This window comes from Nycticebus coucang, chromosome 9 (assembly GCF_027406575.1).
Source record: "Nycticebus coucang isolate mNycCou1 chromosome 9, mNycCou1.pri, whole genome shotgun sequence".
In the NCBI taxonomy this organism is placed as follows: domain Eukaryota; kingdom Metazoa; phylum Chordata; class Mammalia; order Primates; family Lorisidae; genus Nycticebus; species Nycticebus coucang.
The window spans coordinates 38,434,303-38,576,020 of NC_069788.1; the positions used below are offsets into that span (position 1 = coordinate 38,434,303).

At 42.3% G+C, this 141,718-nt stretch overlaps 6 protein-coding genes and 1 pseudogene across 22 annotated transcripts; 2 read left to right on the plus strand and 5 right to left on the minus strand.

Annotated features, from left to right (window-relative positions):
• Positions 1–1,120: 1,120 nt before the first annotated feature.
• Positions 1,121–3,864, minus strand: LOC128594664 (ubiquitin-like protein 4A; annotated as a pseudogene).
• A 335-nt stretch (positions 3,865–4,199) lies between these two features.
• On the minus strand, positions 4,200–54,931 carry LOC128594214 (adenylate cyclase type 10-like). 2 transcript variants are annotated; one of them, XM_053602813.1, is made up of 32 exons: positions 54,759–54,931; positions 53,850–53,954; positions 50,339–50,377; positions 49,302–49,445; positions 44,608–44,813; positions 44,222–44,312; positions 44,044–44,132; positions 43,255–43,446; positions 42,155–42,276; positions 38,767–38,843; positions 38,265–38,454; positions 37,507–37,562; positions 36,312–36,465; positions 35,849–36,038; positions 34,272–34,358; positions 32,311–32,582; positions 31,658–31,794; positions 30,381–30,509; positions 28,543–28,815; positions 27,097–27,432; positions 22,429–22,492; positions 21,017–21,236; positions 20,544–20,669; positions 18,440–18,612; positions 17,824–17,980; positions 15,185–15,389; positions 15,000–15,096; positions 14,375–14,493; positions 14,002–14,119; positions 13,403–13,601; positions 8,058–8,271; positions 4,200–7,234 (listed from the first exon to the last, which is right to left on the minus strand). In XM_053602813.1, the coding sequence occupies exons 1-32, from the start codon at positions 54,913–54,915 to the stop codon at positions 7,176–7,178; spliced, it is 4,797 nt and encodes a 1,598-aa protein (XP_053458788.1). In that variant the 5' UTR covers positions 54,916–54,931; the 3' UTR covers positions 4,200–7,175. The 2 variants fall into 2 exon arrangements, with proteins under 2 accessions (XP_053458788.1, XP_053458789.1); XM_053602814.1 differs by lacking the exons at positions 14,002–14,119; positions 14,375–14,493.
• A 1,188-nt stretch (positions 54,932–56,119) lies between these two features.
• NFYA (nuclear transcription factor Y subunit alpha) lies at positions 56,120–84,767 on the minus strand. Of its 4 annotated transcripts, XM_053601929.1 has the most exons (10): positions 84,560–84,767; positions 76,837–76,971; positions 75,304–75,387; positions 72,082–72,228; positions 66,996–67,127; positions 66,698–66,803; positions 65,265–65,431; positions 63,764–63,937; positions 62,850–62,951; positions 56,120–58,651 (listed from the first exon to the last, which is right to left on the minus strand). In XM_053601929.1, the coding sequence occupies exons 2-10, from the start codon at positions 76,909–76,911 to the stop codon at positions 58,598–58,600; spliced, it is 1,041 nt and encodes a 346-aa protein (XP_053457904.1). In that variant the 5' UTR covers positions 76,912–76,971; positions 84,560–84,767; the 3' UTR covers positions 56,120–58,597. The 4 variants fall into 4 exon arrangements, with proteins under 4 accessions (XP_053457904.1, XP_053457906.1, XP_053457905.1 ...); XM_053601931.1 differs by lacking the exon at positions 75,304–75,387 and having other exon boundaries at positions 65,265–65,413; XM_053601930.1 differs by lacking the exon at positions 75,304–75,387.
• Positions 84,768–84,920: 153 nt separating this feature from the next.
• Positions 84,921–90,958, plus strand: OARD1 (O-acyl-ADP-ribose deacylase 1). Of its 6 annotated transcripts, XM_053601938.1 has the most exons (7): positions 85,199–85,335; positions 85,597–85,687; positions 85,960–86,030; positions 86,358–86,502; positions 87,739–87,797; positions 88,869–88,981; positions 90,315–90,958. In XM_053601938.1, exons 3-7 carry the CDS (start codon positions 85,992–85,994, stop codon positions 90,415–90,417), a joined length of 459 nt encoding a protein of 152 aa, XP_053457913.1. In that variant the 5' UTR covers positions 85,199–85,335; positions 85,597–85,687; positions 85,960–85,991; the 3' UTR covers positions 90,418–90,958. The 6 variants fall into 6 exon arrangements, with proteins under 6 accessions (XP_053457909.1, XP_053457910.1, XP_053457912.1 ...); XM_053601934.1 differs by lacking the exons at positions 85,199–85,335; positions 85,597–85,687 and adding an exon at positions 84,921–85,186 and having other exon boundaries at positions 85,954–86,030; XM_053601935.1 differs by lacking the exons at positions 85,199–85,335; positions 85,597–85,687 and adding an exon at positions 84,921–85,186 and having other exon boundaries at positions 85,954–86,030; positions 88,869–89,011; positions 90,315–90,441.
• Positions 90,959–92,970: 2,012 nt separating this feature from the next.
• On the minus strand, positions 92,971–104,929 carry APOBEC2 (apolipoprotein B mRNA editing enzyme catalytic subunit 2). Its single transcript, XM_053601933.1, has 3 exons — positions 104,651–104,929; positions 95,824–96,387; positions 92,971–93,382 (listed from the first exon to the last, which is right to left on the minus strand). The coding sequence occupies exons 1-2, from the start codon at positions 104,779–104,781 to the stop codon at positions 95,844–95,846; spliced, it is 675 nt and encodes a 224-aa protein (XP_053457908.1). The 5' UTR covers positions 104,782–104,929; the 3' UTR covers positions 92,971–93,382; positions 95,824–95,843.
• Positions 104,930–114,874: 9,945 nt separating this feature from the next.
• Positions 114,875–119,283, minus strand: TSPO2 (translocator protein 2). Of its 7 annotated transcripts, none has more exons than XM_053603388.1 (5): positions 119,155–119,283; positions 118,943–119,025; positions 115,969–118,728; positions 115,460–115,601; positions 114,875–115,246 (listed from the first exon to the last, which is right to left on the minus strand). In XM_053603388.1, exons 3-5 carry the CDS (start codon positions 116,139–116,141, stop codon positions 115,046–115,048), a joined length of 516 nt encoding a protein of 171 aa, XP_053459363.1. In that variant the 5' UTR covers positions 116,142–118,728; positions 118,943–119,025; positions 119,155–119,283; the 3' UTR covers positions 114,875–115,045. The 7 variants fall into 7 exon arrangements, with proteins under 7 accessions (XP_053459363.1, XP_053459361.1, XP_053459367.1 ...); XM_053603386.1 differs by having other exon boundaries at positions 115,969–118,809; XM_053603392.1 differs by having other exon boundaries at positions 115,969–116,145; positions 118,587–119,025.
• Positions 119,284–120,818: 1,535 nt separating this feature from the next.
• On the plus strand, positions 120,819–130,618 carry UNC5CL (unc-5 family C-terminal like). Of its 2 annotated transcripts, XM_053603384.1 has the most exons (9): positions 120,819–120,858; positions 123,083–123,527; positions 123,972–124,272; positions 124,919–125,181; positions 125,834–125,935; positions 126,189–126,256; positions 127,124–127,224; positions 127,379–127,492; positions 129,029–130,618. In XM_053603384.1, exons 2-9 carry the CDS (start codon positions 123,143–123,145, stop codon positions 129,249–129,251), a joined length of 1,557 nt encoding a protein of 518 aa, XP_053459359.1. In that variant the 5' UTR covers positions 120,819–120,858; positions 123,083–123,142; the 3' UTR covers positions 129,252–130,618. The 2 variants fall into 2 exon arrangements, with proteins under 2 accessions (XP_053459359.1, XP_053459358.1); XM_053603383.1 differs by lacking the exon at positions 120,819–120,858 and having other exon boundaries at positions 123,005–123,527.
• Positions 130,619–141,718: the final 11,100 nt, after the last annotated feature.

Genomic DNA, 141,718 nt, shown 5'->3' on the forward strand with positions numbered 1-141,718 from the left:
GCCCAGGGACCCAGTGTTCACCTCCCAAGGCCCAAGGAGGAGGGCCCCAGGCACAGAGTGTAGGTGCAGCCCTGACCACACTGAGAGCAGCTCCCTTGATGAGGGTAGAGGGGCTGGAGTGTTGTCCTGTACATGGCTTTCCTTCCAGCTTCTACTGCCCCTAGGGGCCCTCCTCCCAGGAGCAGGTGCTCAGATGACCTCTAGTGCCCATGGAGGGCAGGGTAAAGGAGGAACCAGTGCCACTCATCCCATGTTTCTGCCACCTCTCTGGGACCTCAAGGTTTCCTCTCAAGCAATGAGGGGTGCACAACTTGAGTCCCTGTATACAGGTGACAGGGGAAGTGTCCATCTTCCATGCTGTGGGTGAGCACTGGGTATGGAGTGCTGAGAGAGGACGGGCCCAGTCCTCTAGCTCTGACACTGTTTTCCTGAGTCCCCTTGTCAGCCCTCATGGATAAGAGCCACCTGCTTTCAGGAAAAGGAGACACACAGACAGGGTGCCCCAGAAAAGAGCTGTGTCACCAAGGGCTAGGATGCCTCATCTCTAGGCCACAATCGGATATTGCTTAACTTTTGGCTTCAGTTTAATTTATTGAACATAAGAGGGAGAATCACTGCAGAAACTCCCCATGCTGCGTTGGGGTAAGGATGACCGGCATTGACTCAGGTCAGAGGAGTGGCCCTCACTGTATAGGGGGCACAGGGATTTGCCTGAAGTCACATCACAGAACTAGCTGGGGTGATATTCTGACTCCTCAGCCCCCAATCTGCTTTTCCACTTGCTGAATGCACAGTGGCTGCAGCAGCTGTCACTTGGCCTCTGCGGAGGTTAGCTGAGGGCTATGTCAGATCACCAGGATCAGGTGACAGCTGCATCCCCCTTTCAGGCTAGGGAGGGAGTCACTTGAGGATTTATTCTTGGTGGGCTAGATGTGAAATGCTACAGCCCATCCCTCCAAACAACCCCTTTTGCTTCCTCACCTGGAGGCACTTCTGGCTCCCCCACTTCATGGCTCGGTGCCTCCGCTGTGCTTTCTCACCTCTTCTGTGCATATGGGAGCAAACCCAGGTCAAGTGGTGCCTAGCAGGTAGAAAGACCCAGGCACAGCCAGCTTATTATGAGCCAAACTGCAACATGAGAACACATTTAATGTAACATGCAGCTGTGGCCTGGCCTTGGGCTCCTCCCCACACTCCAAGAATGCTATTTAGAGACCCTCTTCTCCATATCCTCAGTCACTTCGGGGTGCAGAAAGTAGCTGGCCATGCGTTCCACGTCACCCAGCGTCAGATTGCTCAGGGACCTCTCGTAATCCTTCTGTAGGTGTTCCAGGACCCTGCTGGCGTCTGCTGCACTTAAGTGGTGGGCCAAGACTTTAGAGATCAGCTGCCAGACGTGCGGGGGTGGGGAGTTAGCCAGTCTCCGGGCAGTGGCTTCTTCCAGTAACACCTTTTCCAGAAGGTGACCACTAGATTGAGCTTGGAATTGGGCCTGATGCTATATTCTGACAATCATTTCCCATCAGGGCCTTGCCCTTGAACAGTAGCCGCGGCTGGCGCACGGGGACATTCAGCTTTGAGATCAGCAGCTTCAGCGTGGATACCAACTCCTCCTCCCTCACTTGCAGGCTGCACTCGCGTCCGCCGAGCGCTTTCACCAGCAGCCGGTGGTCGGCCACACCCTAATCGCCCCAGCCGCCGCCTGCGCACGCGCGGGAACCGCTGTCCCCTCACCCACACCAAGCAGCAACAGGAGGCTCTGTTAACTGCTTTTTTTTTTTGGTTTTTGGCCGGGGCTAGGTTTGAACCCGCCACCTCCAGCATATGGGACCAGCACCCTACTCCTTGAGCCACAGGCGCCGCCCTCTGTTACTGCTTTTAAACGCCATTGTACTGAAGGTTCTTAAAAGGGTAGTTAGGAAATGAAAAGAAATAAAAAGATTTCAGATTAAAAAGAAAGATGTAAAACTATGTATTTTCAGATGATATGATCTTGTATACCTAAAATCTTAAGGAATCAACAAAAAAAAATTCTTGGAGCTAATAAATGAGTTCAGCAAAGTCTGAGGATACAAAATCAACACCCAACAATCAGTTGTGTTCCTATACACTATCAATGAATGACCCAAAAATAAAATTAAAAAAAATAATTCTCTTTATAACAATCCCAAGAAATACAAAATATTTAGGCATAAATTTAACAAAAGAATTGCAATACTTATACATCAAAAACTACAAATCATCATTAAAAGAAATTACAGACCTAAAAATATGGAAAAGATATCCAGTTTGATAGATCAGACTCATTATTGTTAAAATGATAAATTCTGCCCAAAGAATTTACACATTTGATGTAATCCCTATCAAAATCACATATATCCTTTTTGCAGAAATTGACAAGCTTATCCTAAAATTCACATGTAAATGCAAGGGAATTGGACTAGCCAAAACAATCTTGTAAAAGAATAAGGTTGGAAGATTCACGCTTCTTTGTCTTATTTTACTTTACTTTCATTTTATTTTTTTGTAGAGACAAGGTCTTGCTCTGTTGCCTGGGATAGAGTGCAATGGTGTTATGATAGCTCATTGCAATAATCACACTTCTAGTCTTAAGTGATCCTCCTGCCTCAGCCTCCTGAGTAGCTGGGACTATAGGCACCCATCACTATGCAAGGCTAATTTTTCTATTATTAGTAGAGATGGGTCTTGCTCTTGCTCAGGCTGGTCTCAAGTTCCAAACCTCAAGCGATCCTCCCACCACAGCCTTCCAAAGTGCTGGGATTATAGGCATGAGCCATCAGCCGTCACTTCTAATTTTAGAACTTACTATGAAACTATAATCAAGAGTGGCATAGACATATAGACCAATGAATGAAGAGGCCAGAAATAAGCCAATACATCTAAGATCAGCTGATTTTCAACAGAGATGTCAAGACAACTAAATGGGTGAAAGAATAGTCTTTTTAACAAATGATTTTAGGATAATTGGATATCCACATGCAAAAGAAATGACTTTTGAACCCTACTTCATATGATATATAAAAATTAACCCTACATGTAAAAGCTAAAACTATAAAACTCCTAGAAGAAAACACAGGAGTAAATCTTTAGGTGATAGTTTCTTAGACAGGAATTTTTGTGTGTTTTTTAAAAGATGGTCATCTTATCACCCAGGCTGGAGGATAGTGTCTGGATCATACCTTTCACGGCATCCTTGAAGTCCTGGGATCAAGGGATCCTCCCACCTCAACCTCTCAAGGAGCTGGGTTTACAGGCACAAACCACTATGTGACAGATGGCACATAAACCACAAGTAACCAAAGGAAAACACAGAAACTAAAATATTTTGTCTTGTAAAATGATACCATCAAGAAAATGAAAAGAGGCTCTGCACCCGTAGCACAGCGGTTATGGTGCCAGCCACATGCACCGAGGCTGGCAGGTTCAAACCTGGCCTGGGCTGGCTAAACAATGACAACTGCAACAACAACAACAAAATAGCTGGGCATTGTGGCAGGTGCCTGTAGTTCAGCTACTTGGGAGGCTGAGGCAAGAGAATCGCTTAAGCCTAAGAGTTTGAGGTTGCTGTGAGCTGTGATGCCATAGCACTCTCCCAAGGGCAACATAGTGAGACTCTATCTCAAAAAGAAAAAAAAAAGGGAGAAGACACCTCACAGAAGTGGAGAAAATATTTGCTAATCGAATTTGACAAGTCCAGAACGCAAAACAGAAAAAAAAAACAAAACTGTAAAAGTTCAATGATAAAAAGACAAATAATAGAAAATGGGCAAAGAATTTGAATAGACATTTTCTAAGAAGGTATACTAGTGTTCAATAAGCTCATGAAAAAATGCTCACCATCATTAGCGATTAAGGAAATGAAAATCAAAATCATGAGATGCTATTTTACACTCACTAGAATAGCTGTAATAAAAAAAGACAAGCAAAAGCAAGTGTTGGCCAGGCTCCTGAAAACTGGAACCCTCCTACACTTCTGGTGAAAACGTAAAGTGGTATAGTGGCTATGGAGAAAAGTTTGACATTTCCTCAAAAGTCAAATACAGAATTTCTGTATGGCCTGACAATTCCTGGGAATGCCTAAATCACATAGGTAGCTATCCAAGAGACTTGAAAACATGTTCATAGGAAAACTTGTACATGAATGTTTATAGTCATATTATTCGCAACAAGTCAAAAAGTAGAAACAATCCAAATATCCATCAACTGATGAACAAAATGTGGCATATTTATACAATGGAATATTATCTGTCCATACAAAGTAACATTACAACATGGATGAACCTTGAAAACATTATACTGAGTGAAAGAAAACAGACATGAAAGGCATTTTGTGTTACAGAATATTATGATTTCATTTAAATGAAATGTCCACAATAAGCCGATCTTTACAGACAGAAAATATAGTAGTGGTTACCAAGAACTTGGGAAAGAGTTAATGGGGAGTGACTGCTAAGAATTCTGCTTTGGCATGATAAAAATGACCAGAATTATACAGTAGTGGGATGGTTGTACAACCTTGCAAATACACTGAAAAGCATTGAATTGTATATTCTAAATGGGTACATTTTTTTTCTTTTTTAAACTTTATTCAAATTAATGAGGGTACAATATTTAGGTTACATTGTTCTCTCTTCCAGGGTAAACTTCCATTTATAGAAGAGCCCCTTACCCAGGGGGCATGTTATATACCCTCACAGCTGCACATTGAGATCCCCTCCCATGCCCTCTCTCCTTTTGCCATTCTTCCTCCCCTCTACCCCCAAACTAGATTGTGTTTTATTGTTCTTATGATCATGTAATTGTTTATATATTGATTTCATATTAATATGGAGCACATTGGATATTTATTTTTCCATTCTTGTGATATTTTATTAAGAAGAATGTATTTCAACTCCATCCAGGTAAATGTAAAAGATGTAAAGTCTCCATCTTTTTAATGGCTGAATAATATTCCATGGTATACATATACCACAGTTTGTTGATCCATTCATGGATTAATGGGCACTTAGTTTGTTTCCCTGACTTGGCAATTATGAATTGAGATGCAATAAACATTCTAGTGCAATTATCTTTGTGAAATGATTTTTGTTCTTCTGGATAGATACCTAGTAATGGAATTGCGGGGTCAAATTGAAGGTCTACTTTTAGATCTTTGAGGATTCTCCATACTTTTCTCCATTAAGGCTGTATTGGTTTGCAATACCACCAGCAGTGTAGAAGTGTTCCCTTCTCTCCACATCTGTGCCAGTGTCTGGTGTTTTGGGACTTTATAATGTGGGCTAATCTTGCTGGGGTTAGGTGTTATCTTAGAGTGGTTTTGGTACGCATTTCTCTGATGATTAAAGATGAGCAGTTTTTCATGTTTTTTGGCTATTCATCTGTCATCCTTAGAGAATTTTCTGTTCAAATCTCTTGCCCATTTATATAGAGGGTTGTTTGCACTTTTCTACTTACTTTCTTTCTTAGAGACAGAGTCTCACTTTGTCACCCTTGGTAGAGTGCCATGATGTCACACCTCACAGCAACCTCCAACTCCTGGGCTTAGGCTCTTGTTTCAACCTCCTGAGTAGCTGGGAACAGGCACCCACCACAATGCCCAGCTATTTTTTTGTTGCAGTTTGGCTGGGGCTGTGTATTTTTTTGTTGTAGTTTTGGCTAGGTATATGGGGCCTGCGCCCTACTCTCTGAACCATAGGCGCCACCCAGTTTGCACTTTTCTTACTGAGTTCTCTGTGATTCTAGTTATCAGGCCTTTGCCAGATTCATAACCCGCAAAACTCTTCTCCCATTTTGAGGGCTGTTTGCTCTGTTTGTGGTACTCTTAGCTGTGCAAAAGCTTTTTAGCTTGATCAAGTCCCAGTTATTTATTTTTTTGGTGTTGCTGCAATTGCTGGGGGTGGTGGGGGGGCCTCCTCATAAAGTTTTTCTCAGGCCAATATCTTCAAGTGTTTTCAAAATGGGTAAATTTTATGTTATGTGTATTTTATATGTTTCCAAAAGGGAATACCAAAAAAAAGGAAAGAAGGATGCAGTGCACATATACTATTGCTTTCATTTACATAGAATGATTTTGCTAGGACATGCAAAGATGTGGTAATACTGATTACTTCTAGGGAAGACAGGAATGGGCAAGAGGTTTTCATTGTTACACATGTTTATTCCTTTTGAATTTTGTACCATATAAATGTAATATCTATTTTCAAATATAAAAACTGAGCAGATAATAATAGTAACAATTACTGTATGCTTATTATATGCCAGGTACTGTTCTAAATGCTTTATATTCATTTAATCTTCATAATAACATTCTTTTGTCCTATTTTTATCTCATGTGTAATGTGGGAAAATAATGGTACTTGCCTTATAGAATTGATAAGGATATAGAGAATGTATTTTAAGCGCAGAGAAAGTAAACAATAAATGGTAGCTATAATAACATTTGCTAATTGACTCTGTGGGCACTAGGTGATGGAGTAATAAAGTATAAACAAAAATCAGTGGGAAGATCATACTCTATGGAAGAAAAACCATCAAACAGACAAAAGCCTAAGATGGCAGCTCCAAATAGAGAGGAGAAAAAGGAAGGAAGCTAGAGTCATATACATTCTGGCAACTTCACAATTTCATGGGAATGCCCAAATCACATAACAAAGGAGAAATGGATTCCCCCAACCCTATGTACCCCTGAAAAGACAAACCCATTAACAAATCTGTGTCTAAAGACAACACCAAAGCACATGGCACTGCCCGCTTTTGTACACAGCTATGATTTAACAATAAAAAAACAAACAAACAAAAAAAAAACAACCCCTTCTATTAGGTATTGGTTTTCCATTTGCTAATGGATCCTGCCTTATAAAAGAATCAGTTCATCTCAAAGCTTCTAACCCAGGGTTTGAACCCGGAGTTCTAACTTTTGTTACAGGTGTGCTAATGACTGTCAAAGAGTTAAACAAACAAAAAAAAGATTTAAGTGGCATGCTTCAGAAACATAGGCTTTTATTCTGATAAAGATATAGATAGCAGTGACTGTAAAAGACTAGTATATTTAATATGTACACTATATAGTATCTTAAAGAGGAGAATTTGGGGCATTTCCTTTCCTTGTGTTATCTACAATGAGAGAAGCATGCTCCCTTCAGATTATTACTCTTTTAACACATATATTCTTGAGTTTCTTCTGTATCCTTGACATCAGCCACTCTGTCAAATCCTGAAAGGAGGAAGATAAAGACTATCACAAACACAAGGAATGCCCAGAGCAATTATAAATTTAACTAGTGGCCCTACGGAAGGAGGAGATCTGAAGGGCTCGGAAGAAAAGCAGTATTTTCTTTCCTCTTTTTTCTTGCCTTCCTCTTACCATTTACCTCCACAGACATTACACTGTGACTTTTAAGGCTTTCTCCCCTTAGTGACCATCCAGCTACTCCAAGGAAACAATTCAGTTAAGTTGAGACCAACGATGAACCTTCTACACCTGAGGGTTATACTTGCGGAAACAAAGGGCCCAGAAAGGCAGAACTGCTGTTTAATAATATAAGAGATTCCTGTCTGTCTAGGCAGTAGGGTCCGGCACTAGGGAAAGGACTATACTTAAAGATTAAGACTAATTCTTTTTATCTGTGTGTCACATTTTACTTTAGAGGTGCAGCCTTTAAACTGCTCATGAGTAAGAATCTGAGACTGCTCTTTTTTTTTTTTTTCTGAGATAAGGTCTCTGTCACTCTGGGTAGAGTGCAGTAGCATCATTGTAGCTTACTGTAACATCAAACTCCTGGGCTCAAGTGATCCTCCTGCCTCAGCCTCCCGAGTAGCTGGGACTACAGGCACGTGCCACTATACTTAGCTAATTTTTCTATTTTTTTGTGAAGGTGGGGTCTTGCTCTTGCTCAGGCTGATGTGGAACTCCTGAGCTCAAGTGACCCTCCTGCCTTGGTCTCCCAAAGTGATAGGATTACAAGTGTGAGCCACCATGCCCAGCTGAGACTATTCTTTATGTCTCTTACACAAGAGTTCCAAGAAGGAATGCTTACTCTCCATTCCTAAATTTCCTTCATAAGAGTTGTTTTCCTCCAGTAATTCTTCCTCTAGCCAAATCCTGGTCAAGTGGTTTTCAAAAGGTCTGATGATGTTAGTGAAGTACATGGATTCCCTCTTTCCACATCTCATTACAGACGCCTTAAGCTCAGAGACCCACTGATGATAGACAGGGCAGGTCACACATCGAGAAAAGAACTCCTTAAAGTACTGAAAAGAAAAGAGGGTTCATTAGATCTGGGATTAGTACTTTCTTCCCTTAACACTCCACTTCATCAGAACTTACCACAGTCTCCACTCAGCACATTCACTCAGGCATTAGGGGAACAGGAAGGAGTTATTGATGGCAAAGTAGATCTGGGAAACTGGTTTTAGGGTACAGAGGAATTGAAATATGTCTTTTTTTTTCAAGTTCAGATCTGTTTGTTTTAAAATGTTTTATTTTTAATTATTATGGCTACATAATAGTTTTATATATTCAGGAGGCATACAATATGTAATAATCAAATCTTGGGGTATATATCACCTCTACCGCATAAGTCACAGAGTAGGTCCATTGAGAAGGGACAAATGTTAACATTTCAATGTTAACAGGTAGTAGCTGTGCAAAAGAAGAAAGTTCAGAAACCAAGACCTGACCATCACCTACAAGGGCAAGAATATCAGAATAACTGCAGATCTCTCTGATGAAACCTTTCAAGCTAGAAGAGGATGTTCATTGACTTTGAATCTCCTAAAACAAAATAACTTTAAACCCAGGATCCTGTACCCAGCTAAACTGAGTTTCATTTATGATGGAGAAATTAAATACTTCAATGACAATCACGTGTTGAAGAAATTTGCCATAACTAAACCAGCTCTCCAGGATATTCTCAGACCTATCCTCCATAAAGACCAGCGTAATCTCCACCACAAAAGTAAACCCACCCAGAAAATTTTGATCAAATTCCAACTTCTACAGTTGCAAAAGGATTAAAAATGTCCACTGGACTCTCGAAAGGCTTATCAATATTCTCAATTAATGTGAATGGTTTAAATTGTCCTCTAAAGAAGCACAGGTTGGCTGAATGGATACAAAAACTTAAGCCGGATATCTGCTGCATACAAGAATTGCATCTTACATTAAAAGACAAATATAGACGCAAGGTAAAGGGATGGTCATCTATACTCCAGGCAAATGGAAAGCAGAAAAAAGCAGACGTTGCAATCCTATTCGCAGACGCAATAGGCTTTAAACCAACCGAAATAAGGAAGGATAAGGATGGACACTTCATATTTGTTAAAGGTAATACTCAATATGATGAGATTTCAATTATTAATATTTATGCACCCAACCAGAATGCACGAATTTATAAGAGAAACTCTAACAGACGTGAGCAACTTTATTTCCTCCAGTTCCATAGTAGTTGGAGATTTTAACACCCCTGTAGCAGTGCTGGATAGATCCTCCAAAAAGAAGCTAAACAAAGAAATTTTAGATTTAAACTTAACCATTCAACATCTGGACTTAACAGACATCTACAGAACATTTCATCCCAACAAAAATGAATACACATTCCTCTCATCAGCCGATGGAACATACTCCAAAATCGACCACATCCTAGGCCACAAATCTAACTTCAGAAAATTAAAAAAAATAGAGATTATTCCTTGCATCTTCTCAGATCATCATGGAACAAAAGTCGAACTGAATAACAACAGGAACCTGCATACCCATACAAAAACATGAAAGCTAAACAACCTTATGCTGAAGGATAGATGGGTTATAGACTAGATTAAAAAGGAAATCACCAAATTTTTGGAACAAAACAACAATCAAGGCATGAATTACCAGAACCTCTGGGATACTGCAAAGGCAGTCCTAAGAGGGAAATTTATAGCACTGCAAGCCTTCCTCAAGAAAACAGAAAGAGAGGAAGTTAATAACTTAATGGGACATCTCAAGCAACTGGAGAAGGAAGAACAGTCCAACCCCAAACCCAGCAGAAGAAAAGAAATAACCAAAATCGGAGCAGAATTAAATTAAATTGAAAACAAAAGAATTATACAACAGATCAATAAATCCAAAAGTTGGTTTTTTGGATTTAGATCAATAAAATAGATAAACCTTTGGCCAACCTAACCAGGAAAAAAAGAGTAAAATCTCTAATTTCATCAAGCAGAAATAGTAATGATGAAATAACAACAGACCCCTCAGAAATTCAAAAAATCCTTAATGAATACTACAAGAAATTCTACTCTCGGAAATATGAAAATCTGAAAGAAATAGACCAATACCTGGAAGTACACCACCTACCAAGACTTAGCCAGAATGAAGTGGAAATGTCAAAGAGGCCTATATCAAGTTCCGAAATAGCATCGACTGTACAAAATCTCCCTAAAAAGAAAAGCCCAGGACCAGATGGCTTTACGTCAGAATTCTACCAAACCTTTAAAGAACTAGTACCTATATTACTAAACCTCTTCCAAAATATAGAAAAAGAAGGAATATTACCCAACATATTCTATGAAGCAAATATCTATCACCTTGATCCCCAAACCAGGGAAAGACCCAACAAGAAAAGAAAATTATAGACCAATATCACTAATGAATATTGATGCTAAAATACTGAATAAGATCCTAACAAACAGAATCCAACAACACATCAAAAAAATTATACACCACGACCAAGTAGGATTTATCCCAGGGACTCAAGGCTGGTTCAATATACGTAAATCTATAAATGTAATTCAGCACATAAACAAACTAAAAAATAAGGACCATCATTCTTTCAATTGATGCAGAAAAAGCTTTTGATAATATTCAGCATCCCTTCATGATCAGAACATTTAAGAAAATTGGTATAGAAGGGACATTTCTTAAACTAATAGAGGCCATCTACAGCAAACTCACAGCCAATATCGTATTGAATGGAGTTAAACTGAAATCATTTCCACTTAGATCAGGAACCAGGCAAGGTTGCCCATTGTCTCCATTGCTCTTTAACATTGTAAGGGAAGTTTTAGCCATTGCAATTAGGGAAGAAAAGGCGATCAAGGGTATCCACATAGGGTCAGAAGAGATCAAACGTTCACTCTTCGTAGATGATATGATCGTATATCTGGAAAACACTAGGGATTCTCCTACAAAACTTTTAGAAGTGATCAAGGAATACAGCAATGTCTCAGGCTACAAAATCAACACCCATAAATCTGTAGTCTTTATATATACCAACAATAACCAAGCCGAAAAAACAGTCAAGGACTCTATTCCTTTAACAGTAGTGTCAAAGAAAATGAAATATTTGGGAGTATACCTAACAAAGGACGTGAAAGATCTCTACAAAGAGAACTATGAAACTTTAAGAAAAGAAACAGCTGAAGATGTTAACAAATGCAAAAACATACCATGCTCATGGCTGGGAAGAATCAACATTGTTAAAATGTCTATACTACCCAAAACAATATATAATTTTAATGAAATTCCTATTAAAGCTCCATTGTCATACTTTAAAGATCTTGAAAAAATAATACTTTGTTTTATATGGAATCAGAAAAAACCTTGAATAGCCAAAACATTACTCAGCAATAAAAACACAGCAGGAGGAATCACGCTACCAGACCTGAGACTGTACTATAAATTGATAGTGATCAAAACAGCATGGTATTGGCACAAAAACAGAGAAGTAGATGTCTGGAACAGAATAGAGAACCAAGAGATGAATCCAGCTACTTACCGTTATTTGATCTTTGACAAGCCAATGAAAAACATTCAGTGGGGAAAAGATTCCCTATTTAACAAATGGTGCTGGGTGAACTGGCTGGCAACCTGTAGAAGATTGAAACTGGACCCACACCTTTCACCATTAACTAACATAGACTCTCACTGGATAAAAGATTTAAACTTAAGACATGAAACTATAAAAATACTTGAAGAAAGTGCAGGGAAAACTCTTGAAGGAATAGGCCTGGGTGAGTATTTTATGAGGAGGACTCCCCAGGCAATTGAAGCAGTATCAAAAATACACTACTGGGACCTGATCAAACTAAAAAGCTTCTGCACAGCCAAGAACATAGTAAGTAAAGCAAGAAGACAGCCCTCAGAATGGGAGAAAATATTTGGTTATACCTCCGATAAAGGTCTAATAACCAGAATCCACAGAGAACTTAAACTTATTAGTAAGAAAAGAACACCCTGTGTTCTCAGGGTGGGCAAGGGACTTGAAAAGAAACTTCTCTAAAGAAGACAGATGCACGATCTACAAACACATGAAAAAAAGCTCATCATCCTTAATCATCAGAGAAATGCAAATCAAAAGTTCTTTGAGATATCACCTAACCCCAGTAAGAGTAGCCCACATAACAAAATCCCAAAACCAGAGATGTTGGCGTGGATGTGGAGAAAAGGGCGCACTTCTACACTGCTGATGGGAATGCCCACTAATACGTTCCTTCTGGAAGGATGTTTGGAGAATACTTAGAGACCTAAAAATAGACCTGCCATTCGATCCTATAATTTCTTTACTAGGTTCATACCCAGAAGACCAAAAATCACAATATAACAAAGACATCTGTACCAGAATGTTTATTGCAGCCCAATTCATAATTGCTAAGTCATGGAAGAAGCCCAAGTGTCCATCGACCCACGAATGGACTAGCAAATTGTGGTATATGTATACCATGGAATATTATGCAGCCTTAAAGAAATATGGAGACTTTACCTCTTTCATGTTTACATGGATGGAGCTGGAACATATTCTTCTTAGCAAAGTATCTCAGGAATGGAAGAAAAAGTATCCAATGTACTCAGCCCTACTATGAAGCTAAATTATAGCTTTCACATGAAGGCTATAACCCAACTATAGAACAAGACTATGAGGAAAGGGCCAAGGAAGGTTAAGGGAGTGGGGAGGTTAGGGTGGATGGAGGGTAATGGGTAGGGCCACACCTATGGTGCATCTTAGAATGGGTACAGGTGAAACTTACTAAAGGCAGAATACAAATGTCTACATACAATAACTAAGAAAATGCCATGAAGCTACAGGCTATGTTGAACAGTTTGATGAGAATATTTCAGATTGTATATGAAACCAGCACATTGTACCCCTTGATTGCACTAATGTATACAGTTATGATTTAACAATAAAAGGAAAAAAAAAAAAAAGAAACCAAGACCTGATCTAGAGGTTTGAATATTTGGTAGGGTATAAGCAGTAGTTGGAAACTTTCTGGGTGGAGAAATAAAGGACTCAAGGAAGAAAAGAAGACAAAGTCAGGGAGAGGAGGAGTAAGGGAGAGATGTAGGTGTCAGAAAGAGATCACAGGGTGGATGTCAGCTGAAGGACAGCAGAGAAATAGGTACCTTGAGGGTTTGGCTGTGAGTCTCTGAGGGAATATGCATGAAGATACTCTCTGGCATTTTCTGTAACATTAGTACGTGGCACTCTAGCAATCGGACAAAGCCATGTGAACCAAATAGTGAGGCATTGGTTCTTTTCACCAACTGGCAGGCCTTGGAGAAATGGTGCTCAAACAGGTCCCACTGTGAGTCCTGGGCAAACCTGAGGGGAAAGAGTCATAGCTCTCAGCTCTATCCTCTGCTTACCAATCCTGGCTTTTTCATAAAACTGTCAACTGCTTTAAGGCTCTAATTAACCTCCTGAGCAGTCAGAATTATGATGCTGCAAAGTGGCTAAGGCTACTAATTCACACATAAGGAGACCACTGATACTCAACATTGTCATGGGTTACTCTAAATAGCATGTAAAAGTGACTGTAAACTTAACCCTCAACATATAATCCCAAAACTGTTAAGGGGACAAGGACCATTCTAATAAGTATGGGAGATGAATGGTCTTTAAAAGTTGATTAGAGATGTTGAATAGTTCTGCCTGGAGAAGTGAGATAGCTGAAATGACTTAAATTTCTACCCTTTCCCAGAGACCTCAAGAAAGACATTACCACATGGCCAGGGAGGAGTAGATCCCTAGCATGACATTGCTCTGAGAAGTTAGAACACAGCTATGCTCATAGTGTTCAATGAACTGCAGACATTCGCCAAAGGACCGACATAGCAATCCTGTGGACAGAGAAGGTAACTAGGGTAATATATATTGTCAGTGTAGGGACTAGGGAATAAAAGGTGTGTGGTACAGTAGAGTAAACAAACCCAGAAAGGCAGACACTCCTGAGTCACAACAGGGTTCCCACACTTTAAGGAGCCATGGGCAAGGCACAGAGGACATAGACTTGTGACTGCCTATTGTTCCAAACCTAGGGCCCCAACTAAGGCCTGAATCCTTCAGGAATACAGTAGAGTCTGTGTAAGATTTACCTTTTCCGTAGAGCAGCAGATCTAAGCAAGCAGAGTAAAAGCAGGCCAGGCCAAGGACATTATGCCCCTGGGAAATGAGCGCCCACTGACTCTCCAACACGTGGACACACAGATCAAATCTGCCGAGAGACAGAGGCACTCGGACCAGCTAGGGAGTGAGGAGGATGGTAAAGGAAAGGAGGGGAACTTACACTTTCAAAGCAGCCTAAAATCCCCTAGATCTCCTGTCCAAAGCTCTATTTACATAGAGAACATCTGTGCTTGGAATCATACCTGTCTCTAGTACAAGAAGGTGAGAAAATGCCTCTGAGGTAGTTTCTGGGGTCCTGAGTTACTGCAATTCCCTACCTTCTTGCAGAAAGATGAATTTAAAAAGGAAAACAGAGTTTGTCCATGAGCCCCAAGTGGTGAGAAATACGTAGCAGCTCAGACTCTTGCATTTCCACTCCCAACCCTCCTGCCCAACACTGAAGATAATGCTTGGAGGGGTGAAGGGAAAGATATCTCTAGAGATGGAAATAGAACAGCAGCATCTCTACCTCCACCTCTACTCCAAACTTCTCTACCAAAACATACCCACCCCTCTTACAAAGCAAATACAAATGAGAGAAAATGATCTTAATACTTCTTCTTCAGAAATGCAGATCTGAAGAGAACTGAAAGAACCAGATTTTCCAGCGCTGGTTTCTTGAGGTATCTGCATATCTCATGAGCTTGAAAACCTAAGGAGGTTAAACAACATTGTGTGAGGTCTAGCTATGACCCAGGACTCTCTAAAAGCCCTAGGCCACCAGCCCAAACCCCTATTACCCAGCTTGATGGAGAAGTCAAGATGGCCAAGGCAGAGCTTGGTGTAGGCCAGGGCCTGCATGAGCTGGGCTGTGGTCAACAATCCCTCCCTTGAGAACCAACATAGGGTGCTCTTCTGAATGGCCATCTGTTCACAGTGCAGCCACTTCTCCCTGTTGCCCATGTTCTGCGACAACTGGGAGAGGTCCAAGTAGGTAGAGACAATCTGCAGGGTAATAAACGCAGGACAAAACATCCCACTGTACATTCACATGGCGTTTCCATTTCGCCCCCTTCCTGTGTAAAAGCCTGGTGCCTTGCTGCTCACTCAGTCTGGGCTCCTGGTGTCGCTTCCACTCCAGCTAGGAAAATAAGCTCCTTCCCATTCTAGGACTTCTAAAGGATCATTCTCACTGTCTGTCCTTTAAACAAACCATTTTCTCTACATGCCTCTCTTCTTTCTCTCTAATCCAAGACTTTTCCCTTCAAAACACTAATCAAATTGCTGCTTCTTTGTTTTCTGTAATTATGGCCTGAGAGCTCTTCAGGACTGTTTCCTAGATCTTTATTATGTACATCTACATGCACATGTGACACAGATAATGGCTCATTTTTTATTGAAACACTGTCTTTCCTTCTGTCTCCCTGACAACTATTCTCAGTTTCTTTCACTGGTTTCTCCTCACCACCTGACCTTTTAACACTAGAGCTTTTACCTCATTCCTTGGACCTCTTTTCTATGCTCATTCCCTCAGTGGTTTCCCAGTTTTATGGCTTTAAATAGCATTTGCACACTGATGCTCCTGTATTTCCCGATCAGACCTTTCCCATATATCAAGTACTACTCCACATCTCCATCTGGGTGTCTAAGGCATCTCAAATTAAACATGCCCAAGGCTGAGCTCCCAAATCTTCACCTAAACATGTTCTTTCTGCAGACTTTCCCGAGCAACAACATCCCTCTAGAGACGTTCAGGTCACAAATTTTGAGATTATCCTTGACTTTCTCTTTCTCTCACATCCCAGAACTGATCCATGAGTGAATCCTGTTGGCTCTTTCTTGGCAAAAGACCACTGCTCACTTCTGTCATTTTAACAGTATAAGCCACCACATCTTGCCTAAATTACCATAGTAGCCTTCTTATTGGTCTCCCTGCTTCCTCTCTTGCTCCCTTCAGTTTATTCTTAAAATAGTAGCTGGGGGCAGCGCCTGTGGCTCAGTGAGTAGGGCGCCGGCCCCATATGCCGAGGGTGGCGGGTTCAAACCCGGCCCCGGCCAAACTGCAACAAAAAAAAATAGCCGGGCGTTGTGGCGGGCGCCTGTAGTCCCAGCTGCTCAGGAGGCTGAGACAAGAGAATCGCAAGCCCAAGAGTTAGAGGTTGCCATGGAACTCTACCTGAGGGCGGTACAGTGAGACTCTGTCTCTACACACACACACACACAAAAATAGTAGCTGGAATAATCTTACTAAGCTATAAGCAGATCTTGTTGTCCATCTTCTCAGAATCTACCAATGACTCTCCATTTCTTTTAAAGTAAAAGCCAAAATCCCTACAAGACCTGCACCATCTACTACCAGCCCTTCCCCATCCCCTCGGATCTCATCTCCTGGCTCATGCTCCCCTTCCCCCTCTCCTCCAGTCACATGGGCCTCCTCATTCTCCCTCAAACACAGAGAGTAGGCTTGGGTATTCACTGTGCCTTTGGCCTGTACACTCTTCTCCTAGACAGCCTGGCTTACTTTTTCACCTCCCTCAGATATTTGCTCCAATTTTATCTGTTCAGTGAGGTGTTCCCTGACCACGTTATTTAAAACTGCACCCTATCTCCATCTCCTAGAACCCCATGCTCCCCCTGCCTCCTCTTTATTTTTCTCCATTGCATATAAATATATTGTCACCTAACATACTATGTGTTTTACTTATTTATTATATTTCCTTGGAGCTAAAGTCAGAATATAATAGGTGTTCATCAATTATTTGTTAAGTATATGGATAAAAAAGAGAGAAAGACAGACACTAAAATTAGGAGGACACATTTCCTTTTCTTTTTTCCTAAGTCAGATGTTCTAATCCTTTCTTTCTTTTCTTTTCTTTTTTTTTTTTTAAGACAGAGTCTTACTTTGTCACCCTTGGTAGAGTACTGTGGAATCGTAGCTCACAGCAACCTCCAGCTCCTGGGCTTAGGCGATTCTCTTGCCTCAGCCTCCCAAGTAGCTGGGACTACAGGCGCCCGCCACAACGCTCAGCTGTTTTTTTATTGCAGTTTGGCCGGGGCTGGGTTCGAACCCACCACCCTCAGTATATGGGGCTGGCACCCTACTCACTGAGCCACAGGAACCGCCCTGTTCTAATCCTTTATAGATCATGAGTTTCTTTGAGAATCTGATGAGAGCTATGGTCCTTTCCCTACCTCCCACTATTCCTCAAATGCTCCTTTGAACATAAACACAAAATTCTGCTTTCAGTCTGGGAGTTCACAGATAACCTCGTAACTGGAAACCCATTTATAAACTGCAAATTGAAGAACCTGCTCAAACATGTGAGTAGTGGTGTCCAGTTAAGTGGGGATTTTGGGGAACCATGCTTGGAAAACCAGGGTCTTTCTCCACAGTACTTGAGGTTTCTAACTGAGGTCCAGAGGTAAAGGAATTGCTCACCTGGGCTTCACTTGCAAACTCCTCAGCTGAATTCTTCTGCATAAGAGTGGCCAGACAGGCGAACCTGCGGCTACTGGCTGTGGCCTCTAGGTTATAGAGCTGCCAGAGTAAGGACAGGCAGTGCACCTGCTGTTGCAGGACTGCCAACTTCTTCTTACTGTTGTGAAGTACAAGGTAGTTAGCACACTTATTCCTCATCACTGCTCAATTTTCCCTCCCCATGAGATGAAAGCCTACTCATCTAAGGGCCATCCACAGACTTTTGAACTTAGAAATGTTCCTGGAATCCTACTACTCCTAACCCCATATACCATTCTAATTCAATCCTCTTTATCAGGAAAAGTTTAGAGACATATCTTTTTTAAAGGATTCAATCTTTGAATTCCTATTTGCTACATTTAATTAGCTGGGGAGGAAGATGGAAGACCTAGAATGATTATAAACTTACCTGTTACACGCATATATGTATATGCTGTCTGTTAGATGCTTGACAGCTACTGGATAGTAAAAAAAAGTAGCCTTGGGTCAATAGGGGCAAAGCTCTAGTCTGGACCCTAGTTTAGCTACAGTTTTCTGGCCCTAAAGGGAACCAGAACAACTTAGCCAGCCTTCTTACATTTCACTAGGGTTGCTCGGAGGTTGGCTCAGGGAGCAGGAATGCCAATACTTTTCCAGGAATGTTTGGAAAAGGACACCAAACCAGGTCCAAGGGAAATTCCTTTTCAGCAGTCGAAGGGCTTGCCTAGCCAATTTTTTGGCTAAAGTGATCTGTCCCATGTTGAAACAGACCTGGAGATGGGAAAACAAGAAGTAGTAATGTGAATGTGGGAAGAGTACCGACAAGGTTTTAGATATAACACACTGGCTCTGTCATTTTGAGATGTGTACATGGAGGAACACTGAGGTGCTACAGTGAGCTGGGCTGGAGCACAGCCTTGTCAGAAGTCCCATTAACAAGCACCAGTAGGGTAGTAAGCAAGTAAAGAGGTGAGAAAATAGGATTGTGGAAAACGCATCTTCTTTCTTACCCCTATACATTTGTAAATACACAGGAGAGGAAAGCAGTGATTTAGAAAGTGATGATGAGATCATTGTTTGTATAGAGAAAGCTAAACACAGAAAGCTGTGATTTAGAAAGTGATGATGAGATCACGCTCTCACATGCCATGGCAAGCACCTCAAATATATGTATTGCCTAATCTTGTATCCCTCCTTTCTAAATGGTTTACACCACCACAGTGGACATGGGATATCGGAGATTATCTTATACCTTTATATCCAGAGGCTAAATCCCCCAAGAAAGTGATTAAAATCTATGTGACTCTAGAATAATATTGGGAGGACTGCACAATAACTTCTTCTTATAAAGGGAAAGAAATAATTATTTAACTTTGCCTAAAAGACCTCTTAGTTGAAGCAAAAATAGTGCAATATCATAACAACTCTAATATTCCTTTTGGTCTTCAAAGTCATACACATTAGGTTTATTCTCCTAACCAGATTATCTTCTTTTTTTGGCTGGGGCTAGGCTCAAACCTGCCACTCTTGGCATGTGGGGCCGGTGCCCTATTCCTTGAGCCACAGGCACCTCCCCCTAATCAGATTATCTTAAGGTTTACATTTAAATTAGTTTATATATACTCTCATGAGTAAAGGACATGAATGAACAATTCACAGAAAAATAAATACAAATTACCAATAAACACGTAAGAACAATGTATCTTATTAATTAAAAGATACACATTAAAAGACAATATTTATATCCAGGGATTAGCGAGTTTTGAAAGGACTAATAATATCTGATGTTGGTAAGGATACAAAAAAATTCAAAGAAAATTAATATATTTTTGGTGGGCAACTTGGTGAAATATTTATTAAATGTTGTATCTTCTGTCTTAGTATTTACACTTCAAGAAATTTCTTTTCTTTTCTTTTTTTTTTTAGAGACAGTCTCATTTTATCATCCTTGGTAGAGTGTCATGGCGTTAACAGCTCACATCAACCTCCAGCTCTTGGGCTTAGGCGATTCTCTTCCTTCAGGCTCCTGAGTAGCTGGGACTACAGGTGCCCGCCACAACACCCGGCTATTTTTTGTTGCAGTTTGGCTGGGACCGAGTTCAAACCCACCACCCTCGGTATATGGGGCCGATGCCCTACTCACTGAGCCACAGGCACCGTCCTCAAGGAATTTCTTTTATGAGAATACTTTCACAGAGGGAGAAAGAGATATTCAACAAGCATATTCATCATTGCAATGTTTATAATAACCCCTAAATTAGAGACAACCTAAACACACATGAAGAACAGAGCAGCTAAACTATATGTCCCGTGGAGTACTTGGCAGCTGTAGCTATGTGGCAGATCAATATGCACACCAATGTGCACGTATGTTCAATCTGTATTAGTAAGGATAAAAATAAGCTGCAGAAGAAAGAGAAATAGAATATGATCCTATTAAAAAATAAAAATGGAAAACAATAATGATATGACTGTATGGCAGTATATGCACAAAATTATTAACTATGACAGGGGTGGCACGAGATTAGTGGGAGCTCTTTCAAAATATTTCTATATTTTGAATATGCAAAAACTTTCTATTATATTATCACATTTATAATCACACACACACACAAAAAAACAATGAAGAGATTTTAAAAGAAATAATAGGGTCACCCTCAAGGAGTAATAACCAAAACTGCAAGGCCATTCCCTGACCTCACCTCTGACCGAAGACAGCAGAAAGTGGCCTCCTCAAACCGACAGATCTTTACCTTGTGTTTTCTCAAGAAGGAGAACGCTGAGCGTTGGCCCAGAAGACTGCTTGCCTTTCTCAAATAAAAGAAGGCCTTCAAACAGGACAAGAGATGAAGAGACTGGATTAGGACTAGGGTGATGCTAAGGATGAGATTAAAGGCTGGAGTAAGGTTATGATGAGGATCAAGATCTGAATTTGAATCAGGTTTGGATTTTGAGTTAGAAACAGAAGCCAGATTGCTTGTGCACGGGTCAGGGGCAGTACCAGCAGGGGCTGGTGCTCTTTCACCACCACATTCTCCTGAATCCCTTCTAGCTTCTCTTTCTCTTTCCCACTCTCTTCCACTTTCCACTCACGGTTACTTGAGAGTAAGAAATCTTAATCAAATTTCCAAAGTGACAGGGCTCAGCTCAAGCGGAGACCACAGAGCTTGCTTACCATGTAATTATCTGACAGGTCCAAGGAGGCAGCAGCAGCCTCCAGCAAGTAATAAAATGTACAAGTGGTTTCTCCAATGACCAAGCAGTGCTGGGTGAGCGGTGAGAGCACTAATTTCAGGATTTCCTCACAGTGGCAGGGCTTCATGGTCAATAGTCCTTTCTCAGGGCTAGTCTGAGACAGCTTCCTACTCACTTGATCCAGAAACTCTTCCTCTGTTCTTTGTGGAAAGAAGATGAAAAACTGAGAGTGGCCACAAAGCTGTCACTTTTGTTGGGGCATTATCAGGTCTCAAAGTCACTTTTTCCAGGAAGCTCTCCTGTATAATTCATTACTTGTTTATCCTTTTCCTCCATTACTCCATAAATTTTTGAAAATCAGGGAGCAGAGATACAAGTGCAAAGCTCTATTAAAGATTTTAAAAAGCCTAAAGTCAACCTAAGTACCTCATAATCTAAATGGGGAAGTATCACATCTGAAGAGCAAACTAACAATGTGAGTGTTAAACAAAAATGAGACAAAAAAACAATAAATAATAAAAACTTTTTGTTAGCACATTTGAATTCTGTAATAGCATATTTAAATATTATTTTATACATCATCTAAATTATTTAACAACCCTGAGTGACACTCAGGCAGTCAAAGACTACCTCTCTTTTATAGATAAGGAGATTGAGGCTCAGAGAGATTAAGTGACTTACGAAGGGCTTCACAGCTACTGAGAAGTAGAATCCAAACTAGTGCTTACCTTGCTGACTGCTAATCCAGTGTACTTTCCATAGGCATCCTGAACTCAAAAGAGGTCAGATCTCTCTGAGCTACCATGACATAAAAACCAAGGAGGGTCTTGAAGGATGGTCACCATGTTGGTAAGTGGAGGGATGAAGAGGCCACTTGCCATTTAAAAAGAGAGAGTTGTGTATGGAAAGACACATAGGTGACTGTTGGGGCAGTTTGTGTAGAATAGATTTTTGTTTGAAAACAGTAGGAAACCAAATTTGTAAGTGGAATGGGAAACCATATAGAGAGTGACTTGTGAATTCAAGATGGAGACATTTAAAATTGATAGGATAAGCATTCAAAAGGCAGGAGGTACATGGTTAGGAAATATATATCTATCTTAATACCATCTATAGTAAAAATAATTGAGAAGACAAATTCATAGCTGGAAAAAATATGCTATGTATAAAATGTATTTGAAAGCTATTAAATACAGGTTTTCTAACACAGGAAATAATTTCCCTATAGAGAATCAAAAATTGCCTTTCTAAATCTTCTCTGGTAACCTGAATTTTGGGCTGAGTACAAGAGTCACTACTCCTGGGTGGTCTGCAAGTGGAGTGAGTGCCCCAGGAGGTCATCTGTCTCTGCCTTTTGGCCCCCTCCATGTCTACCCTCAGCATCTCAATCACCTGCAGTGTTCACTTGAGAAGGCTTCCTGAGTTCTGGATGGTTTTGTCTGGAACTGAAAGCTATCTGCAGGAAAAAAATATATAATTAATTATCATGTTTGGATTAACTTAGGATATTTTATTTTATTCTATTTTATTTTTGAGACGGGGTCTCATTATGTCACTCTCGGTAGAGTGCCATGGTGGCACTTAAGTGGGCTTAAGTGATTCTTTTGCCTAAGCCTCCCAAGTAGCTGAGACTACAGGTGCCTGCCACAATGCCTGGCTATTTTTTACTACAGTTGTCATTGTTGTTTTAGCTGTCCTGGGCTGGGTACGAACCTACCAGCCTCGGTGTACGTGGCTGTTGCCATAACCATTGTGCTATGGGTGCCGAGCCGACTTAGGGCATTTTAAATTCCTGATTACCTTTCCTCTGCAGCTTACAATGCAAAATTAGGATACCTAGTTGTAAATGCCTTAATGATAACTATATATGATTCAAACAGCATTTCTCCTCATTCCCAAACTTCAAAATCAGTTCCTACCTTGAAGAAGGCACTCAATGTTTGTTAAACAAATAAAGTGAATAAAGAATGTGTCTATCCTGATTTGATGGTTAATTCTAATAGTGGAAATCCCTGCATATGTCTAGATCAGGTTCATTACCAGATCAGAGTGAACTGCAGAGACTAAGACCAAGTGAAGAAAACCACAATAGCACAAAATGCCACAGTAGTTAGAGTCACAGTGAACAACAGATTTCTGGCCTTACCTAGCTGACCTTGATCCTCCGTATTTGACTCTGTTCTGAAGCTGCCTTCTCACAGATCAAGATAGCAAATACTAGGAATGATGTTGAGATGCTACTTATTAGGGTTCAGAGCATGGGTAGAGGGATTACTAAGGAGTCTAAGAGAAGTATTAGAGGGAAGATTTAGGTTAAGTAAAAGGACTGGCTCCCTGATGGTAATGATGTCAAATAACAGCTAAGGTAGCTGAGGAAGGTAGCAGTGTAGAACTCCAAGGGGCACCCTCTGGAGTTGGGCAGTACCTGGTGCATGGCCATGCATGGAGGTGCTTGGTCTGGGACACCTCCTTAGGTTCTGTTGGGCAGGGAAGGTCTTGAGCCCCTCTCTTACAGATGGACCAGGCTGTGTCATACAAAGCTAACATTGATTTCTTAAAAACCAAAAGTCCATAAAGGAAATATTAATAATAGCACACTTTTGCTCTTCCCCTAAGTGGCCTGAGGTGATCTGTGAAAATGGTTCACTATTCACTTGACCCAGAAAACACCACAAAATCATGCAAGTCAAGAGGCTCAAATCTTCGTGTTCACTTTAAGAACACATGTGAAACTGCCCAGGCCATCAAGGGTATGCATATACAAAAAGCCACCAAGTATCTGAAGGATGTCACCTTAAAGAAACAATGTGTACCATTCTGACTTTACAATCCTGGAGTCAGTAGTGTGCCCAGGCCAAACAGTGGGGTTGGACACAGGGTTGGTGGCCCAAAAAGAGTGCTGAATTTTTGCTGCATATGCTTAAAAATGCAGAGAGTAATGCTGAACTTAAAGGTTTAGATGTAGATTCTCTGGTCATTGAGCAAATCCAAGTGAACAAAACACCCAAGATGTGTCGCCAAACTTACAGAGCTCATGGTCGCACTAACCCATCCCTGAGCTCCCCCTGCCACACTGAGATGATCCTTACTGAAAAGGAACAGATTATTCCCAAACCAGAAGAAGAGGTAGCACAGAAGAAAAAGATATCCCAGAAGAAACTGAAGAAACAAAAACTTATGGCATAATTTTAACATAAAATAAATGCAAGTAACAGTAAAAACAAATAACAGCATACTTTCTTCACAATACCAGCCTTCAGAAAGCATAAAAAATGCAAATGTCCATAGCATTTATCAGCCAATGACAAACTGCTCTAAGTCACTGACTCACCTTCACAGAGTCAGAATAATGTTATAGCTAGAAGAGGATCATAGAGAAAAATCTCTCATTTTAGTCCTTCACCAGTAACTGCCATCTACCTTACACCATTCTCCCATCCCAAATACCAAAGCCAACTTCTCTTTTCTCAAAGTAGGGAAGATTTGGTTGGTTCTTGAGAGCTATCTTCAAATTTGGAAGAGGGTACAGCTTATGAAAAATAGGTAAAGGTACAAGGAGGTAGAGTCTACCCTACTAAAAGAAAGAACTTTCTCACAATTGGAGACAGTGAAGTGAGCTGTCTTTTAAGGGAGCTGACTGAAAAGGTTAAAACAAAGACGAATTCTTGTCTGGGATGCAGTTTAACAGCTATGGTGATCATTTAGCCATTAACACAACCTTCTTCAAGCAGCTAACTCCTACTTATCCTTCAAGATTTAATTCTGGAGCTCAGATGAGTAGTGGGAGCAGAGAGCAGATCCCAGATACCCTTAAGGAGCCCCACTGCCGTGTTACCATCACACATTGGGAAAAGCTACAGCTGCTGCAGCCAGCTTCAGTCACCATCACTACAACCATGAACAGCAAGGCTGAGACCCCCACCACCCTCCCCTCAGCGCCTCTGCTGCCAACACCAAGCCAGTCACCACAGGCAGTAATGGCCCAGAAGGCCTCATAAATGTGGTGCCTGCCAGCAGTAGGGCCAAGGTCATTACAACGAAGGTTTTGGGAATAGTAAAATGGTTCAATGTAAGAAACAGATATGGTTTCACCAACAGGTGTGGCACCAAGGAAGGTGTATTTTTACACCAGACTGCCATAAAAAAGAGTAACCCCAGGCAGTGCCTGTGGCTCAGTGGGTAGGGTACCGGCCCCATGCGGGTTCGAACCCTGCCCAGGCCAGCTAAACAACAATGACAACTGCAACAAAAAATAACTGGATGTTGTGGCAGGCACCTATAGTCCCAGCTACTCAGGAGGCTGAGGCAAGAGAATCGCCTAAGCCCAGGAGTCGAAGGTTGCTGTGAGCTGTGATGTGACAGCACTCTACTGAGGGTGATAAAGTGAGACTCTGTAGAAGAGTAACCTCAGGAAGTACCTTAGCAGTTTAGGAGACTGAGAGACTGAGGAGTTTGATGTTGAAGGAGAAAAAGGTGCAGCATAGCAAACGTTACAGGCCCTGGGGGAATTCTAGTTCAAGGCCGTAAATATGCAGGAGGTCTTAACCATTATAGACGCTATCCACATTTCAGGGGTACTCCACTCAATTACCAGGAGAATTACCAGAATAGTGAGACTGGGGAAAAGAACAAGACTGGAAAAGTGCTTCTGAAGGCCAGCCCTACCACAGGCAAAGGTTCTCACCTTACTGCATGGGGAGACACCCTTACTTCTCTGGGTATCGACCACAGTATTCCAACCCTCTTGTGCAGGGAGAAAGTGCTAACAACCAGGGTGCAGAACGAGGTAGACCAGTAAGACAGAATATGTATCAGAGTTATTGACCACAATTCCACAGGGGCCCTCCTGCCAGAGATAGCCCAGAGAGGATGGCAATGAAGAGGATAAAGGGAATCAAGGAGACAGACCCTAGGTTAACAGCAGCCTCAACATCAGTGCAACTTCAATTACCGACACAGACACCCAGAAGATCCTAAACCACAAGATGGCAAAGAGACAAAAGCAGCCAATCCACCAGCTGAGAATTTGTCTGTTCTGGAAACTAAGCAGGATGGGGCCAAGTAAACGCCATCGGTTTAGTCATGCAACAAGAAGAAACAAATATGAAATTCCAGCAATAAGAATTGAATAAAGATTAGAGCTGAAGACCTTAAGTGCTTGCTTTCTGCCTATTAAGCGGATAACCAGAACTATCTTCATTATCTATGCAGCATGAGATTTTTAATATTTTAAAAACGTCTAAAGATGTCTTTTTGGTAATAACAAATGTGTTTTCTTAAAAAGGCTAGTGTTTCTCAATATGCCTCTAAAGGTTTTTAAATTGCTTCATAACTAATCAGGTTGAGATTTTAAGAACTTCATTTTTAATTTGTAATAAAAGTTCATACATTTATTTTTTTGAAAAAGTCAACAAACTGCAAGGACCTATTAATAAAGGTCTCAAATGATTTAACAAAAGACTCAATTCTGACATTATCTCCTTCAAGGAGAACCTTCTCTGATACATTCCTCAGGCTGGGTTAATAGTCCCTTCTCAAAGGCCCATCTTTATATATGCCAATTTCATTGCTTTTCCCACTCAATACTAGAATTCTCTATGATCCTCCAAACTGATAGCTTCAGGAGGTCAAAGACTGAAGCTCATTCACAATGTATACCTAATACCTAGTATAACATCTAATACACGCGAGGGCTCAATATATGTGCACTGAGCTGAATAATAATAAAAATGATAACCAACATGTGTTGAAGACTCAACGCATGCCTGGCACTGTTCAGAGAACATCACATATTTTAGCTAATTTAATCCTCACAACAACACCATGAAGTTGATAATTAAGTAACTTGCCCAAGATTGCCAACCAAAACAGATAGGATCCCTATGGTACCTTTTAACTCAAGAGATTGCATTTTTCTTATCTTTGGTACTTTGGGGATAAGCAGTTCTTTCTGTCTACTTTTCTCCCTTAATCTGATTTCAACTTTTTGATGAAGAGCTCCAAGTACATGAAGAAAGAGAAGTGTTACCCACATGTCCTCTTTCTGCCTCCTGGGTTTACCTTGGGAAGAAGGCAGCTGCAATTTGTCTGTAATCACTTGTGTTAGCACTGAGCCAGTATCTCTGTAAGTACAGAATCGGGAGGTCCCATTGGAACTCTTAGTAGAACAGATTGCAAAACGATGGAAAGGGACAAAATCCCCTCCGTGACAGCTTCCACAGCGGCAGGCCAAATCTCTGAGAAAGTAGGCACATTCAAGGTGCAGAGCTATCTGTTGTTCTTTGGGCCATAGCTCCCAAGCAGCTTCCCGTAATAGAGGCACTCCAAATTCTAACACTTCAGTTTGAGGTAGAGATAGCTCCTCTTGTAACCTGAGAAAAGAGCCTGAGCCAGCATCTGAAATTTAAGAAAATCTAAGTAAGAGTCTCCCTTAAAGTTCTTTTATGCTACAATATGGAAACTCACAATTATACAGCTGCTAGTTTATAAGAAAATTTTATTTATAACTCTTAGTTGGTATTACTACCTCCCTTGTATAAAGAATTTTGTACCATTCTGAGAGTGATATTGACCATATTGAATATAAAGTATGAGGAAAAAATGATCAGTGGTATAGAAGTATACTGCCAGTATTTCTTAATTGTTCCTCCTAGGATTTTATTTCTAATTATTATAAATGTTAGATCATCAGAAATGCCCAATATATTTCCAAATTAAAGGAAAATTATTTGTGGATTATGTGTGTGTTGGGTAGTCTATACTATAAATTTATTTTTTTATGTGCAGAATTTGAGATTGCAAACTACAGTAGAACTTCCATGGTTGACCATCTCCCTACATTAACCACCTCCTTAAGTTAACCTAATTTTCATAGACCTGTCATGTACCACATATATATATGTGGTCCAGTTCCTTACATTGGCACCTCTGTATGTTGACCAGATTGTTGGACAGTCAGTCAACTTACAGAGGTTCTACTGTATTTATATCTTGCTGTCTTCATGTCTGTTTCAATACCATGTGTTAATCTTCCTTGTGAGTTTCTAAAATTAAAAATGGTTTATTCTTTTTTCTCATTATTTGTACCTAGAAACCAATAAAAGATTATGGCAATATTTTCTGAATCAAAAATCAAAACATATGCATTACAAGGAACTGCTGAAATTAAGACAATTCTGAAAAATACAGCGTATTTTTTCATTATAATCAAATGTTCTTTTTCTTTTCTGTTTCTTAGCCATAAGCTTTAAGAGAGAGGGTCTGAGGCTGAGTGGTAGTACACACTGTAATCAGGATGCTGAAGTAGAGGGACTGCTTATGCTCATGAGTTTGAGATCTTGTCTCTTAAAAAAGAGTGTGTGGGGGGAGATGAGAGAGAGGGACCCTTGATATATAATATTTTTTATTTATTTGTTTATTCTGATAGCCAATACAGATGGTCTTTCTGAACATAGCTATCCCTACCAGGGCTCTCTGTTCAGACCTGAGAAAACAGGCCTTCCTCACCTGACGTTTTCTTCTTCTGTTTGGTTTGATTAGTGATGTTGATAGAGGAGGGCACCAAAATGGGCTCAGTAGGAAGTTTTTGGCTCTTACTGAACCAGCGGAGCACATGTATATCCACAAGAGCCCTCAACACCTGAAGTAGTTTATTTTTATCCCAGCCAGGCAGAAGGTGCTGCAGCAGATCTATATGGAAGGAGTGACCAATGATTGCAGCACACTTGACCAGCAACTGCTCCTCTGGGCTCAGTTGGTCCAGTTGGCTTACTGCTATTTCTACCAATAAATAAATGAATAAATACATCAGCAGAAAACAAGGTTTCTACAAGCTTAGGATACAACATGGTGGTAATCTGTCTTATCTTTTTTTTTTTTTTTTAAATAGGTGTGTTTTTCATTTACTTCTATCTACTGTCCTACCTTAATCAATCCTCCCTTCTCCATTCAGCCAAACCTCTTAAAAGAGCCTTGCCTCTATGTCCTGATTTCCCACTCATTGTTTTACTGACAATAAGGAGATTTTTACTACACTGCTGAAACTGTTCTCCCCAGTCATCAAAAGCTTGTTGGTAGATCAAAAACTGTGCTCTGAATTCCTCATTTACACTAATCCTTCCCATTTTCATGGCCTATTGGTACCCAGACCCTTTTCTTATTTTCAACTAAACTTGTAGGCCAGGATTTGTGGTCCCAGATCTCTGATAATTGTAAAAATCTTAATTAACTCCACATATTTTAGTAAATCTCTCCATATTCTGACATAAACATTAAAGTAGTTGGTATTAAACCAACAAGTCATCAAGCTAAAAACCTTGGAATATTTCTAAATGCTTTTCTCTTACAACTTACTCGTTAGGTCATCCTTTTTCTAAATGTCTCTTCCTAAATAATATTAGTATAAGTAGTCATTTTCACCTGGATCACTAAAATACCCTGTTTTGCATACCTCAAATTTCCTCCCATTATTATGCCAATAATCTGTTAACTAATAGAATTATAAATCTAAAGTACAAATATAATTAGGTCAGTACCCTATGGATTTATAAATTATAAAGTTATAAATAATTTTATAACTTATATAGCCTTTTACAATGTAGTTTTGGCTTTTTATTTAGACCAAAGCTTTGTGAACCTATTCATTTTTGCTTGTTAACAAGGCCTTTTTCCTTATCTGATGTTAACCTTAGGTTAATTTTCTAGCTGATTCCCTGTGATAACATTAGGTAATCTTTCTTATGCTAAGAATTACCTCTGATTGGGGAACTGAATTTGGATTGGGAAAAGTGAATGAATTGGTGGTAAGCCATGTAGCTTTGGGCTTCCTTGGCCATAGTAACTCTTATAATAGGTCCTTTGTAGGACATGAAAGCTACATCTATCACACTATTGTAAGAGATCAAAGTTCCTAGTTAGGACATGGGGCTTCTAAACACCCATGGATCATTATCTCATTCCTCACAATTAAGCTATTACTTGAGGCTCCAGACAATTGCCCCTAGACTGCCACGTAAACTGCTGTGAGGCATCTTACAGAAGAAAACTACCTAGTGTTGTCCTGCTAGCATGCTGTGTTTCCTTCTAGGTAAGTAAAGCAAATGCCAAGTATAGCCAATCATAGTTGTATGAGTACAAACTCTCTAGACCTAAAACCTCCAGAGTGAAGGTTTATAATAGCTAAAGCCACAGAATATTTATGACAGACCATGAATTATTTCACTTAATCCTTCTTAGAAGAAAATGAAGCCAGAATAATAATGAGGAACCTATACTCATTCACCCAACAAATCACTAATTGCAATGACAGCTATAATTAGTTCACTGGAGGTCTTCAAGGAACTTGCCTTTTAATGATGGTGGGAGAAGCACTGTATCCAAGTTCACGTCATCCTTGACTGTGCAGACATAAAGTTTCTTGTCTTCTTCAGGGCTGGCAGGAGAAATACTATACATTGTAGATTTCATGACATTAGCTGTAGAAAAAGAAGACAATGACTAAGGAAAAGCACATGCTCAGGGACTGTAGATTGAAAGGCACAAAAATACAGAAATTATTTAAAAAAAAAGAGGATGAGGATAAAGGCAGTGTACTATGATTTAAAGTGTTTTACTCTAACCATCCTGCCTGTTCTCTCATTTTCTCTTATAAACTAAAAACATGGCTGGGCAAAGTGGCTCATGCCTGTAACCCAGCGCTCTGGGAGGCTGAGGTGGGTAGACTATCTGAGTTCAGGAGTTCCAGACCAACCTGAGCAAGGGTGAGACCCCATCTCTACTAAAAATAGAAAAACTAGCTGGGCATGGTGGCAGGAGCCTGTAGTCCTAGCTACTTGAGAGGCTGAGGCGAGAGGATCACTTGAGCCCAAGAATTTCAGGTTGCTGTGAGCTATGATGCCCCAGGGCACCCACGGCAACAGAGTAAGACCATCCCCAAAACAGATATAATAAAAACACTTGTCTGTACCACATGGTATCTGATACTCACTATTCCTGTCCACCTATAACAGCCTTCGCCTCTCACATCACAGCACTAGACTGCCTTTCTGGATTTATACATACCTTTACCTCTTACTCCTCTCCCACCCTTGTCACTTCTTCTATCTCTCATCCAAAACCTCAGGTCATCCTTCTCATCAATAATGTTCAATTCTTGAGTCTGGATTCTCATGTTTATAAGTGTTATTTTCCTACCCTACCTCCTGGGCTGTTCAAAAAAGGAATTACCATAGATTGACTGACTGAATTAAGTTAACTGAGGCAGGTATTTAGTGTTTTCACCCTAGTTGCATAATATTTGTATAATGTGTAGTCAGGCATAGTGGAACATGCATGTAATCCCAGCTACTTGGGATGTAGGAAGATTGCTTGAGCCCAGGAGTTCCAGGTTGCAATAAGCTGTAATTATGGCACTGAGATCTGGCCTAGGCAACAGAGCGAGACCCTGTCTCCTAAAAAAACATATTTTGTGTAGTATGTTTAGCTGAGAAGGCCTAATCTGGCCCCACAATTCAGTGAGGAATAGTTAGGAATATGTGCCACATAAAGGCCAGATGCAGATGCCATATTGGAGAATTAACTTCAGCAGCTAAACCAAGGTGGAACCCTAGGAAGCTAAGCTTACCTGACAGGGTCTCCCATTTGCTGTTCTCCTCTTCCTCCTTTTGTAGGTCATGAAAGAGCAGTATGTCCTTGGATAGAAGGTCCTGACATAAGACCTCACAATACAGAGGGTTTCCAAAGCACCTTCGGAGAAGGTAGCTGCAGGGAAGTAAGTAGGGGATGATTAAAGATGCCCACCTGAGGGGAACCAAGCTTAAGGGTACTTCATAATGAGAAATCTTTTGTGAAAGTCAGTTTTTGATATACTAATGGAGGGAAGCAGCAATATAGAAATGTGAAAAAATAATTGCTAATTGGCTTTGAAATGCATTTTGGCAGTAACTTCTTTCTCAACTACTTTGCTTCTAGTGATGTGAAAAGGAACTAGTATCACCTTACTAAAGGCAGAAACTGGCCTGATCATATATAATTTTAACACATTGAACAAGCCATCCAAGTCCTAACTGTCTGGTGGAAACTTCTGTGGATAGCCCAGGGAGGTTGTCCTTTATTAGTTTACAAGAAGACTGTCTCCCTTAAATCTAGTCTTGGACCTCATCAGTTTCTAATGCCATTCTCTCCCCCAACTCCAGGAAGTAAGATCTGGGTCTTCTAACTTTTATTATGGCACTGGCTCCTCCCTTAATCAAGTGCCCAGCTAGTCCTACCACTCACATCTGCAGCTCTTGGGGGATGCTCACCACCCCTAGTTCCCAACATGCCATTCTCAACAGCGAGGTTGTTGCCAACTGCGAAATGGGCACAAAAATAGCCCGAGGGCTCTGCAGGAAGTGCTGGGCCCAACCACACAGGGTGTAGGTAGGGGTCAACGTCATCACCATGATGATGGGCACACTGGAGAGCAATGTTCCCAAAAACTCCCAGGAAGCTGCATCCATATACTGGGCCTCATCAATGAGGAAAACCAGTGGCGTTTCCCTTGCTGCCTGGAAATAACAGCAAAGAAACAATAACCACCTCTGATTAGAAATGAAGTCACTTGTTTTTCAAATCTATCATAAATTCCTCATCAACAATTTAAATAAAGTGGCTAGAAAATGTGGAAACAGCCTAAATGCCCACCAACCCAGGAATGGATTAACAAGCTGTGGTATATGTACACCATGGAATACTATTCAGCCATTAAAAAAAATGGAGACTTTACAGCTTTTGTATTAACCAGGATGGAAGTGGAATATATTATTCTTAGTAAAGCATCACAAGAATAGAGAAGCATGAATCCTATATACTCAATTTTGATATGAGGACAATTAATGACACAGTGTGGGTGGGGGGAAGGGGAGAGCGGAGAGAGAAAGGAGGAGGGAGAGGTGGGGGAAGGGAAGAGCAGAGAGAGGGAAGAAAGGTGGGGGGTGGGGTCTTGGTGTGTGCCACACCTTTTGGGGGCAAGACACGATTTTAAGAGGGACTTTACCTAACAAATGCAATCAGTGTAACCTGGTTACTTGCACCCTCAATGAATCCCCAACAATAAAAAAAAAAAAAGAAAGAAAAGAAAAATAAATAAATAAATAAAGTGGCTGGAGTTTTCAGAGTAAAATATGTTCTTAGTCCAAGTAATATTTTACTTTATAAATATAAAATATAGCCTATATATTTAATTCCTAAAACAATGTACTAAGTTTCTGTGAACAAGAAAATAACTCTGGAAAATGAAATAAGCATCAAAATATTTCCCAGATCAAACTTGAAGCTTTCAAGTATTTTATTTTGGCAAAGGCTTCATCCTCTGTGAGAACTTATAATACTTTAAAACAGCAATTTCCAATGCACATGAGCATCATCTAACAATGCCAGTACTACCAGTTGCCAGGTACCACTCAGGAAGACTTTAAAAATGTATTTAAAGTGGTTCCCCACTCTAGTCCTCGTTGCCTCACAGTAGACCATGCCAATGTATTTAGTGTATAGCTTTTTGTTCGTATTATGTTTTTATAAAATGTGCATTGTTTTTTCAAGTAAATTATTTTTATGTAAATGATACTGTATTACAGACCTCATTATTTCTCTCTTTCCTTTTATTCAGGACTATTTGTAAGATTATACCATACTGCTATGTTTTCATCTATTCCCTTACTTCTAAATTTTCTGCATTTTATTCCATCTCATTGATCCATGTGTTCATGCCAACAGCTGGCCTCCACAAATAAACATTGCAATGAACATGCTCATTGGGACATATTTACCCAGGAGTGGAATTGCTGGGTCTAGAAGATGCATGCTATTAAAATTTGACTAGTTACTTTCAGATTGTTTTCCAGAATGGCTACATCAGTTTCTTCTCATATGGATTTCTGATTCTGTGTTCCTGAGGTAGAGCCTGACTATCCCATATTTTAATAAATAGTAGGTAAAACAGTAATCCAACTGCATTTAGAAACCACTGTTTTAAATTAGGTTACTAAAATTTCATTAAGAAGCAGGAACAGGAAAAAGCCAAGACCTTTTGTTGTATGCTGTGCTGCAGGATGAAGCCAAGGCTAAAGACAGCTAATAAACAATGAATTGATCAATAACTAGGCAGATCAAGAAATGCCTAAATCAAGTTGTGATGTAGACAGCTTAACATGAGCATAAACTATTAAGAGATAATTGTATGTGGCAAAAGTACCCACCTCCTGAAGCACTTGAATAAAACATGCTTTAACCTTCTTTTGTCTGACCAGGTCATCCATCCGTGAAACTCTGAAGGACAAAGGAAACTGACCAGGAAAATTATTAGATATTAGCGTTCAAAATGACAACCTAATAAAAATATGCAGAGAATAGAAAATGATTCTATTAAGACTGAGAATGGGATTCTGCAAGATTGGGCACAGAATGAAAAGGGCCAATCTAGCAATAATATGTAATTTGGAGAGTAAAACTGAAAGTTTCTCAAAGGTTAGAGATAGATATCTATTGCCTTTCCACACTAGACTCTGGAAAACCCTTGGCCTAAAGGGTTATGACTAAGAAATAGGTTGGACCTAGCAATGTCACTTTGGGCAGCTCCAGTACCCCAGTTATTCTAAGTATGCCAGGAAGAATCTGTACATGAGACTTGTCAGAAAAAGATACAATAGACATTAGCTAATATTGTTTCCTGTGATGGCCTGAGGCCCATGAGCTACCACCAACCTGTGAGCCAAAGTGAAATTATTGCTAAACTGTGTTGGTGAGGGTTATAGTTGCAATTAAGGCCAATCTTAAGAGAGGAGTGTGCTGAAGGATTGGACAGATTTTTAGTGTCCTCTATTTCTCATTAAATATAATACTCTGCAGGCTAGGTAGATTAAGAGAAGCTATAGAGGATGAATAAATGATATTGGGTATCCCATAAACCCCAGGCCACTGGAAGCATTTGATATTCAGACACTAGTTCAAGTGATGAATTCTGTGGCTATGGAACAGGAAGGTAAGGTTAAAAAATAAAAAACTGCACCGACTTAAGAATACATAGCTATAACTCCTGAGGGTATGTATCAGAATCAGTTTAATATGTTTAGCACTTTAACCTTTACAGTGTAATCTTTTATATACTATCTACTTTAAAATTCATGCAAAAACTATAAAATGTACTATAATGAAAAAAAATTGTGGTTCAGAGAGGCCAAATGATTTGTTCTAGGACATACAACTATCAAGTATCAGATTAAATTCTAGTAACCATTCTCCTTAAAAAGGAAAAAGGCTGATTTTTGGTGTCAAAGAATTTCAAATCTCAATCCTACTATTACTATGTGCTCTTAGCATGTATGTATGTGTATGTGTATATTATATTATGGAATATAATATATACATATAATAGAATATTCTATATAATATATAGTTATATTATTACATATTAATCTATATATAATATATAAAAATATATATTATATAATATGTACATACTATATATAGAGAATGTTCTATTATATATTCTATTTTATATATAATATGCATTACATATTATAGAATATATGTGTGATGTATACATACCCACACATACACATGCTATTATATATAAATTATATATGATATATATGCATTATATATTATATATTATATAATATATAATATGCATTTATATATTATAATATATATATAATGCACATATATATTTATGTATGTATATGGCCTAAAGTTATTAAATTGGAAGATAATTCTGGCTCTGACTACCCACAAAAAATAACAGTAACCCAATTTGGAAAGCCACTGTCTTCATTACCTTCACAAAGAAGAGGTTATTGAAAAGGCAGTGAAATGGTTCCTCCACCATCCCATGAAGCTGTCTTTGTAGGCACTCTTGCCGGCAATAGGCTGGGCATGTATCAATTTCAAAGAAGATGGCCATGAGGGTCTGGATGGCATAAAAGCACTGCTTGGAATCTGCTTCCTTCAGCTTCAATGGCAATACCCTGGTGAATGTTACTATGATCATCAGGAGTCCCCTGTACCACACATAAGTTACTCACTCCACCAGTCCAAAGATGCTGAATCTAGTGACACAAGAGTCTCACCAAGAAGGGAAAGAAACCCCAAGAGAAGTATGCTCTGAGTAAGTCAGAAAGAAGGAATTTTTTTTTTTTTGCAGTTTTAGCTGGGGCCGGGCTTGAACCCACCACCCCCGGTATATGGGGCCAGCACCCTACTCCTTGAGCCAGAGGCGCCACCCAAGAAGGAATCTTTACCTGTGTCCTTCCTTCTGGGCCAAGAAGTTTATTTCAGCCAACAGCTGGCTTTTTCCATAGCCTTTTCCACCTTCATACAAGACCGCTTGTCCTTTCTTCTGGTACAAACACCCTTGCTGTGCCATTCGGAAGGCTTCTAATTCTTTCTCTCGGCCTAGAGAGAGACAGGGAGCACTTAACATTCCTGTGCTTTTTAGTAGATACTCTTTTGATTTGAATTAATTTGCAGAGTTAACTCTCAAAATGGCTCCCCCCACCCTAGAATCTCTGGCAGAATCCCAGTCTTTAATGGGGACTCACATCTCTTTTCAGAAAAATCAACTATGAACTATACAAAACATGCTGGTCTTAAGGGCTTAAAAACATTCAGAATAGGTATCACATGGACATGGTGGCTACTGTAACTTCTTAGCTTTTTGTAAAATTTTCCATAGTAACAATTTAGTCTTCACAGTGCTATGGAAAGATAACGAATTAATAAGTATAGATTAAAATATAAAGACAGGTAATGTATAGTGTGAGTTACAACAATTTTCATGCTATCTTCACTGTTCTAAGGATGAAAAATTTCTCTTTAAAGACAATTTACAATAAGCTGGTCAGACCTCAATAGCTGAATTCTGACTTACAAAGATTATTACTAAATGTTGGTATTTTTCAGGCGAAACAATAGCATTCCACCTTAAATTTGAATATTTGACATGGGAAAGAAACAGTAGATCCTCTTCAAAATGAATATAAATTCCCTAAGAAGGTTGCTCTCTATTTTTTAATACAAGCTTAAAGTTTAGCCTTACATTCTGTTTCGTTTTTTATTTTAGTTTTTTTAATTTTTGCTTTCAATTTCAGCTGGCTTTCACTGTTCTTAGTTTGAAGTTTTAATTTCTTCTTCTTCTTTTTTTTTTTTCTGTTCTTCCTTTAGCAATTCTCTTGCCCTTTGCCTCCCAAGTAGCTGGGATTACAGGTGCCCACCACAATGCCCAGTTTTTTTTGTTAGAGACGGGGTTTCACTCTGGCTCACTCCTGCTCATACTGGTCTCAAACCTCCAAGCTCAGGCAATCCACCAGCCTTGGCCTCCCACAGCACTGGGACTACATACATGAGCCACCACGCCTGGCCTGTTTTGCTTTTTAAATCACATTTAGTTATCTACAGCTGAAACAAATATGATTTAAGTTAGAAAAGAAAACTTACCTAACAAAGGGTGATTTTTGTGTCTCTCTCTGGCCAAATGCCTCTTCCCAAACATTCTGGGGAAAATAACAAAGGGAAAAGTGTCTATTAAAAATAGATTCAGGAAGAACTTGTCCTTATAAGCAAGTACTTTCAAATCACTGAAGAGGTACAGAGTTCTGTACAAAAGGCCTTTTAAAAACACTGGGGCTAGGGGTCTGTAGCTCAGTGAGTAGGGCAGTGGCCACATACACCAAGACTGCTGGGTTCAAGCCTGGCCCAGGCCTGCTAGGCAACACAACAACTGCAACCATAAACTAGCTGGGCGTTGTGGTGGATACCTGTAGTCCCAGCTGCTTGGGAGGCTGAGGCAAGAGAATCACTTAAGCCCAAGAGTTTGAGGTTGCTGTGAGCTGTGACGCCACAGCACTCTACCAAGGGTGACATAATGAGACTCTGTCTCAAAAAAAAAAAAAAACCGCCCCCAAAGCTAAAAATTGTTAGTGAAGGGAGCAAAGTAGGAGTATTATTAATTGTTCCAGGATCAGGGAAGTAAATAGTGAAATACACAAAGATAAAAAAAAAAAACAAAAAACGAAGAACTTCTTGGAGAGCAAGAATTTCACCGAGGAACTAGCTAAGAACTAAATGTAAAAGCTAAAATCTCAACATTAAACCCTCTGCTTGTGTGTCTTATTTCAGTAGTCATCAAAACCTTATTATTCCTATGCCTTGATTTTATAAGAGATGGGAATGAACTATCACATAAGGATACTCACATCGATCTTCCATGGCCAAGATATTCATAAATCTTCCCTGGATTGGAGATGTTTTTCATCATTTTCTCTGGGAGTTTCTTGAAATTGTAAGCAGGTAGCATGGATCTTAGATATGTCACCTCATCACAGGACACCAAACCTGGATAAGCAGTTATCATTCTGGCCACGAGACTCACTTTTGGACCAATAACTGTGTCAGAAAGACAGTAAATAGTGCAGAATGTTGGATCATGTCCTCCACCTTCATCCCTTACGTCAGTGGTTCTCAACTTTCCTAATGCCTCCTAATGCTGCAACTCCTTAGTACAGTTCCTCATGTTGTGGTGACCCCAACCATAAAATTTTCTTCTTTGCTACTTCATAACTGTAATTTTGCTGTTACGAATTGTAATGTAAATATCTGATATGCAGGATGTATTTCATTGTTACCAAGGGGTCGCGACCCACAGGTTGAGAACCACTGCCTTAAGTCAAAGAGCTAATAGTGGAAGAGCTATTTTACCTGTATATTCGTGTCTTGCTACTGCCCCAACCACACCACAGAATACTGGTCCATTGGTGATACTGATGGAAACAAGCCTGGGGATCAGAAAAGCAACATTGGGTAAACAGACAGTCAGAAGACTCCAAGTCAGGCACTAGATATGCCACTTCCTAGATCCAGAAGTCCAGTTTTAGAATTCAGAATGAAAATGGCCAGGGAAATGATCAAAAGGAACAGGTCCCCACTTCAGGTGTTTTTGTTGGGGGCTGATTATCAGTAAAAAGATTTTTAAAACCCTTATATCTGTCAGATGATTTATATATGCTTTTTAGAGTACTTTCAAATTGATCATCTCCTTTGATCCTTTGAGAAATAATAATAACAAAACCTGTATTATAGGTAAGGCAAATATTTTAACAGCATTTAAGATAAGAAAAAATTGAAGGGAACCTGTATATCCTCTAAATCTATTAAAATTTAAAAAAGGAAGGAAACTCCTGAGGGGTTAAGTAACTTTCCCAGAGTTATATAGCAAAAATAAACAGTAGAGTCAAAGTAAGAATCCTGGCCCCTTGATTCCTAGACTGATGTTATTTCTAGTATATCTTGGTGTCTCAAATAAAATAAAAAAATGAAGAGCAGATCAACAGATGTCAATACAGGGTTAATGAATCAAATATTGCAAGAATGTCAGAGTAAAGGAAAATCAGAAAGTTAGGACCACAGCTGGGAGGCTTCCTGAAGGAAATTAATCTTTGGAATACATTTTTTTAATGAGTAATATTTTTCATTCATTCCTTCATGCATGCATACATTCATTCATTCAACAAACATTGAGAAGTATACACAGTACCAATTACTTAACTGGATGTTTAAAATACTCTTCTCTGGAGAAGTTAAGTCTGGGGAGGAGAGTGGTAGTATTGAGGGAGGTGAAGAGACATGTAAATGTCAACAAGTACTCCATACTACAGATTAGTAGAGCACATTAACCAGAGCAAACAGAATAGATGCACAACTCATATTGGAGAGTAGAAAGAGCATTTATGAAGAAGAGGACATCTGGCAGGACCTTTAAAGTCAAAGACACTGCCAAACAACACTCTCTCTAATGAGGAGAGGTACAGGCTTTGAAAAGCCTGGTGTGGTTGTACAAAACTAAATACTTCTAGGTAGTTAAAGCACAGTCAGTGTTTTGAGTACAGAGATGAGGGGAGAAGTGGTTCTACCTAGGCTAGGGATGGAGGCGTACCAGACATATGAATTATTCAAAAAGAATGCATACACTATCCCAGGTGAGGCCAAGACCCAACAGTGGTAATGAGCAATCCTTAAATAAAAGAGAATAAGCAGACTACTTAACTGTCATGAAGATTTCATGTGATAGGGTAACAAAATACAGTAGAATCTCCATAGTTGTCACCTCCCTACACTGACCACCTTCCTAATTGATCTAATTTTCCTAGACTGAACATGCACCCTATGTATGTATGAGTGTAGTAAGTCTAGTTCCTTATGTTGCCCACCACCATATTTTGACTAATTTGGTATAGTTAACTTACAGAGGTTTTACTGTATGTGGATGGAGAAAGAGGTTGCAATGAGGCATAATTATTTTCAAGTTAAATCTACGAATGAACTATTTTCAGTGGTTCAGAAAGAACATGAAAAGTGGTGTGATGCTAGCACTATTATCTCCTATGCCATCAAAATTCTCCTGCCTTCCTCTAAGGACAGGATTTAGGCTTCTTGCTGTTCATTTACTGGGTCCATGGCCCCTAGGATGAATAAGAGATACTCAGGACAAGACCATGTAGTTGATTCTGCTGACACACCAAGAGCAATGTTCTAGTGTTTCATGATGCTTCTTCTACCTGAAAAGCTCTTTCCTACCTTCTTCATTTAAGGAACTATTTTGCTTCTCAATCTGGCTCAAGACTTAATGGTCAAGATTTCTCTAGTACTTCCAGGCTCTGACATCCATTTGGCCTACAAACATAACCTCTCTGGGTTTTTAAGGTCATATTTGATGACTTCTAATATCCCATCTAGGTCTCAAAATTCTGAAGGCCAAATAAATGACTATCTTATTCAAAGTAAGGGCCCAGGGCAGGATCCTTCAGGGCCCAAGCAGTGCAAAATTCAACAAAGAATAAATCAGCCCTGGAAGGGATGACCCAGCATATTCATACTGGAGGTAAGACTGAAGGGAGGTTGTAGAAGTATCTGCAGATCCCTCTAAACCTGAAAGGAATGTCTGTACATATTTGCCTTGAGCTAAGAAGAATCTGAGTATCTATCAAACACCTGTAGCATCTGTCTAATCTGTAAAATAAGAAGTTAGAGCAGATAATTACTAAATTCCTTTCCAATACTATTCTATGAGTAGGTCTCTACATTTTTATCACATTAATAACATATTTGATCCTTTGCGTGGAACACTTGCATTTTATAAGATGCAGTTATGGGGTAATGAAACAGCACGTGATGTAAAGACTGAAGATCTGGGTTTCACTACCAGCTCTGTATATGCTAGGAACTTTTCTCTTATCATGTATAAAAAGTCTTAATTTTATCATGCATAAAATTTCATACTGGTAGCATATACTAAAGTATTCTATAAATGTTAAATATAGCATTATATACATGTATGGGATAATTTTTATTCATCTTACATAAGTTACGCCAAGCAAACCAATCTTTGACTCAATGTAACACTGTAAATAACTATTTTTCAAAATCAATCATGTATATACTTTTCCCATAGCTCTCTATTGAAAAAGTATTTGGAAAATTCTGACCAACTTTGCCATAATGCAACTGGTGGAAAAATGAATTTTTCTATACCTTTGTCAGGGCTAGTATTTTGTGGAAGATGGTAGGAATGGGGTGGAAATGGAAGAGGGAGATAAGGTTAGTGAAAGGTCCAGAAAAGCAACAGAATGTGGGAAAGACCAAAAGTGAAAACCAAGAAGACAGTGTTAACCAGCTGTGGTTCCTTCCTATCGAGCTAGTTGCTCCACAATTTATCCCGTCCTTCCTTGGGACAGGCATCCTCTATTTTGCCTCCTCTCCACATATAGGCATGCTACTTGCATTATATTAATTTACGTATTTGCTCATTACTTTGCAGTGTTCTTGAATATTGTTGTTTGTGTTCTGTTCCTCTCCTTTTCCTGCCCCATTAGATGGAAATGTATCTTTATTTCCCCCTACGTATCCAGTACAGATTTCTATCTTGCTATTTCTTAATACATCTTATTTGTTGACTTTCCTTAGCATGATCCCTCTATCTCAGGCAGATTCTGGATAACCTCAACCCCAACTACTCATTACTGCCTCCTACCCTGCCTGAAGAGCCCACTGTGGCCTGAAAAGCTCCTCTCTGCCCCACCTGCCTCCTCACTTGGTCTCAGCAAGATTCTCCCAGCAGAAGCTGAAGATGCTGAAAGAGCTCTCCAGGGCATGTGCACACTCATCTGGCTTCTTATCCCCAGGAAGGCCAAAAACACAGAGGAACATGCAGCGCTGAGATAGATAACAAAGAAAAGAGAAGTTTACCTGGGGAAGGAATATGGTTTGCCTAAACTAACACAATTATCCTGAATGAAACCAGATCCTAACCTGAATAGTCTTCTGTTAGGAAGATAGGATTCTATAAGATTAATGAAATGGACATTTTGGATCAAACATAGAAATTAAAAAAAAAACCGATTTAACTTTTGAAAGAACTGAAATTTAAAACACAAGAACTTTTCAAAAACTTAACTTTTATTTATTTATTTATTTTTGGAGACAGAATCTTACTTTGTTGCCCTTGGTAGAGTGTCATGATGTCGTAACTCACAGCAATCTCAAACTTTTGGGTTCAAGCAATCCTCTTGTTTCAGACTCTTGAGTAGCTTGGACTACAGGTACCCACCACAATACTCAGCTGTTTTTCTATTTTTAGTAGAAATGAGGTCTTGCTCTTGCTCAGGCTGGTCTCGAACTCCTGAGTTCAAGCAATCAACCCACCTCAGCCTTATACCTCAGACTAAGTCTATCTGTTCACATTGTCTTCATCTATAATGCAAGTATTAGGATTCTGTTCTTTTACAAGCTCCTCAGTTATCTCAGAAAGATTGACTAAATGTACTTTACTAATAGAACCAGAAAAACATTTCTTTTGCTTTCATAAGTGTTCTTCAATAAGAACTGAATAACAAATGGCATGGAAAGTTAACCAGAAAATTACTCTCCATCTATAGATATAATGACTAATGAAGTTATATAGATATCCATCTATATCTTCAGTAATCCTGAAAATTAAATTAACTTGAACATCCATTCCTTAACTAATATTAGTTGAAGTTTAATGTGATATATGTAATAGATTGTTTACATAATAATTGGATATGTGACTTATGCTTGTATTATGTGGGAGATAAACTATAGATAAACATGTAACACTATTATTCCTCATTCACCTTGTAATGATGATGTATTAAGTTCCCTTAAACTTACTTTCTCAAACATAAAGATCCGACTCAGCTGGCCACCTCCTTTCTCAATGACTGTAGAGATGTACAAGGCAGCCTCCTGGATAAGATGACACAAATGCAATATCCACGCTGTCTTGTGAAATTCTAGGCTGACCAAAACCATAGTTACTGTACGGAATTCAGACACATACTCCACTGGGTGGCCTTCATCAATCTAGAAAGACACAGCAGGTTACCGTGCCTGTGTCTTCAACTCTCAGTATCATGTTCAGGCATTTTAATTCTGCATTTTATGATGAGTATGAGAAAACAATTTATGGGTGTCAGGCAAAAATTTAAAAGAAAATTCAGGTTAAAGTGGCATAGAGTACACTTGGAGTTAAAACTATTGACTTTAAACCAAATACGCTGATGAAATTTGTCAGGTTTTTATATTTTCTAAGAGTTAGTTTGACATGTTCAACTTCATTAGTCATTATACTGCTTACTAAGGAATTTACGTATATTCATATATATATATATAAAGTCAATCTACCACATTTACCAAGCATACACTCTATACTTTGCTTACAGTAACTAAGTTCTTAAAGGAATAACTGAAATACAAATATGGCTTTTACTTTTGAGAACTGAGAAATCTAAAGGTTTAAGACAATTTATCACAGTAATTGTATTGATGCAAATGGGGAAATCTGCTGTGATTACAATGGGGAGCAAGAGATGAACTGGATCAATATAAAAAGGACGTCACATATAAATGAACACCTGTTTGCAAAAACACAGTCTACACACTCAAGAACTAAGAAATAACCTTCTTTAAAAGGCTTTTCATAATGTGCTTCCGCAGTGTTTGCTCAAGTGCAGAGTCTGGATCCAACTCCAGTGCAGTTCTTAGAGTCTCTGAGAAAATAAAAAAGAATTGTCTCTAACCATGTGGAATGTTAATCTTAAAATTTTGGGCTTAGGTAGAAAAGGACAAAGTAACTTACCAGCACTTGTACGGTAATGTGGCAGATAATCGAGGCACTTGTCAAAATGCTCATCAAAATCAAATGGGTCAATGATCCGCATATCTCTTAACTGCAGAAAACAAACTGCTCAATTCTGTGCCCACAGACCAACTGGATTATCTTGGGTCCCTTACCAGAGGGGCTGAGGACTCTCTCTCCCTTGTTCACCCTTCATCTTCCCAGGCTTGCTGTTCTCTTATCTATCTTCCTGGGAGAATATCCCCAGCCTCCCTCCAAACTAGTTGCAGTGGTTGTTGGTTTGGTCAGGCAATATGTGAACACCAATGGAGTACTGCTTGTGAGCACCCTTTCCTGTGCAGTAGGAAGGTTTGTTAGGACGCGCAGTGGATGAGGTCAGCTCCTACCTTCACAGCTTCATCTTCCCTCATGATTTCCACTTCAAACATGTACTGCTCACAGAGCTTCCAGCAGTTCCAAGACAGGACAATCTCATTTGCTTGAGCCAAATGCTGAGCTAACTGGACATCATCTACATCCCGCCCAATCACCAAGAGGTATTGGTGCTGTTCATCTCCAACTATAACCTGGGAAATCCGACCTGCAGACAGACCTATCCAGAAAAGAAGACAAGTAGAGAATAGCCAAACTCAATTGGGAAACTATGCAAGGGGCAGTGTCTGGAATCCCCACATGGCTGTATGCATCATGACAATCTTGTCACTGCTCTCTACTGCAGAAGTCTTAGGTAAGCTCATCTTTAAAAATACCTTGCCCCCAATTTCCTCCTCTTAAATATACCGAGAGACATTCATACAAGCCTAGGTTGTATGGAAGAAGAAACAAGAGATGGTAGGCCTACAACTGTCTTGTCTCTAAATTGCTCTTCTAATGGGCAGCTAGATCCTAATAGCAGAGAACTCAGGCAGAAGACCAGATGATTATACTCAGCAACTGCTACTACAGTGATCACACCATTTCTTCTCACATGTAACCAGGATTGAGTGAACAGACAACTGGTATTTCACCAGAAAGGGGTCTTGGTATACAGTTTTATTTCTACTTTCTATTTTTTTGGCCTTGAGAAATTTCTTACTGCTAATATAGCTGAAAAGTTGGTTTGCTTGTCAGGAAAAAAGTAACTATAACCAAGAGAAATACACCCTTAGCTAAGCAACCTAATCCAAGCTAAGAATGACGAAAAAAAACAATTTTAAAAGAATGGCAAAGACAATTTCAGCCAATATGGAATAACAGAGAATTTATCTCAATGCATGAAACAACTAAGGAACTGAGAACATATATGAGAAAATGGCTTTCAAAATATTGGACATCAGGTAGTAAAGGATAGTAATTCCTGATAAATGGAAAATAAATAAGGTGAACTCTGACATGCCACCTTACTGCTTATAGAGTTTCCACCCCACATCTCAAGGAGGGTAAGCCTAGTGCAGCGCAGAAGACTCCATGTTGAGAAGACATAGTCTGAGGAGGCCTTTGTGGCTAGAGTTTACAGGGTATTGTGAAAGGTACTAGAGAACATAGAAACATACAGAGTGAAAATTCCAGAGATCTGTATTTAGAGTCCTTAGAGATCTTAAGTGTATGAGTCTGAGGAAACCAGATTAAGGTTGGGGAAAGAGCCACCTGAAAAGATTCAAAGGCATAATCTTTGATGTCACATAGGGCTGGGAGAAGTACCTGTTTCTACTAGTCAAACTGTCAAACTTAATTCATAAGTTATCAGGTATAGAATAGGCAGTCCCTGAGTTATAAACATCTGACTTACATACAACTCACACTTAGGAATAAAGGCTATTAGAATAAGTCACTGAGTTATAAACATCCGATTAACATATGACCCACATGTATGACTGGAGGCTATTACAGGAAATAGGTAAATGTACCTGTTCCAACTTGCATCCAATTCAACTTAAGAACAAACCTGCAAAACCTATCTTGCTTGTAACCTGGGGACTGCCTATACTCAGAAGAGTTTTGCTTCAGGAATGAAACAAAAATAGCCCTAGATGAAACATGGCTCTGGTCCTACCCAACAAAGTTTAAAAGCAATTCCTGAAAGGATTAGGTTAATCACATCTTAGAATTAAGCTGTAGAATACTTATAGAAATAAGTAAATGTCATAATGTCTGGCACCCATAAAAAACCATTAGCATTCAAAGAAAGAAAGTTAAGACTCATGAGAAGAAAAAAATCAATCGAGTCTGATGCAGAATAATACAGATGACAGAATTAATATGCAAGAACATTAAAAGTGCTATTATATAACTGTATTCCATAAATTCAAAAACCTAGAAAAAATAAGTAGAGACATGGAGGATATTTTCAAAAGACCCAAATCAAACTTGTAAGGATAGAAACTACCATCGCTTCTCGGCCTTTTCGCTAAGATCAAGTGTAGGATAGAAACTACCATGTCTGAGCTTAAAAGTATACTACTACATAGGATCAAAGGCAAATTTGACACTGAAAAAGAAAAGGTTTGTAAACTTGAAGACATGGCAATAAAAGTTATCCCAAATAGGGAGAAAAGACAGAAAAACAAACAATGAACACAGTATCAGTGAGTCTGGGACAATTCCAAGCAGCCAAATATGTGGGTAATTAGAGAAGGGGGGACAGAAAAAAATTACTTGAAGAAATAATGATAGAACATTTCCCAAATTTGCAAAAACCCCTAAAACCTAGGAAGTTCATGAACTCCAGGCAGAAGACAAATGAAGAAAACCATATAAAAACCATATCATAATCACATTACCCCAAACCAAAGAAACTTAAAAATGGCCAGAGGGGTGGGGGGCAAGACATCATATAGAAGAAAAAAAGACAAAGATGAATGCAAATTTTTGTTGAAAACATTGCATGTTAGAAGACAGTGAAACAGCTTTCATGTAAGAGGAAAAAAGTCAACCTGGAACTCTAGTGAATATACCTTGTAAAAACAGGCATGAAATAAAGACTTTTCAACCACATAAAAGCAAGACTAATACATCTCCAACAAACCAATACTATGAGAAGCATTAAAGAAGTTCTTCAAACAGAAGTAACAGATGCTAACAAGAACACGGAGAAAGCCACTGCTGCTGGGAATGTAAATTGGTATAACCACTTTGGCAAACAGATGGACAATTTTTCAATTGATAAATATGCCATATGACCCATCCTGTCCCTTCTACTACTAGGTGGAAAATAAATGAAAGCACATAACCATACAAAGAATTGTATATAAATGTTCGTAACAGCTTTATTTGTAGCCCAAACTGGCATAGCTTGAGTGCCAATGAGTGGATAAGCTCATTTATAGCCATGTACTGTATAGCTATATAATAGAATACTACTCAGCAATAAAAAGAAGGGAACTGTTGACACAAGCTACAAAATAGATGAATCTCAAAGTAATTGTACTGAATGAAAGTAGCCAAAAAATACATATTGTATGATTCCAGTAATGTAATACTCTCAGAAATGCAAAACAGTATCTAGTGACAGAAAGGAGATCAGTGGTTGCATGGGGAGGGAGGGAGAATAGTGGGAAAAAGAGCGTGCAAAGGAACAGAGAAGAACTTTTGTGATAGATAAGTTCATTCTCTTTATTGTGGTGATGGTTTCAAAGTATATGTCTATGTACAGTACCAATAATCCTCAATAAAACAAAAACCAAAAGAACCAAAAAGGAAGTCAGAAGAGAGGTCATGTAAAACAGAGTAAGTTTCTTCTCTACTATTCAAGACAAAAATAGCTGGAGTCAACTTTTGCCCTTAATTCAGAAACCTCTTGAGGTTTCTAGAGCCCTGTGAAGAAATTGTCTAATGAGCTTCCCTTCTTTTTTTTTTTTTTTTTGTAGAGATAGAGTTTCACTTTATTGCCCTCGGTAGAGTGCCGTGGCGTCACACAGCTCACAGCAACCCCCAACTCCTGGGCTTAGGCGATTCTCCTGCCTCAGCCTCCAGAGTAGCTGGGACTACAGGCGCCCGCCACAACGCCCGGCTATTTTTTTGTTGCAGTTTGGCCGGGCCAGGTTTGAACCCACCACCCTCGGTATATGGGGCAGGCGCCCTGCTCACTGAGCCACAGGCGCCGCCCTGAGCTTCCCTTCTAATCCTGACTTTGCCATTGGTGACACTTTGGCCTCTGTGTGAAGATTTACATTTTTATTATTTTGCATTATATTTTTTATTATGTCAAGTAATAATATAGTTCAAAAGCTAAACTATACAAAGAATACATATTAAAAAGCATTGCTTCCACCCACGTACCCATTTACATTATTTTTCCTTTACCGGAAAAATTATTATTAGTTTTGTGTATATCTTTCCAGCATTTCTTTATACAAATACAAAAAATAATAAAAATCATTTTCCCTCCTTACACACAAAAAGGTAGCATACTAAACACAGTGTTTTGCATCTTACATTTTTTGCTTAACTATATTTTGGAAACATTACCATGTATCAGAATACCTTATTTTTTTAAAGTTGCAGAGAATATCATTGAGTAGATATTTAATCAGTCTCCTATCGATGGATTGTTTTCAATCTTTCATTACAAACTATATTGCAGTCAATAATCTTGTACGTATGCTATTTTAGACATGTGCAGGCAAACTTACAGTATAAATGTCCAGAGGTGGGATTGCTGGGTTAAAGAATAGCTGCATTTTTATAGATAGTATGCATGTGGAATTCATATAAATCACACCCTAGTTCACTCTCCCCGTATGAGAAGGCTCATCTCTCATAGACTCATCAAAGAGCGTAATGTCCAGTATCTGAATTTCTGCCTATCTACAGGTAAGAAAGTATCTGAGTATGCTTTCAATTGGCGTTTTTATTATGAAATTGACCGTCTTTTTTACATGTTAAAAGACATGTATTTTTTCTTTGTTTATATACTATTTATGACCTTTGTCCATTTTTCTTAGAATGTTTTTTCTGAATTTCTAGGTGTTCTTTCTATATTATAGCAATTCATCCTTTGTCTATTATGAGTTGCAAATATTTCCCCCTCCCCCAGTTTGCCATTTATCTTTTGTAATATATATATTTCCCCCCAGTTGAATCACTTTTTAGGAGCTACTACCTATCTTTAACTGTAAGTCCTGGCCTTCTCTGGTATGGTAAATTCCAAATTTCTCCTGTATCTCTAGACTGCATCTTGCCACCAGAGTAATGATGTCACTCAATTGTTTTTGTTCCACTGTCCAGAGTGCCAGGAGCACATTCCCTGTAGAGACATAAAACAGGCTGGTTTTGATAGATGCCAAATATTTAGACGTGTTTGGTCTAAGGAAAAGTCCACTATAATGTAGAAGATCAACTTAATCCAGTGTGCATATCAGGCAAAGTGTGAGGCAGGGTTTCATTTCTACATACACTGTGCTGCTTTAAACCATTTTCTGATCCTCAAAACCACTCAGTACACAAATACGGACCAGATAGAAGCTGAAATGTTCCTAAACATATTTTTGGTAATCTTTCCTCTCCTGGTACACTTAATAGAAGAGAAAGTGTACTAGCAAAAGTTTCACAAAACATAGGCTCATGTTCAAGTCTTGGTTTTATTAAGTTTAAATAACAAAAGAGGCCAACTCTGGGGTATATATAGCCATTAATAATTGTAATAGTTCTCCAGATAGGAAACTCTTGACTTCTCCCTCCCTCATGCTTAGCTTCTGCTATTAATGACTAAGTTTCTCATTGGTTTTCTAAAGAATGCTATACAGGCATTTACTTCTTGTCAGTTAATCTAAATAAGATTAGAGCATGTATGAGTCTAATTTGGACAAAGCTTTTCTATTAGATTTGAGGCAAAGACTATGTCTTCCTTATTTTTTTTTCTTTTCTTTTTTTTTTTATTGTTGGGGATTCATTGAGGGTACAATAAGCCAGGTTACACTGATTGCATTTGTTAGGTAAAGTCCATCTTGCAATCATGTCTTGCCCCCAGAAGGTGTGGCACACACCAAGGTTCCATGTCTTCCTTATTTTTATATCCCAGGGGCCAGTACAACCTATTGAATACACAAATAATGCTGAATAAACATATATGCCAAATTCCACCTAAATATAGTTTTTCTCAGTCTAGTTATTTAAATATTCAGAAAAACCGAAAAATACCTGTAATATTTAGGATATCTCCTCCAAAACAGAGCACATCTGAAATCCAGTAAGGAAGAGAGAGGAAAATGAGTTAAAAGCAGTGATTTACCGCATCATGGCAGAATCATACATAGTCGAAAGAATGGCCTACCAAATTTTTCCTCTTCTTTTTCTTGTCTGTTTGCTCATGACAGGACTCAGGCCCCTTGGGATCCTACTTCCTCCTAAAATCTATCTGTACTTATACACATCTTTTCTAAAATGGAAGAAGTATTCCTGTTACCTTCAAAGTCACCCTATTTGTGCTAAGGATCTTATCCTCTCTCACTTTATCAAGGACTTCACTCTTCTTAATCTTTTCTCTATTGGATAAGTCTCATCAATAACTTAAAAAACAAACACAACAAAAATAACCCATTTGTTCTTGATACTACCTTTTAAACCCTTCCCAATAGCTCCATTTTTCTGCTATATTCATAGCAAAAAACAAAAAACAAAAAAATACTCAGAATTGGCTATATATACTTTCCTCATCTCCCATTTATTTTTTTCCCTTTAAATGTTTTCTCTACCATTCTTCTCAGTTCACTCCAATCTGACTTCCATCACTCCACTAAAATTATCAAGATCACCAACAGTATCCATTTTGGAAAATTCAATTATTTTTCTGATCTTATTGTACTTGACAGCTTTCATTTTCAATCCAGTTACTCATACCCTCTAGACAGGAACACAATATCCTACCTCACTGTTTTACAGTCTCACTTATAAGTCCTTTCTTCCTATTTATCCTCCTCGGGTGTGCCTCAAGACTCAGTCTAAGGTTGCTTCTCTTTATACTGTCCCAATATAAACTTAATGACTTCTTAACTTCAAGTTTCATCTTTATGCCATCAACTCACATTTTCATCTCTGACAGAAATCTATTCTCTCAGCTCTAGGTTCAACCATAGCTCCTAATTTGACTTCTTGATTTGAATGACTTATTAGTGTCCAAAACTCAACATAATTCAAACTCTTGATTTTCTTTCTCAAAGCCTAGTCTTTCCAATCTTGCCAAATGACACTATCAACTCATTTATACAAGCCCCAAAGCCAAAAAAGTGGTGACAGTCCTTTTTCTCACCACTTCCCACTGAAATTCATACATCAGCAACTCCTATCTGTTGCACCTAAAAAATATATTTCAAATTATTCATTCACACACAGCTCCATTACCATATCTCTACACCAACAGGCTTCAGTCTTGATAGAATATTAGAATTGCTGTGAAACTTTTAAAAAGCCTTTCATTCCTGCCCCCCCCATCCCCCAATTCTGATTTAAATGGTGTGTGAATCCTAGGCATTAAGAGTTTTAGCTGGACATAGTAACACATGCTTGTAACCTCAGCTACTTGGGAGGCTCAAGCAGGAGGACTATGTGAACCTAGGAGTCTTAGAAACACAGCAAGATATAGTGTTTAAAAAATAAAAGGAAAAAAATACTTTTAAAAGTTTCCCAAGGGCAGCGCCTGTGGCTCAGTGAGTAGGGCACCGGCCCCATATGCCGAGGGTGGCGGGTTCGGACCCAGCCCCGGCCAAATTGCAACAGAAAAATAGCCGGGGGTTGTGGTGCGCACCTGTAGTTCCAGCTGCTCGGGAGGCTGAGGCAAGAGAATCGCGTAAGCCCAAGAGTTAGAGGTTGCTTGAGCCGTGATGCCACGGCACTCTACCCGAGGGCGGTACAGTGAGACTCTGTCTCTACAAAAAAAAAAGTTTCCCGGGAGGTGCCTGTGGCTCAGTCGGTAGGGCGCCGGCCCCATATACCGAGGGTGGCGGGTTCAGACCCAGCCCTGGCTGAACTGCAACCAAAAAATAGCCGGGCGTTGTGGGGGGCGTCTGTAGTCCCAGCTGCTCTGGAGGCTGAGGCAGGAGAATCGCTTAAGCCCAGGAGTTGGAGGTTGCTGTGAGCTGTGTGACGCCATGGCACTCTACCAGAGGGCGGTACAGTGAGACTCTGTCTCTACAAAAAAAAAAAAAAAAAAGTTTCCCAAGTAGTTATGTAAGGTGTAGCTGAGGTTGAGAACCACTGGCCTAGCCCAAATCCCTATCATCTCTACAGGACTATTCCAATTACCTCTTCCAGCTTCTATTCTTACCATTCACCTCCACTACCATATTCTAATCCAATCTCCAAGAGGCAGCCAAAATGAGCTTTAAGAGGTGTAAATCAGATCATATCATTACTCTGCCAGAACCTTCCAAATTTGCCTTTCTATAAAAATATAAAATTCAAACTCCTTATTATGGACTACAGAGCTTGATATCCAATGGCTTCCTTCCTCCAACCTCATCTCAAGCCACTCTTCATCCTGTCAGCTATGCTCTTGCCACACTGGCCTTCTGAAGGTTCTTGTAACATGCCAAGATTTCTCCTGTCTCAGAACCTTTGTACTTGGTGTTCTTTTGTCTGAAATGCTTTACCTCTAGCTCTTCTCAAGGTGTTCCCCTCATCCTTCATGTCTCAGCTTAAATACTAGAGGAGTCTCCAATGACCATTTTGTCTCATACAGAAACTCCCTCACCCTACAATTATTTCTTATCACCACACAATGTTTATTTTCTTAAGAGTATAATCTATAATTATTTATTATCACACTAAAATGGAAACTCCATGAAGGCAGGTACTGCGTGTTCCTTTTCTCTGTTTCTAGTACCCAGTAATACCTGATATTACAATATAATGGTTTTCAATAAATATTTTTTTTATTTTCCTTTTCATCCAAACCAGAAAACGTGAAAGACCTTTTATACTTGTTCCTCAGGGGGAAAAAATGAGTCAAATAATCAAATTCCTAAAGAAAAGGGTACAGAGTATTTAATTATTTTGGTGAATTGCAGAATGATGGATATAATTGTACCAGGCACTATCAGTAAAGTATTGAGAATGTTATATACATACTAAAAGGAATAGTGCCAGAGTAATTTCTGTTTAAGTAAATATAACTAAAAAGCTCAAGAGTGGGTTTTTGTTCCCTGCACCTATTACAATGCATGTCACTGAGTAGGTACTCAAAATGTATTTACTACATAGTTTTTTTCTAAGATATCTGACATTAAGCAGCTATTCAAAAACTTAATACATGGCAGAAAATAGAGAAAACACCTATTTCTCATGGAATGAAAATGCAATAATAGAATGGAAAGGTACTTTGTACATTATTATCTGATATTTACATGTGAGGCATGATACTGTTAGAAGAAACAGCTTAAGGAATATTTTATTTTGAAATAAAACATAAATAAGCAAAATACAAATTAAAATTAGCCTTTTCTCCCCTTCTGAAAAGTGGTATGTCAGACTGGGTAGAATGGCAGATAGAGGTAAAGATCTAGCTTGTCAATGGTAACCTGAAGGAACCAAAGATGAGCCATACTACAGGAATAAATGATCCTTTAGCACCAGTTTTAAAACACCCTAGGTCCCCTTCTCTTCCCCTCAGGGGCCCAGCATCACACCTCCTTGTTCCCCTATAACAATCACTCACGCTCCACGATGTCACTAATGTAATAACTGAAGATGTGGGCCAGTTTGTCCATGTCATGTTCCGACTTGCAGGTCAGGCTGAACCTGTCCATTAATGCTGTAAACCCTGACCAATAAAGCAAAAATTACTGTTAGCTACAAATCCTAAAATTTTAGGCTCTTTTCCCTCAACACATCAGGCTAGTGGAAAAGCAGAATCCCTTGGAACTAAGTAATGCCTTTATACATTAACACGGTGTCCCTTAGGAACTTCTTGGGCTGGTTGCCGCTGCCAACGGTGAATTTACCCACAGCGCCCTGCTCTTTTCATCTGAAGCCGGGTATCAAACCCCCTTCCACCATCTCCGACCCTTTCAGGCTCCCTGCCAAGGGAACCTAGGGTTTCCCCTCATGAGTGGGACAGAGAAACCTTGCCCAGAGACAAGGGAAATGGTTTAAAGCTTTCTGGAGAATTTATGTAGTGAGGACAGGGTATTACCCACCGTCATATCTACGACACATGCAATAAACTCCTTTAAGAATCTGTTAATTTAAAAGCTCTCAAAGTGGGTGCTGACGTCTAGAACGGTGGGCGCGCACTTAGTGGACCCAAAAATGAATTAATGGAAGGAATAAAATAATTAGACAAAGCAGACACATAATGGGAAATACTCGTGGTCAGGAGGAAACTCGGTTCAGTCTCAGTTTCATCATCTCTGAAGCGAGCTCAGGGGCTAAACCAGTTCATCCCCAAAGGTGTCTCTCGCTCTGAAAATGAAGACCCTGGAGTTTCCCGAGGCCGCGGGGCACAGTTAAAGCCTCCTTCGCTCTCCCGGAGGCCAGGCCTGTAACCGCCTCGGCCTCCAGGAGCTTAGGCCCAACGGCTGCCCCTCTGGCAGGCCAGAAGCCCGACGTGACTCCCGGGCCTCACCCGTTACGTGGACGCCTAAGAGGACGCCCTCGGCCGTGGCGAGCTCGGGTTCCGATCCCCGGGGCTTCCTGAAGACCAGTAGGTCGGGAAGCAGCGCCGCCAAGCGGGCCTCCACTGGCCAGAGAGGCGGCGCCGCCTCCCGCTCGCCGGTCGCCATAGCGGCGGCGGGCTGCGCGCCCAGCAACCGGAAACAGGGACCATCAGCGTAGCAGCCAGTCCACACCGCCGACCAATCCGTGCAGGCTTCCTCGGAGAAACGCCAATCGGAAGCGACTGTGGCCCCACCCCACCCGCTTCCCGCAGCCTCCGCCCCGCTGACTTCCGGAGGGGGGTGCGGGAGTGGGGGCAGGCGGCGCTCTGGAACAAGTAGGGGTGTCGTTTACGATGTCCTTGCCGGCTCGGCGCCCACAGCTCAGTCTTTGGGGCGCCAGCCACATACATTGGGGCTGGCTGGTTCGAACCCGGTTCGGGGCGACAAAAAAAATTGCCCGGCGTTGTGGTGGGCGCCTATCGTCTCAGCTACTTGGGAGGCTGAAGCAAGAGAATCGCTTGAGCCCGAGTCTGAAGTTGCTGTGAGCTGTGACGCCACCGTACTCTACCGAGGGCGACATAGTAAGACTCTCTCAAAAAAAGTACAATCTCCCTGCAATGTGGAAGGCGCTTCAACTGTAAAGCAGATCAAACGGGATAAAAATCAGTAGTGCCTCCCTTATCACCAGAGTAGAATCTTGAGTCATCTCTTAATTTGCTAAGAACAGGTTCCCTGGCATAAATCTGACTAAAGCAAACTCAGAATTTTTTTTTTTTAAAACACCTTTACCCTAAGGTTGTTGAAGCTGTCAGTCCTTTTCCTTAATTGTTATTAAGAGTTCTTTCTTTTATCTGGCAGGACAGGGCTATTGCTGTCCTGTGGAAGTGCTTGCTCCCCTAGGGCTGTTTTCTCTCTTTTGTGTGCTGAGGACACACTGGAGGTTGCCAATGGTTGTTGCTCATATTACTGGAGACCCTAAAACTGGATAAGCATGCTATGGATTTCTAACATTCTCAGAAAAGTATTCTTGTTTTGTTTTTTTTTTCTGGAGAAATAAAGAAAACCTAAAAGGCCGTTATGATGATAAAGGAAAGGGCTAATTTTACTCATGGAAATATTTCAACACATTCAGATGAACACTGTCAGTAGCCAAAGATACAATCATAGGTGAGTGCAATGGCCAAATAGGAAGAAGAAATTAAGGGGAGAGGGGAAATAAAACCAAGAGTCCCAGACACTAGATGTTTCACACTGTGGAGGTCACAATTTCAACATAAACAACCTAGGACCCAGGGATTATAGACTCCTCGAAAGTCAAATCACTTTTTAGTATTTTTATGAATTTATTTTTAAAAATAACAATTGCAATGACATCAGTGATCACCTGTTCTTCCCCTACTACTGGAGGGAAAAAAACTTCTTTATGGATGAGTCCCAAAGGAAAATCAAGACATTATTAATATCAGGCACCCTATAGTCAGAAAATGCTGTTGGTCCAGTGGTATAGACACTGACATGTTCAATGTACCAGTGCAATTAAAATATATACATTTACAATTATCCTGCAAAAAAAAAAAAGCACTCAAATGACATAACTAGCATTAAACCAATTATTCATTCATCCATTCACTCTTTCTGCATCCGTGAAGTTATACTACAGTCACAAAGAAAAATGAGTAAAAGAACTAGTAACAAATAAAGAATAAATCCAAACATCAATACCCTGCCCCCACTTTGTGGGCTGTTACGGTATTAAAATGACCACAGAAGGTCATGAGCTATCTGACAAAATGACAACTAAAGCATTTCATTTCAAACAAAAATTCAAACTCACTGCCCCCTTGCCAAATTAAGCAACAATGAGGTGGGTATTACTATGTACAAACTTATAGACACAAATAAATAGCATTTTAGAACTGTTGGTGGCTTAAACACTAAAAATTAGGTCAGATGAATCTCTTTCTGAACTCTGTATCCTGGACTACTAAGATAAATAAGGTATACAAATTCCTCACTGTTCTTAGTATCTAGCATCTGAAAAACTGAGTTTTCTGAACACTTGTGAAGAGCCAGAAGTTTGTAGTATGCTTACCAAAGGATAGGCCCTTTGGTCATCTGGAAGCCAAGACAGATACTAGATCCCCCAGACTAGGAAGATTTCACTTCCTATTTCCTTTGCATAGCTTTGCACTTCTGTTTTTACCATAACAATGATTTCCCTTTGTGATGTTTTTGTTTCTTCTTTTCCGTTCTTAATATATTTAGACTGAAATCAAAGAAGAAAAGGCCAGTCTTTATCCTTGGTATTTAAACCTTTGTTTCCAAAGAAGGTAGCAAATTCTTCTGAAATATCTTAGTTCTTCCGGGGTTCAACATCTAGAAAAGAAATTTCTGAGGCACAACCCATTCTGAGAACCACTGCCCAGGTCCTGAGCCTGCAGGCATCTCTATTTCTATTTCTGCAGCTTATTCCCACAATATGATGCAATGTAAAAATGCTTCTGTGCAAGGCCTATGGAGAAAGGGAAAACAAATGAAAACTGGCACCAAATAATCAGCTGCCACGGGAAGAATGAGAAGAATGTTCACTCTCTGGGGCCAGCACAATGTGCGGCAAGAGTGACGTCAACATCCACCTCAAGCCCTAGCAGGTCACCTGGACAATATCCAGGACAGCATGATTGAACAGTGCTTTCCAAAAATTGTCAAGGACCAAATCTTGGACATCTCCCTTTCAGTGCTTGTTAAAAGGTTTTAGTGTAAATGTGAATTAATCTCTTCTTAATGATCCATCCTAGGTATCCATCCACTGGAGAATCACGCTCCGTGACAACATATGGGTATACATACATACTACTCTCTCTCTCCTCTTAGGTTGACGATTTCCCAAATGTTATCACAAAGCCTATGATTGAAAATCTCAAGTTTGGCTCTCTGTTTGAGATACTACAGATGTCCTCAGCGCTTCAGCACAAAAGTTGTACAATAGTTTTTCTCTCTATTTTGGAAAGGTAGTTCCAAAGTCCAATACCCTCTAAGTTGTCTTAGAAATAGTCACAGCAAGAACCATGGTCCAGATGACCCATCAACAGAGGGACAAGCAGACCACACTTTCAAAGATTAAAAAAGGAAAAAAGATTTAGCAATGTACATTTTTAGTGCTTGAGTCTTTTATCATCCTATCCCCAGTTAGCTTTTTCTTGGTTGGAGTCCAAAAGTATCAACCTATCATCTGGGCAGACAGAAATTCTTATTACCACAGATCAGATGAATGTATCTCAGAGAATTTATTATTTCCACATCGCAAGATGGAACTTCCCTGCCTGGAAGTCATCTCGGAATATAAAGTGTCCATTCAGTTAGTTAGCCGGAAATCCATGACCAGAGGGATGGATGCTGTTTAGATTCCATGGGAAGGCCGTGGCTTCTCTGACTAGAGGTCGGGTTGAGAGTTGTTCTCCCCTGCTGAGGTAGCCGGCTGGCTTTAGCAGTCAACGTAAGTGCTTGTGTACTGCTGGGCTGGCATGTGTCTCCTTACGTCATCTTAATCCATGAAATGTCAATGTCTTCAACAGTCTGAAATAGGTCCTGACTGGAAAAGTAGGACAAGGGCTGCAACTTCAATTTGCCAGACATTGCTGCAATTATAATACTGAGCCACTTATTAAAAACTAAGTGGTTTCTGTCCTGTAGAAAAGGGCAGAATGTGATCATTTGTGTCCCATTGGAAGAGATGATCAATTTCCTGGACCAGTGGGAAACAGTGGCAGGGAACCCACCTTGATCAGTTCCATTACATGGCCTATGGTTAGGACACTCGGATTATCTGTGTCATAGCTTCTTCATCAGCTTGGTTTGGATCCTAGAGACAAAGATGGCAAAAGAACGATTAAAGTCCTTTGTGAAAGAAACAGGGAACTCCTGACTCTCACTGGTTATCCTTAAGAGAACACACACAAAGTTGCTGACTAAACCAAGGGCCTGTAATACATCTAAGTCTGTACATATTGCTTAAAGTGCAGCCTCATTATGCAAGAAGAGACAAAAAACCTTACTCTTAAAATAATCTAAAGCCTGGGTTGGCACTCTACCACCAAACACTTCACAGTTGCTAGTATATTTCTTTCCTAAGCATCTTGTGTTGTGCTGTCACACTTAAGGGTTAATGGTATTCAGGTGGCTAAGAAAAAGACCAAGAAAAATCATGTCATGCCATATTTTTGCAATACTATTCTGAGCATTGCATTTAAATACTGAGTTCTCAGCGCGGCTGGAAGGAACATTAGAATCTACACACTTTAATGCGCTCATTTTGTAAACAAAGCTGAAGCCCAGATAGATAATTTGCCTGGACTAGAGTTAGAATAGAAAGTAAGTCAGGAGTCCAGCAAGGGCTGACTCCCACTTAATCTTTCCAGTAAAGTCTATGTGCTGCTTCTCACTTAAGACCTGCAGTGTTAACACAAGCATTAGTCTTTGGAGGCTCTTTGCAACACTCCACAAGAACCAGCTTTAGTTTCTCCATACCAATGCTCTGAGACCTCAGTAGGTAAGATCTGAAAAGCTGAAAAATTCCTGGAGGTGGAACAGTTGGGGCTAGGTCTTGAACAATGTGCAAGAACAATTAGCATCTACTGACCACTTACCAGGTAGAGTGCTCAGCAGGTGCTTAATGTGGTATTATTGCATGAAATCCCTGCAATATTCCTGTTAAGTATCCAGCAGTGTTCCACTTCACAGATAAAAGCTAAAAGATGCTAAGTAAACTGACCAATGTTACATTGTTAGCAAACAGAATTAGAAGAATTCCTAGCACAACACTCTCCTATAGTTGGCAGGACTGCACTCACAATGCATGACTGAATAGCAATGAGAAACGAGCAGTTCTCACACTATCAGTGAGAATTAACAGCACTGAAACAGTTGTTGGTGCTTGGTAGGGCTCAAAACTGATACTGTAAAATATGGTAATCTGACATGCTTAACTGAAGAAAAACCTGTAAGGTCTCTCTGATACCCACCCTCCCCCAATCTCTCAACCTTCTTTATCTCCCAAAGCATAAGATGAATTTGCCCTCTGCCTAAAGTCTGGACCTGCCACAGAAAAAAAACAAAACAAAACAAAACAATTTCTGGTCCTTTCCCTGAGTTTTCATTAAATGAACTCCTATCATAGGAAGAAAGATTGAAGTTTGTCAACAAACTTGGAAAAGACTTTTGTCACAAACCATAGTCTGCACCGTGGGCTTAAAAGACATTTGTTTCAGGCCATAGTACATTCTTTAAACACATTAAATTTCCCTAAAAGTCATTTATTAACCCCCTAAAATCATCCACACTTTCCCATCTCCCTTTCCCCCATGAATTAGGTTTATAATCATCCGTACCTTACTGGGTTACTGGGTATCACTCTCTTATGATGCACCTGTGCTATACACTTTCACATCAATTTATATATGCCTTTTTTTTGGTGAATTGGTTTTACAGAAAATCCTCAGAAGGTGAAGGGAAAGTTTTAGGGACACTTAGGAAACCCAGTTTGATTGTTTAGACTCTAGAGGGATAAGGCAAAGGTGCTTACAGGTTATATAGAAATAGTTTGAGTTTGGACGCAGTTAAGAAATGAGGAAATAGCATGTATCTTCGAGCAGGGGACTGATGGGATTAAAAAAACATACTATCTAATAAAGACTATTCTGGCAATACTGCAGAAGGTCAGTGAGTGGAGATTATGTTAGAAGATACTGCAACAGCGCAGGTGGAATGTGATGTTCATGCAAAATGAACTATCAGTATATGTGAGGAATCCATTAATTTCACAAACATTTACTGAAAGTTTGTTCAGAACTAGACACTAAGTCTAATAAACACAACTAAGTTAGTACTTAAATACAACTAACTTATTTAAATAGCACTAAGTCCAATATATACAACAAAGAACAAGACAATCCTCTAGCCCTGACACAACTTATATTCTAGTGAAGAAAACAATCTTGAACAATTAAATACAACCATTTAATTATTATTACACTCTAGACAGAAGGAAGATGTAAGAAAATATTGAGATAGAAGAGAGAGACTCTGGATGGGGTGGGGTAGGAATGGCCTCTTAGATTTAAAATAAGACCTAAAGATAAGAAAGAGATGGGGGTGGTGGTGGGGATATGCAACAAAAGGCATTACAGACTAGAAATTTTTAAGGATGAAGGCTCATGGCTGATGGGATGGACAGTGAGCAACATCACACAGAACAAGCAAAGGGAGGAAAGGAAGCTAGAGGTAGACAGGAGCTGGAGTAATGCAAGGCCTTGCTTGACCACAGTTAAGAACTTTGGACTTCAGTCCAAGTGCAAATGGGAGAGTGCGGGGGCTGAAGGAGCTTGAAGAGAACAGTGACATGATAAGTATATCCTGTAAAAAGATCAGACTATGAAGTGGAGGACGGATGAGAAGGGGACAAGAGAAGAAGAGAGAGACCAGTCAGGCAGATATTTTATTAATCCAAGCCAAAAGTAGAAGCCAGGTGACATCACTTGGGAAGGAAAAAATAAAACTGGCAAATTACAGAGATAAAACCGTGAAGACTTCAAGAATTGGATAACTCTAGCTTTAGTAACTGGGTGGGTGTACACGTCACTTATTGAGATGTGTGCTTATGTATAATAGAGAAACACATCAAAAGTTCTGTTTTGGATATACTGACTCAGAAATGTCTGTCAGATGACTAGTGGAATTAGATGGATGAACCCTTATAAATTCTGGAGCTATACTACCTGGGTTTGAATTTCAGTTGCATTATTTTTCTAAGTATTTTATCTCAGGAAAATTACCAAATCTCTTTAACCCTTAGATCAGGGGTCCTCATTTAAACAGGGGGCCATGTTTACTATACACCATGGAATACTATTCAGCCATTTAAAAAAATGGAGACTTTATATCCTTAGTGTTAACCTGGATGGAACTGGAAGACATTATTCTTTTTTCTTTTTGGCTGGGGCTGGGTTTGAACCCGCCACCTTCGGCATATGGGACCGGTGCTCTACCCCTTTGAGCCACAGGCGCCGCCCTGGAGACATTATTCTTAGTAAAGAATCACAAGAATGGAGAAGCATGAATCCTATGTACTCAATTTTGTTATGAGGACAATTTATGACAATTAAGGTCACGGTGGGAGTGGGGGAAGGGGAGAGCAGAGAGAAAGGAGGAGGGAGGGGTAGGGAAAGGAAGAGCAGAGAGAGGGAAGGAGGGCGGGGGCAGGGCCTTGGTGTGCGCCACACCTTTTGGGGGCAAGACACGATTGCAAGAGGGACTTTACCTAACAAATGCAATCAGTATAACCTGGCTTACTGTACCCTCAATGAATCCCCAACAATTAAAACAAATAAATAAATAAACAGGGGGCCAGTTCACTGTCCCTCAGACCGTTGGAGGGCCGGACTATAGTTAAAACAAAAAAAAAAAAACAACTATGAACAAATTCCTGTGAACACTGCACATATCTTATTTTGAAGTAAAAAAACAAAATGGGAACAAATACAATCACGCCGCCGCATGTGGCCCGCGGGCCATAGTTTGAGGACCCCTGCCTTAGATTCAACCATAAAATGGAGCTAATTCTTTTTTTCCATGACGACCAAGTAAATTCAGAGATGATAATTCTTATCTCCTAGGGCTTGAAGGTGCTATGAGGATTCAATGGGGGAAAAAAGATGCTTATAGTAAATGCTGAAACCTAATGGCTTTCATATAAGTTTTAGCTGCTGTTACCATTACTCTTACTAGGAGACAAAATTTGTTCCTTGAAAATTAAGAAAAGTGACATTTTTAAGAACGAATTAATAGTAATAATTTGCAAAGACGAAGAGGGAAGAAAGGCCATTGGATTAAAAATCTTTAGTGGTTTCAAAACCAAAGAGAATCTAGAGATAAAATACTGTATCTAGTTCAGAGAATGTGATTAGTTCCTGAGTATGAAAATAGCAACAGGACACTGGTGAGGGCTGTAATCTAAAAAAATACAACTTAATAAAGAGAAGAAGAAAAGGTATAAATCTTCTTACCTGCATATGAGGACTATCTTTTTCCTTTGGGGAGAAAAATCGTCCACCTTCACCACGCTTCCGTGCCATGGCATGACGATGCCGGGACTCATGCAGGTATTTCTAAAACAAGAGAAATAAAAGCACTTAACTACTGGCCAGATTTAGTATAGTTATTTAGTTTACAAATTTCATCCTTTAAAGTTTAAGACAACTGTGTTCAAAGCTACAAGGGACATCTGCAACTTTTAATGATAAAAAAAACTTTGGATAAAACACCTAGTAAGTGAATAAGATACCAGCTCACTCTATACAATGACCACAAGAATGTGAATGCTGAATGAATTTTTAACAAAAGTAGAGCAGAGACTACCTACACCTCCCAAAATATACTCTCCCCTTTTGCTCTAATAGCAGGCCAAATTTAAGTTGGGCAAATAGCTGCTCAGTAAAAAGACTGTAATTCCTAGCTTTATTTGCAGGTTAAATGTGACCAGGTAAATAAATTTTGGCTAATGAGAAGTACAGAACTTCCTGGGAGTTTCCTTGAAAGGGAAACTTTCTTGTTCCCTTTGCTTCATGGCTGAAGCCCAAGCAGTTGCCCCAGACTACAAAAAGTAGATTAAGAATATAGAGCAGTAAGATAGGAGAAAGAATCTTGAGAACTGTGGAAATATGCTGCTAGTCTAGGGCAATTTTATCTCTAGACTTCTTTTATGTAAAAAAAAGAATAAAATCTTATTTAAGGTATTGAGGTTTTTTTTTGTGTGGTTGTTATAATCAAAGCTTATATAGCAATAGCTAATGTTAACTTTTACAAAAGACAATAGCTATCAACTGTTTGAAGCTACTCAAGAAAACAAACCATATAAAAGATAATTTCAAAAGCCGATTCCTGTTCTCTTTCTATCCTTCTCCATGCTATTTTTACATACCCGTCTTTCCTTTGGAATTTTCCCTTCTGCCTCTAATTTCGCCCGGGCTTGCCTCCTCTTAAGAATACGGTGGTACTGTTTGGCATTCACATAGAGAGGCTCTTCTTCAAGCATCTCTGCTCCAGGTAGGGGGATTCTTTGAATAGCAGGTACAGAGCCAGCCCCAGGTACCATCTGTGTGAACGGGATACCAGAGCTCACTGGGCGCATGAAGTATGGACAAAGGAAAGCGTTTCTTGGTCCCTGCTAATCTATTTTCTTCTAAACAGCATAAAAAGTAACTATTATAGGGTACTTGGTTAAGTGCAAATTCCTAGAGGTCTGTACTTTACACAAATACCTTGTTAATTATGTTGCAGGGGGCTCAGAAGCATACGCTAAGAAACACAACCATGCCCAAATTTATGCCCACACACCACACACTGATCTGTTCCTAGGTATGTCTGCTGCCATCTAATGGTCAGGAACAGTAGCCATAAATTAACAATACATTAGATTGACCAAATGCTACTAATGTCTATAATCACAGAAACAATTTACTAAAACAGTTAATATACAATATAATTCAATCCTAATTTTTCTAAATAAGCAAATTAAAAACAAAATAAATAAAACATCTTACTATATGTGTAAGGAAAAAAGTAATAGGGTCCTATACCCCAGCCCCTGCTAATAATTATCAGTTTATCCATTTTAGGTACTAACACTCTATTTTGACATATGAGGATTTAGCTTTCATGCACACCAACCAATTCCCTTTCTATGTCCTCCCAATGTATTTATATCACACGTTTTGGATCCTCTATTAATTAGAATCCTTGTAATTTTTAGTTTATTTCTCGTTTCATCTACCATAGCCAACGTGCTCTAATTCCTTCCCTTCATTATTTGAATTCTGAATAGAACTGCATTAAAACAGATATTTACACCTGTTTATCCACTGCTATTATCTCCACTACCTAGAATAGCCCATGGCACATAGTAAGTACTCAGAATGAGTTATGGTTTGTCATAATATTATTATAAAATAGATAACAATCAGGTGCCATGGCTCACGCCTATAATGGGAAGCTGAGGCAGGAGGATGCCTGAGGTCAGGAGTTTGAGACCAGCCTGAGCAAGAGTGAGATTCCCATCTCTATTATTAATGAAAATTGAAAAAATTAGGCAAGCATTGTGTCAGATACCTATAGTTCCAGCTACCTGAGAGGCTGGAGGCAAGTGGATTGCTTGAGCTCAGTAGTTTGAGGTTATAGTGAGCTATGGTGATGCCACTGCACTGTACCAGGGATTAAAACAAAAAGAAATAGGGCAGCAGATCTCTATAAGTGCCATAAGGATCGATGTCAATCCCAAGAGGTCAACATTATAAACAAGTTTTACGTGAGACATCAAGTTCCAAGTCTGAGGAAATTTCAAAGACAAAGATTTATGTATTAATATATGAAAAAATATATACGTATTACATGAGAATAACAAGCTGAAAAATCTGTTTTCTTACCATGACCATTCCCCCTGAATTGACCACATTTCCCGCCACTGGTAGTGTCACAGTAACAGTCCCTTGTCCACTGCTGGTTGTGTTGGTATTGGCTCCTGTCTGAACAATCTGTGCTCCTGCCAAACTGGCTGCTGGGATGGTGATCATGCCTGAAACAGGGACTGTAACTTTAAGAAAACAAAACATAAACAAAAAACAGGCACAGAAAACAGAAAGAAGGGAACACAGTTAGTCCCTCTTCTATCTGGCACATACTCACTGGCCCTAGAAAACCACAGTAAAAACCACAAGGGGACAAACGATACTCTCCCACACTGGTTTGCTTATATAATCCAACAATTGCAACCACTGAAACTATTCTACTGTCTAGAACCTGGCTCTGGAGTAAATCTATCCTTGAAATGGACACTTCCTTGGGAATTGTAGTAACAGTTTTTAAAAGTTGAGGAAGTTTGGAGGCCTCCCTTTCTATGGGTCAGTCTGACTACAGATGTATCCAGTGCTCTTGTATATATGAATGGTCCATTTCAGGACAGAAATTTTATAAACTTACAATTTGTTTACCCCAAACAGACCACAAGTCAGTTGCAGGATTAAAATTTAAAATTAAGTCAAGCATTCTAAGTCTCCAAACTATCAACAGCAGCATTTGGGAATTTGTTCACCATTCTGTTTGAGCTCTTGTTACAGCTCAATCCATTTCAAGGCCTCTCCTAAGTTGTATAAGAACAGATGGTTACTATACTCTCTGGATCTCATATAGCACAAAATTTTAACCACAAGTCAAATCTTTAGTCATGAAATCTGATTTAACTTTCTTGATTTAACTATTTAATTATCTAACAGATGCTTCCAAAAGCCTTCCAGCCCAGTTCAAACACTCTTCCCCCCAACCCTTACTTGTATGTCACCTATTCCTACAGCACACTTCTCTAAGGGCCTGGCATAGTATTTATTTGTTTACATGTCTCTCTTACTAGAGGCTCTTTGAGATCTCTTCTTTCTTAGTAAAGTGCTGTATATAAAGAAGGCATCTAAAAACTCTTTCGAAATAAATTAATAACGAAGCAATCCAGGAAAAAACAAAAACAGAAACACACAAGCAGCAACAACAGTCTATGGCGATTTCTGATGTGTTTCTATCTTTATCAATAAAAAAACTTCGTATTTCCAATCTTCTATTTAGAAACATTCCTAGCATTAAAAAGTTACACAATCCCTGGGGCCAGTCTCAACATCCACAATAGGAACCCCTAAACATAGAATAAGTGTTTGTCACATATGGTGACAAGAAGCCAACAATCAATGGAGAGCTAAAATAAATTTTTTTTTGTTCAAAAAATATATTGTTGTAGAGCTCACCCTTGAAATTCTGAAGAAGTCACAAAAAAGATGCCCCAAGAAATCCCAGGGAAACTTATGTGCATACTTACCTTGCTGGAGAATGGTGCCATCTGCATTAACTGGCTGATAGACAATAGTTTGCCCTTCAGCAGTCTGTGCCACTTGCTGCCCCTGGACAGCAATCTGCTGCTGTGTCTGTAGGAAATAATGAATGACATAACTCAACAGATTCTAAAGATATCTACAAAGAAAAGAACCATGTGGTCCTTTAAAAAAATTTTTTTATGGTTTTCTTTCCCATTTCTTCTATACATGAAACATTTGACTAAGTTATCAGACTCTTCCAAAATAATTGTGTTCCTGTGTTGACAGAGATAGTGGAATTACCTGAGTTTGGCCAGCGGTGACGGCTGTCTGGGGCTGCTGGATGATGATTTGCTGGGTTTGTCCCTGCTGGCCCTGTACCTGCACAGCTTGCCCACCCTGGATCTGGATTTGTCCAGGTGGGACCAACTGTATCTGCAGTAGAGAACACAGAAAAGAGCCCCTTAATAACACTGGTCTCTCTTGGTCTTTGAGTATCAGTTACCCAAATTTCTTTAAAAAGTAGGAAATGTTAAGAGGAAAAACATAGGAGTCCTATTTTGCCCTTAATTATGATCTAGAGATATCTTAGTTTCCATTTATGAAATAATCGGGGAATTCTGAACTCTGTCTGGATACCTGATATTAAGAAATTAGTGTTAGTTTTTTTAAAAGATAAGTGGTGGCACAGTTAAATACTTTAATTTGTATATCCTACTTCGTTTCCTGATTTGTATAGCTAAACCTCAGATAGCAGTTATGAAAAGCAAGGGATCCTATGGCATCTAATCTATTTTTTTCTTGTTTTAATAGATACAGTCATTTTATTAGTAATAGAGTATCATCTATTACTGACAAGATAGAAACTTGACAAGACAGAAAAATATTTCTCTGAAATTTTGTAACTTCAACTGTAACACACTTTTAATATTGAGTGTACAGAATTCCTGTTTCTGTGTAATAACTACTAGACATTTATATATTAATACATATACAGATATATATTTATTTATTTATTTTGAGACAGTCTCTCACTGTGTTGCTGTTGGTAGAGTGCCATGGCATCACAGTTCACAGCAACCTCAAACTCCTGGGCTTAAGTGATTCTCTTGCCTCAGCTTCCTAGTTAGGACTACAGGTGCCCGGCAAAATGCTTGGCTATTTGGATATATGCATATTTTTTAAAGATAAAAAAAGAATCAGAGTACATGCTACTAAATTTTCCCTCACCTCCTTCATCTACCTTCCCATTAGTTCTTTAACCATACAGGATGGCCACAAAGTTCACATGCAATTTAAGTAGTTACAACTATTTAAATTGCATGCAAACTTCATGGCCACCCCGACTATTCATTCCATCAACAAACGTTTTAAATGGAGTGCTGCTTCAACAGAGTTGGCAGCTTGGAAGAAAGAAACTTTCTCCAAACATTTAAGCGCATCATCGGCACTTAGAAAGTACTGGCAAATGAGTAAGTGAACAAATTTATTTGGTTATCTGAATTTGTACCATTCCTAAGTTTCAGATAGCAAGGTATACTGTTTATTTTGGCTATTAGGGTTTCCTCTCCTATGTGTTCAGACTTTTTATTCATTTTTCTACTGAATTGCTATTTTTATATGAATATATAAAAGTTTTCTATATATTCTCAATATAAACCTAGTTACATGTATGAAAAGGGCCTTTTCCAAGTCTGCACCTTTATTTATAATGTATTATCTTAGAGTAATCAAGTACATTTGATTTTATATTTTTTATGAAAACCATCTTTCTTTATGCTACAATTTTCCAAATATTCTTTTAGATCTTTAACCCAGCAAGTTATTTTTTTAATATAATATGAAGTAGAAACCAATTTTCTTTCTCTATGTCATTCTTGAGCCATTTCTTCACTAATATGCTCATACCACTTTTGTTATATACAAATTTTCATTATTTTTCCATCTATTTCCTGTTTTCTACTCTGGCTAAGTTGTCTTTATCAGGCCAGGGATCTTAATCTAAAATTGTATGCAGAATTTTGCAAGCATCTGGACATTTGCACTTTTTCTTAGAGGGCACAATTTTCAATGAAATTCTAAAATGGAGGCTCAGCGCCTGTGGCTCAAGCGGCTAGGGCGCCAGCCACATACACCTGAGCTGGCAGGTTCGAATCCAGCCCGGGCACGCCAAACAACAATGATGGCTGGAACCAAAAAACAGTCAGGCGTTGTGGCGGGCGCCTGTAGTCCCAGCTACTTGGGAGGTGGAGACAGGAAACTCGCTTGAGCCCAGGAAGTTTGAGGTTGCTGTGAGCTACGATGCCACAGCACTCTACCCAGGGCAATAGCTTGAGGCCCTGTCTCAAAAAAAAAAAAAGAAAGAAATTCTAAAATGGAGAATAGAATCCAAAAGAGGTTAAGAAGTACTCTTCTTCAAAAAATGAGAACACTAATGAGAAACAATCGCTTATATATACTACAAAAGGGATTAAAGCCTTAAGCATTTAAGGGACGCTATGGAATCTCACCTAAAACTTTATTTATGTAATAGAAAATAATTTTTCCGGCTGGATATAGTTATAGCCCTACTTGAAGATAAGAAAATAAACAAGGCCTCTTATACCAAAATACAAAACAAAGCCCCATAAAAATGGGGCTTGAATAAACTCTAGATGTCACCTAATACATATATAAACTGTATTTTTGTATAAGAAAAAATGAAATGCCTTGGCTAAGATCAAAACACTTGTTTAATGGCCGACATGGCAATGATAGTTGGGTTACTACATTCACAGTATACTGTTCTTAGCATTGAATCTGGATCTGACTATTGAATAGTGAAGAAGGTGCAGCAAGAGAGTAGGGCGCAGGCTGGAAAGGAAGGACAGAAATGATACAGCATGAGAAACAGAAAAGCACACACTGAAAATATATGTAAATGCCCATACATTTACCTATGGGGAAATATGAAAACTATTTTTAACCTCAACTACAATTCTATCTTGACAAAAAATATGCCAATAGGCTTAAAAGTGCCCTTACCCTTTGCCCAAACAATCCTCACTCCAAAGAAAGTACTTTAATAATTCGACTGAAAAATGAAATTACCATGCCAAAATACGTTTATTTAACTTTACTAACAAAAGCAAAAATTGGAAATTCTCATTCATCAAATTGATGGAACATTATTAAAGAATTAAAAATAACAAGAAAACCATGTAGAAGTAAGTTACATTAAAAAGAAAAAAGGCCTACATGGATAAAACAATTATGCTCCAAAATTTTGCAGAAAAATATGCATAAGCAGTATGATCATGGTTGATTTTTTCACCCAACTCATGTTAAATTCCTCCAGAAAAACTAAGACATCAATGTGATTGCTGCAACTATTGAAACCATATAAAGATTCAGATACAGGAAAAAGTCCATAGTTTTCCCTCGCCCCCTTTCCCATGCTCATGAACATACGTCCATGGGGGTTGGATGTTAATTACATAGTTCTCTGCACATTATTTTTCACTAAAAATATTTCAATATTAACTACCCAAGTCAATTCATCCCTTTTAATGACACAATACCCCATGTATGAATATATTAGAATTTATCTATTTCCTTTTGCTTATTAATAGACATTCCGATTACAAATTTTTTCTTGCCAATTCCATGCTGTGATAAATTATTATCTTTTTTTGAGACACTCTGACTTTGTCGCCCTCAGTTGAGTGCTCTGGTGTCACAGCTCACAGCAATCTCCAACTCTTGGGCTTAGGCAATTCTCTTGCCTCAGTCTCCCAAGTAGCTGGGACTATAGGCACCCACCACAATGCCCAGCTATTTTTTGTTGCAGTTGTTAATGTAGCTTTAGCTGGCTGGGGATGGGTTCGAACCTGCCATCCTACCCACTGAGCCACAGGTGCTGCCCGATGAATGGTTTGTAATGTCTCCCTACATACTGATGCTTTTCTTTCTATAAACTGGATCCTCAGAAGGGAGACTGCTAGTTCAAAAGGTTTATGTATTTAAGATAGTGAGATGCCTTTCCGAAAAAGCTTTACAATTTGAAATTACCAAAATAACAAGTGTTTCCTTTTCTCCACATCATTCTAGCAGTGGATATAATCTCTTTTTAATTTCTACCAATTTGATCAAAAATATCCCTCTAATTTTAAAATCCGATGCTATAAGAGTTATATGTAGCATTTCTATACATTTCTTTTACTCTCTTTCTGTATTTTTCTCTTGTTTTTTAATAGGTCTTTCAAGTGGAATTATTTATTTTATTGGTCTGTTTAAAGACCCTGGCTTTTACTTATCCTTTCTACCTTTGACAGGTTTCTATTTAATCTTGACCTACTTTTTGCTCATTTTGTTCTTTCCCAACTTAAGAGAAATATCATTCTTTTTCATTTCTTTTTTTTTTTTTTTTTTAAGGTGTTTTTATTTCTTTTTTTCTTTTTTTTGGCTGGGGCTGGGTTTGAACCTGCCACCTCCGGCATATGGGACCGGCACCCTACTCACTGAGCCACAGGCGCCGCCCTCTTTTTCATTTCTTTTAAAATAAAGTATTTAAGAATAAATTTTGCTGGGCGGCTCCTGTGACTTAAGGAGTAGGGCGCCAGCCCCATATACCAGGGGTGGTGGGTTTAAGCCCAGCCCTGCCCAAAACTGCAAAAAAAAAAACAAAAAAAGAGCATAAATTTTGCTCTAAGTATAGTTTTAAGTGTGTGTAATGGGTTTGGATTGAAAATTTTTTTTTCATTACTTGCTAGATAGCTCAAATGACAGGCTATATAAAAAGAAATAAAAACAATTTCCAAAGCTGTTATGTTCCCTCTCCCATCCCCCAGAAGTAGAAAAGATTAAGTTATACCAATGAATTATTTTATAAACTAAATTCTTATCACTTTATATTCTTTTTTTTTTTGTAGAGACAGAGTTTCACTTTATGGCCCTCGGTAGAGTGCCATGGCCTCACACAGCTCACAGCAACCTCCAACTCCTGGGCTTAAGCGATTCTCTTGCCTCAGCCTCCTGAGTAGCTGGGACTACAGGCGCCTGCCACAACGCCCGGCTATTTTTTTGGTTGCAGTTTGGCTGGGGCCGGGTTTGAACCCGCCACCCTCAGTATATGGGGCCAGTGCCCTACTGACTGAGCCACAGGTGCTGCCTTTATATTCTTTAGAGTAATTCAAGATCATGCTTAGTATCTTAATCCTTACTGTGGATGTCCAATTTCTGCATAATCCTAGTTTATATCACTGGTACTATAAAGGTAGAACATGAACTAAATGCAAAATGGGGGTTTCTGGAAGTAATAAAATGTAGCATCAACTATCAAATAGTGTGTAACAACTAAGTCTTTAAAATCTCTACTGATACACTATCAAAATATTTTTTAACCACTCACCTGCTGCAAACCCTGTGTCCCAGACACAGGTACTTGCATAATGGTTTGACCTTGTCCACCAGGGACAGCTTGGACCATGATAGGTTGGCCTGTTGATGTGATTAACTGGCCTCCACTGACCTGTACCATTAGTGGCTGCCCCTGGACCTAGAATGAAATAAATTAAGAACAATGAAGTAACATAAGACACAAAAGAGTTTTTACCAAAGACAATCACAGGAACTATTCTGCTGCTTTACTAGAGAAGGAAAAGAGAGGAGAGACACTAAGAAGGTATGTTTTGAGTCCTCAAGTTATCTTCAAATATCTATAATAACCATCACTAAATGACAGAGTGAATACTTTAATGTCAAATACAATGGAGTTCAATCAGAGTCTTTGGAAAGTCTCAATAGATAAAAGGCATTTAATACCAAACACAGGCTAAAAACCATGACAAACATTTAATTAAAAATGCCAATGCTATTTGCCTTTAAAACTAATATCCAAGAATAGTCTCTAGTGAGGGCTGGAGAGGAGGCAATGAGAGTGAGAAGTGACAGTGGTGATGGTGGCTGAGTGCAAAGTCTAAATAAACTGAATCAAGTAAATCAAATTGTACCTAGCGATGACTCTAGGAAGCTAAGTAGCAAAAAAATGAAATGTATACCTTTTACCCTCTTTACCTTCCTCTATGAATTCTAGATATGTTTGCTGTTTAAAGAACTCACTAAAGACTTCCTGGAAATATTTTCTGGTTATTTCGCAATCTCCGTCGTGGAGTTCCTCATATTGGACCCTGAAATATCTGCAGTTATTTTAACTTTATCAGAAGCCATGACACATAATGAAATTACAAAGAAAACAGTCAAGTGTATAAATACAATTCCCAACTTTCAGGGGCCTATGAGTAAACAGACTACTCTACAAGCCAGGTCACTCCAAATGTTCTCTCACATTTTGAGTCTCATACCTACTAGAATACTTTCTGGAAGCCAAAAATGAGCTACTTTAGAAGTGAACTGGAGTGATCAACACAATAGCTAAAAATGCAAAACTTTCGATTTCAGATTCTATCTTCATTTTGAGGAATTATTTGTAATAGAATAAAACATTACATATATTACATATAATGAATATGTAAGATATTTTCTTTTTTTTTTTTCCCCTGAGACAGACTCTCACTTTGTTGCCCTGGGTAGAATGCTATGGTGTCACAGCTCACAGCAATCTCAAATGCTTGGGCTCAAGAGATCCTTTTGCCTCAGCCTCCCAAGTAGCTGAGACTATAGGTGCCTGTCATAATGCATAGCTAATTTTTAGAGACAGGGTCTCACTCTTTCTCAGGCTGGTCTTGAATTCCTGAGCTCAGGCAATCCACCTGCCTCCAGGCCTCCCAGAGTGCTGGGATTACGCTGACCTAAAATATTCATTCTTAATGACAGTGCAATTATGTTCAAATATAGCAATTAGTTACAACATCAATCTGTCCTAGATGAGTAGCTTAGATACCAACTACCTCCTCCTCTTCCCATCACCACCAGCACCACTGTTGTATCAGAATTACCAGGAACATTTAAATCCCAGGTTTTATTAAACTGCCCACTGAAAACGCCACTTTACTTTTTAAGGACTTCATAGCCTGACTCTCTCATGCTCTCTCCTTTCTTTACTTCCCCATTCTAGATCAAATTCCCTTTGCTATATCAATGCTTGCATATTCTGTCTGGATCAATTTTTCAGGATACTCACTACATGAAAAACTGAAAGAGCTATTTAAAATCCTCCAAATATAATGAGATCCCTAGAGGAAACGATTCTATTATTTCCATAAAGTGTTTCCATTTCTTTTAAATAAAATGTATATAAGCAGGGAACACAAATTTTAAAATGTAACTATTAATTTTCTGGATATCCTTCACCTTAATTTCTCCCCCCACTGACATGGTATTTGTGCTCATGATAAACAATTTGAGACTCCAAAGAGCCCACTGTGTTTACAACATAAAAATGATTAAAGCACACATGCATCAGACAACAAGCCATACAGTTAAGAGCACGTTACACTCCAATTCCACAAATGGTTAATGACAATCCAAAATATTATTTTATATATCAGTAAGATGAAGCAAGCACAAAAACATGAACAAGCTGTTGGACTATTAGATTCAAATACTGCTCAGGAGAACCTCCAAGCTCAGCTTCTTTCAACCTAATTTACATTCAGCATTGGGTACACATCACCACCAAACACTAGTGATGGCAGGGGTTGCAGTGGGACTTAAAAGGTAAAGCAAAATAATTATAATAAAGGGTAGTTATACTGCAGGATGCTTAGCACTAGTAACAGAGTGAGATGCCAGTTCTATATTCTAGGTCCTACTTTAAATCATTTCTAATTCAACAGAGGAGAAAAGGTAGAGCACCCAAAACTTATCAATTTCTTGAAAATATAGTCATTTTAGTCACAGTAAAGCTAGAGACAGAATAACCTAGTGCTCACTGCTATTTTGGCCAAAATTTAGGATACTTAACTTGGCCTTACATAATGTTAAAGAATTGCATTGGTTAACTCAAAATTCTTATAGTGGCCATAACACCTAAAATTTGGAACAGGAACAGGAAGAAAGCATATCTTACCCCTGTCCAACCAAGAGAGAGGTACATGGGGTTATCTCTGTGGATTTAGTGATAAGACAGGTCACTATTTACTCAGGAAAGGTAGCGAAAAACCAGTGAATAAGAAGTTCGCAAGATTTAGTGCTTAGATAAAACTTTGTAAGTGTAATCATTATTTTGCAATTGAGTTGCCCTTTTAATCACAATAAAGAACAGTCTAACCTAGTTTATGGTATATCTTTATATATGTGTATGCTTCCTTAACTGTAATACAAATTTATGAAATTTTATCATGTAATTGATTAGAGTTTTATCTCTGAATAAGTTCTAAAGCCACTTTTAAGAATTTCTTCCTGCCACTTAAACTATTTGTTTTCCATGCATTTCCAAAAAAAAACACACTTGTCAAATGCAATTTCAGAAAGTTGATATGGGGTTACTATATGACTTGGCATGAAACAGTTGGTAACTGGCATCTTAAAGCCTCCAAGAAAAGTTAGCAGCATTGAAGACATGCAACTGACTTTGCCATTCCTACTTGAGATCCTAATACAAACAGCACCAGACATGAAGAGAGGAGAAGTTCATGCAGTGCTCACAGAGAATCAGAGAGGACACCACTACCTGCAGGGTCTGGACTTGCTGGCCTGAGGCGGATGCCACCTGGGCCTCAGTCTGCAACTGGACAGCAGTGACACCACCCTGCTGCTGAGAACAGGAACAGGAAGAGCTTGAAATGTGCCAGGAAGGAAATATATAGTTCACGACATGAGGTCACCTTTCCTCTTAAGAGAGGGAGGGAAGTTTTTCAAAAGCCCCACTCTACACAAGACTTTCAAAATGTACACACTCCCTATACTAAAGCTGTTGTGGTGAGGATAGTAGGATCAAAAATATTAGCCCTGTCACCATAAATACTAAAAATACTGCAATGTGGTCCCTTCCCTTCAGAAATCGAAAGTTGATCCTCTGCTTACACAATTATTTTAATGTTCTTTTTATTTCTTCAAATGAGGTCACAAGAACTCAGGCTGTTTAACAGCCTTCAGGTAACAATGAACTACTTCTGGGACTTAAATGCAATCATCAAGAAAGGAAAAATGAACTAATCACTGTGAACCAAAATCATCTTCATGAAGTTACTGCTCTTATGACCTAAAACTAAGATTATTTTTACCCACATGGACAGCCTTAGACCCTGTATTTTCAGTGATATAACCATATTTTTTTATCCTCTAATGATAAACTCTACAGAACAACAATCCACCCACCAGGGTAGGAATGGAAGACTCTGAGAAACTCCCTTCTCTAAAAAAGCAGTTAAAGGAAGCTGTCAGAGCCACAATAGCTGTGTGGAAGGAAGACCAGCAAGAGTTTAAATAATTCATCTCTTTTAATCAAGAGTGGTGCCTTCCTTTGATCATTAAATCAGAGCAATTCACTATCAACACTACCTTTCCCTGTACTTACTAGTTTTCTCTATTAGTTCTATTTTGAAATAAAATATTCCCAAAATATCCATCTTGGCCTAAGGTCAAACTGAAGCATAATACATTTCTTTTCTCCTAAGGATGGTGAAAAAACAAAGTTTACTAAATAAACTCAGGCATAAAGGATCAATGAGATCTGTTTATAGATTGAAGAAAGCAATCTATCAGTTAGGAATAAACCAACAGCAAGGAATTACTTTTATATACTTGTCCATAAGCATGGTTGTCTAAACATTATCCTAATGCTAAACTAGGGCTTTTCAGATGAAAACTGTAGCAGAACAAATAAAAGAAGAGTGGATTTCTTAGAAATCATGCTTTGTCTATTGTGGTCAAATTCTTACTAATTAAAAGTTAGCTCAAACAAGAGGAGAAAAAAAAGTTGAATCCAGGGTGGGGGAGGTGGGGGGATCCTCCAAATTTCCATCTGAAAAATGGACTGTTGTTCAGACTTTTAATAAGTTAAAAGGGGCAATTTATTATTAAACCAGGTTCTCATGAAGAGCAGATTCTACGTGGTCATGGACTGGATATAGCAGCACTTCACAAGTGATGGCACCCAGTATTTCACAAGATCTAATTAATACCACTCAAGTAATTACCCAAGTTGAGTAGTGCTGTTATCAGCTCCATTGCTGTGATGTTAAAAAAGAGTTTGGCTTCATACCTGCTGCTGAATCTGTCCAGCCTGCACAACAATTTGCTCTGTGGAACTATTGCTGTTTGCTGTGTACTGCTCCATGGTCCCTCCAAGTTAGAATTCTGTCCACAGTGAGCTTCACTCTGGAGATCCTGGAAGACTCTGAGGTAAAGGTTGGGAAAGTGACATTGTTGATAAAAGCCTAACCAGACAATTAACTTTGATAACTTCTAACTGTACTTTATTTGCAAGAAAACAGGATAAGAGAATAGGAAATGCTTATATTCAGTATTACTTTTAAATAGGATTATATGGTACAATCATAACAAGACAATACTGTTGTTTACACATACTTTAAAATGCTTTTAGTAACTTCTTATTGGCAACCTTACCTTTTAGAGCAGTACTTGCACCTTAGAATTACTCATTTAGCTACAATATTGCTTTGTTATTAGGCCTACATAACACTGATTTTCAGGTCTGTACCTATACTTTAAAGTTTCTTGACACTGCAACACATAATTGATGCCCACTAAACATATTACTCAAATCTACTACATATGGTAAGCACCTTAAAACTTTAGGGTTTATTATTTGGTAATTTGCCACAGACCTAAAGTTAAATATTTTATCAAAATCTAAATTGAGTAGCCCTAATAAGAAAGTTCTAGGGAAGGGTTAGGAATTTGCATTTCAATCCAGAGCAAAAAATAAAAAGAAATAATAACTAATGACAACAATGGTATTTATAAATTAGACAGAAGGAAAACTTTTAAAATGATGTACTGAGGCCTTGGTTTTCTCTAAAAAGAACTTTAATATCCCTTGGTTTTGAATTTGAATGCCTACTGACACCCTACCCTCTACTGTATAATTTTAACTTTTTACTATGGTGTTTTTCAAAAAATAGAGGGAACAGTACATCGAACCACCAAACACATCATCCAATTTTAATAACAAGGCCTGTTTATCTCACATATACTCTCATCCCTGCATTATTCTGAAGCAAATCTCAGATGCCACAATATCCTCAAATTCTAAAAACACTGCAGTATCTATTTCTAAAGAGTAAAGAATCATTTTATCATAATCATACTATGGCTTCATGGTATCATTTTCAAATATTAAGAAATTAGTAACTCCTTATTATCATCAAATATCTAGTCAATGCTCAAATTTTCACATACTCTTAAGAGTTAAGGACCACCCTTTTCTAAAAAATAAGGACACAATTAAAGTGAAGTAACATTTAAGAACCTTGAATAAAGGATTCAAAAATTATAGTATATAAATTACCAAAGGGTAATTCATCTTGGAAAAAGGGGAGGGGGCAGGTATAAGCAAAATGTAGATAAATCTTTCCCTCCAATGTTTTCTCTAGGCCTTCATAAATTCCAAAATTTTAGTAACAAAATGATGTGACCTAGCTGACCTGCACATTACTGGGGTTCACTTTTCATAAATCCATGCCTAGTGGATGGGATGAATCATTTGTGAAGATGTCTCAATATGGTGTGAAGGAAGAAATAAAAATATATACAGGTGCATGGCCAAGTACTTAGCGAGAAATAAATACACCATTATCTAAAATTTACATTGAAATGCATCAAAAAATAAGATGAATAGACAGATATCTGGTATGGTAAAATGTTAACAGTAGACTACAAGTGGTGGATACACAGGTGTTTATTGCACAATTCTTTTAACTTCACTGTATGTCTCAAAATTGTTATAGTAAAATGCTGGGAAAGATACAATTAAATTTAAAATAAAAATTAATCATGCCCATTACTCGTAATCAAGAATGTTGTAATGTAGAAGTATGTGAATCATAAACAGGGTATGTCATCACAGGAGGATGGCTTAGGGCCATATGGTTCTCCAAAGCACTGCCCTTGCTCTAATGGAATGCTCACCAGGCAAATTTCTAGTTATAATGTGGATTTACAAATAGATTGGCCAACAGGGAGCAAATATGATCAGCAACTGACTTGACAGTTATTTCTCACTGCATACTCACCAACCAGTCTTTTCTGAATTAGTATACATAGACTGCTTCTGAGAGATTCTGGGTATACTATAGAAAATCAAGTTTTCAGCCAGACTAAGTAGCTCTGCTAGAGAAGTTAACAGACTTTGTCTCTAATGCACAATATACTTATGTTTCTAAACTAATAAAAGGTCATGATGTGAGAGAATATATATAATTCCATTTATATGAAATCCTGAAAAGGCAAAAGTAATGTAAAGACAGAAAACATGCCAGTGGTTCCCTGGGACTGGAGAATGGAGAGGGATGGGAAAGAGGGAGCATTAGAAAATGCCCATGCTTAGCCGGGCGTTGTGGCGGGCGCCTGTAGTCCCAGCTACTCGGGAGGCTGAGGCAAGAGAATCGCTTAAGCCCAGGAGTTGGAGGTTGCTGTGAGCTGTGTGAGGCCACGGTGCTCTACCAAGGGCCATAAAGTGAGACTCTGTCTCTACAAAAAAAAAAAAAAAAAAAAAAAAGAAAATGCCCATGCTAATGAAAATATTTTATATCTTCATTACGGTGGGTAAAAAATAAAGACCATAAAAGGAATGTCTTTTGAATTTCAATACCCCCCATCCTTGTATCCCCTTCTGTATGTGATTCTTCCTCCACTGATTTCCAGAAATTTACATCTTGTGAGACTTAAATATAACTTGAAGCACATGGCAACTAATTCATATAACATTATACAGATTTTCTTCCTTACCAGTTTATCTAGGTAATACAAATGAGCCAATTTAAGAACATTCAAATCTACGGTACTTTGAAGGGTAAAAAAGAACAGCTTCAAATCTATTAGCAATTCTCTCACATTAATGAGGTAGTGATTCAGCTGCAGCATGATATTGAGACTGTTAATGGTGAATTCTAGGGGTGGCGTCCGTGGCTCAAGTGGGTAGGGTTCCGGCCCTATAGGGTGGTGGGTTTGAACCCGGCCCTGGCCAGCTAAAACAGCAGTGACAATTGCAAGAAAAGGGTGGCGGGTTTGAACCTGGCCCTGGCCAGCTAAAACAGCAGTAACAATTGTAAGAAAAAGTAGCCGGGTGTTGTGGTGGGCGCCTGTAGTCCCAGCTACTTGGGAGGCTGAGGCAAGAGAATTGCTTAAGCCCAAGAGTTGGAGGTTGCTGTGAGCCGTGACGCCATGGCACTCTACCGAAGGCGACAAAGTGAGACTCTGTCTCAAAAAAAAAAAAATAAAATGGTGAATACTATATAAGCAACTGGCCTCACTAAAGCCATATGCTCCTACTACTGTGAGCTTTAGTTACCAGAACTGCAATATAATTTGACATACTGTCTTTCCTGAAGTGTTTCTCTGCCCAAGCTTATGACAAAATTAAGTCAACCTGATTTAGTCTGTCCAGATCTTACGCCTAACACAAAGTTTTGAATTTTATTTTCCTCAAAGAGAGAATCAGTAAAGAGAGTGGACAGCATTATGTTTATTCTGGCACGAAGCATAAAATTTCTCTTCCTATGGCATCTCTGCCCCACCATTCCTAGGTACGGAATCTGAAATTTAGTCAACCACTAGGAACCCATTTTATGTGAACCTACACACTCTAAAGCTAAAATTTCCAGGGAGGCACCTGTAGCTCAGTGGGTAGGGCACCGGCCACATACACCAAGGCTGGCGGGTTCGAACCCGGCCCGGGTCAGCTAAAACAATTACAACTGCAACAAAAAAATAGCCTGACAACGTGGTGAATGCCTGTAGTCCTAGCTACTTGAGAGATTGAGGCAAGAGAATCACGTAAGCCCAAGAGTGTGAGGTTGCTGTGAGCTGTGATGCCAGAGCACTCTACCCAGGGTGACAGCTTGAGACTGTCTCATGCCAGGGCACTCTACCCAGGGTGACAGCTTGAGACTGTTTCAAAAAAAAAAAAAAAAAAGCTAAAATTTTCAGAAACCCGGGCGGCACCTGTGGCTCAGTGAGTAGGGCGCCGGCCCCATATGCTGAGAGTGGTGGTTTCAAACCCAGCCCCGGCCACACTGCAACCAAAAAATAGCCGGGCGTTGTGGCAGGCGCCTGTAGTCCCAGCTGCTCGGGAGGCTGAGGCAAGAGAATCAGGTAAGCCCAAGAGTTAGAGGTTGCTGTGAGCCATGTGACGCCACGGCACTCTACCCGAGGGCAGTACAGTGAGACTTTGTCTCTACAAAAAAAAAAATTTTCAGAAACCCAACTATTATAAGCATCAGATCATCATATTTGACAAACATTACCAGGCCAAGAGTAGAATACTAAGTACCTTTCTAACTTTTTGGAACACAACCCACAATAAGAAATACATTTTGGTATTCCAACTCAGTGCACACAAAACATATGCAAATGAAACAAAAGTTTCCTGAAACAATATGTATCCTTATACAACATAAGATGCATTGTGATATTTTCTATTATAAAATATTAGCACCAGCACTGGCTCACTCGATTTATTTCACAACTGAACAAATGGGTTCTGATACATGTTTAATAAGACTAGATGACAAAGGGCTGTCCAGCTTCCCCAGGTTTCTGGATTGGAGCTTCCTAATTCGTTCCTTCTCTCCACTAATGATGTGCCAGACACCGTTCAAAAGGTTTTAAAAGTAAAAAAGAAAGTAGGGTGCAGTGGCTCACACTAGTAATCTTAGTACTTTGGGAAGCTGGGCAAGAGGATCACTTGAGGCCAGGGTTAGGAGACTCTATCACTACAAAAACCCAAAACAAATACAAAGAAATTCCTGGTAAAGATCTCAACTTCAAAGAATCTAACATCGTGAAAATCTGTACTAGAATCTTAAGGAAAAAAAAATGATGTGGACTTTGGAGGAAAGTGATTTCTTTGTGAGGACTGAGATTTCTTCTAGCTAAGGATAAATCAACAAAAGCTTTAGGAAAAAGTTTAACTGGCTCTAAGTGTGAGAAGAATTTGGCTAAGTGATGATGTGGGAAAGGGTAAAGTATTCTAAATGAGAGAGCATGAAAACAGGAACAGAAAAATTTTGGCATATGAGTGGTGGTCTGGGAAAAAGTCAGGGACCTAGTGCTCCAGTGGCACAATTGGCTAGCATGTGGTACTGACAGAGTAAAAAGTCAGGGACCACACTAGTGTCTCTCAAAATGCTAGGCAAAGAGGTTCTTTTAGACAAATATAGACTCTAGAGATATCTAGCAAAAAAGTGACCATATTATGAATGCCTTTTAGACAGCTGCCTAACGAAAAGTATTTGGTGGTTTTGATGCAACCAGATATACCCATTTTAAATACCAAGGTTAAAACAGCTATTCCAAAGGCAAATGTAACCTGCACCATTGGTCAATGTGGATGACACAGGGATGAAATGAACTTAGCAAATATTTAAACAACAAATTAAAACTTATCGGGCGGCGCCTGTGGCTCAGTCAGTAAGGCGCTGGCCCCATGTACCAAGGGTGGCGGGTTCAAACCCGGCCACGGCCAAACTGCAACCAAAAAATAGCCGGGTGTTGTGGCGGGCGCCTGTAGTCCCAGCTACTTGGGAGGCTGAGGCAAGGGAATTGCTTAAGCCCATGAGTTGGAGGTTGCTATGAGCTGTGTGAGGCCACGGCACTCTACAGAGGGCCATAGAGCGAGACTCTGTCTCTACAAAAAAAAAAAACAACTCATTTTAAAAACTGAGAACAAAAACTGTCTCCAAAGTTTGAGCACTGGAAAGAGCAGTGCACTACAAGTTTCCTGAAACCTGCTAGTTGTATGACCTTAGTAAATGTGATTTCAAAAACAGACACCGTATACCAGGCATCCTCAAACTTTTTAAATAGGGGGCCAATACACTGTCCCTCAGACCGCTGGAAGGCCGGATTATAGTTTAAAAAAAAAAAAACAACTATGAACAAATTCCTATGCACACTGCACATATCTTATTTTGAAGTAAAAAAAACAAAACGGGAACAAATACAATCACACTGCCTCATGTGGCCCGCAATTTGAGGACCCCTGCAACGACCTACTCTATGCGTCAGGGAATGTACTGAAGACTTCAAAAAACCATTTTTACAGTACTACTACAAAAATCTTTCCTTCTCCAAAAGAAGTCAATGTTATGGTACAGAACCCATAAGTCAGAAACTTGGTTTTTCCAAAAACATATACTGTAGTTCTAGATCCCTTCTACCCTCACCTCCAGAAGAATTGCTACTGAAAAATTCCTTAGCAAGATACACAGGTATTTTTTACTGAGCTTTCCTGCCCAAACTCTCACTACTATGGCCTACTTCCTTATCACATCTTTCTGCTTCAAAAACAGCACCATTTGTGCTTCTGCATATGCTTTTCTCTACGTGAGCAATGCTCTTCCATCTTTCCTGCCTAAAGAAATCCCATCATCTGTCAAAGCCAATCAAAACTGTGGTGATGACAGACGCTTTCAAAATGTTTGTTGCTATTATCAGGCCTCAACACTTCACAGCAATGAACTTTGTTCCTTTATAGCTCCAACCGTTAGGTAATAACTAGTTGTTCACTTGCCAATCACCAGAAGGCAGGCAGTTATTCACTTTTACTCACTTCCCTTCCTCAGCACACGGATGATGCCTGGCACATACTGCTGGATAATTGGTTTCATTAACTCTGATCCTAAATAAAACACACAACACTCTTAAATTTCTAAGTATCTGCTGAAAAAACGTTAACACGGAATCAGAAAAAAAAAAAACCAAGACGTGCATGGACTGAGCTTAGCCTGACATAGTCCAAGAGATATGGAAAGGTGAAAGCAAAAAAGAAAAAAAAAAATTACTGTACTACATTCCCTAGGAAGAATTCACAGAATGATAAGAATAATAACAAGAATAACAAGTTATGCAACCTCCAGGAAAAAGAATGCACAGGGCTATCTATCTTCTCTAAGGCTGAGGTTCTAGGCACCAAGTGGACTGGCCTTACAGCTCGGGCAAGAAAAGGAGACCTTTTGGTTGGGCTCCAAGACCGAGGTGTGCGGTTCAGCCACCGAGAATGGGGCGGGGAGGAGAGGAAATGACGAGCCCAAGGGGGTGGTAACGGCGTTGGGCCTGACACCCGCGCTTGCGGGCTGGGAGGAGGGGCGCGGAGAGACAGGGGGAGTGGGTAAACTAAAGGACCCCTTCCCCGTGCAGCACTCAAGAGGTCACCGCCGCACTCGAGGTCCAGCGGTCGCTGAGCGCACCCTCTCTAAGCCTCCCTTCCGACCGAGTGGGGGTGCAGACAGAAGAGGCTCACGTAGGGCTGGGGAGATGCAGACCCCATGGGAAGTGGTTTCTCGTCCCAAGGGCCGAAGCGGTAGCAAGTGCAACAGTAGGTTTAGGTGTGATGCCCCAATGACCAAGAGGAAACCGCCGAGGCCCAGGGCGCGCGTGTGTACGTGAGTGTAGGGACAGTCGTGGCAGACAAGCCCCACGACCCGCAAACCTGGGCCTAAGGGTCGGGGAAATGGAAAGCATTTCCAACTGGCACTGGCACCCGGCAAGGGTCGGGTCCTCGAAGTGCCTGCTTCCGGAGTCGCCATCCCGCGCGGGGCGGCCCCTGCAGGCCTACGGCCGGGTGTGTCCTAAGGAACTCGCAGGCCCCAAGCCGGGGCCGCCGGCCACCCTGCTCGGCTAGGCTCAGCTCGACTCCCCGGGCTCGACGGGCGCCTGGGCCTCTCCTGAGTGGTCAGCGAGACCCGCCAATCGGGGCGCTGGGGCCAGCTCTCGGCCGCTGGATATTGGCTCCTCACACTCACCGTGCCTCGCTCCCCCGGTTCGCTGCCCGCGCTGATTGGCTCCAGTACCGGACTCCGAAACCCAATCAGAGGCTCCAGCCGCCGCTGCCGCCGCCACTGCCGCTGCCTCGCAAAATGGCGAACCTGAACAAAGGGGAATCGGGCCTCCCTCTAACCGCCTCCGCGCAGGCGTCTCTGAAGCCACGCCCCCTAACTCCTGCTCTGGGCTCGCCCCACCCTCCGGAGGAGCAGGGCGCAGGCGTCTTCCGAAGCCCCGCCCACATCCCCGATTAGATTACAACTCTAGCCGAAGGAGTACGCAGGCGCCTTCAAGGCACGCAAGACCTTGCAACTCAAAACACCGCCCTGAGCATAGTAGCACGCAGGCGCTAACTAGCCCCGTTTGCTGACCGCCCACCATTTCCCAAGCTGTCCCTGGGACACACCTCCCGGGGTAATGCGCAAGCGCCGCTCTTTGACTCTCTAACTCGCGGTCTGCAGTCTCGTTACGCATGCCCGGGCGGCGGCGGGAACCCACGGAATTTACCGCCGGAAGTGCGGCGGCCATCACCAAAGAGTGCGGGCTCGGCTCACTAGCTAGAGGGGCTCGCTTCCGCCCCGCTACCGGGAGGGGGGCGGCCATTTTAGGTGCGTGCAATTAAAGGCTGTAGCGGGATTGGTTCTGTATCTGGGCTGGTTCGCCGCTCCCCACCTACCAGGGTCGGAACTGGAGCCCTTTCCCTGTGGGGCGGGGACCTCCTAACAGCCGACTCCTTTGCAGGTGAAGGGTAACCCGGGTACGTTGTGGCTTTGAGAGAGCCTCCCGCCTCCCACGGGATCCCAGGACAGACCCATGCTGCACCGTCCTAGCATAGGAGACAGAATGGGAGGTTTCCCTAGACTTTTTCCCCATCTCACACCCCCCCAGTTGAGAAGTGAGGTTCCTTGAGAGGCCGCCTCTATCCTCATGCCTGTATCTCTTCACGTTCCTGCCCTGTAATTTCTGTGGTTGAGGTTTAACAGGACTTGTGGCCACATCCCTCCTTTTTTCTTACAAGCCTACTGGGGAAATACTTTTGCGTCGTGCAGAAAAAGGAAGAGTGTCCTAAAACCGCCTTGCGCGGGAGCGGCCGTGGAGGAAGGAGGTGTGTCTTAAAACCGCTTTTGCTTCCACTGGCGGAGCCGGGCGCTACAGGAAAGCGCGAAAAGAGAGCGGGTCGCTGCTGCTTCCGAACATAGGCTTTCTTTCTCAATCTTGCTCCAAAAAAGTTTTGTAGTCCCAGATTCAGAGCAAATTCACATTCAGCGATAAACGTTTGGGGTGGAGGGAGAAGACTAGTAAGTGGGTGTATAGGATAAATTGAATATAACATATTAAAGCTGCCTAAGCATGTTTACTTCCTTTCCCTTGTCAGCTGAAGAAACACATTCTGGAAATAGCCAACTCAGTATCATGGCCAGCAGCCTTAATGAAGATCAAGAAGGAGGCAGAGTGCGTAAAACTATTAACTTATTGGTGAACTGAAATTTAGAATAATTGAGGTCAAAAGCATAAACACTTTTTAATTAAACTAATAATTGAATTGTCTTTTTTCCTCTCTAGCTGATTTACTTACGAAAGGCTGATGCGATCCTAGACAGGAACCATCATCCATCACTTTCCTTTTACACATGCTTTAATTCGTTGTAGTTAACTCCTCAATGAAATTCTGCAGATTTAATTTTAAATCAAATTACGGAGGGGTCACAGAATAAAAGAAAAATGAAAGAGCTTGCTATTTTTCTAACAAAACATTTTCTTTTCTTTTGCAAATTTTAGATCACGTATGTGAAAGGAGATCTTTTTGCATGCCCCAAAACAGACTCTTTAGCCCACTGTATCAGTGAGGATTGTCGCATGGGTGCTGGGATAGCTGTTCTCTTCAAGAAGAAATTTGGAGGGGTGCAAGAACTGTTAAATCAGCGTGAGTTTTGGAAACAATTTACCTATTTTGATTTCCTGATGTGCAGGCCAAGAGGGGGTTCCTACCAAGTGATTGCTTTTAGAGTTCTTCCTCCACAAGATTGGCTTCTAGTTTGGTCATTTATCACACCAAACCTGAATTCTTTAAAAGTTTCTACTCTCTTCCTCTTCTATCATAAAACTTTTTAATAATATTACTCCACTACTCTGAGATCTGTGATAACTCTGAAGTGCTTTGTAAAATCCAAAGGTATTAGCTTGGCATTCAAAACCACTTACTAATATACTGCTTATATTAGAGGAGCTTATAAAGAGGAGCTTTTTTACAGGACCCCTCCCATTACTTTCTAGTAATGACTTAAAAACCAGAGATTGGATTAGAATCATGTTTGTGGAATTTCTGAAACAATTTCTCAGACCACATTTCAGGCTTACTAAATCAGTGTCCACTGATGATTCTGATTATCAGCCTTACATAATTTCTTACTGCTTCGTGTTGTAGTTGTTTGTAAAAATGATACCTTCTCTGGATTGAAAATGCCTTAATTAAGAACTTTTTAATATGTTTATAGACCTCATAATTTTCCTTCATACAGCTCTAGTATGTAAAGAGATCATTATTGAGTAAGCACATTTGGCATGTGAAAAATGGTATATATTCTAAGCCAATTTCAAGGTAATAGACCTGAAAGTTTTTTAAGTGGGCAAATGAGAGTATATTTGCAATTAGGGGCAGGGCAAAAAATGGGATGTGAGGAAGCATGAGTGTACAAAAGCTGTTAAGGAACACAGTATTTGAAAAGGCTGATAAGGAGCAAAGCGCTCTTAGAACACAGTAGGTTTTTTTCACCATTGAAAATTATTTCCAGAATGGAGAAGCATGAATCCTATGTACTCAATTTTGATATGAGGACAATTAATGACAATTAAGTTTATGGGGGGGGGGAAGCAGAAAGAGGGATGGAGGGAGGGGAGTGGGGCCTTGGCGTGTGTCACACTTTATGGGGGCAAGACATGATTGCAAGAGGGACTTTACCTAACAATTGCAATCAGTGTAACCTGGCTTATTGTACCCTCAATGAATCCCCAACAATAAAAAAAAAGAAAATTATTTCCAGTTCTCCAGTTCTAAGGTAACCTCAGATCCCTAAAGATTTAAAATGGAGATTTAAGAATCGAGATTGGTGTTTTGATCTTTTTGTTTGTTTGTTTTTTCCTATTAAATAACTGTTGTTAGAAAAGAAATCTGGAGAAGTGGCTGTTCTGAAGAGAGATGGGCGATATATATATTACTTGGTAAGATGGGGCCATTATTTTCTGGGCCAATTTTTACTACGTTTTAAGATTGGTGAACAAATGGGCTGTACTACATTTGTGTTGCTCTTGATGCTCCATTCTGGACAACTAAGGATGTTGAAAAGCTTCTGATCTCATGACAACTTAGGTCCAGTGGTGCTGACTTCCTGGAGCAGTGGGCTACAAAGGAATGTATCCCAGGTCTGGGAAAGAGTACTGTGCCATTCACCTTAAGCTTGTTCTAAGACTTGAAAAAGTTAAGGATGCCTCCTTCCTCTCACAGTGAAGTAAAAATAGTAATGTCTTAAGAGAAAGATTTCACAAAGGGGTTTTTCTCTTATTTTTCCTTGCCAAATGCAATGTCAGGTTTTTCCCAGCTTCTCTTCTGCCTATGGCCTGAATGTAGGATTCTCCAACTGTCTAAATGGCATTTGGTCCCAGAAAAGATAAGGCTTCCTTAGTGATTGTGGTAGGTGATTAATAACTAGCCCACTGCCCACCTGATTTGGAGCTAGACTGACTGGAAAGATGTCCTAGCTCCTTTGAATTTTGTCCTTAAGGGTGATATGACTTAACTGTTTTTACTTTGGAACATTACCAGTTTTCTCTCCTATTTTATATAGAGAAACAAAAAGCAAGCAAGCACAGTTTCTGAATAAATAGGCTTTTACCGGATTGTCAGCTGATGTGGGTGCTTCCTTGTTTCAGATATGCTGCTTCTGTCTTGGAAGTGGCACAAAGACTTTTACCTTCCTTGCTTAAAAACACTTGAAAATAGGCGTAACCTGCTAACCTCATGGGATTCCTAGGAAAAGGGAAAGATTACTTCATGGCAGAATGTAGGTTTCTCAGTCTATAGTGGATTTTTCCTGAGAGCCTCCCATAATAGTGTAGAAGGGGTAGTATGATGTTTGTCATCCATGCTGTAGCCTGATAGTTTTATAACAGTAACATTCTTTTATAGCATCCTGATAATGATAAATTTATCAAGATGTTGGGGGAATGTGATAACTTTTCATTGGCTATAATTTTAGGATAATGAAAGTTTGAATCCTTTTTTTGTGTGTCTAGATTACAAAGAAAAGGGCTTCGCACAAGCCAACTTATGAAAACTTGCAAAAGAGTTTAGAGGCCATGAAGTCTCATTGTCTGAAAAATGGAGTCACGGACCTCTCCATGCCCAGGCAAGGAAATCCAGGAGCCTAAATGAAGATGTAATTGGTGGGGTTCATTGTCTTACCCAAAGACAAACAACTTAAAAGCTTAATTCTAAATATAGATATAACAGTGGATAAAGTTCAGAACTTTGTGAAATTGCAAGTGAACCAGTTGACTTTAAGCCAAAGCACAGCCACTTTCTAGCTTGAACTAAATGAATCAAGACAATTAACTTGAAACATGCTATACATGCCTCAGCCTACTTAGTAAGGAGGAACCATTGTTACTTAGTCACATTTGTTGAATTCTCAGCATCCTTGGTTGCAGCTTGGCCTCTATTCCTGAAGCAATGTAAGCTGCAAAAATTCAGACTAAGCAATTGTGATTTCTCCCTTGGACCCCTTGTAGTCTCCCAAATTTACTAATCCTGTGTCAAGAAAATTGTATTATTACTGCCTTTTATACTGCATACTTGTTTGTGGTCAGTGTGGATAGTAGCCTGAGGATCTATCCCTAATGTAAATGTAACTTCTTGGACCCTAACTATTGGGAATTTAACGGAATGACATTGGGGGTTCAATATGTTTCTGTTTCAGGAAATAGAAACCTCACCTTTTCCTGTTACTATAGTAATTTTATTGCAAGACCCATGTTACTTTGAATGTGGCTACAGTGTCTCTTATCTTAATATCTGATATATTTATGACATATATCAGAAACTACTTTTTTTTTAAAAAAAAATCACAGTTCTTCATGGATTTAATTAGCACACGATAATATGAAATTAGCAATTTTAAGTCTCCTTTTTTCCTTAGGGATTTTGAGGATCAAGAGTAACATCTTAGAAGAAAGGTGCCAGGTAGTAGAATTTTATGGGCTGATTGAGGTTTCTGACCAAAGACTTTACTCTTGGACTGCAACCAGCATAGCATTTCTCACTGTTACATCTAAACTTCCTTTTAGCAGAGATCCTTTCCCTTGTACGTCTTATCTCCTTTAACATTTCATTATCATAAGTGCAGTTTTAAAATACCAACCTTTCCTCATCCATCCACATTTCAGTTTTTACCAGCAGACATAGAGGATAATGAGTTATACATTTCTGAGCGTAGCATGAAATAGTTAGAAAGTGGTACCTTATTAGGTAAAGAGAAGTGACCGTTGTTGGATATCAAGGCTATCTAGGGATAGTCTTAGGTGACTTGCAACAAAAATTGACTTCCCAACATCCACCATAGCTGTCTATGAGACTAGATAACTTGCTTTCGTGCATTAGCTGGATACAGCCTAGAGGAAGAGGGAAGGAGCAATTTACTATATACCTTCATTACACCAATGGAAATATTTTGTCTTTTTCAGGATTGGGTGTGGTCTTGATCGTCTGCAATGGGAAAATGTATCTGCCATGATCGAGGAAGTATTCGAGGCAACAGATATCAAAATTACTGTGTATACACTCTGAACAGATGAATGTCTTAGATGTGTCCATGTTCTCCTGTATCATATCTTCTGGGCCATATGACTGGGCAAACTGACCTGAAGATGGGAAGAGGAAAGTTTCACGTGAAGTAGTGGGTGTCACAGGACAGACTTGAGTTGCTCTATTCCAGTATTTGCACTAGGACTCTGGAGGAGGGATTGCTTTGGATATGTTTTGATATTTTTGCAAAAAGGTAAGGAGTAAGTGGCCTGATAGGTGTCAGTCTGGGAAACCAAATAGTTGGGCCTATGATCTGTTTTGCTCAAGTATGCTACCTGGTTTCGCAGCCACTAGGTGGCAGCATTGATTCTACTTCTCTGCTTTTTAAGAGGAAATTTCAGGAAGGATGATCATTTCGTTAGTTTGGAATCTTTTGTCATTTGTACACTTGGTATTATCCTTATGTCATCACATTCACTCTAGGAGAGAGTTATGGGTTGTCTTGTTTTTGTTTTAATTACAGATTGAATTCTGCTTTGTTAACCAGGAATTTGTGGTGACAAAAATGGAAAAATAAACCTTTTTCTTGGGGTTCATTGAGATTCTATGCTTATATCTGTACTGTTTTTGACTTGGGTAATGGAGGATTCACCTGTAACTTAATTTTGAAGAGTTAGATAAAGGGTCCAGTGAGGGAGCAAGTGTAAGTAGCAAGATGAGAACTAAGAGGTAAGAATAGACTGTGGTTCTATTGAATTCACTCATGGTGAATTCTTACTTTCTTCTGTCCAATGCATAGTTTCTGTGATTGAATCTGTCTGAATTTAATCATGAAAACAAATGAAATAATAAATGTTAAGAGCCCAGTACAGTGCTTAGCAGAATAATGACTCAATAAATCAGTAATTCCTGACAAAATCCATATGAATCTTCTTAAGAAAAAATAAAGGCTACTTCCTCTCAAAAAATTCTATTATAATTTGGTGGTGGGATGGCCAGGTTTCTTTGTGTTTTAAATTCCAAAGCAGATTCTGATGTGCAGCCAACTGGTATCTCTGGAACACTGCACTAAAGGGTAGTCCCCCTTTCTTCTGAAGCTAATAAGAGAAGTGCTCTTGTTTTCATAGGGATAATAAAATTCATGAATTTAGCCACTGGTTCAGTATCATAGCTATTGGGGAAACTAAATATTTTATTTTTTTCCCCTTCCTATGGAGTTGAGTATTAAAACAATCAGACTTGCTATTGATTTTTCTCCCTAGGGTGACTTCTGGGTCTGTTCTAAGACTTGTTACTTTCTGAAATGTAAAAGAACAGCTGGGTCTTAGAAGGGACTTGTTGAAACATCAGGAAAACACTGGGTAAATATAATCTTCGTACTTTAGACTTGTATTCTTATCACATTTCATCCTGATAAGAGGCAGTCACTTTTAAAAAGTATTTCACTTTTGTATTTCTGTGTGAAACCAGACAAGTTCTCCATGTTGTTGGGGTAGGGGGAGAACAGGGGCATGTCTGTTACCAAACTTTTAGCCTGAGGCTTTTCTTGAAGCTTTGCTTCTGTCCACATAAAATAAAATTGAAGGGAAAAGGAAGAAGAAAATGTTTCAATGTACAGAATTGAAAATGAGAGTGGGGTGATGAGAGGAAACTTCAAGAATTTGAGTATTTTGTTTAACTCTGCAAATACAGATGCTCCACAGCTTATGATGAGGCTACATCTCAGTAAACCTGTTAGTTGAGTTCAGTTGAGGATGTACTGAATATGTAATGGCTTCCATACCTTTGTAAATCAGGGACTGTTAAACTTGGGTCAAAACATTGGTTTTCTAGGCTTTTTCTTTTAAAGAGATTATGATTTTTTTTTTTTTTTCATAGAATATGAACCTTGATTCTTTTAACAAAACCCAGTCTTATCCAGGATTGGCTGTAATTGGAATTCTGGGACTTAGCAGGAAAGTGATAAAGATGATAAAGTTCTTTGTTATTTTCAGGTAGTAGTCCTTGGGTCAAATTCCAATGACTTATCACACTTGAAGCCTGGGGAAAGGAGGCATGGCCTGATAATCAGAATGGATGCATTATTCCTGGAAACCTAGTTAGAGTTGGCAAACACCCAAAAATTCACATGTGAAATTTTCCTACCACATAGCACTTTTAACAAATCTTTAAGAAATGAGACTTTTGATATCATCCTGCCATCACCATCAAATACTACATGATGTGTATCTGAACATTGAACTCCAACTTTTTACCCTGTGCTCTTTAATGATGAAGCTTACTGCTTATTAATTGGCCATGGGGATATAGATATCTGATAACAAATTTCCCATGTTTTTTGTTCCACCTTCTGTCATACTACATGTCTTCGGAGAAGGGAAAAGGCCCTCATTTACAAGTAATCTCAGAGAAAATATTTTAAGGTCACCATGGTGGTAAGTCTGTATGGGAGAGTTAATACCTGGTTTAATCTTCCTTCCCACTTTATAATGGCATGGCTTGGTTCACAGCCTGGGACATCCCTATGCCTGGAACTTAACCGTTTGTGGTAATTTCCAAATGTTTAAGTTCCTTAAAAAACCTGGCCACAGATAATCCACACCACTACTTTTATTAATGCTGCTTTTTCTTGCTTAAAAAAAATGAATCCAACAACATAAAATGCATATTTCAAAGATCTGTGCCTTTGGGTCTTAGGCTCTTTGCATTAAGTAGCCCCTTTTGGGGAATAATTAGGACTTTCCATCTCACAGATGCCTGATGCCCATGTATGGTTGCACATATCTTCTTATAGGTCACTTCCCTCTTTGCCAAGGGCAGCATTAGAGAGAGATGCACAGCCTAAATGAATTACAGCATGAAAAGTATATTTTGAGTCCTCTGAGGGTCTTGTCCAGGAGGATTGGTTAGTGTTGAAAGGTGTCCAGCTCCAAGTGGTATTAGGAGGACAGGCATGTCCAGTGTGGCTATACATGTCACTGTTGTCTCTTGGTGGCAGCAGGCAGACCTTGGTGGAAAAAAACAGAAGGCATGTTACTTAGAGCCCTGCTGATCGAAACAATTATTGGTCTCTTTTGGAGGTAAGATTCTGTGTGCTTTCCCTAACAAGTTCCTGAATTTCTCTTCCATTGCCTCCTTTTTCTGGTTTCCCTAGGATTGTGTTTGTTTCTTTCATTCATGTTTGGTGTGGTTCACACTGAAAAAATCCAGAAAAGATCTGCTTTAACTTGCTTCTTTTGAGTAACATGTATGGTTAAATACTATTCTCTCAATTTTTAAAAAACAAAAGATGAACTAAGAAATGGCGGCGCCTATGGCTCAGAGGAGTAGGGCGCTGGCCCCATATACCAGAGGTGGCTGGTTCAAATCCGGCCCTGGCCAAAAAAAAAAAAGAAATAGGAGAAATTTTGTTTAACAAATGCTCTTTTGGGGGGTTCTTTAGGTCTTTTAGGTTACAACTCATACATTGTTTTAAAATTTGATAATGTCTTAACTTTTCCCTTCATATATCTTAACTTTTCATGTTCAGAACATGAACAACTTAAATAGAAGGCAGGGAAGCAGGTTAATAGGTCCAGGTAATACAGGTATATATGCTAATGGAAAGAGGTTTATAATGTGGAAAGTGTCCAATAATAATTTCTTTATAAATAATCTGACTAGAAATTGACTTTTTGTTCAAACTAACTTCTTTAGCTTCTCTTTAATTAATATAAGATTTATCCCTAAATTATCCAAAATCCTTGAAATGCTTATTTTTAATGGGGGGAAAGCCCTGAGGGGATAAAGCCCTGGGGACTTACTAGTGAGACAGCTAGAAAAAATAGCCCATGACTATGACAGACATTTAAGAAGAACGTATATTGGGTTAAAATTATGCAATCAGTCATTCTATAGAATTGATGTAGGTTTATAATTACAGTGATAATACACTAAAAAAATCTTGAAGGAGTTTTAAAAGTTAAACTTGCATTTTCAGAGGTCACGGTTGGAATTCTTTAGTGTTGCTTACTACTACGCAGTGTGGTGACTTATTTTATCTTAGCAGAGTACCACACGGTGTTACCCTACCATAGTCTCACTGAATTCAATGACTAGGCTCTACTTTTTGTAAGGAATGGTTGAAAATCCTGTCTTCGTGGTGGTGAGTGTTCAGTTTGAGAATGCTCAGTACTCTGTGTGCATGTCTGATAGGAAACGCCTGCCAACATCAACGTCTGAGCATTGATATTTCCTAAATGTGTCTATGAAGCAATATCTTCTCTTAAGGGTATTAGGAGTGAGAGGCAACAAAAATAAGTTGAATTAATCTTCATGAAGTATGTTGCTTACATGTTTTATTAATATGTGAGTTTTTCCAGAATTAAAGTTGGATAAGAGGATGGTGAAGACCCCTTCTCAGTTACTGGATGGTTTTGATCAGTCACTTGGGCCTTGTAAAGGGCTAAGACATAGCATTTCTGTAGGAGCAAACTCAAAAATTCAAAAAAAGTTGGTAAAGGATCCTTTAACCCTCCTTCCTTAGGGCAATTGGTCTGTTTCTGTAAGAGGTTAATTTACCCACAGCAAGAGGCCAAATTGGCCTTAATTGTGTCCTAATTATTTGCTTAAATAGCTAATCTTTACTTCCAATTCTCCTATCACCTCTTGACATCTGTAGGAGGCTACTTCTGAACTGCTGCCTAATTTACAAACATCTTTTTAACCCTTTAAACATTCCTGCCTGGGCTGATTTGATGCTATGTTATCCCCATTTCTGTACTCAGCATTTTTTAAGAGTTCTGTTGAGGTCTTCTCAACAGAAGGAAAATGTTCTTGCATTATACATTTGCATAGCAATTATTGGTCTCTTGCAAAGCATAACCATTTACTTTAAAACATGAAAGCAGGGCTGGCCCCCCAAAAGTTGAATACATACCCATTTGGGGAATTTCAAAAATAACCAAAAGTGAAAAAAGTACCCCTGAAGGAATGAAAAACCTACATGAGAGAAAAATGCAGTAAGATTGCAAATGAGTGTGGGAGCAGAGCATCTTGAAGGTGTCTGGAGTTATTAAGGCCGGACACATATACTTAAGGGCCTGCTCAGGGGACTTAAATCTCTTCCCTGCTGTGGTTCAGTAACAGGTTCTTCCATTATCTGACTCTTACTAAAGGTCATTCTGTCTGATCAGAAATTTAGAATTCCTGTCAACCTTGGATATTCCAAGTTACAGGACAGTTACTTTGATGTAAAAGAGAAGGGAGAAGAGTTTAGGGAGACGGATTTGGAGGAAAGAGCAAACAAGATAGGTTGTTCTAAAATGTTTTTACCAACCAACAGCAGAGAAATGAAGTCTTTGCAAAGGAAAATCAAGCAGTATACCATTCTTTATACCTGACCTCAAGCCTTCTACCCAGGTTAACATTTGATAATTGAATTTCTCCCATGGCACCAGAAAAACTCACGTGAGGTGGAACCCAGTTGCCTACTTCAGGATCTCTGCCAGCTTCTCCTCATAGTATAGGAAGTTTTCCTGAATGTCCTCCCAAGGCTCAAAGGCCTTGGATTCACCCTCTTCTTGCTCAACAAAATTCTGCCAGATGTACTCGAAGTCCTGGGGCTTCATGATGCGCAGTTTACAGCCTGCTTCCTTCAGCTTCTTTAGAGCAGCCTGGATCTCTGGCTCCTCCCACATGAAGAGTCGCCCCACCAGAATGAGCAGGCGCAGGTTCTTGGTCTGGTTAAGGGTTTTGATAATGCGGTCAGCACAAGCTGCACAGGGGCTAGAGGACACGTACCAGGTGACATTGTACTTCAGGGCCGGGTCAAAGGCTGGAAGGATGGTATTGAAGAAGGCTTCTTCTGCATGGGCAGCTGCGTGCTCATCTTCTAGGTATCCTCGAGAGGCCTGCACTTGGCCTCCCTTGGCCTGCACTTCAACCACATAGCAGAGGAAGGTCTTGTTCCGCCCAGAACTGTACTCCACATTCCGGAACTGAAACTTAAAGAAATTGACAGGTAGTCGTTCCCTATAGAGTCAGGGAGACAAAGGGACAGGGAAGAAGAGAGAAAATGTTGAGTTCTTGTCTCTAGGACCAGCCCGAGTAGGTAGTTCTTCCACATCAGTGCCTCAGAGATGCATCACATTCACTTTTATACATGTATAAGCAGGCCCTGCTTATGCTAACATGAAGGCCTAAAAGGCATGAAAGAATCCAAAAGGGTTTATTTGAAGGAGAGAAGAGAGAATTTGGATTGGGGTGTGCATTCTGGTCATCCTGCTAGGACTGGTCTCCAAACACTGTCTCCACCATTACCCCCCAGCATAATAGCCCTGCATTTCTCAGTCAATCTTTAACCCATCTATACCTTTAGAATCACCTAGAGGACTGTAAAAATGTCAATGCCTGGGCCTTACAGCAAACCATTTAAATCTATTATCTGGAGAGGGGCTCAGGCATTGGTATTTTTTTAGAAAGCTCTCCAGATAATTCCAATAAGTGGCCAGGGAAGTATCAAGCATATAAAATTCTTATGAAAGGCAAGACAGATTTTGCAGAGTATTCATGCTTTCACTTCTTGTAACTCATGCAAATTATATCTTGGGCATGAAATGGCCTAATACTCGGAGTACCTTGCCCTTCTAGTTACTGTCTCTCAAGTCTATCCTATCTTTCAGGTGAAAGGATTGTCTTATGTTAAGTGTTCAAGAATTTTTATCTGTGAGGCCACACTACCCAAGGGTGCCTTAGGATTATTAAGCCTTTATAAAGTATAAAGTCACTTCAAAACTTAAAAAGACTTGGCTTCTGCCCTCCAGTTGCTTATAATCTAGCAGCTAGATTCTAGCTGGATAGAGAAGATATAAATAAAACAAGAATGTTAGAAGGCTGCTGAAAATGGATAGGTTGAATAGAGGATGTATTACGAAGGTTCTTGAAAATTTAGCCTTGATTCAGGAGGTTGCAAAAAATTGTTCCTGGTTTGTGGGTAGAAAAAAAGCATGATAAAAGTGATGTCTGTGGAAGATTACTGTGGTGGCAATGGGCAGGTAGAGTGAAGCTGGGGAAAAGCCTGAAATTAAAAACAGCCCCCTAGGTATCTAAGGACACTAGACTTGGTGATGAATAGCATGGTGGCTTTGAGAAGGAGATGGATGGGGCGGTGCCCATAGCTCAGTGGGTAGGGTGCCGGCCACATACACCGAGGCTGGTGGGTTCAAACCTGGTCTGGACCAGCTAAACAACAATGACAGCTGCATTAACAACAAAAATAGCCAGGTGTGGCAGTTGCCTGTCATCCAGCTACTTGGGAGGCTGAGGCAAGAGAATCACTTAAGCCCAAGAGTTTGAGGTTGCTGTGAGCTGTGATGCCATGGCACTCTACCGAGGGTGACACAGTGAAACTCTCTCAAAAAAAAAGAGGAGATGGGTGATTAGGAAATGAAAGCTGTAGGAAAAGGCCAGGTTTGTGAAGTTTTGTAGTTAAAGGAAAGAAAAAGAAGGGCTAGAGAGGTTATCAGAGTTGAATGTTTTGGTTTTTATGTGTATGTGTGTACATTTCTAAAACAGGGAAGATTTGTGCAAGTTTGGAGGCCAAAGAAAATGAGAGGGTTTCAATAAAAATGATTAAAAATATCAGAAAAAGGAGGGGATGAGTATCAGCTAGAGAGGCTGAACATTTTCCTTTGTAAAAATGTAATCTCTGTAGCTTCCCCTGAAGATAACATCTGATACCATCAACTCCAATATTGCCTGTCTGTATCCTTTCTCTTTCCCTAGAAAGGTCGCCAGACTCCCCAGGCTACAGGGGAATCCCTGGTGTCCTGGGGCCTTGGCTGCTTAAGGATAAGCATCAGATTCCAACGATCTGAGTAACTTGACTTACCTCCCTGTAGGATTCTCCCCATCACTGCCCATGTCTCTTGCCATCAGGTTAAGTTTCCACTGTGGAGATGGATGTGTTTTGAGGACCAGTCTCGGGATTCCTTTGAGTACTATACTTAGCTCCTTAAGTCCCTTTGCTTCTGGGTAGAGGTGTTTATTATTTACTTAACATTTTAGGAGAGTGTATCCCCTGATGTTTCCCCTCTCTTCTTTCATTCCTTGCTTGGAATTCACTTACAGTGAACTCACCCCTAATTATGTGTACACTCACCCCAGAAGACCATTCCTTAATTCTACCAGTTCCTAAATGGCTCCTCACTCTCTGGAGTGGCTTTTTGCTCCAGAGAAGCATAGAGCTTACCTTTCCCAATCCTTTTTTGGTTCTTTAAGACCTTTTGCCCTATTACTCCCCAAGTTCAGTCCAGAGCCACCTGTTTGATAGATGCTCATGTGGAACTTTTGGAATTGTCATGACTACTTGGTTATCTTGGAGATTGCAGCAGTAGCTGCCCATGCGGTACCTCAGATTTCCTTCTGAAAACTACAACAGCAGGTGGCGCCTGTGGCTCAGTCGGTAGGGCACCCGCCCCATATACTGAGGGTGGTGGGTTCAAACCCGGCCCCGGCCAAACTGCAACAAAAAAATAGCTGGGCGTTGTAGGGGGGCGCCTGTAGTCCCAGCTACTCTGGAGGCTGAGGCAAGAGAATCGCTTAAGCCCAGGAGTTGGAGGTTGCTGTGAGCTGTGTGACGCCACAGCACTCACCGAGGGCCATAAAGTGAAACTTTGTCTTTACAAAAAACAACAACAGCATACTTAGCTAAGTGCAGCTGTAAATAGGAATGTGGCTCAGTGTGCAGCTGCAAGGTGGCTGGATAGTTATGAGATGGCTGCTTCTCTCAGCCTCTTAAGCTGTGACATTTTCCCCTCCTCCTCTTCCCTAAGCAAGAGCAGAAGACCTGTAGAAACCTGAAACTTAAGGGAGGGGAAGAAAGTTCACCTCTATTAGTAGCCATTTCCTACCCCTCCAGCCAACAGTCCCAGAGTCTGCTCAGCAAGGCTCTCAGTAGTGCCTTGTGGATTAGATACCTCAGGAAGAAAAGTGTTTACAAGGCACAAAGGGAAGGTAGGGAAGGGTTCAGTTTCCAGTCTTTCTTTCTTTCTTTTTTTTTTTTTTTTTGAGACAGTCTGACTATGGTGCCCTTGGTAGAGTGCCCTAGTGTCACAGCTCACAGCAACCTCAAACTCTTGGGTTCAAGCGATTCTCTTGCCTCAGCCTCCCGAGTAGCTGGCTACAACACGGCCACAACGCCCGGCTATTTTTCGGTTGCAGTTGTCATTGTTGTTTAGCAGGCCCAGCCGAGCTCGAACCTGCCAGCCTCAGGGTATGTGGCTGACGCTCTACTCATTTAGCTGTGGGCACCGAGCCCAGTTTCCAGTCTTTCCTCTGGGCTTGCTCAGAGACTGAGCTTGCTTGGCTTCTCGATGGGTTTCCTGATGTTTTAGAAGGAGCAGAAAGGTCATATGAGGTTCTTTGGGCTTTTCATAGACTGAAATAGTCCAGGGGGCTTGACAACATGGTAATCGTGGGTGATTTTATAAACTCAAGAAATAAGTCAGTATTTTTATGCCAACTAGTGGAAAGAAGGAAATAGTGACAGCTAACTTCTTCAATAATCACATTTTTTTCAAGTAGCCTGATATGACTAAGGACCATTTTTACTTATAGCCTCTTTACTTTCAACCCCAGCAAATATTTTACTGCTAGTTTGTGTGTGTATGTGTGTTAGAGAATGAGTGTGTTGGAATGGTGGCGAGGAGAGAAATGTTAATAATGGTTTCCTCTGACCCAATGATTTCTTCAGGCATAGATACCAACAGCATGATCCCTGTTCCCTCCCTGCAGCTTCTGATAGCACTTCTTTGAGCACCACTTCCTCATACTTTCGCAGACAAGGCCAGTCACTTCATCAGCTTGGAACCAGCTACTAGGTATTGAAATTCTCTTGGGAAGAAATGGACAATCCAACTACCTAGAAAAAATTGGGAAGATGGTCTACTTGATGGAGGGAGAAGGGATATGAGATGTAATACATACTTTTCTCAGATTGACATTACATTTGCATTTCATAAGCATTTCTATACTGCGAAAGGAAGCAACCTGGAGGGCAATAGAAGCTGCTCCACAATAATCCATGGAGTGAATCTAATTAAATGTAGACTTGTTTCAGCTTTTCCTCTCTAGACCTTTGGTGACCTGCTTGAAGGAGGCAGGATTGCTGGTTTTATCGGCCTTCTCCTCTTTCAGACCCTTTTCAAAGTGGATGCCAAGGAGTAGGCATAGAGTAGTGTGGAGCAGAGCAGAGGGTTCTCGCAGCCTGACTTCCTAGAGCTGAGAAGGGACCCCCAGGTTGCAGGACTGGAAGAAATCTTACCCAGGGTTGTCCCTGGGCCTGCCCCTTTTTCCTGAAAGCCATGCTCTTAAGCCTCAACTCTGACCTCTCAACAACCCCCAGTGTAGGCCAGGGTGGCCAGACCCAGGGGGCTATCTTCCCTTCTTGATGGCACACTGCCCAGCAAGCTCTAGGGTGAGGGTAAGGAGCTACGGCAATAACAGTGATGTCAAAGGCCCCTCTGTGCCTCTCCCTTCTCCTCTGGAACCTGCCTCTTCATGTGGCCAAAGTAAACTGCTATAGAAGTGGTTGAAAGAAAAATCGCCCACACTACCGTTTATCTCTATTCCATAATAATCCCTTTGATAGCAGGTTCTGCTTTCTGCAGAAACATACAACATCACCAAAACCAAACACACATCAGGGTGCTGCCAGGCAGAGCCACAGCAACTCCTTACTGGGATGGACAGATGGGGAGATGGCCAACCACCATGCCCCAGAGCTCCCTGAAGCCTGCAGGGTTCAGAGGCAGGTACTAGCCAGAACTCCTATCTAAGCTGAGCACCACGACATCTTCATATTTTTTTTTTTTGTAGAGACAGAGTCTCACTTTATGGCCCTCGGCCGTGAGCTGTGTGAGGCCACTGCATCTTCATATATCCGAGCTGCTGTCTTCAAGAACTTTTCCCCCAGTTCATGTCCTTTCCTAATGTCTGACTGAAAGCCTAACACAAAATAGGTGGTTCTTCATTAGTTCATTTATTCAACAAATATGTATTAAGTAAGTACCTCTTAGGTGCTAGGGATAAAGCATGAAAAAAGAAAGTTCTGTCCCTGTGAAGGTTAAAAAGGGGAAAACAGGCAGTAAATGAACAATTATTCTGTAAATGTTTGTGAAAACATAGAAAAAATCTTCTCCGGTTTTTTGGATGCAGTGTGGTGGCTTGGAGTTAGTCCCTAGGGTTCACACCCTAGTCCATCCATAAGCTTCAGCCAAATGATTTATCCTTCTGAGGTTTAGTTTCCTTATCTGAGTAATCCAGCCTCTCAGATTTTGGACAGCAGTAGACACTCAATTAAAGCTAGTATTGATGGATTGTGCTTTCTCCCGGCCTCAAATTGTATCCTTCAGGGCCCCATCATAACACATTGCTGACCAGTCAACAATTTACCCGGTAACATGGAGTTTCTGTGTAAAATTTCTGGTCAACAATGTGTTAACATAGCAACTGTTCCCTGATTGGTTTTTCCCAGTTTCAATTCCATCTCTCAGCTGCTTATAATATAGAATCGCTCAGTGCCTCTAACATCTGAACACATTGTTGACCAGCAATTTTATGCAGAAACTATCCATGTTGCCAGGTAACTTGTGACCCATCAGCATTACCCCCCTGTACTCTTCCTCTTGCGTCCAGAGGTTTCTCTCTGTCAGTGGTGTGCTGGTAAGTGTTTAACCAGCTCTGAAAGAAAGAAAAGAAAGCCCAGATTTCTAACATTCACTGATTTCCACAACGTAAATATTCCCACGGTAGAGCGTTAAAGCTACCAAGGTGATGTCATTAGATACCAAGTCAGGAGGAGATGTGCACAGTCAGCTCTTGAGCCAATAAGAGCTGGTTTCAGCACACCATGACAGTTTCAGACCTTTTTTCAATAGTTTCCACCATGTTATTTTGTTAATGTGCTTAGTTTTCTTTTGTATGATCTGAGTGCCCTATTCACCCAGAATCCCTCTGGGTGAGGTATATCTCTTTTTCCTACCAAGTACTTCCTTCTAACTGAAGACTGTTTCTTGGAAACCCACCTGCTCTTCTGCTAGTCTTGGGCCTAAATATAAAGAGCACTATGGATCCATCCTCTGTGGGGTTCTGTGCAAGGAAAGAAATGACTTTGCTGATCCCTTTGACTATAAGAGAGGGAAGGAGAGGAAAGCTGTTCCCTTACCCTGTCCCTGTACAGACATAGCTGCACCTCTGGGCTATTTTAAGCCATGTGTTTATCCTGAGGGGGCCTGGAGACAGATCTCCACAGCTGTTACTTGTGGCCAGGAAACACCACAGGGCTCTGCCTCCCACCTGAACTGCTCTCAGTGTGCCCAGAAAGCTGCCCCACTGTGCCTCTTTTTTGAGCCTTGACTTGTGGAAAGCCTCTGATGCTTACCATCTTGCACATGAAGATCTGTGGAGCTCTGTTTGGGAAAAGTGAGACTTAGGGTGAATAAGAGACCAGTGGAAAGGACACTTAGCGGGGAGTCAGAAGACCTGCCACTTGCACAGTCCCAAGCAGCTGAGGGTCGAATGACCTCATGCACATAAAAGTAGGCTGTGATTATAATAAAGCCCTGGGGAAATAGAGGTTAAGTCAGAGGCCTTAACTCTTTAGGACCCACTGTCCTGGGACCTCCCCCGCCCCCCAACATATGTTCAGCTCAACAAACATAGTCAAATTCTGTTGTTGGTCTACCCTGCCCCTGTGCTGGGGGAGATCACAGTGCTGCATGGGATGGAGTGTGTATGTATGCATATTTGTGTGACCGAGGATGGCATGTGCCAACATGCTTACATGTTAGAAAAAGGATCTACTTCCACAAGAGAGCCATTGGTATTGAGGACTCTCCTGGCCTGTTTGCCCTAGGCTTTCCCTGGGTCTATATTGATCTGTGCTCAGCTACTCCCTTAATCCTAGATGTGAGTGAGATTGGTTGGATGGACCTGGGTAAAGGGAAGTTCAGGAACTGGGACACATTTTCCCTTAAGTTCTCGTAGAAATCAGAAAGTACTTGAGCTGGAAGGGACCTTAGGAATCAACTAATACAGTTTCTTCATGTAATAAATGATAAAAGTGAGGCCAATGTGAAAATCACTTGCCAAGCTTAAAATAGCAAGTCCAAATTGCCACCCAGGGCTCCTTTTCCATCTGGAAGGCATCATGCCTCCATTCTTCTTGAAAATTCTCTTACTGTGGCACCCACTCTGCCCGTGAGCATTGCTGGAAACTTCATAAAGAAAACCTGGGTCTCAAGGGGGAAATGTGACCCCACATATTCCCTTTTTATTTTTAGCTTAGGCATTTAGCAGGGTGTTTCCACTATCAGAAAAGAGAAGGAAGAAGAAGATGACTACTCGATCTTACTCTTGGAGACACCATAACCTGGCAAGACAGAAGGGCCCGTGCAAAGCCCCCTCCGTAAAGCCTCTGCACCTTTTCTCTGGGCCCCAGTTCCTCTAGGCTGTGGCTGAGGGTGTTGGAACAGCCCTTCTGTCCATAAGCTCCTGGCCTGTGTTATCTGTGCTGTAACTTCTCTGTTTCCCTAGGTGTGGCTCTGAACAGCCCTTCAGGAGACTCAGAAAAGATTCAAAAAGGAAAAAGAAACTGCTTCTCATTCAGTCTTGGGAAAGGATGGATCTGCCCTGTCTTACAGTCTTCTCCAGAAGGAGGCTCTAAAGAAAGGACTAGACAGAAGTCTGAGGCTTCAGTGAGCTATGAACACGCTACTTGCTTTCCAGCTTTAGTAATGACAGAGCAAGAACCTGTCTCTTGAGAGAAGGGGAGGAGTAGGAGGGCAGGCAGGCTGGAGACATATGGATAGAGGAGAAGCCACCACTCATAAGCAGAGGGAGAAGTTGGGGGAAGAGGAGCAGTGCTTTGACTGGGGACGTATTTATTATAAATGTTCCTGTTTCATCCTCTGTCATCAACCCCCCTGGGACAAAGCCTCTACCTAGAGAGGCAGGTGACTGTTCCAATACCAGGAGGGCTGAGGGTTTCATTCTCTGGGCTCTTGCCTCCAAGGAGCTCATCCTCCCTCCCCCTGAGTAGAAAGTCCTAGTGTCACCCCCAGAAGCCCCTAGGAGTTTGCTGATGAGTCCCTGCAGCCCTGCCATGCCCACAGGTGTACCCTCAGTGCTGCAGCCTTGCGCTCACCCCGACCCTAGGTACCACCCTGGATTTCAACAGCCTGCCCCAGCCTATGCTCTTCTAGGAAGGGGTACAAGGTCCACACTCAAGGCTCACCCTGTGACGATCTCAAAGGGCGGCAGCTCAATCAGCTCCTTCAGCTTCTCAGGGTCATCCAGGTTCTCCAGGTCTTCCCCATTCTGGGAGGCAGGCGCCGCAGCTGCAGTGGCCTCTTCCTTCTGGGCCATGAGGGGCAGTGGCTCCAGAGTCACTTAGAGGAGAGATGGCAGGTCTGTGCCAGGCCCAGGCAGCAGAGTCCCAAGCAGCTGTCAGCAGCTAAATCTGTCTGGGAATGACGGGAAGAGACCTTGCCAGCAGGCTGTGTGTTCTCCCCACCTCTCTACAGGCTTTATAACCAAGGCCTGCTGCCCCTCCTCCGGGTCCTCTCCTTCTGTCTTTTTTTAATTGAGTGACGGCGGGTGCTGGGGTGGGGGAATGGAAAATCTGGCCATTAGTATCCCCAATTTATCAGTAGGCAAAGACAGGGAGCTGGCAGGTGGGAATGGTTTGGCCTGCTCTTTTCTCCTCCTCCCTCTTCTTTCACCTTATATTCTATCCTTTGTTTCCCACCTAACTATCCTAGCTCCATTGGGGGAGAGTGTGGGAGGGGTGTCAGGAGGGCACCCTGAGATTTAGGAGAGAAGCTCTCTCAGAGCTGTAAGCAGGATGAGAAAACTGTTGAAGAGGGTAATTGCAAAGAGACCATTTCCACTGGAGGAATTAGGTTCAGGAAAGGAGGGTCCTGGCTGAATATAGTAGGTTGTGCCTATAATTCCAGCACTTTGGGAGGCTAACGTGGGAGAGTCGCTTGAGGCAAGGTGTTTAATACCAGCTTGAGCAATATAGCGAGACCCTGTCTCTACAAAAATAAAAAATAAAAACATGCCCTCTGTGGTAGTGCATGCCTGTGGTCCCAGCTACTTAGGAGACTGAGACTGGAGGATGGCTTGAGCTATGGTCACACCTCTGCACTCCAGCCTGGGCAACAGAGTAAAACTCTGTCTTTATGAATGAATGAATGAATGAAAGAAAAGAAAGAATAAAGAAAAAGGAAAGAAGGAAGAGAGGAGAAGGGAAAAATAGAGAAAATAAGAAAAGAGAGTCCCAAGGAAAGGTGGCATAAAAACTGAAAATTTGGGAAGAAAGTATTTGAGTTGTGACTCAAAGGGAGTGAATGTGGATTGGCCTGTTAGGAACCTATAATATAAAGTCAGATTGCCTAGGGACCTTCACTACGAACAATAGCCACCATTTACTTGGAACCAGGCAATGAGTTTAGTAGTTTACATGTGAAGTCAGACCTATGCTTTCCACAGCCCTGGAAAGCAATGTGGATTATCCCCATTTTATCACCTGGGAAAACAGTCTCACAGAAGGCAAAAGGGCCTTGTCTAAGGTCATACAGCTCATAAACAACAGAGCCCAGATTAAAATACAGCCTGTTTTACTCCAGGGGCCAAATATTCAACTTCCATGCTATGCACCCGTATAGTCCTTTATTTATTTAACAAATATTTATTGAGTATCTGCTCTATGCTATGTTCTGTTTCAGGTACTGGGAATATGGCAAAGAACATAGTGAATGAAAATCTCTGCCCTCAGGCTGGGCACAGTGGCTCATGTCTGTAATCCTAGCACTCCGGGATGCCAAGGCAGAAGGATCACTTGAGGTCAGGAGTTCAATACCAGCCTGAGCAAGAGTGAGACCCCATCTCTATTAAAGATAGAAAAATTAGTTGGGTGTTGTGGTGGGCACCTGTGGTCCCAGCTACTGAGGAGGTTGAGGCAGGAGGATTGCCTGAACCCAGGAGTTTGAGGTTGGTGTGAGCTAGGCTGGGGTCACAGCACTCCAGCCTGGGTGATAGAGTAAGACTCTGTTTCAAAAAAGAAAAAAAAGAAAAAAAAGAAAAGTCCTACCCTCATAGAGTTTGAAAGAGTAGGATGATAAAAAAGATAAGTAAACTATATGCTCCATTTGGTAAGTGCTAGGGAGGAAGGGGAACAGGAAGTGTCAAGGGGTGGGTTATCAGGGTAGCCAGAGAAGGACTTAGAAAGGAGACCAGTGAGAAAATATCTGAAGGAAGCAAGGGCACCAGTCATAAGGGTATCTGATGGCAAAATGTTCCAGGGTGGGGTTGACAGCATGTGCAAAGGGCCTGAGATGGGGGCGTTCTTGGTGTGCAGTACTAGCAAGGACTCCTGTGTGGCTAGAGAATTCTAGAAGATGAATCCAGAGAGATAACAAGCCCTAAGGAGGCTGGGGCCTTAGTGATTGTTTTAAGAACCTTGGCTTTTTCTATGAGCTGGGAAGCCACTGTCTCCAAGTAGATGAAACACATGGTCTGACTTCTGTTTTTACAAGAGCACCTGAGGCAAAGCAGAAGCAGGGGACCTGATGAAAGTCTTTGGAAGCTAGAGAAAGATGACTGGGGCCCCTAGAAAAGCTGTAGGGCTGGAACAGTGGCAGAGGATCACTGGATGATTTTTGTAGCTCACATGATGAATACTTATCAGGGGTCACAAGTCTTCATGTTTGAGGCAGTGCAAACACTCTAGGACATTTTCAGGCAAATGGAAAGAAGGGGTCAGGGTCACCTGCAGGTTGAAAATGAGGAACCTAAGAACACTGGGGAACAAATGGGGCTGGATGTTGGGGACAAGAAGGTAGGGTACCCTTTCGAAGGTCTTGCTGGAGGAGTCAGGATGGTTTGGAGAATTTAGGGCTTCCTCTTCCAGAGGGTCTGAGCAGTAGAAGGCTCTGTTTACAATACCCAGCATTTTGGTTTGCCTGGATGATTATGGTTTTTCCCTATTGTCCATGAATAATTATTACAAGCATACCTTTCACGCCCCAAAGTGTCCCCATGTGAGACACAAATTATATGGTCATCTTACCTATTAGATTTATTACTAAAAGCATTTCTATCTAGAAATTATTTTTTCAGACTTTTTTTTCTAGGGAATAAAACACAGGGTAGAGGTAATATTGTCTGTCTCTAACAAAAAAGCAGTGATAGCTGGTAGCTGATAGAATATTATTATCACACAAACATACAACATTTCAATGCAAAGAGTTTACTTCATTCTCTTATTTAATCAACATTTATCAGATTTTTTTTTTGCAGTTTTTGCCTGGGGTCGGGCTTGAACCCGCCACCCCTGGTATATGGGGCCCGCACCCTACTCCTTGAGCCATAGGCGCCACCCTTATGAGATATTTTTATGTGCTGGGAGCTATAGTAAATACGATGACTACAGAGATGAATAAAGTATCGTCTCACCAAGAGCTCACAGTCTTTATCACATTTTGGGGGTTAATCAGACACTCAAGTTACATTCTCATTTAGTCTTCACACCAGTTCCGTATGGGTATGAATTACTGGCTTCCTTTTGCAAGTTAGGGATCTAAGGCTTAGAAAGATGACGTGATTTCTATAAGATCACATGAGTTCAGGTCTTCTGAGCCTCTGTTGAGTCTTATTTTCAGGGTTGCACCTAGCTACCTCTGATTAAACATCTCTGATGCACTATAAACAAGTATTCCTCTCCCTCTTTCTAGGACCCGCTACAGTGATGTACTTGAATCAAATGAGGAAGTGTCGAATGCGTTGGGGAGAAGAGTGAGGAGAATGGATCCTTGCACATTGAAAAAGCCTTCCTCTTAAGGACGGGTTCTTATATTTTGGCTTTCATGTATATCCGTGGAGGCAAAAAAAACATTGTGTTCATATCCTCATCTCAGTGCCTGATTCACTGTGTGATCTTGGCCCAATCACTTAACATCTCTGGGCCTCAGTTTCCCCATCTGTGACACAGGCTGCGTATTGGTCTCTATTCCCAGATGGCCAAAGAAATGAAAATGAGGGAGTAGATTGGGCCTGTGAAGACCACAGAGTACAGGTGAAGTGAGAATTTCCTGCCTCCCAGAGAGTGGAGTTCTGAATAAATGGTGTACAGGTGTTCCCAGGATGGCCCTTCCTGAAGAGCTGATGCCATGCTCCTAACACACTCATAGGCAGTTTTCCCTTTGACCTTTGGGAGAAAGCCCTGGGCCCACCCCCAGACTGATGACTGACAGCTTCCTTTTTTCACTGCTCCTTCTGAGCCTTCCCCAAGCCTGCCATCCCCGGAGGCCCTCTGGCCTGCTCTGGCTATTTATGGAACCTCCTGGAATTCCTGGCTGTTCCCTGCTCTCCTTTCCAAGTCAGACCAGTTTCCCCTGCTGGCCCCAGAGTGCAGCAGTTAATCTGGGAGGTCAGGTGCCAGGAGCCTGACTCCTCCCCCTGCAGCTGCCTCTAAACTCCTTTTAGGGCCAGCATACTCCATTCCTCCACCCAGTCATAGGCCCCTCCTGCACAGGAGGAAACTGGGCAGTAAGTTATTTTGTTGCAGGTTGCACAAGGAGCCAGTGGGGTGGTAGGTTTTGAACCCAGATCTGTCACCTTCAAGTTCCATGCTTTTGCTGCAGTGTTCTGCTGCCTGGAATTCAGTAACAAGGAGAGCTGACATTAACACAGCCCCTGCTGCCAGCCTGACGTTGCCCTAAGCATGTCATATAAATTAATTCATTTATTCCTCATAAGGATTTTGGAGCAGGAACTCTTATTCTCATTTTATAGGTGAGGAAATTGGGACAAAGAAGTTAAGTGCCTCGCCCAAAGTGATGCAGCTAGTAGGATAGAGCCATTTGTTTCCAGAGTCATGCGCTTACGCCCTTCACCATTCAGTTCCTGCTGTTGCCAGGACCCCTGAGGCCAGGCTGTGAGGGAGGAAGGGAGAGACAGGGACCAGCAGAAGTTGAGGAGGCCAGAAGGAGATCTTGCAGGGAGATCAGGCTGTGAGAAGTGAGTGGTCCACCAGAGGGGTGTGTGATAGGGGCACAAGCACCAGGCAGCTGGTGAGTGGGGATGGAAACTGAAAACAGCATTCTTCCAGGCTGCAGGACCCTGCCCTCTCGGGGAGGCAGTGGCTGGAATGAGCCCGGTTAGGCCTAGGATGCACCTGCTTCTCCCTGCCACATTTCCCATCATCACTTCAGAAAACATTCTGAGATTCTAGGAGGTGGCTGAGGAGGAAAGGACAGGGTCAGGCACTGTTGTTCCTTGGATGTTCGTGGCATGTGGAGCTGCCCTCACTGGAAGGGAGCAGAGAGGCCAGGACAGAGTGGTGGAAAATAGAAGCCTCACCAGAGGAAAGTTTAAATTCTCACTCTGTGAAAGAAGATACCTCACGTTGATGGAGTGGGTGCTTTATGTGCAGGGACAGCTGGACCCCAACAGCGTGTTGCCCGAGAGACCCAGCCCCGGTGCGCCTGCCCCTCTGGTCACTACTGAGACAAGGTACACAAACAACAGGCCTTGGGCACCAGATATCCCACTGGCGGGCGGGAGCCTGCCCTCTCTGGCAACCATTCTGTTGACATAAACATGGGGTGGCCAGGGCTTTGAGCGGCCTTGGCTGGTGAAAGGGGGAGGAGGCAAGGGTCTCCCAGAGTCTGAGGCTGAGATTAGAGAAGGCACCAGAATCTCAGGGCAGGCCAGGGTTTTCAGCCTTCTGTACAGGTCACAATGCTTGCCTTGCCATGCAGGACACACTGGGCAAAATAGTGGCACCTAGGACTTTAGTCCTGGTCACCATGGTCCTCCATTCCAGTAGCCACTCCTGGCACCACCCAGCTCCTCTGGCACTGCCCGACTCCTGCGGCTGGCACTCTCAGTCTTTGAGGAATGTGATCTGATAAGAATCGTGCACATTAAGGTGACTAATAGTATTGCTCTCTGAAGGGGTGTTTGCAAGGCCAGAGACCCTACTGGGAGAAAGCAATAAACTACATATTTTGAGGGGAGAATCTCAGCTCTTGAATGAGAAAGGGTGCAGGTGGAAGAAATAGTGGGGGAAGGTTTCTGACGCTTCCCTGAAAGGATAATTTCTGTCTGGGCCAGAGAACCTTGGAGAGGGATGCTGAGACCTTGGATGGACACAGTAGAGGCCCTGGGTGCCCAGAGTGTCTTCTCCTGGCTTATATACCAGAAGAGGGGGCTAAAGGTCTGAAGGACCTTGGTAATGAGAGGGGAGAAAGTCTGGGATGGAGGGAAATGTTTTGGTGGTCAATACCTGAGGCTAAAAGGGGAAGGTCAAGATCTGAGAGAGTCCCCAACAAAGTTGGGCTTTGGACTGAGTAACTTATGAGCTAATGAGGATCAGCAGTATAATCCTTAAAACAAAAGGGTTTTGTGCTTGTTTTCTGTAATTTCAAGAAAGGGAAACTCTGGGAAGATTATGAAACTGGGCTTGGGGTGGAGAGGAACCTCAAGAAATGGAGTGGATGGTGGCTACCCACAAAGGAAGCAAAGAGACTTTGGAGCCCTAGCCCAAGCCTGACTGGTCTCTAGGTTTCTCCCCTGTGCATCAGCTCTGCCTGCCTGTAGGTAGGAGGGGCCAAAGATGCTCAGCAAAAATTGTGCACTCTGCTCCCTTCCTTCCCTTCCCAGGCCAGCTGGCCAAACTTTGTCCTCTGGACATACACATATCAGTCTTCCACCTCACCTTGCGCCTCTCTGTTTCCTTTCTGCAGAAATTGGCAATGTGAGGAAGAGAGAAGGTGCAGGGGAGGGAAGAAGGGCTCGGATACAATGGGACATACGACCCCCTGGGTTTGCTGTTTCCCTTCTCTCTCACCAGCTACTGGATGGTAGATCTGCTCCGGTCTGTGACGAGTTCATGAGTGAATCATATTCAGACACTGAGTAACCCTTAGAGGCAAATGGAAAAATACCACCTCAGGACAAAAAAACATACACACATGATTTGGATGGTGGAATCCTCATCTCTAAGTGTACTTAGGTCCAACTCTAGGTAAAAAAAGGAGGAGCGGAAGGTGGGCTGTGCCCCAGGCCAGGCTCAGAACTAGGAAATGGGGTAGGGGAAAGACAAGAGGTTCAGGCAGGTTGGGAGATGTGGGGATTAGTGTCTCCCCTTGCCCAGGAACCAAGGAGCTTGTGCAAAGGAGGTTTTTAGGACAACTTTAGGGTCAGAAGGTACAAATTTGAGTTTTGGGATCACTCCCTTTCAAGCTGAGATTCTGAACAAGCCCAAAAAACTCTTTATTTTGGCTCATGCCATATCAGGCAGTCATGCTAGCCAAATTAAGCTTTCTTCTACAGCCACGTTCTAAGTTAAAGGCACCTAGATTCCTGTGTTAATGGCTTCAGCTTTACAGGGAGGTCAGAGTCAGACCATAGGTATGGGATACCTTTTTGGAGGTTCTGTTCTTCTAGATTTAGCTGGTAACATGAATAAAATTGGTAGCAAATACAAGGTCGATTTTTATTTTATTTATTTTCTTTTTTCTTATTTGGAGTGTCAAAAGATATATATATATATTTTTTGTAGAGACAGAGTCTCACTTTACTGCCCTCAGTAGAGTGCTGTGGCGTCACACGGCTCACAGCAACCTCCAGCTCTCTGGTTTATGTGATTCTCTTGCCTCAGCCTCCCGAGCAGCTGGGACTAGAGGCGGCTGCCACAACGCCTGGCTATTTTTTTTGTTGTTGCAGTTCGGCCGGGGCTGGGTTTGAACCCACCACCCTCGGTATATGGGGCCTGCGCCCTACTTACTGAGCCACAGGCACCGCCCTCAAAAGATATTTTTATTAAAGCCCTGGCCTTTCCCTCTTTCAATTTTTCCTTTAACACAAACTGCAAACTATACTCTCCAAAGAGAAGAAGAGCCAACATGTATTATAGAAAATGGAGATTTTGGCTTACACCAACTAGTCTCTATAAGGTTTCATTCTACATTCAAACAATTTGCAAGCCCCAAAGCGATCACTGGTGCTCCATTCTAGCCCTACAAAGTGCCGCTTTCCACCCATCTAGACCTTGATCTTGTACTAATTTCCTATACGAGTGGAATACAGGAGAGACAGGCTCCAGCACAAGCCCGAAAAAGTTTCGGGCTGAGGACCAACTACAACAAGGCAACTTCCCCCGCCTGCAGGCAAAGGGCAGGCAGCAGCTCTTTGCCAGCAGATTCCAAAAGAGTAAAACAAACGGGGGCGGGGGAGAAGGAGAGCGGATTCACTTCATAACCTGCCTGCACCCTCTGATCTCAAAGAGCCTCAGATTCGACCGTTCTCCCTACAAATTAATCTGAGTTCTCCTCCCCAAAGGGATATCAAACTGGGCAGGAGCTACTGCGAACTCTGACCTGGTGCCTCCACGAAGGGTTTAGGACCTGGAGGGAGGACAGGGGCTGGGCTGCAGTGATCTGATTCACTGTGTAGAGCAAGGCTGAAGTCTACCTAACCAGGAGGTCACAGGCACACTGTGAGAAGGAGCCCTACATCAGCGGCTCTCAATCTGGCTGCACATTAGAACCAGGAAGTTTCCAAAACTATTGAAACCCTTCTCTTCTTTTACAGTTGGTACAGAGTAGGGGTGGTAGCAGGATATTTTTTTAAGTATGACAGTGTGCTCATTTATTCAATAAATCAACCAACAAAATGTCTGAGTACCTTCTCTGAACCCTGTTCTGCCCTGTGGCTGGAAATGCAAAGGTTAGTAGGACAGTATGTGTGCGCTCCTGGGGTGCAGGTGACCTGCTGGGCTGGCAGGCCATGCCCTTAGTGGAGGAGGGGAGGCTGCAATTTCCCTTTCCTGAGATGAGCTCTGGAAAGAGCCAGCCCCTTCTCAAATGATGCTGCCCTCCTGGCTTTGCACCAGAGAGGACAGAGTTTGTTTCAGTTCTGAAACTCGATTCACAGAAACACACATTGTCAAAGCTAAAAGGTCCCTGGGAAATAATCTGTGTACAGAGCACCCAAACCTTAGTGAGCAGCTGAAAAAGTCCTGCAGATGCCAGGAGCCCGCTTCAAATGTTCTGATTCAAAGTGTGAGGGCTGAGGAATGTGCATTTTAAAAAAACAAAACAAACGAACAAACAAACAAAAAAAAACCCACTCAGCTGTGGTTCTCAGTCTTGGCTGCACCTGAGGAGGTCCTGGGGCAGTTGTAAAACATTGATGCTCAGGCCTCAATCACCTAGAGTGTCTGATTGGTGATTTTCAAAGTTTGCCATGATCCTACCATGCGGCAGGTGGAGACCCCTTCCTGCAAGGCATCTGGGCCTTCCAGCTGGCCATATTTAGGAGTTGGGGAGTTGTCCCCAGGGACAGTCAGTCTTTGCCACCATCAGGGCTTTGAAACAAGAACAGAAGAAAATAAGATGAGAGAAGAGATAAAAATTTAAAAGTAACTTGGAAGATACAGACAAAGAGAAGCAATATAGAAGGCTGGATAAGAAGCTCCTTCGAATTCACCAGTTAGCATTCTGAGGTTTTACATCCTTTTCTTTCCAGTTTTTTTTTACTTATTGTAATAGTAATTAATTGGTGTAAACAATGAAAAGTGTAAGAGTACATGAAAACAAACAAAAAAATCAGCCAGGCATGGTGGCTTATGCCTTTAATCCTAGCACTTTGGGAGGCTGAGGTAGGAGAATTGCTTGAGCTCAGGAGTTTAAGACCAGCCTGAGTAAGAGGGAGACCTTATCTCTACTAAAAACAGAAAAACTAGGGCAGTGCCTGTGGCTCAAAGGAGTAGGGCACTGGCCCCATATACCAGAGGTGGTGGGTTCAAACCCTGCCTCCGGCCAAAAACTGCAAACCGCCCCCCCCCCCAAAAAAAACAAAACAGAAAAACTAGTTGGGTGTGGTGGCACATACCTGTAGTCTCAGCTACTTGGGGAGGCTGAGGCAAGATGATCACTAGAGCCCAAGAGTTTGAGGTTGCTGTGAGCTATGATACCATGGAACTCTATCCAGGGTAACAGAGTGAGACTCTGTCTCAAAAAGAAAAAAAGAAAACCAAAGAAGCTCTATAATCTTATCACAGATAATCACATGAGGTCTTAGCATGGCGGACACTTATATTGTACAACCACGTTATATGTTATTGTTATGTATTCTGTAATAAATCTGATAAAAATTAATATATAACCTTAACATGTATAAATTAGTATCCTTTTTTACTTTAGTTTCCTGTTTTGACTTTATGTTACTTTTCGGGGAGATTTTTTTCTTACAGGTCATTAAAATTGTATTGCTAAGTCTTTAAGCTGGGTTGGTAGGGCAGGTGGGTGGAGTGGAGCCGGTGCATCCCACATGCACCTTCACACGTTCATTCTCATGTGTGCGCTCACACACAGGTTACCACTCTGCACTCTAGGCATCATACACTCAAACATACATTTCACATCATACCCTCAAAATTACAGGATTTTATTATTTAAGTGTCCCCCAATCCCATTTCTCTGCATTCTAAGGGAAAATGGTATAAGGAGAGCCAGTAGGATGGCTTCCCCCAGGAGGGTGAGTCCCAGCCTCACAGCCCTGCCCTACAGACTCTTCTCCCCACACTGGCTGTCCCTCTCCTCTCCCATGCCCTAGGGCCTCAGGCACTCTTCTCCTCTGTGGGATGAGGCTGGTGCTCGGGATAAAGACTATCCCTCCACAGGCGGTAGGTGATGGCAATGGTCACGGTGAGCCAGGCCAGGTAGGGTAGCAGTAGCAGGGCGGCCAGCTTGTTGATAGGGTTCCAGGTCAGCGCTGTGCTCACCACCAGCCCGTACAACAGCAGCAGATGCAGCAGGGCCTGGGCAGAGGGGCAGGTTTTCAGTAGGCTGCCCTGGGTACTGGCCTTTTTTCCTTTCTGCAGCACCTGGGCACAACAATGAACTAAATCCCTAGGGCTCTGTGCAGACATTGGGAACTCAGGGAAATCTGTCCACCTGTTAACTGCCTGTCCCTGATTGATCTACTGAATTATGCTTCTCGGGCATGGTGGTTTCATGGCGCCATGCCTTACCAGACCAGAGTTGTGGGCTGTGAAAAAGAGAATCAGGACCGTCCAGCTGATGGTGAGCTGTACAGCATAGAGGCCGAGAGGCAGGGCCAGAGGCCACCCAAAGCCCCCTCCCAAGTCATTCCACACCAGGTAGGAGGCATAGCTGTGGAGAGATGGTGGAAGAAACACTCAGCAGGCAGGCGTTCGTGGCATACAGAAGAGGCCCTCTGGCATGAGGGCTCCCGATTACCCTTGTGGGCTCAAATGTGGGCAAGTGGGTCTAGGCACCATTTGAGGGCCAGGGAAATTTGGTGGGAGGAGTTGGGTGTACTGGGGTGGGGGAGGGCATGGGGAGATTTGGAGAGGGTGGAAAGAGGGCTAGCTGGAATCCCAGGCAGGCATGGAGGGTCTCTGTGGGGCCCACCATAAGAGGCACAAGTGAAGGCCAGTATATGGCAGCAGCTTGGACGTGGGAGACTTGTTCCCACCTTGGTGAGTGCCAGGGCTGTATGTGAGAAACGAGTGCTCACCCCATAACAGAGTAGACAGTTGTCCATATAACCAATAAGACTTTGTGGGGTGGGCACCAGGACAGCATCCTCAGGCCCTCACACCAACTGGACACGTGCGTATGAGTGAACAGCCAGACCAGGATGGGCCCCAGATGGGGAAGGATCACAAAGACGGCCCCTTCAAGCCGCATTCACCTTGAGGAGGCAAAATCCGGGGAGGCAGAGAACATGCTAATGATGACCATTCCCTCAGTATTTTCCCCATGTCTCCTTGTCTGTCTCCACTGCCCAAGCTGATGCTATGTCCTGGCTAAGGTCCTGCCCCCTCCCCGGGCCCATTATCCAGTCTCCTCTGAGCCATCCCCACCCAACCCCCACTGGCTTGCCCACCTTCTGGCTTCCATGCACTTATTTTCTCCACACCACTCATTTGGCACTTGGAGGATATATCCAGCATTGGCAACTGCTTCCTCTGCATGTATCTGACTCCTGGAGGTCAAACCCAGGTGTGACCACCTTTTTTACCTCTCACATTGGGCAACACCTGGCCAAGTACACAGCAGGCCCTCCATGAAGACGGTGTCTTACCTAAGCTGACAGTAACCAACTTGGAAGGACCGTGTTCTGAAGGCAGGAGTCAGAGTTTCCTGGAGCTCTTTTCTAGTCACAAATGGGCCAGCCCATCTCCCCCAACACTTATCTTATAATACCAGACTGGAGCATTCAAAGGACCCTCCCAAGCTGATCTCCTGCCCAACTTCAAACTCAGCCTACCAACACTGGAGGCCTCTGAAGCCTTGCTTTGCTTCTGCCTCTGCTGCCTTAGGGGATGTGGCTACCCCTACATCTCTCCATTTCTAGCGGGTCAGGTTGGAAACACGGCTGATTTCTTGTGGCCCAATTTCTCAAGTAAACGACTACCTGGTTTTAGGCTTAGAAGTGGTTGTGCTCATTTGCATGCTGCTTTGCATGTCATTTGCATGAGACAATATATAGACTCCTGCACCCAAGGCCCCTGCCCAATATTCTTCTCATTTGCTCATGATAGTTCAGCCTCCCCACCCCACGATGGGTGGGATTTGAAGTGGGGATAAATCTGATTATTTTTAGTGTTCTGGACTAATTGCCTAATCCATCTTTTTCTGTCAAGGATCAGGAACGCTTGTCCTGGAGGGTCCTGGGACAGGGCTGATGAGCATACCTGCTGTGTATATTTCCAGTGTCTTTCCCTGCTCCTCGCTGTTCATTTGCTCACCTTCTGGCTACCTACCTGTTTTTCTGTTTCTGTCCTGTGGAGGGCCTCCTTCTCCACCCCTCTGCAATCCATCCTCTCTTCTCCTGTTGTCAGCCATTCCCAAGGCCTCCTGTCCCCCATCCTGTTCTCCCCTTACCTTGGGCAGCACACCTCCCAGGCCAGTGTCCGATGGTACGTGATGTGTGGACACACGTGTGTGTGACAGGAGAGGTGTGGTGGGAGAAGGGTGGAGCTGGGCTGCCTTTCTCAGATAGTGACAAAGGTATTGACGCTGGCTTGTGTGTCCCCAAAAGGTTCCTCTCAGCAGGGGTCTCTCTGGTCTGCCAGGCCCTTGGTGCCCGGCCTCTGAAGGGTGCCCCTTGATGGAATGTTTGAGGGGTTATGCTGAGGGTCTGACACTATGAGACTAGGGCCTCCAGTGACAGCTCAGGCCCAGGCTACAATGCTAATGATGCCTGTGATCCCAGCATACCGTGAACTAGCTCTGTGTCCATGAGTAGGGGCCCTCAGATTTCTCCAGAGCCTTCCTGTAGCTGGGATTTTCCCCCAAGTGAGGCCAGCACCAGCTTTCAAGTAAGTTCATGATCTATGAACACAGCCCCTGGTTATAGCTTCCTGTTTGGCATGCCCCTTCCTGGCTTGGAACTCTAGCTTGATAGATCGTTCACAAACCTCTAGGACTTTGTGACTCAGAGGGGAATGCTGACAAGTGGGGGTGGGTGGGGAATCAGGCAGGAGTAGCCTGGTGCTTCCCAGCAGAGTCCTGCCGCCCAGCTGCCCTAGAGATGGGTAGGGGAGAGTGTCCCCAACTGTTGGCAAAGTCCAGCCTCCTGTGTGACTCAGAGCTTTGTCTAACAAAGACAAATACTCCCTTCATTCCCTATTGAAGTTCTGAGCACCCCTTCTTTGTTGGTCCTTTAGGCATGAGATCTTTTTTCCAAGTGGTCTGCTCTCTGCTGGTTCCTTTGCTACATTTCAGCACTTGGGCTGGGCTGGGCTCCTCTGAGAGGTTTATCCCACCCTCTCACCTCCACCAGGGAAAGAAGCAGAGGGGAGGGGGCTGCAGTTGGGGACAAGAGTTGAGAGAATCATTAACTGAGATGAAAGAGTAAGTTACTTATTTTCTACTAGAGATGATAAGTGGGAGACTGGGGGAGTTCACCAAAGTTCCTCAATTCCAGGAGGCCACACCATACTGATAACAGTTGCCATTTATCCAGCTGCTATACTGTGCTGGGCACTTTACATTTATTAGCTCAATAATAGCAATTAGTATCCCCCATAAGGGGATATTCTTTATCTGCATTTGACAGACAAGGGAAATGAGGCCCAGAGGGGCTAAATACCTTGTCCCAGACCACACAGATAACATGTGACTCACCTGGGTTCCGTGCTGGTGGTATAGATCCAAAATGCATCCTTTTCCCTCTCAGCTGCTTCATTCCTCCATTCAAGAAGTCTTTATTGAACACTACTATGTATCAGGTTGAACCAGAAGCTTCCTGTGGTGCCATCTCTCTCTCCTAGGCAGAGTTTCTAGGAACTCAGAGGGTATATAGCCCCCAAGTTCAGCTCTCCCCCAAAGGGAAGTACCCCTATCAATTCTGAGAGTGGGAGTGGAAAGACACAGGGTGGGGATCAGATACGGGCACATGCTAAAGGCACGAGAAACATGTGAGTTGTTAATCTCGCAGTGCCTCAGTGGGCTTTTTTGTGTAGGAAGGTGGAACTAGATACCTGGACCAGCTGCATGGTCATCACCCGGGAGCTTCTTAGAGCCGCAGAATCTCAGTCCCTACCCAGACCGACAGAATCACAACCTGCATTTTAACAAGATCCTCCAGGTCATTCTTGTGTACAATATAGTTTAAGAATTTCTGGTGAAGGTTCCCTTCTTACCTTCTGCCACTTTAATTAAGAATAGCCACTGGCTGGGGACAGCCACCTACCAGCAGAGGGCGCTGTATGGAAGCGTTCTCTTCTTTTTTCTTTTCTTTTCTCTTTTTCTTTTTTTTTGGAAGCATGGCAGGGAGGAGTTTCAAGGCACAGAACCTGCACTCAGGTTGTCTCCCCCTCTCTCTCTTCCTTTCCAGACCTAGACTGGCAAGTTCACTGACTTTTAGGATCCTCAGCTACTCCCTTGCCATGGGTGGACTTTGCCAACAGATGGAGACACTCTCCCCTACCCCTCTTTAAGGTGGCTGAGAGGCAGGACTCTGCCAGGAAGCGCCAGGCGGCTCCTGCCCAGATTCCCCACCCACTTCCACTTGTCTGCTGGCCTGGCAACTGGGTCTGACTAACATCTCTGTTTCTTCGAGAAAGAACTAGACAAGCTAGCAGCCTGAGAGCACATAGGAGGTGAGCATCCCCTGGGCAGCTAGGGGTGGAGTGGGCATCACCTGGGGCTTAGGGGAAGAGCGAGGCCAGCTCAGCCCACCTGCCAAAGTGTGGGGACCCTTTGCTGGAGGAGGGGAAGAAAATGGGATTTGGAAAAGGGCGGCTACAGATGGGTGTAAGGACCAGGGTTAAGATTCTATGTCCTGTGGAAATATACACTGTGCTAATGAATGCTGTCCATTATTTATACTTGGACTCATTCATCTCAGTACTTTTTATGTCTTGCAACAACTCTAGATCTAGCAGGTGTTGGAGAGGCAAAGTGAGAACCAGTGGGGCAGAGAAGGATTGAGCATTTCCTTAAATGGTTTGGGTGTAACTTCGCAGCAGGAGTCTAGAGGTTTATGCTAGGGAGGCAACTGGCTAGGGACAGGTGATGACAGCATTCTACAGGGCCCTTGTTTTAGGCAAACTGATACCCAGGATAACTTAGGAGCTGGGGCAAGATACCTAAAAGAGTATAACGAGGAGTCCAGGCTTGTCTGGGAGGCTCCGATCCACATTTGAATGGCTGCAGTGCTATAGATCCCACTCAGCAAAATTTGGGACTTTTTCCCCCTTCCAGCCAGGGAGATGACAGTTTGAGGGCCAGGGAAGCCCGGAAGAGAACAGCCTAGGAGACCTGAGGCTGATCTCAGGGAGGAGTTAGCCTGCTTCAGGCCAGGTAAAGGAATGGGCTCCCGGAAGAGGCTCAGTGTGGCTTTGGGAGTGGTGCATGCCATAACTACTCCAGGCTGAAAGACTGAGAAAGGGGGCGCCACTGTACCTCCCCATTGGGGTGGAGGGAATTTGGATTCTGGTCTTTGGAAGGTGGTTGCTATAGAAACAGAGCAGGGCTCCTCCTTTCTTCACTTTAGCTGGCCCAGCTCCTGCCGCTGGTACCTTGGTAAGGCGAGGGAAGGGGGCAGCACTGTGGAACTGAGGATGAACCTTTAATTCCCTCTATTTATTTTTACTTTATTTTTGTATCTTTCTGCTCCAACTTCATTTCTTCTAGATGAGGGAAGGAAGAGACCTAGGATGAAAGAAGTGGTGGGCAGCAGAGAAAGAGGGTGTTTCTAGAAGTCCTCGTCATCCCTGCTCATCTCTCCTCCCTACCTTCACTTCTCTAATAACCCCCCATCCGTCCTCACTGTGGGGAGAAAACTCAGCTTCCTTATCCGTGAAATAGAGATAAAAATAATACCTAGCTCATAAGGCTGCTGTGAGGATCAAGTGAGATAAGCCACGTAGAGTGCTTTAACACAGTGGCACAGGTAAGCTCTGTGAATGTTAGCTATTATTATTATTATTACAGTTAGAATTACCGTCATTACTAATGTGGAAGAACCAAAAGGAATGGAGGAGATGTAAGAGGAAGCTTGCTGCGCCGCCCCATCCACTGCCAACTCACCTGACTTGCTCTTGTGTGCCCTGCTACAGGAATAGTGGGCCCTGCAAGGGGCCTAGTGCATTGCCTGCAGGGTGGATTTTAAGGCAAAGGGGACAGTGCCAAATCTCCCCTTCCTGTCCAGTTTTCAGTGAGGCCATGAAGGAAATAGGTCCTCATGTCTCCATCTGGGAGTAGCTAGGAAGGGGGCTTAGTTTTCACAGGTCCCACGGAAGGAAAGAAGAAGGTCAGCAAAGCCTCAGCTCTAGGTGGGTGTTGTGAGTGAAGGGAGTAGTGAGGACCCTTGTGAATCAAACGGAGGGTGCTCCGAGGACTTTGAAGGGAGACTTTTGTGCCTTATGGAACTCAGCTACTGAGCAAATGAATCCCGTCCCCTCAGAAGCTCCTTGATAGCAGAATAAGACGTCATATTTGGCAGGATTGAACTTCCCGCAGTGCCTGATACACAGCCAGTGCTCAGGAAAATGTTCATTTCAGTGGAAAAACCACACGTGACAGCTTATAATCAGGAGTTCCTTGGTGTGGTGGGACAGCTGTGGAGAGACACCTCAGAGCAGTGAGACTGTCAAAGGCTGGTGCGCCAGGGGGAGGTGCCATTGAACAGGAGGGTTCCAGGTGGGTAGGTGAAGGGGGTGGGAGAACAAGTGCGGGAGAAACAGAAAGCAGTGTGAGTGAAAGCCGGAGGCTAGAATTAACTAGGCTGGGGAGCCCTGGCTGGCCAGAGTGTAGGGGTGTCGGAAATTAAAGGGGCTAGACGCCGGGAAGTGGGAGCGGGCGAGGCTGCTGGAGAGTCTCAGCCTGTGGCCTCCACGGGTAACCAGGTGAACAGGTGTGCTTTTTCCCTGTCTCATTCCAGCCTCACTGTAGGCCCCCACCTTTGTTTTTCTTTCTTTCTTTTTGCTTCTACTTCTAACTTTTGTTATTCTTGTACTTTGTGTGTGCCTGTGAACTCCCTTCAGGCCTCTCTGGCAGAAGGAGGGGCATTAATAAACAAGCACATTTGGACAGTGTTTAACATCTATAGATTCGCGTGATCGCATGCCATCCTCACCATCAGAGAGGCTTTCTCTCTCTTTTTTTTTTTTACTTCTAGTAGCTTTAAAAAGAATTACAAAGTTAATATAAAATACGTGCTTGATGTGAAAAATTCAGAGTACAGAAAAAAGAGTTTAAGAAAATTCAGAGTCCTTATTCACACCTTCCACCCTCTCAATTTGTCATGTCTTCTAGTTGTGACCAATAGGAATAGTTGGGGGGGAGGTGTACCCTTCTAGACCCCTGCTGTCCAAGATAGGACTCACTAGTACCTATGGCTACTGAACACTTGAAATATAGTAAGTCCCAAGTGAGATATGCCTTGCGTGTCAAAAATACATGGATTTCAAAGGCTTCGTATGAAAAAAGAATGTAAAATATCTCAATGATTTTATATTGATTACCTGGTGAAGCAACATTTTGAATACATTAGGTTAAATAAAGTGTATTATTAATTTCTTTTTTTTCTTACTCTTCAGGGTGGCCACTAAGAAGTTTAAAATCACATGTGTGGCTTGCATTATATTTTGATTGCACACCACTGCTTTAGATCTTTTTCTGTACATGTGCATATATGCGCCCATAAATATGTATCTATATTTACCTATATTTCATTTCCCACAGTATGAGATCAAAGGATGTTTCTCTCTCTGTGGCTTGCTTTTCTCCCTTCCAGATTTCTCTATATGAGCACATGTAGATCAATGTGGATATTTTGTCAGATGAGGAAATCAAGGTATCTTAAGTAATGTGAAGAACTTACCCAGCCACAGTGACCAAAGTGGCATTTGAACTCATGTCCTTGAACTTGGAACCCAAGATCTTTGTTCCTCAGGGGAGCTTGCCTTTATGTAGGAAATCATGGGTCATGGAAAGTCCTGGAAGGTTCTTGAGTAAAATAAGGGGAGAGAGAGAGAAATAGATAGGAAGTTTTGTTAAAGGAATTGATGTGACTGGGGTGTACAGGGTGCGCCAGAATGAAGACAACTTGGTCCTCACTGCAGCTACATGGAAACCAAAGGCTTAACCTGGCTCTGACCCCTTCTTTCCCCCAGGCCTTTGCTTTGGCTGGCACAGGGGTGCAGGAGAGCCAGCTGCGTCGAGTTACCAGGCAGATGTGCCCCCAGGAGAGTTCTTTCCAACTCTCCCAGTTTCTACTGTTCGTGGGGGTCCCAGTGGCAAGTGTCGTCTTTCTGGCCCAGTGCCTTCGATGGCACTGTCCTAGATGGAGGCTGGGGGTCTGCAGGAAGCCAGATGTCCAACAGGAGCCAGAGTCCCAGCCTGTCCCCCTACCAGGAAATGAGGCCCCCAGGCAGGGCCTGCCAGCCACACTGTCAGAGTTGGCTGCCTTCTACCAGGAACTGCACACACCCACTCAGGGCCAGACTGTCATCCGCCAGCTGATGCACAAGCTGTTGGTGTTTTCGGCTCGAGAGGTGGATCACCGGGGTGGTTGCCTGATGCTCCAGGATACAGGCATCTCCCTGCTCATCCCACCAGGTAACAGCTTCCTTCTCAGCATACAGTTGTTTATGCCTCCTGTTGGGGCACCAAATCTGAGGATGCATCACTCATAGACATCTTTATAATTTTGAATTTTTTTTTATATTTCTTATTGACTCCAAAGGTGGACATACTACTTATCTTTTAGGAGAACTTCCTGGCAGGTGGAAGTAAAGTGCCTTGTGCTAATGAATCAATATGCTATGCCAATTCTCTTGCCAATTCACACAAAACCCTGAATAGGCTAGCAGCAGCCCTGGAAGAAAGGGGAGTGACTTGCTCAGGGTTACGCAACAAGTCAGCTCATCACAGCTCCATGTTGCCCTCCTATGTGCCTTGCTGGGCACCCTTTCTCCTGGGCTCTTGCCCCACCAGCTCTCCTATAGGGACTGGGTGTTTCTGCCTGCCTGCCAGGCCCATCTCAGCTTTCCCTCTTCCCAGGTGCTGTGGCTGTGGGCCGCCAGGAGCGGGTGTCTTTGATCCTGGTGTGGGACCTGTCAGATGCCCCATTGCTGTCCCGAGCCCAGGGGCTGGTCAGCCCTGTGGTGGCCTGTGGCCCCCATGGGGCCTCCTTCCTGAAGCCTTGCACCCTCACATTCAAACACTGTGCCCAGCAGCCCAGCCACGCCCGCACCTACAGCAGCAACACTACCCTTCTCGATGCCAAGGCCTGGAAGCCCCTGGGGCGGCCGGGGGCCCACACTTCTCGGGACGAATGTCGCATCCACCTCTCCCACTTCAGGTAGGCATGTGCCCATTGGCTTGTCTGCCTCATCCTTCTCTCTCTGTATAGAACTCCTTATCTGTCCAAGATGGTCTGCAAGTCTCGTGCCCCTTGTGCTCCCTGTCATGATATCTGTGGCAGCGTGTCTCCTCCCCCCGTCTAAGACTGTCATCCCACTGTGTCTTTCTGCTTGTCTTGGAGTGTCTGATTCAACCCATTCTCCTTCCGTCCCCACATCTGTGTCTCTAAAATTATCTCTCTCTACCCTGTCCCTTGGTTCAGATTATCCCCAAACTGTCTAGGGCAGTTTGTCCCCTCCAGTTCTCTGAGATTCCATTCCATCTCTGTCCTTCACCTCTGTCTTTCTAGGACCTCAGGTCCTCTGTCTCCCAGTCTCCTTGCCACCCCCAGACTAGCACAGGGCCATGTGTGGGAGGCCACTCAAATACACTGACTCCAAGCCCACCTTCCCTTTCTCCCCTGCTGGTTCTCCTCCCCACTTGGTCAGCGGTCCCCAGTCACTGTAGTACACTCTCTTTATCCTCTCTCCTCCGTTCCTCCCTGGAGTGCTCTCCTGGCCTTGTGCATGGCAGGTGCCTGGTGTTAGGTGCGCTGGGGTCTCAGCCTCCTGAGCTTGGGCCCCTGCCACTGTCTCCCTCCACAGCCTCTACACCTGTGTGCTGGAGGCACCTGCAGGGCGTGTCGCCCGAAAATGGCTACAACTGGCCGTGTTCTGCTCCCCGCTGGCACCAGGGCAGTCCCACCTGCAGCTGCGTGTCTACTTTCTCAACAACACGCCCTGCGCCCTGCAGTGGGCCCTGACCAACGAGCAGCCCCACGGTGGCCGCTTGCGCGGGCCCTGCCAACTCTTTGACTTCACTGGGGCCAAAGGCGACCAGTGCCTGAAGCTCAAGTACATCTCAGAGGGTGAGGGAGATAGTGCCCTGGGGAACGAGGCCATACAGAGCCCCATGAGATAAGAGGGCTCAGGGCCTCTCCCTGGGCTGAAAATTGGGCAACCAAGTTTTTTCCATGACTCCTGGGCCAGCAGGAGGTTCAAGGATGGCCCTTGGCTTTGGCTACTGTTTCCAGGAGCCCCCAGACTTTGTTCACTTTACCACTCACCCCCCAGGACAGAGTGATGTCAGGGGGGAGGTGGGAAGAAGTGCTGTCATACCCGGAAGGAGAAGGGTGGCAAGGGGAGGCTTTTACTGCCCAGTGGATGGAGCTGGTATTGGGAGGAGGTTCCCAGTCTTTTCTCTTGGGCCCCCTTTCCTTTACAGGCAGGGCTGTTGGAACTGGCTGTGGGGCTCACTGAGTCCGTGCGGTGTGGCCAGGACACATGTGCATGGCTGCTTCTGAGGGTGGGGTGGGGGATGGAAAGGTGATGTGGGAGGGGAGGGAGTGTGTGGGGTCGAAGCAAGGCCACTCTTGGGGTCTCCCACCAGGCTCTGGGGATCCCATCCACTCGAGATACTCCTTCCTTCCTTTGCTCTGTCCTCATGCCTCCTTGCAACCTCCTTCTAATTTCTGCAAGGCCCTACTCTCTGAGCTTCTCAGCTCTCTGCCTGCTTCCCAGGTTGGGAGAATGTGGATGACAGCAGTTGCCAGCTGGTCCCCCATCTCCACATCTGGCACGGAAAGTGTCCCTTCCGCTCCTTCTGCTTCCGAAGAAAACCAGGTAGCCCAGGAGTCCCTCCTGCCCTCTCCTCTCCCCTCCCTGCCAGTAGCCCGGGAACTCTGCAGCCCCTCAGGCAGTGTGCACAGGCCTTCTCTGGAAGGCCGGGAGCCACACACATCTTCTCAGAGAGAGAGTTGTGCCTGGCCCCGTAGTCTTCTAATTCCTCAAGTTTTACTATAGACTCCCTTGACTTATGCCCTTACCCCAGACCTTTTCCTCACTCACCAGCCACATTTTCACCTTCTTTTTGTAGCCAGTGAGATAGAGGACTGCTCAGCACTAACCAATGAGATCATTGTCACCATGCACACCTTCCAGGATGTGAGTTGGAGCTGAGGGGCAGAGGAAGGGCAGAACCTAGGGAAGTCCCTGGGTGTGGGGTCTCATGCCCTGTAAGCATGGTCTGTAGTCATGTAACCTAGTATGTGAAGATGCACTTTTCACAGAACAGCCATATCAGCTCTTTGAGGGGCTTAGACCACCTGGCCTCCAATTTACCTTCCATCCCTAACTCCCTCTTGTCTGTGGTGGATGAACCCAGCAGGAGGTTAAAAGAGCCAAACCCTAGTTTAACTCCTCCCAACTCACAGGAACTGGGCATCAAGGAGACATGGTTTCTTTCTAGCCTGATTGTCTACACCCGAGAGGTGGTGTTTTGTATACTCACTAGTACTGAGCAGATAGAATGAGACTCAGGCATCCTTCCCCTCCTCTCACTGCACCAAAGGGTGAAATGAAGAAGTCAGGCTGAGTCCTGGGGAACCACAGTGGCATCTTTGTGGAGGGCAGGCAGATACCCTCAGCTTGTCACTTGGGAGAAGGAACCAGGAAAAGTTGGAATGGAGGGAAGGGGCCACATATGCCTGAGTTCAGTGTCTCTATTATTGGATGACTTCCTGCTGTCCCCATGACCCCACCCAGGACCGTCCAGGTGGCTTAGGATGCACTCTGTTTGGTCTTCAAGTCCCCCATTTCCAAAGAGCTCAGTGGGCAAACTTAAGGCTGAACATGGGGTTCTGAGGTCAGGAAAGCAGAGGGTAGAGTGTGCAGGGTGAGGGGCCTGTATGGCATGATAAAGGGGCTCTGGGAGACAAGCTGAAGGAGAAACAGCAGGAGTGGAGGTAGGACCTGAGCATCTGACTCACTGGGATATTGTGTGACCAGTAATTTTGTTCTCTGTTGACTCAGGGCTTGGAGACCAAGTACATGGAAATCCTCAGATTTCAGGCATCAGAGGAGGAATCTTGGGCAGCGCCACCCCCTGTCTCCCAGCCGCCCCCGTGCAATAGGTGAGGTGGGTGTTGCTTGGGCTGCTGTCTGTGGGATGTTGGGATTCCTGCCCCAGCACTATAGGGCGAGTATAGCCCTAGGGATGGGGAGGGAGAGCCAGACTGAGTCTCTTGGAGCCTTTCATCCAAGAACATCCTTTTCTCCCCACTTCAGGCTGCCCCCAGAACTCTTTGAGCAGCTACAGATGTTGTTGGAGCCAAACAGCATCTCAGGCAATGACTGGCGCAGACTGGCCTCTCACCTGGGGCTCTGTGGCATGAAAATCCGGTAAGAAGAGGGGTGAGATATATGGATGGGAGAGGAGGGTGGACTGGGGTGGGGAGCCCTTAGGACAATTTGGGGATACAGACACAGATAAAGAAGTGACTTGAAAGTCAGAGAATGGCTTCTCCTCTCCCCATAAAAGGTAGCTCTTTCTATTTATCTCTGTATCTTAGTACTAGCATTCTGCTCGGCTGATAGTAGGTGCTCAATAAACATTTAACAGTGAATCAATTAACATGCAAGTGATGGGGTACATATTGAGTGCTTGCCATGCTGTGCCCTGAGGAATAGGATGGCAGATTATAGGATAATGTGTGTAAAGCATGGAGCTGGGTACCTGGTACACATTAATTCAATAAGTGTTAGCAATGATAGCGGCAATGCAGCCATGCTCCCTGTCAAAGAACCCACGAAGAAATCAGTAAGAGAACAACTCTGTATTAAGTCCCAGAACCCAGACTGCAGCAATCAGGGAAGACTTCAGTCAGTAGATGGGGCAAGAGCGGGATCCTGAACAATGGGTGGATTTTAAAATCATTCATTTATTTAAGCATTTGTCAAATACCTACTACATCCTGGAATCTGTGATAAGCACTAAGATACAAAATGAATGAGAGGTGCTTCCAGGAGTACAGGCTCTAGTCAGGGGTTCGGAGAACCTAAAAATAAAAGCACATGTTCCTGTGCTTTTGTATGCTTCTTGTATGTATCCAATGTTGCATAACACGTTGAAAAGAGGCATAAAATAGCTGAAGTGAGAATAATAATGAATTGTGGGATATGACCAGAAGTTTAAACTGAGGGGTGCAGAATGGTCTCTTCTACCTGGGAGGTGGGAACTAGAAAACAGTTCAAGAAGAGGGTGATGGGGAAGAGGTGCTCAGCTGTTCTGTTTGCAGGGGGGCAGCAGAAGTGGTTGCAGGTGTCATAGGAAAGGGATAGGCCAGAGGAAAGGAGGTTCAGGATGGGAGAGAGGGAGAAATGGTCAGAAAGGCAGGGCAAGGCCAGGTGAATGAGCCAGAAAGTCAGAACATGGGCTCAGTCAGCAGGTAGAGGGAATTCTGGAAGTTTTCTGAACAGGGGAAGGTCATGATAAAAAGGTCATGGTTTGGGGTGGTGGGCAGGATGTGGTTGGGGAGAGAGGAAGGAAGGGAGGCAAGATAGGAGGACGGGGTGAAGCAAGAGGTGTATTTGGGGTGAGAGAGGTGGAGAAGGCAGTTACAGATCATCAGAGCTGGAAGCAACCTTAGATACTCTCATCTGAGCCCTCAGTTTAATAAGAGGAAACTGAGGCCTAGACAGAAACAGGACCAGCGAGTCAGCCTCTAAGCCAGGACAATTTTAGGATTCCATGTCCGGGGGGAGGGGGGGGGGCCTTGGCGCCGCCTCAGTCCCCTCCAAGGCAGGCTATGGTTGGAGGATGATGAGCGCCGCAGTGTGTGGAGGTGCTGGGAGAGTGTCTCCTTGCAGTGCAGCCCAGTCGGGCTGGGATAGGGGACGCTCACCCCTGCCCACTGCTCCTTCTCGCCCCCCGACCAGGTTCCTGTCCTGCCAACGCAGCCCTGCGGCGGCCATCCTAGAGCTGTTTGAGGAGCAAAACGGCAGCCTGCAGGAGTTGCACTACCTCATGACGGTCATGGAGCGGCTGGACTGCGCCTCCGCCATCCAGAGCTACCTGAGCGGGACGCAGACCGGCAGCCCAGCGTCCGTCCGCGGGGGCGCCCACGACAACGAGGGCCTGGAGCTGGACGAGAAGCTCTGAGCGTGCTCTGGGCAGAGGGAGCACGAAAGGGGGATGCCTCGATGCCTAAAAAGGACACAGCAGCTGCTCCGGCCGTGCCCGCCGCCCTCCTCTGAGTCCGTGGACGGTGCCCAGGGCCGCCCATGAGGCCGGAGAGCCCTCGCCCGCCTCCCCCATCGGCCGCGCCTCCGCCTGCCGCCTCTGTCCGCCCGCAGGTCCCCTCCTGGCCGGCAGGGGGCGCGGGAGCCCAGGAGATGGCCGCAGCAAGGCGGCCTCCTGGAAACTGACCAGTGGACTGTCAGGCTGCCGTGTGGGCACTGCTTAGGGACTGGGCGGCTCACACGTATTGCTGAGCGCTCCGTGAGACCCAGCATTGGGTTGGCGTCCCGGGAATACCGGAGTATGTGAGGCGGGGTCTGGGGCTCTCTTGTGGGCAACAAGATGTGCTCAGTGAACCCAGGGCAAACTATTACACAACAGCGCCCACCTGTGCGCAGGGGACGGGGCTCCTGTGAACTGTCCGTGCCTCTGGAGCAGTGAGAATAAAATGCTGGGTGGAGGGTGTTGGGGAAAGAGGATTGGACTTGCCGAGTGGGTCAGAGATGTCTAGGTGGGGGTACGAGGAGAGGGATGTGTAGGGCCAGAGGCATTAAGGAGGCTGTGGGGTGCAGCCAGGGCAGGAGGAAGGTTCCAGTCCCAATCTGGAGATGGGCAGGCTTACTTGGCCTGCCCCCTCCGTCTCCATTTCCTTCCTTTACCTCACTTTCCTTTATCTCTTTATGCTCATGCCTTGTTTCCCCGTTTCTGCCATTATCTCTCATGAAACATTAAAGCTAAAAAGGAACTTTGAGATGACTATTCTCACCCAACCCTTTTATCTTTTCATCTCCAACTATGTGAGTTGTAAGTCTCTCTGACTTCATTCTTCTGTCCCTACCTCTGAATCTCTGTCTCATCCTGTTACTCTCTGTCTTGGCATCTTTTGTCTCTACCTCATTACTGTGCCCTGTCTTTGTGTGTTTGTTTCTGTTTTGGAAACTGTCAGTCATTCCTCAGGACACCAAGGTTGAGCCTGGGTCATCCTATCAATGGATGGTTGGGGATATTCTCCCCATGGATCAAGATCCAGTTTAGGGTCAGGAAATAAAGGATAGGCACTAAAGAGCACCCATCAGTCAACAGATAGATATTCAACACCTACTATGTGTTAGGCACTGTGTATAAGAGAGATGAGTAGGCTGGGTCCTGAAAAGAAAACACAGGGGTGGACTCAATTCTGGCAATGCTTTTGTTTGCAAACAGGTGTTGTTAATTTGTTCAAGGGCAAACACTCTCTGGCAACATTAACAATTTGCTTCTGTATTTAATTTTAAAATATTAAAGCTTTCTCTGTGACTGTCTATGAATCATAAAATAGAAAAATTGCCCTTTCTTTGCTGCTAACTATATTTTGCTTGGATTGGTAAATTTGGATGGGGGTGTGAATGGTTTTATTTGGTAAAATTGTATGTATGGTGACAGGTTGGAGGGAAGCATTTTGTAGATTGTGCTTCTAGTATGAAGATTATCTAGGTCACATATGAATCAGGAGGTTCATTTCCTTTTCTGTTAGAGGCAAACCTTTGGAGGTGGACCCATCTGTCCCTTCTCTCTTTCCTCAGCCCCACCTGTTCTCTCTCACCCTGCTGACGGGTTTTCTCCATCCCACCAGGGGGCTGCCAGTCACTTCAGGTTGGTGCCTTGGCCTTTTCTCCCTTGGCTCAGGATTGGACCTCAAAGAGCATCTGCCTTCCCCTTATGCCTGGCATGGCTTTTCCATGGTCTCTCATGGCCTCTTCTGCACTCTTCAAGCCAGTCAAAGGCATGTTTGTGTTTTTTCTTACCCTGGAACAAATAATTTTAAGAGTTGCAGATCTTTTGTAATAGAAGCCATGGGGATTCTTATGGGAAGAAATGCTTTCTGGCCCCTGCCTCAATTTCTCAGAATGGGTTCCCAGTACTGCCAAAGGGAACCTTGGAAATCCTTGGGTAGGTATAGGTTATATGATTCCAGTAAGTTGGAGCCATCTCAAATCAAACCCAAGTTGCATGTTTTTACTGTTACTTAATGCTGAGAGATGGCATGTCCCACTGGGAATCAGGAGACAACGTTTAGCTCTGGCTCTTGTGGTAACTAGAACCGCTCTTGTTTTTTTGGGTTCATTTTCCTCTGCCTTGGAATAAAGTGACCACATTAAGGCTTTACAAGGGCCTTTCTTTGATTCCATAAGCCTGTGCAGACTTCATGCTGGTGACCTAAGGAACATTCACTTGGGAATTTTTTTCTTTGTCTATTGCCTTTAAATAGAACAATTTATCATTGCCATGGCCCTACCCTCAGCCCTTTCTTTGATCAGTTACCTGCCTAAAAACACCAAATTTGTGATTATTGTTCCCATGTGTGTTGTGGAGGCCCAAGTCCAAGCTTTCTTCTTTTGGGCGTAGGGTGGGGGAAATGAGAGGATAAGGTTGGGCCTAGGTCTGTAGGGTTAGAGCTTCCAGTACTCAGAAGTGACACTTGTTCTGGGTACCCCTTCTGACGGCTGAACAACGTGCCAGATCTGTGCTATCTGATGGCACAATGAAAGCCACATACATAATTTTACATTTTCTAAAATGATATCAAATAATGTAAAAAGAAACAGAAACAGATGAAGTCAATTTTAATGTATTTCATTTAACTTAATATAGCTAAAATATCGTTTCCATATCAATATAAAACAGATGGTGTATGTTACATTTTTCTCATATTAAGTATTTGGACTCTGTTACACTTTACAGCATATGTCCATTTGTGTTATAACTTTTTATTGGAAATACAGTGGAACCTCCATTGTCGACCACTTCTCTGCATTGAACACCTCCTTTTTTTTCCTTGTTACAAAGAACCAGGTTACACTACTTGCATTTGTTAGGTAAAGTCCCTCTTATAATTGTGTCCCATCCCCAAGAAGTGTGTCACACACCATGACCCTGAACCCCCTTCCCTTACCGCCCATTCCCCCACCCCCTGCCATGTGCTAGCATCAGTTGTCCTCATATCAGAATCGAATACCTCGGATTCTTGCTTCTCCATTCCTGTGATGCTTTACTAAGAAGAATGTGAACACCTCTTTAAGTTGACTTAATTTTCATAGACTGGACATGTACCACATGTACTCAATGTACAATAGTCCTAGTTCCTATGTTGACCACCTCTGTATGTTGACCACTTTGTTACAGTCCCTGGGGTGGTTAATTTACAGAGGTTCTGTATTTAAATTTGTAGCTGAAAACTACCATTTACATATACAAGTTAAGCTAAAAGTTTTCCAAACATGGAATTCGTTATCAGTTTTAAAATTTAAGTTCACTGAAATAAAGTGAAAGTTCAGTTACTCAATTGCACTAGCCACAATTGAGTATAGCTTTACAGTGTATTTGACCATTCATCCATTCATTTTCATTCATCAGACATTTGCTGAATACTTTCTCTCATTATTTGATGTCATTATAGAAAATGTAAAATTGGGGCGGCGCCTGTGGCTCAGTCGGTAAGGCGCCGGCCCCATATACCGAGGGTGGCGGGTTCAAACCCGGCCCCGGCCGAACTGCAACCAAAAAATAGCCGGGCGTTGTGGCGGGCACCTGTAGTCCCAGCTACTTGGGAGGCTGAGGCAAGAGAATCGCTTCAGCCCAGGAGTTGGAGGTTGCTGTGAGCTGTGTGATGCCACGGCACTCTACCGAGGGCCATAAAGTGAGACTCTGCCTCTACAAAAAAAAAGAAAATGTAAAATTGTGCATTTGGCTTTCATTGTGCCATCAGATAGCACAGATCTGGACATTAGGGTCAGTGTTCATCTCAAGTGCTTAGTAGATATGTGTGGCTAGTGGGTTCTGCTAATGAACAGCACAGATCTGGATTGGGGGTCTAGCTAGGTATAACTTTACAGTGTACTTGAGCATTCATTCATTCATTCATTTTCATTTATCAGACATTTGCTGAATACCTTCTCTGTGCTAAGCCCTGCACAAATTGTTGGTAATAAGAATTCAATGAGAAAGAGCATTCTTGTTCTGTAGGCACTCCTGGGATGTGGGAGTGAGAGGGAAGAGCACATTCCTTCTTTTTTGCACCTGATTCAAGAAGGAAATGAGGGATGAGGTCTAGACCAGCACTCTCTGTTGCAGAAATTGCTCCCAGTGTAGCCTTATATAGAAGCAATAAATTCAGAGTCAGTTCTTCCTGGCTTACCAAGCACATCAAGGGCTTGGTTGCTGACAATCTGATGGTTGAGGCAGATGGGATTTATTAAAGGAAACTGAAGGACAAATAATCATGTCCAGGGCTGGAAATAGATATGAGGTAAAGTTGCCAGGAACAATGCCCTAAACTATGCTATAGGACCAGCTCAAAGTGGGAGAACTGGTATCACTGTTGTTGCTGCTACTGAGCACTAGACATCAGAAACCTGACTTTGCTGCAGTCACTCCTGAGTCAGGAACCAGATCTCATCAACACCTCTGAAGCATGAGGCCTCTGCTGCCATTCATGCCAGCAAAAATGGAAGCTCCATGCACTGCCTGCTTCTTCATGCTACTCACTTCTGAATCAAACGTCAAGTGGGAGTATCAGGGTATCAGGTTGTCAGAGCCCACATCACGTACCTGAATCCTAGTGGCCAAGACTCTGGAAACCAACCTCTGAACTCTAACTTAAGCTCTGACTTCAGTATCATGGAGGTGGGACTCCTTACATGCACATATCTCCTAATGTCCCCTAAAACTACAAAAAATTGATGAGAAGCCACAGATGTCCACTACAGTCAGGGTGTGGTCAATGCTGTGGCTGCCAGGTAGCAAATGCTCTTCACAAGAAGAGTCATGTCCTCAGCAGGTGCCTTCAGAGTTTTTTCAATAAACACGACTGAACACATTCCTCAAGATTCCTCTCATGACAGCGTACCCAACTGTCATTCTGTAATCCTCACTCAGACCCAGACACATTTCTAAGTGCACCTTCCCTAAATACATTTATTAAAATCCTAATGCCCTAGGTGATGGTATTAGGAGGTGGGACCTTTGGGGAAGTGATCAGGCGGTGAGGGCACAGCCTTCAAAAGTGGGATTAGAACTCTAATATAGAGCACCCACTTCCCCCTTCCACCATGTGAGGACATAGTGAGAAAGTGCTGTCTATGAACCAGGAAATGGCCCCCGTCAGGCTCTGTTTCTGCCGGTGCGTTGATCTTGCACTTCCTGTTTGTTAACTATAGCAGTTGGAATGAACTGAGATAATACATGTACAGTGAATGCTCACTAGCAGGGGTGAACTAGTTTGCTCAATGCCTTATCTAGCTTTGTGCCTTTCTGTATCACAGAGGCTGAAAATGAAAACTGTATTTCCCAGACTCCTTGGCAGATGGGGAGCTGGATATGTGTAGGTTCTGTCAACCACCTGAACTCATGAAGGACTTTGATTTGGAGCTGAATAATGTGGGGAATAACAGGTGCTTATTTTGAGGAGCTGGAGTGTGCCAGGGGTCAGCAGCTGCGGCAGCAGCCTCCTCAAGTGGGAAGTTCTATGGTGTGTGGTTTGGGGAGTCAATACCTACAGTTCACTTAGAGTATATTCCTTCAGCCCTTCCTGTGGTGCGTGAACTAGCTAGGCTCCATAATATTGTTTGTGTTTAAACTAGCCAGAGAGAGACTATATCGTGTCAATCAAAGTTTCTTATCCAATGTGCCAATGATTCTTTCTATGAAAAATCTGTCCTTTATTCTCTGATCATATACTTCCTACTTTGGTGATGTTAAAGGGTCTATTATCTTATGACAGGATAGTAAAAAAGAGACAATAATTTTATTAAAATGTCCCTACTTGGCAAAATAAAAAGATAGTAATCCTATGTTGATTTTCCCCTTCCCAAATTAAAAAAAAAAGAAAGAATAAAAATTAGTCTGTGAAACACAAAACCCTGGGAATGCTTTTTTATGAGATCTGTCATCCTTATTCATCCTTTTTAAAGCCTTACACAGGTATGTTTATTCATCTACTCAGCACATATTTGACTACTTACTATGTGCTTGGAAACATGGTGAGCCTTCATTTATTTTCTTATCTTTAGATAATCTTTCTTATGCTGGCTATAATCCAGCCTATGATAGTTTCTTGTAGATAGAGATGTTATGGCTCCTGGCCAACAAAAAACAAACAGCAGTCCTAGCTGGTTAGTGTCATAATGTCATAAAGACGTTAGCCCAAGGACAGGAATATGCTTAGTATTAGTTATCAAACTTCAGGTGGGAATAGATTAGATTTCTAAACAAACTAGAAAAGAAACAATCAGAGAGCAAAGAATAACATTTGAAAAATGCTGCATAGAGTGAAGATGAAATTATAGACAAGTTCCTTAGTGGAACAGGGAGCAGATATGGGTTAGAGAAGGGCCCAACCCCTGATCTACCAGGGAGCTGGCCATCCTGTCCCTGGGAATCTAAGGTAAATACAAAGACAGCATGTGACAGGGAAGGGGACCCAGTGGCATAGTTCATCTTGGAAATCTAGCAGCAAAGCCTTCATGTCTGCTTTGTGCTTGTTGGCCATAGCCCCCCAGAGGGTCTCCTCCAAGCTGAAGAGACCACCTGTGGCTGGGAGGCAGAAGTATTTGCACTCGCAGTGCACAGGGTCTGATCCCTGGGGAAGCTTCACATTCTGGAGACCATCTTTCTTTGTGTGCCCATGCGGTCCTTCCTGCCTGTGACTACCCGCTCCTTTCTAGGCTAACCTCATCAGATATGACTCAGATACATTCTTCCTTGGGAGCAGATCCGGTATCTCCTTTAATTCAGCTTGTGTATCTTTCCCTTCATAAACTCATTTAATTTATTTCATTCTATCAAAGCAAAATATCATTCCATTCCTTTGTGGCCCAATCTTGGAAGCCTGGGAATATGGGATGAGTAAGAACTCCAGAACCCACAGAGTTGAACTTAAAAACCAGCTCCAACACTTTCCATGGGGATCCTAGCAAGTTACCTAATGGGTCTGAGGTTCTGTCTCCTTACCTAGATGATGGACACAATACCATCCTCTTTGAAAGATTTGGCCCATGATCTACACATGGTCTAGGTCAATAACAATCCAGGCCTTCCTTTGTAATACCATGCCATGACACCCTGGGCTGGACTTTTATTGATTTTGGCTTCATAGTATCCAATCCCCTTCTCTAAGAGTGTCCCAGCTTCTCAGGAATCATCTTTCCCCACTGGGAGTAGTCTCAAGGGAAATAATGCCTAGAGGCAGATATTTTCTTTTCTGCCCTTGGGAAACCAGGGGCTGGGTCATGGTCCGTGTGACTATCACTCTAAACACCGAATCCTGATGGAGTAGATTGAGGATGTGCTAAGGGCTAAATGTTTATGTTCATCTCTTCTCAATTCACATGTTGAAATCCTTACTCCCAATGGGGCGGTATAAAGAGATGGGGCCTCTTAATTAGAGCATGAAGGTGGAGCCCTCCTAAGTGAAATTAGTGCCCTTGTAAGAACAGACACAAAACAGCTTGCTTCCCTTCCCTCTGCCCTTCACTGTGTAAGGATACAATGAGAAGATGGGCATCTACAAATGAGGAACTGGGCCCTCACCAGACCCCTTATCTGCCAGCACCTTGATCTTGGACATCCTATGTCCATCAGAACTATGGGAAATAAAGGGTGTGTTGTTTATGATATTCTGTTACGGCAGCCTCACCTGACTAAGACAGGGTATGTGAAATGGTTAGTGGCTCTTCAGAACCCTGGCAGTGTGCCTATCTGGCTATTCCTTTTCCTGAACCAGGGCCAGAACCCTCTTGCCTGGGGATCCTAAGTCTTGGACTCTAGTCTTCTCATAGATTTGGTGAGTTCTGATATCTTCCCCCAAAATTACCTTTTGGCTTATTACCAGATTTAGTTTTTCTTACTTGAAACCAAGAACTGTATCCTGTATCCTTATGAAATGTCACAGGCACTATATTAGTTATCTATTGCTGTGTAACAAATTACTCCCCAAACTTAGTGGCTTAATACAATACTCATTTATAATCTCTCATTGTTTCTGTGGCTTAGGGATTCAGCAGCAGTTTTTGGTTCAGGGGCTCTTACGAAGCAGCAGTCATCTGAAGGCTTAACAGGGGCAGAGGGTTCCACCTCCACAGTGACCCAGTGACATCCGCCAGGGGTCTCAGTTTTTCTTCATGTGGGGCTCTGCATAGGACTTCTTGAGAGTCCTCAGAGCATGACAATTACATTATTACATTACCGGTACCCTCCCAACAATCCTATAGGGCAGGCAGAAGTGGATATAGTGGCTGCACGTCACAAATGAGGAGACTGAAGCTTGTGGCCAAGAAGTGTTAGTCAGGCGTGGTGGTTAGGGTCGGGAGTCAGACAGACCTGGGTTTTAAACCTGAGTCTGCAGTTTACTAGTTGTGTGACTTTGAGTGAGTCTGCCTTCATTTCTGCATCCATAAAACAGGCTAACAGCAGTGCCACGATAATAGTGCCAGTCCTCCAGGTGGTCAGGGTCCAATGCGATGGTGTATATAAACATTTAGCATAGTGCCTAGCACTTAAGAAGCAGTCACCAAACATAAACTGTTGTAATGAATATCAGCTCAGCCTAGGACAGATTATGTATTTTTCAAATTTGCACGATGGGTTAGTTTGTACTTGTTGGTACATATACTCGCTGGTACTTGGAGATCAGGAGGACAACCAACCCTCCTCCTGTTCCTCCAACCCACTTCTCCGTGGCTCCTCTTTCTCTGGTGTTTGCTTTTCCTCTGCCTAGCTCCCTAGTTATTTTTATATTATTCTAATATTTGAATATAGGATTGTAAAAATTGGTAGTATTCCTGTATAGCACCCAATTTACATTAGACCTTTGGGAAACTTATTTTATTTTGTAGAGGTAGGGTTACGCCATGTTGCCTAGGCTGGTCTTGAACTCCTGGCCTCAAGCAATCTTCCCCACCTTGGCTTCCCAAAGTGCTAGGATTCCATGTGTGAGTCACTGTGCCTGGCAGAAATTGAGTTTAATGAGTCAAACTCATTAACTTGTTAATTCAATCAAAAATCAAGTTGTCCACGTGGATAAACGATTGGCTGCCAGCTGGCTGAAGCAGCATATGTGCAAGCACAGACACACACGTGTGTACACACACACACGTGTGTACACACACACACATGTGTACACATACAAATACTTCTGGCAAGCTTCTTGTGGCTCACTTTTAGAAACCTGTTCATTCTAATCCCAGATCTTGGACAGGGCCACCTGTTACCCTCCTAAAGGGCAGTTTGGAGGAAGGATGTGCAGGCCCCTCTAGACCAAAAATAACCCTAAACATGTGACAGCCCTTTGCAGCCTACTAGACTGTGCTACATACGTTGTTTCCCTGAATTTCCTCCTACAGATTGCTGAAAGCTGAGAGTTTCAGTGATTTTCCCAAGTGAAGGACCTGGACTTACTTAAGCCTCCCTGTTCTAAAACCCTGGCTCTGATGCCACTCACTCAAGAAGGCCTGCTCACACCCCTGCCCCGGCTAGAGCCAATCTTCTGGGTTAAGTCTCACATCTACATTAGATCCCTATTAAAATATGCAAAACACGTATTTTATTCAAAAGGGGTCCACCTATGCCTCATTGGCTGAAATTAACTTGTCAGATGAGATAGCCATTACCTAGGGTGAGCATTTACCCATACCTTTGGGCATAGCTGTGAAGGAGCATGTTGGAGTTGTCTACCAGAACACACCTCCCATCATTCATTATAAAATAATTGTACTGGGCACACATTTCCCAGTCTTCCCAATCTCCCTGCAGTTAGGTTAGCCCATGTAATGAAGTTCTTATCAGTAAGAATCTGAGTACAGTGATATATGAGACTTCCAGACTCAGCACAGTAGGGCAATCAGCATGCTCCTGCATTCTGCCTCTCTCTTGCCACTGGCTGCAAACAGTGTAGCAATGGCCCAGCTTCCACGGTGTGGATGAAGACCATGTCTTAGAGGACAGCAGAGAAACAAGATGGAAATAACCTAGGCTGCAGACTCTGCCTTAAGCTGAACCGCCTGCTGACCTGGACAACTCCCTTAGGTTACGTGAGAGAGAAATACATTTCTAACTTCTTTAAGCCCCTGTCTTATTATTGGGTCTCTTTGTTACAGCAACCTACCTATCTGTCAAAATGAGACAAGTTTATCCACACAGAACACTTGGCCTGGCACACAGTATATGCTCAGTAAATGTTAGCTCTTGCTATGACTGCTTTTGTATTTTACAACATTGCACTCATCGCTAAACCTCTGAGTGGAGAATTTGGGAGTGGTTTCCACAAGGGCTCTGTTGGACATGTGCTGCCCTGCTTTGATACCCAGGCAACCAGCATGGCCTGGAGTGGCCTCCACCTTCTTTCTGCGTGGAATGTAAAGGGGCTTCAGGTGAGTCCAGTGGAGTTGGGATGGGGTTTGCCAATATAAGAGGCAGTAATTGGATCTAAACCCCAGTCACTTTTGTGCTTGGCACTGGGGCCCTGGTGAGGCAACATCCTGGAGTGCCCGAGGACAGAGGCCCCCACAGACAGGATGAGAGTGAGCAGCAGATGATAGCATGTGCAAGATACCTCTGGAGGTCCCCAGAAATGACTGGTTGGGTGAGATTTGGGGTGGGTGGAAGCTTTGTTATACCAGAGAGGGACAGTAACTGGTGAAACACGCAAATCTGGGCCCCTGCGTTGGCAGGTGAGTCTGAAAAACTTAGGTTACCCCAAGAAAGTCTGTAAAGGAGTCTACTAAGCAAGGCGGCCCCTATGACATTTTACAGTTCATTCATGTGGAATGAGGGCTACAGTCCTGTTCCTTACTTGCTAGGAACTGTCGAAAGTCTCCTCACTCGCACTCTGCCCTGCATGTATTTTGAATAGGAGGTTTCTACATGTACTTTCCCAGATTTCTACTACGCACAACTTATAGACTTGTAGGAGCTTGCAAAAAGAGCACAGAGTGGCCTCATCGCCCAACTTCCCCCAGTGACCAGCCATAGAGCACTATCCCAACCAGGAAACCAACACTGGCACAATGCATTCACTAGACCAAGGCCTTCCTCAGAGTCCCCCAGTTTTTGCAAATATTCACTTTTTGGTATGTCTTTGTGCATTATTCAATGACATTTTTTTCCATGGCTAGATTTGTATATCATCACTGCCACCACATCGACATCTATTTTTACTTCATAGCAGCAAAAGGCATGTGAAAAACCTCCAGCGAAGGGAGGAAGAGCACAATTGTTGTCATCAGAGAGACCTACCTGGCTTGTCCCCTGGGTGACTGCATGACCTCAGACACAAATGACTTAATCTTTCTGAGTCTGTTTCCCCATCTGGAGAAGGGTGGTGATGAAAATAGTTGCCCGCTCTCTGGGTTGTCACGAAGGGTAGAGGAGCTTATTCCCCACAGCGTAAGTGCAGGATGTGCTGCTGTTATCAGTATCGTGGTGGCAGGGTCTTTTGACTTCACAACTCAGGGTTGTTGACTCAGTCTTTGGAATAATTAAGTTTCATAAGGAAGGAAAAAAAAGTAGGAGAACCTGCATAGGATGTGCTCAGCACACCTGGGCGTATAGAACCCAGGGCCCTCCCTAAGACACTTGTCTGAGAAACCCCACGATGAGGCCTATCTTATCCCACATCAGCCTGTCCTACTCGGACATCGCATAGTGCTGTGTCCTCAAGGTCCTCAGGGGGGAAGCTCCTCCGAGGTCCTGCTTGCCTCCGCTCCCCCTTCCTTTGTGGTTCCAAGGATCTATCCTATCCCCTGCTTTGGCATCTTGCCTTACTATTATTTCCCCTCTCAACACCTGCCTCCTGATTTTTAGATCATGGCCACTAGGATCACCTTGTACTACAGATATAATGAGGCCACAATTTGCAGAAATACATTTGTACAAACCAGATTTTTATTTAAGGGCAACGTTGTTGGAAGGAGGTTATTATATCTATACTGGCATCTATTTCTCTGTCTCTCTCTCGTTAGACTGTGAGGTCTTTGAAGGCAGAGATTCTTTACTTGAGTTGTTAAGGCACTTTTTGGGCACCCATGCACACTACTTCACTAAATTAATTCTATACAGATAATCATAGCTTCCATTGATGATCCCTACCATGTCCTCGTCACAGAGCTTGAAGCTCTAATTTCCACAACATCTTGTAGAGCAGGACTCAGGATCTCCATGCTGTCGTACAGAAGCTGAGGCCCAGCGTGATTCAATGGCCAGCCAGAACCCACGCTCTCTTCGCACCAACATGCAGCCTCCCGTTCATGTCTACTCCATCCAGGCCATTCAGCCCATCACGCAGCTCCCTCGCATAGTCCCCTTTTCTATCAAATGGTGCTGCCAGTCTCTGTCTTGTTCATTCACATCACAGGGTC

Excerpts from the sequence above, each read along its gene's own strand:
- TSPO2 (XM_053603388.1), bottom strand. The coding sequence starts at position 116,141 with ATGCGGCTTGAAGGGGCCGTCTTTGTGATCCTTCCCCATCTGGGGCCC. Across the intron at positions 115,602-115,968 it reads ACTGTCTACTCTGTTATGGG|CTATGCCTCCTACCTGGTGT; the intron begins GTGAGCACTCGT and ends ATCTCTCCACAG. Across the intron at positions 115,247-115,459 it reads CAGCCCACAACTCTGGTCTG|GCCCTGCTGCATCTGCTGCT; the intron begins GTAAGGCATGGC and ends CCCTCTGCCCAG.
- UNC5CL (XM_053603383.1), top strand. The coding sequence starts at position 123,005 with ATGAAGACAACTTGGTCCTCACTGCAGCTACATGGAAACCAAAGGCTT. Across the intron at positions 127,225-127,378 it reads CAGCCGCCCCCGTGCAATAG|GCTGCCCCCAGAACTCTTTG; the intron begins GTGAGGTGGGTG and ends TCCCCACTTCAG. Across the intron at positions 127,493-129,028 it reads CTCTGTGGCATGAAAATCCG|GTTCCTGTCCTGCCAACGCA; the intron begins GTAAGAAGAGGG and ends CCCCCCGACCAG.
- OARD1 (XM_053601934.1), top strand. The coding sequence starts at position 85,051 with ATGCCCGGGCGGCGGCGGGAACCCACGGAATTTACCGCCGGAAGTGCG. Across the intron at positions 85,187-85,953 it reads GAGGGGGGCGGCCATTTTAG|CTGAAGAAACACATTCTGGA; the intron begins GTGCGTGCAATT and ends TTCCCTTGTCAG. Across the intron at positions 86,031-86,357 it reads AAGATCAAGAAGGAGGCAGA|ATCACGTATGTGAAAGGAGA; the intron begins GTGCGTAAAACT and ends TGCAAATTTTAG.
- APOBEC2 (XM_053601933.1), bottom strand. The coding sequence starts at position 104,781 with ATGGCCCAGAAGGAAGAGGCCACTGCAGCTGCGGCGCCTGCCTCCCAG. Across the intron at positions 96,388-104,650 it reads CCCTTTGAGATCGTCACAGG|GGAACGACTACCTGTCAATT; the intron begins GTGAGCCTTGAG and ends CTGACTCTATAG.
- LOC128594214 (XM_053602813.1), bottom strand. The coding sequence starts at position 54,915 with ATGGCGACCGGCGAGCGGGAGGCGGCGCCGCCTCTCTGGCCAGTGGAG. Across the intron at positions 44,814-49,301 it reads GGACTTACAGTTAAAGATAG|GTCTGTCTGCAGGTCGGATT; the intron begins GTAGTAGCTCCT and ends TTTTCTGGATAG. Across the intron at positions 36,039-36,311 it reads GCCCAGAAGGAAGGACACAG|GGTATTGCCATTGAAGCTGA; the intron begins GTAAAGATTCCT and ends AACATTCACCAG.
- NFYA (XM_053601928.1), bottom strand. The coding sequence starts at position 76,911 with ATGGAGCAGTACACAGCAAACAGCAATAGTTCCACAGAGCAAATTGTT. Across the intron at positions 65,432-66,697 it reads TGGCACCATTCTCCAGCAAG|TTACAGTCCCTGTTTCAGGC; the intron begins GTAAGTATGCAC and ends GTTTTCTTAAAG. Across the intron at positions 63,938-65,264 it reads ATTCAGGGGGAATGGTCATG|ATGGTACCTGGGGCTGGCTC; the intron begins GTAAGAAAACAG and ends CCGTTCACACAG.